The following is a 118,255-nucleotide window of genomic DNA, read 5'->3' on the forward strand; positions in this document are numbered from 1 at the left end:
TAAGCGCTTACTATGTGCAGAGCACTGTTCTAAGCGCTGGGGTAGACACAGGGGTATCAGGTTGTCCCACGTGGGGCTCACAGTCTTCATCCCCATTTTACAGATGAGGTCACTGAGGCACAGAGAAGTGAAGTGACTTGCCCACAGTCACACAGCTGACAAGTGGCAGAGCTGGGATTCAAACTCATGACCTCTGACTCCAAAGCCCGTGCTCTTTCCACTGAGCCGCGGTGAACATGTACGTACGTAAGTGCGAACACATACACTATAACATGGAAGTATTTCTTCTGAATTTTTATTAGTGATTTGGCAGGTGATTTATCCCTTTGTGAGCCAAAAAGATTGCTGTTTCATTTATATACCTTGCAAGCGTGATAGAGAACCTCTGTTCAGTTTCCACTGGGGATTACGCAAGAATGAATGAGCTTAAAGTCCAACAGTTTGGATTCTGGAGGAAACATTAGGGAGAATTTGCTGAGTCCAAAAGCCGGAAGGCACCGGAATGCCATTTCAGAGGGAGGTTGGGTCACCTCTTTCATTGGAGACTTTTCAGAGAGGGTTAAATAAGTTATTTCCTCAGGAGACAGGAACAACCGGTCTTGAGATCCTCTACATTCTCTGAATTGATGAGAGATATTTCTGAGCTCCTGTATTAATACGTGATGAACCTGGGCTCATCTCAACAGAAGACCATGGATGCCCTATCAATCAACCAATCATATTTAATTGAGCACTTATCATGTGAAGGGCACTGTAGAATATCACAAAGATAACTAATAATAATGTTGGTATTTGTTAAGCGCTTACTATGTGCAGAGCACTGTTCAAAGTGCTGGGGTAGATACAGGATCATCAGGTTGTCCCACGTGAGGCTCACAGTCTTCATCCCCATTTTACAGATGAGGTAACTGAGGCACAGAGAAGTTAAGTGACTTGCCCAAAGTCACACAGCTGCCAAGTGGCAGATCTGGGATTCAAACCCATGACCTCTGACTCCCAAGGCCGTGACTTGCCCAAAGTCACACAGCTGGCAAGCGGCAGAGCAGGGAGTAGAACCCATGACATGACCTCTGACTCCCAAGCCCGGGCTCTTTCCACTGAGCCACGCTGCTTCCGCGTGAACAAAGATAGTAGACATTCTTTGCCTTCAAAGAACTTACAGTCTGGAGGGCAAGACAGGAATTAAAATAAATTACAGTTGCTTACATAAGTGCTGTGGATCTGAGAGTGGGGTGAATAAAAGATACAAATCCAATTCAGATAGAAAACATATAAACATCACTCCCACACACTCCTCTGTGCCACAGCCAACTTCCTCTCTGCATCCTTGGAGATGCTGCTTCCATGAGGCTCCTCTCTTCAAAAACATTCTGCCTGATATTTTTCTTTATTCTTCTTTTGAGAAATCAATGTAAACAAAAAAGCATACCACAGTATCAAGAAAGTTATCCTGCAGTCTTCTATTTCATACATTCATAGTACAGATAAAGTGAGAAGATTCATTCATTCATTCAATAGTATTTATTGAGCGCTTACTATGTGCAGAGCACTGTACTAAGCACTTGGAATGTACAAATCGGTATAAGAAGGAAAGGTATGTGTTCCTATGGCCAAGTTCTGCAGCCAGGAATTCATGATCAGATGGGGTGTCAATCTACCAGGATAATAATAATAATAATGACAATAATAAAAATCATGATATTTGTCAGGCACTTGTTATGTGCCAAGTGAACCCTGGAGTAGACGCAAGCTAATCAGGTCCCTGCCCCACATGGGGCTCACTGTCTACTCTCAAGATTTCAGGTAGGAGCCCTCTTTCCAGTGAACACAAGAAAGTGCCTACAGAGAAACCGCGTGGCTTATTGGACAGAGCATCAGCCTGGAAGTCAGAAGGACCTGGGTTCTAAACCCAGCTCTACCACTTGACTGCTGTTTGACCTTAACTTCTCTGTGTCTCAATTACCACATCTGTAAAATGGGGATGAAAACCGTGAGGCCCATGTATGACATTTTTCTACAGAAACGTTCAGGATATGTCACCCCGCCCCTTAAAAAACTCCAGTGGGTGCCCATCCACCTACATATCAAACAAAAACTCCTCACCATCGACTTTAAAGCACTCCATCAACTTGCCCCCTCCTACCTCGTGGCTCAGTGGAAAGAGCACGGGCTTGGGAATCAGAGTTCATGGGTTCGTATCCCAGCTCTGCCACTTGTCGGCTGTGTGAACGTGGGCAAGTCACTTAACTTCTCTGGGCCTCAGTTACCTCATCTGGAAAATGGGGATTAAGACTGTGAACCTCACGTGGGACAACCTGATTAGCCTGTATCTACTCCAGTGCTTAGAACAGTGCTCTGCACATAGTAAGCGCTTAACAAATACCAACATTATTATTACCTCACCTCACTTCTCTCCTACAACCCAGCCCACACACTTTGTTCCTCTAGTGCTAACTTCTCACTTTGCCTCAATCTCACCTGTCTCGCCACTGACTCCTCAAGCACATCCTGCTTCTGGCCTGGAATGCCCTCCCTCCTCAAATCCAACAATTACTCTCTCTTCATTCAAAGCCTTATTGAAGGCCCATCTCCTCCAAGAGGTTTTCCCAGACTAAGCCCCACTTTTCCTCATCTCTCACTCCCTTCTGGGTCACCCTGACTTGCTCCCTTTGCTCCTCCTAGCAACACAGAACTGCACAGCACATATAATAATAATAATAATAATAATGTTGGTATTTGTTAAGCGCTTACTATGTGCAGAGCACTGTTCTAAGCGCTGGGGTAGACACAGGGGAATCAGGTTGTCCCACGTGGGGCTCACAGTCTTAATCCCCATTTTACAGATGAGGGAACTGAGGCACAGAGAAGTGAAGTGACTTGCCCACAGTCACACAGCTGACAAGTGGCAGAGCCGGGATTCGAACTCATGAGCCCTGACTCCAAAGCCCGTGCTCTTTCCACTGCGCCACGCTGCTTCCCTAAATATTTGTTAAGTGCTTACTATGTGCCGAGCACTGTTCTAAGCGCTGGGGTAGACATAGGGGAATCAGGTTGTCCCACGTGGGGCTCACAGTCTTAATCCCCATTTTACAGATGAGGGAACTGAGGCACAGAGAAGTGAAGTGACTTGCCCACAGTCACACAGCTGACAAGTGGCAGAGCCGGGATTCGAACTCATGAGCCCTGACTCCAAAGCCCGTGCTCTTTCCACTGCGCCACGCTGCTTCCCTAAATATTTGTTAAGTGCTTACTATGTGCCGAGCACTGTTCTAAGCGCTGGGGTAGACATAGGGGAATCAGGTTGTCCCACGTGGGGCTCACAATCTTAATCCCCATTTTACAGATGAGGGAACTGAGGCCCAGAGAAGTTAAGTGACTTGCCCACAGTCACACAGCCGACAAGTGGCAGAGCTGGGATTCGAACTCATGAGCCCTGACTCCAAAGCCCGTGCTCTTTCCACTGAGCCACGCTGCTTCTCGATCTGTAATTATATTTATTTGTATTGTTGTCTGTCTCCCTCCCCCCATCCTACTATAAGGTCACTGTGGGCAGGGAATGTCACTGTTTATTGATGTGTTGTACTTTCCCAAGCGCTTAGTACAGTGGTCTGTACCCAGTAAGCACTCAGTCGATATATTTGAATGAATGAATGACAAGGACTGTTTCCAATCTGATTAACTTTTATCGACCCCAGCACTTAGTACTTCACTTCGCTGTGCCTCAATTACCTCATCTGTAAAATGGGGATTAAGACTGTGAGCCCCATACCTGATCACCTTGTATCCCCCCAGCGCTTAGAACAGTGCTTCGCACATAGTAAGCGCTTAACAAATACCACCACCATTACAGTGTCTGGCAAATAGCGCTTAACTAATACCATTAAAAAAAAATGTTGACCACAAGCAAGACCAGCTTCAGACATTTGGCTAACCTAAAAAGGAAAAATTTTCTATCCCTTCCCATTCTGAATGACATCACACAAATATCAGTTGGGACTCTGAACCAAGAGTGTTTCTCTAGGGGGGATTTTGATCCCCTTCCCTTGTTTCGGGAGCCAATTGTGTCTCTTCTCGATTAGACTGTATGCCCATCAACGGGCAGGGATTGTCTCTATTTATTGCCAAATTGTACATTCCAAGGACTTCGTATAGTGGTCTGCATATAGTAAGCGCTCAATAAATACTATTGAATGAACTTCTAACATAAGTGTCACTGATGTTTGGGATGGGTACGTTCAAATTTTTAACTATAGTTGCTCCATGGCCATCCTGCAGCTGCTCCACAATCACCCCCCGACAGTGTGCGCTGAGGCAATTGCCCGCTTTCCTTCCCCTCTACCAGTCATGCCCGGAATTCAAGAAAATCCAGTATTTTACCATTAGGGAAGTAGTGTGGCCTAGTGGATAGAGCATGGGCCTGGGAGTCAGAAGGACCTGGATTCTAATCCCAGCTCTGCCACTTGTCTGCTGAGGAATCTTAGGCAAATCACTTAACTTCTCTGTGCCTCAGTTACCTCAGCTGTAAAATGGGGATTATAACAGTGTGAGCCCCATGAGGGACATGGACTGTGTTCAGCCTGCCTGGCTTGTATCTACCCCAGTGCTTAGTACAGTGCCTGGCACATAATAAGTACTTAATAAGTACCTCAAAAATACCATACAAATACTATAACAGAGGTAGACAGCTTACTCAGCCTATGGATTGAACCCAGTTGAGTAGGGAAAGTCGGCAATAACTGGGTATAGGAAAAATGTCCAAAGACTTCAAAACCACGACCAGCTGGATGTTCTAAAATGTTATCTTATATCTGACCAGACTCTGCCAAGAAAAGAATATGTTTTTGTGGTCAGGGAGAGCACAGCAATTGACATAACTCTCAGTTTTTCTGATCCCTTTTCTTGGTTATATTTTTTTATCCTTTCTCTTTGGCTAAAAGTTGTCTTTGGATGATGTACTCATTGAGGACAGAAACCACATTCTTTTACTTCTTTTATAACTCCCTGCAGCTCCGAAGGATCAAATAGAGTGCTCTGCTCAGTGTAGGGGGTTAGTAAACACTAACTTACTGACAGACTCTGCTAATCCACACGGCAGGACAAAGGAATATGCTGCTGAATTCGCCCAGACTCGGGCAGGGTTTAGGAAGATCTACTTATTTAAGGCTGATCTACTTATTTAAGGCCTGAACTACACATCCTGGAGAAGTTTTATAAAGGATTTTCTTGGGGCTAAGGGATAATAAACTGCTAACATTGCTGCATTGCAGTAAATGCCGTCCGTCAGAGCTTGAGCAGGATCTGAGTGTCAACATAGCCTCTGGGAAACTCTCAGAAATGCTAATGCTGTTGAGGGGATCTGGATGCCCGATTCATAATGTAGACGCAGAAGGGGGGAAAAAAGACTATTTGTTGCAGTTTGTTGCAATCTAATAGCAATTTCACTTTAACCTGAGAATTGTCCTTCTGCAGTGTAGAGTCACGGTACTTGCATGTTCATAATAGGGTATATTGAAATAAATTTGAGAGGAAACATCTTTGAGAGAAATCTTTGTACGGAGGGAGATGCGTGTAGTTAGAGTAATAATAGATGTGGTATTCGTTAAGCATTTCCGGTGTGCCAAACTTTATGCTATATACAGCGTGGCTTAGTGGAAAGAGCACAGGCTTAAGAGTCAGAGGTCGTGGGTTCTAATTCCAGCTCCGCCACTTGTCAGCTGTGTGACCTTGAGCAAGTCACTTAACTTCTCGGTGCCTTAGTTACCTCATCTGTAAAATGGGGATTAAGACTGTGAGCCCCACGTGGGACAACCTGATTACCCTGTATTTACCCCAGCACTTAGACCAGTGCTTAACACAAAGTAAGCTCTTAACAAATACCAAAAGTATTATTATTATTATTACTAGGTGCTACTGATAATCAGACTGGGCCTAGTCCCTGTTCTACATCAATCAATCAGTGGTACTTATTGGCCTCTTACTGGGTGTAGAGCACTGTACTAAGTGTTTGGGAGAGGACAGTACAACAGAGTTGGTAGACACATTCCCTGCCCACGAGGAGCTTACAGTTACATAAGGCTCACAGTCTAAGTTGGGAGGAAATACAGGTATTGAATCCCCACTTTACAGATGAGGAAATTAAAGCCCAGAGCAGTTAAGTGACTTGGCCAAGGTCAAACAGCAGGCAAGTGTCAGGGCTAGGATTAAAACCCAGGTCCCCTGACTCCCAGGCCCCTGTTGTTTCCACTAGGCCCTGATGCTTTTCCACCACAAGCATATCCTAGGTTACAGTTACCTCGCAAAATAACTATTCTGAGAGTTACGACTTGTCGCCTATGATGATTTACTCTATAAAGATACCTGACCCAACACCAGCTAGTGGTAAATAAATTCCTTTTCATCACCTTTCTACCGGGTTGAATCAGGCAAACAACAGTGAATAGATCTTGGGGGAAGCTCTGCCTATAGTTTGTATCAGATTTTCAAGATACTGAAAAGACTCCTGTGCAGATAACCAAAGAAACTGTTGAACTCAGGGTGTAATTTAATTTAGGAATGGATGATGGTGAGGTCAATGAGTTAATTTCATTTCATTTAAAGGTATCATCCTATGGCCTTATTAAACTTCAACAATCCAATGCATCACTGCAAGATGTCAAAACAGATGAAGAAGTGGTTTCTCTGCTATTAGCTAAAATCTTGAAATTTTAAAAAATCATGTATCTGGGAAGGAGATTAATTTATAAATACAATCGATGAAGAAAATCTTAATGGAGAATGGGGTTCAACCTTTCAGAGAGATGTTAAGGAAAATGGAGCCCGCTATTAGATGCATTAAGAAGAAAAGAAGGCTGTGGTTCATTCATTCATTGATTCATATTTATTGAGCTCTTACAGTGTGCAGAGCACTGTACTAAGCACTTGGAAAGTACAATTCGGCAACAAAGAGAGACAATCCCTGCCCACAACGGGCTCACAGTCTAGAAGGGGGGAGACGAACATCAAACAAGTAAATAGGCATCAATAGCATCAATATAAATAAATAGAATTATAGATATATACATATCAAAACAAGTAAACAGGCATTAATGTAAATAGAATTATAGATATGTACATATATACACAAGTGCTGTGGGGAGGAGAGGGAGAGTAGAGCAAAGGGAGCAAGTCGAGGTGATGGGAAGTGGAGGGGGAGCTGAGGAAAAGGGGGGCTTAATGTGGGAAGGCCTCCTGGAGGAAGTGAACCTTCAGTAGAGCTTTGAAGGGGGGAAGAGTGATTGGCATTTTTGAGGAGGGGGAGCATTCCAAGCCAGAGGTAGGACGTGAGCCAGGGGTCGATGGCGAGACAGGCGAGAATGAGGCACAGTGAGAAGGTTAGCACCAGAGGAGCAGAGTTGCGGGCCCGGATGAAGAAGGAGAGAAGGGAGGTGAGATGGGTGAGGGCAAGTTGATGGAGAGCTTTGAAGTCAATAGTGAGGAATTTTTGCTTGATGCAGAGTTTGATAGGCAACCACTGGGGATTTTTGAGGAGGGGGGTGACATTCCCAGGACATTTCTGTAGAAAGATAATCCAGGCAGCAGAGTGAAGTATAGACTGAGTGGGGAGAGACAGGAGGTAGGGAGACCAGAGAGGATGTTGATGTAGTAAAAAAGGACGATCAACCTAAATCAAACAAATTGGAAAACCACTAACATAATCATGCTTCTACCACTACAGAATTGTACCAAAACACACAACCGTACTACAACTTCTCATTTATTTAAAGTTATGATTTTATTTTTTGAGTTACTTTAGTAAAGTTTAAATAGTGAAATTCATCACCGCAGCATATAGTATGTAAAGGAATTTCATATTACCTCTCCAGGAGTTCTGGCACAGATCCTAATTTATAATCCCTACATCTGTGGGGAAGCAGCGTGGCTCAGTGGAAAGAACATGGGCTTGGGAGTCAGAGGTTATGGGTTCTAATCCCGGCTCTGCCACTTGTCAGCTGTGTGACCTTGGGCAAGTCACTTAACTTCTCTGTGCCTCAGTTACCTCATCTGTAAAATGGGGATGAAGACTGTGAGCCCTGTATGGGACAGGGACTCTGTCCAACCCGTTTGCTTGAATCTACCCCAGCACTTACTACCTGCCTGGCACATAGAAAGTGCTTAAGGAATGCAATAATATGTTATTATATAACATATAACATATTGTTTACTATAGTAAACAATAGTAAACAAATACAATAATAATAATGTTGGTAATTATTAAGTGCTTATTATGTGCAGAGCACTGTTCTAAGTGCTGGGGGAGATACAGGGGAATCAGGTTGTCCCACGTGGGGCTCACAGTCTTCATCCCCATTTTACAGATGAGGTAACTGAGGCCCAGAGAAGTGAAGTGACTTGCCCACAGTCACCCAGCTGACAAGTGGTAGAGCTGGGATTTGAACCCATGACCTCCGACTCCCAAACCCGGCCTCTTTCCACTGAGCCATGCTCCTTCTGTTATTATTCACAATAATAAATTCAACAGTAACATACCCCATGATAAAGCCATTTGGGGTTAAACTACATTTTCTAGGAACATTACCCAATTGTATTATGGGGTATGCCTGTAAATTTAAACCTCACAGAGCCAGTACTATGGAAAATGCTCTGGCGCATGAAATCTCTTCTGAATCTTGAGTTGTTGGGAAATAGAGTGATACATTTTAGTGGTCTCATATGTTCCTCAGTTAAAAAACGGGCAATTATTTAAAATGTTCATGGGGAAGAATAGGTTTTTGTTCTGTTTTGTTTTGCTGCCTGTCTCCCCCATTTAGACTGTGAGCGCATTGTTGGGCAGGGATTGTCTCTATCTGTTGCCAAATTGTACATTCCAAGTGCTTAGTACAGTGCTCTGCACACACTAAGCGCTCAATATATACGATTGAATGAATGAATGAATGAATGAATGAATGAATGAATGAACAGAGGTTGACAGCATATGTCTCCTGAACCCAACCTAGCTGTTTTTGCTGGCAGATGTGGCACTGGGGGAACAAGAATCCACCTGAGTTACAGATGGACCCAGCACCGCGGGGCACCATTTCCTTCTCCCTCTCAGTTGTTTCGGAAGGAAGTCGCAGGCCTTTGAGCCAAAATGGGGCCAAAGAGGAAGTTCTTTCATTCAATCACATTTACTGAGCACTTACAGTGTACAAAGCCCTGTACTATTAAGGGCTTGGGAGAGTACAATAGAGAAGCAGCCTAGCATAGTGAAAAGAGCACAGGCTTGAGAGTCAGAGGTTGTGGATTCTAATCCCAGCTCCGCCACTTGTCAGCTGTATAACTTTGGTTAAGTCACTTAACTTCTCTATGCCTCAGTTACCTCATCTGGAAAATGAGGATTAAGACTGTGAGCCCCACATGGGACAACTTGATTACCTTGTATCTACTCCAGGGTTTAGAACAGTGCTTGGCACATAGTAAGCGTTTAACAAATGCCATCATCATTATTATGATTGTCATTATTACAATACGACAACAAACAGATATATTCCCTGCACACAACGAGCTGACTGTTGTTATGGTGGCTCTCTCCTTGCCCCTCGGGCCAGGCACATTGTCTTGCAGCCCAGGCACCAATGGGTCAGTAAGTCGGTCAGTCAATCAATCGTATTTATTGAGTGCTTTCTAGAGCACTGTACTAAATTCTTGGGAGAATACGCTATAACAATGAAACAGATACATTCCCTGCCCACAACGAGCTTACATTCTAGAGGGGGAGACAGACATTAATATAAATAAATACAATTACAGATATGGACATAAGTGTTCTGGGGCTGGGAAGAGGGATGGATAAAGGGAGCAAGTCAAGGCAACACAGAAGGGAGGGGAAGAAGAGGAAAAGAGGACTTAATCAGGGAGATGGGGTTCCCATTGTCCTCATCGGATGGCAGGCTGGGCCAGAGCTGCTCTCCCCACTACCCAGCGCCTTGACTCTATTTATTGCCATCGTTCTTGTCTGTCTGTCTCCCCCGATTAGACTGTAAGGCCGTCAAACGGCAGGGACTGTCTCTATTGCCGACTTGTTCATTCCAAGCGCTTAGTACAGTGCTCTGCACATAGTAAGTGCTCAATAAATACTATTGAATGAATGAATGAATGAATGGAAGCAATAATGGTGCCACGGTAAACCAGCCAACTTATCTGGGCAGGGAAGGGATCTGCTCATCCTGCATGGGGGTGAGCACCACTTAATAATAATAATCATTTTTTTTAATGGTAATCATTAAGCACTTCCTATGTGCCAAGAACTGTTCTAAGCACAGTAGTCAATATAAGTTAATCAAGTTGGGCACAGTCCCTGTCCCACATTGGGCTCACACTCTTAATCCCCATTTTTCCCAGATGAGGTAACTGCAGCACAGAGAAGTTAAATGGCTTGCCCAAGGTCACACAGCAGACAAGTGGTGGAGCCGGGATTAGAACCCATGACCTTCTGACTCCCAGGCCTACACTCTATCCACTATAGCAGGCAATGAGAGCAGTGATCTGCATGTTGGGCAGGGAAGCGCTGGGGGAGGGGGCAAGAGCAGAACTCATGCTGGTTGCCAAATTCCCTTTGGGAGTTAGAGGAAAAGATCACCCTCCAAGCATGCCAGGTCCGGAATGGCAGTAGCACAGGATGAGGGAAGTGTCTGTCAGTCAGTCAGCTGTATTTATTGAGCACTTACTGTGTGCAGAGGACTGTACTAAGTGACTGGGAGAGTGCAACATAACAGTGCTGAGTGCTTTTCCAAATGAAAAGAAATATAATAAGTTTATTCTATCTTTCTCTCTCTCTCTTTCATTCTCTCATTCTTTCCTTCCCACAGCCCTCTTCTGTTTAAAGGGTATGATTGGCTATTTGCACACTAACTATTCAAACTTTTTAGAGCAAGGGGAGGGCCTGCAACTTTTTCAAGCAGAACATCTTGTTCTCTGCCTCGACTCTGTCTCCTATTTCTGCTTCTCTCCTCACATTATCCAGGCTCCAAGATTCTTTCCCTGATTTCCTTACTCCTGTCCTGTCTCTTGTCAACACCTCTTGGGGAAGCTGTTCTGGGATCATCTGAACGTGGTGTTATATGGAGAATCCTAGGAATAAAGACTCCAAACCCCCCTTTCCAGATTCCTGATGGGTAGCTCAAAGTCAGGAGTCAGCAGAACCCCAGGCTTAATAATAATAATTGTACTATTTGTTAAGGGTTTCCTATGTGTCAAGCCCTTTACTAAGCACTGGGGTAGATACAAGATCATCAGGTCCCACAAGAGGCTCACAGTCTACATAAGAGGGTGAATGGTGCGTTTTGAATACCCCATTTTGCAAATGAGGGAATGGAGGCACAGAGAAGTTGATTAACTTGCCCAAGGTCACATAGCAGACAAGTGGCAGAATTGGTATTAGAACCCAGGTCTTCTGACTCCCAGGCCTTCATTCTTTCTACAAGACCGGCTGCTTCTTTAAAGTCTTGGCCTTTAGCATTCCTCTTGACTGCAAATGTTCTTCCTCTCCTTTTTTTATTCAGTTTTGTTTTTTCCTTGAGGCTTTTTGGCCAGAATAAATTCAACTATTGAACACGAATGGGTTTCTTTTTCCCCTCTGTGCCTTATCTCCAAATTAACCTCCTGTGGCATGTCACTTAAGTTTGGTTTGACAAGTCACAACTAACTGAATTAAAAGCCTGAAAACAGTTGGTATGAAAAGTTCTTAGGCTGAGCCTTTTTCCTCACAAACATTAGAAGATACATACAGCGATCACTATTGTCCTTTCTCTTCCCTCTAAGGACCTGTGCAAGTACATTTTAGTAGACCTCCTTTATACAGTCTGGGTTATCAATCGATTATGTTTATTGAGTGATTATTGTGTGCAGAGCACTGTAGTAAGTGTGTGGGTGAGTAAAAAATAACAATATAACAGATACATTCCCTGCCCCACAGTGAGCTCACAGTCTAGAGGGGGAGACAGACATTAATAGAAAGAAATTGTTATATACAAAGGATATATAGTGCTGGGGGGCATAAGGGGATGAAAAAAGGAGCAGTCAGGGTGATGCAGAAAGGAGTGGAAGAAAAGGAAAAAAGGCCTTAAACAGGGAAGAACTCATGGAGGAAATGTGCCTTCAACAAGGCTTTGAAGGGGGAGAGATTAAATGTCTGTCAGATTTGAGGCGGGAGGGTGTTCCAGTCCAGAGGTAGCATGTGAGCAAGACGTCAGATGAAAAAGACAAGATCTAGGCACAGTGAGAAGGTTAACATTAGAGGAGTGAAGTTTATGGGCTGGGTCGTAGTAGGAGAGTAGTGAGGTGAGGTAGGACGGGGCAAAGGTGAATGACTTCTTTAAAGGCAATGGTAAGGAGTTTCTGTTTCATGTGGAGGTGTATGGGCCACCACTGAAGGTTCTTGAAGAGTGGGGAAACATGGATAGAATGTTTTTTGTAGAAAATGATTAGGGCAACAAAGTGAAGTATGGACTGGAGCGGGGAGAGACAGGAGGCAGGGAGGTCAGCAAGGAGGTTTATACAGTAATCAAGGCAGGATGGGATAAATGCTTGGATTAGTGCGTTAGCAATTTGGACAGAATAGACATCAAAAATGGATAGACATCAAAAGGTTCTAGGGTCAAACTTAAAACACAAATTTTTAAAGAAAATTTAAAAGCGTTGGCTTGGGGAATTTTTGCCTTCTGAAGTCAAATTCTATTCTATTTTACTGAGCCCAGTCTTTTAATCATAACATCATAGAATTTACAACCTGGTCCTCTGCTATCACTTCACTTGTTATCTGTTGGAGCCAAATGAAGAGGAAAGATGGATGAAGAGGCAAAACTTTGTCACCAACTTGAGTCGACTTGCTTTTTCTCGCAGTAATTGTTTCCTGATTTGTGAAATTGTTTGTTGGTTCTCTCCCACTGTTTCTTCCTTTCCTTGCCTTCCATTGCTCCCCTCCCTTCCTTTTGTTCACACTCTAATGCAGTTTTTCCTTTTTCTTGTTCGTCCTTACTCCCCCTCAATCTGTTGCTATTCTATTACACTGCATTCAATTTGCTGTGATTTAACTGTAATTTGTTTGACCTGAAATGATTTTCAGGAAATTCAGGATCTCATTAATTTCACAGAATCTCAATATATGTTATTGTGAATAGAGGGCTCATTTTAATGTCGTGATTAATTGGAAATTATTTTCTTTCTAATTCTAAAGCAATAAAGTCAGATGGAGCTTGGGGAGGTTACTGGCCTTCTGTTGCTCTGTTACTAAAACAAATTAGCTCTGTTGCCATGGAGACCAAGAAATCTGAAGAGCCGGAAAGGCCTAGGAGGAAGACAGCAAGTAGTCCTTGGAAGGGCAAAGATCAGAGAACTATTTCATTGCCAAAGCTGTTCTCTGAAAATGAGGAGACAGAGGGTTCGGAGCTTGCAACCCAAGAAAACAAGTCAGAAAGATGCTACATTCCCATCTGAAGGGATTCTATGTACTATCACACCATGAGACTTAGAAGACAAAATAAGAAATACAACCAAGTTTCAGGATAGTCCTAATAATAATGTTGACATTTGTTAAGCACTTACTATGTGCAGAGTACTGTTCTAAGCGTTGCGGTAGATACAGGGTAATCAGGTTGTCCCTCTTGAGGCTCACAGACTTAATCCCCATTTTACAGATGAGATAACTGAGGCACAGAGAAGTGACTTGCCCAGAGTCACACAGCTGACAAGTGGCAGAGCTGGGATTAGAACCCATGATCTCTGATTCCCAAGCTCGGGCTCTTTCCACTGAGCCACACTGCTTCTCTGCTTTTGCTAAAAGCAAGTTGTATAACCTCCTGCAGGAAAGAGTTTCTCTTCTTTCTCTGCACAGGATATCCAATAAAATAACCGCCCACACTGAAGAGGCCCTGAAATTTACCATCATCTTAGCTCCAGGTAGGAAAGGAGGGAGAGAGGAAGGGCAGAGTACTGAAATTTTTCAAACTATTCTCTCACGCAAAGAGAATTTCTCGAGTACAATTCACCCTGCAGCCTTTTACACAAGTCCCTGCTTCCTGGAATCTTATGTTGCCTGAGTTAAAAAAAAAAAAAGGCCCTAAGAACTGAACTCACTGGTTGAGGCTTAAAATCTTTCACAGCCGCTATTGATTTAGCAAAACAGCTTCCTAGGGCAGCTTGGCTTTGTCCTGTTTTCTCGATCTGATGTTTGGTAGTGGGTAAACAGGGATGCTGTGGGAAGGAAAGAAAATACCTTTTTTGAAAAGTCTGAGCATTCTAATTTCTCTCATGATGATAGAGGAAGCGGAATCCATTGAAGTGCTGGAATGATTTGGACCTGAGCTCAGCACAAAATATCTCTAAAATCCACACTTTTCTCCCTGTCCAAACTGCTACTACATTAACCCTAGGACTTATTCTATCCCGTCTGGATTACTGCATTAGCCTCCTTGCTGACCTCCCTGCCTCCTGTCACTCCCCACCTCAGTCCATACTCCACTCTACTGCCCGGGTCATCTTGCAGAACCATCTGGTTTGTTTCCCCACTTCTCAAGAACCTCTAGTGGTTGCCCATCCATCGCCACATCAAACAGAACCTCCCTAGCATAGGCTTTAAAGCACTCAGTCGCTCTGCCCCCTTCTACCTACACTCACTGATTTGCTTCTGTGACCCAGCCCACACCCTTTGCTCCTGTAATGCCAACCTACCCACTGTATCTCCATCTCGTCTAACTCCATGCCGACCCCTTGCCCAAAGTCCTACCTCTGGCCTGGAACTCTCTCCTACATCTTATGTGACAGATGATCATTCTCCCAACCTTCAAAGGCTTATTAAAATCACATCTCCTCCAAGAGACCTTCCCCAACTAAGCCCTCATTTTTATTAACGTCTGTCTCCCCGTCTTGGCTGTAAGCTCACTGTGGACAGGGCACATGTCCACCAATTCCGGTATTGTACTCTCCCAAGCGCTTAGTACAATGCTCTGAACACAGTAAGTACTCAGTAAATATGATTGATTGATTGATTGAAACAGTACTGAGTTTACATATATGTATGTATAATGATGACGGCATCTGTTAAGCACTTACTATGTGCCAAGCACTGTTCGAAGCGCTGGGGTAGATACAAGTTTATAAAGTTATCCCACGTGGGGCTCACAGTCTTAATCCCCATTTTCCAGATGAGGTAATTTAGGCACAGAGAAGAGAAGTGACTTGCCCAAAGTCACACAGATGACAAGTGGCAGAGCCGGGATTAGAACCCACAACCTCTGACTCCCAAGCCCGGGCTCTTTCCAACTAAGCCACGTGCTTGTGGAAAGAGCACGGGCTTTGGAGTCAGGGCTCATGAGTTCGAATCCCAGCTCTGCCACCTGTCAGCTGTGTGACTGTGGGCAAGTCACTTAACTTCTCTGTGCCTCAGTTCCCTCATCTGTAAAATGGGGATGAAGACTGTGAGCCCCACGTGGGACAACCTGCTTCCCCTGTGTCTACCCCAGCGCTTAGAACAGTGCTCGGCACATAGTAAGCGCTTAACAAATACCAACATTATTATTATTATTATTATTGTGTTCACGCATGTTGCTGTCCTTTGGGTTTGAAGATGATGCAAATGGTGGTGAAATTTTATCAGCATGTATAAATGTGGCTGACAAAACCCTTTCTTGTCCCACAATCCCACCCTCATCACTGGACATGCAAAGAATAGAGAAGCAGCATGGCCTAGTGGATAGACTCTGGGCCTGGGAGCCAGAAGATCATGGGTTCTAATTCCAGCTCTGCCACTTGTCTGCTGTGTGACCTTGGACAAGTCACTTCAGTCCTCTGTTCTACAGCTACAGTTAACAAGGTGAGATGATTGAAATTGTGATGATCCCCATGGGGGACAGGGACTGTGCCCAAGCCGAGTGGCTTGTATTCACCCCAGCGCTGAGCACAGTGCCTGGCATATAGTAAGCCGTTAACACATCCCACAGTGATCCCTTGATGCATAGTTGCACTTGCTACCCATGATGCCTAAGCCATTATTATTACTCTCCATATGTGTTAAGATCTTCTTGTAGTCACCCCGTGTGTAGCAAACAAAAAATAGATTGAAAGATTTGGGGATTTCATAGCCCACTGACTCTTATCATTAGATTATAGATGAATAGCTTACTGCATGGAAGGAGGCAACGGTAAACCACTTCGGTATTTTTACCAGGAAAACTCTCTGGATACACCACCGGAACGATTGCAGATGGAGAGCGGGGCGTTCTGGGAGAGGTGTGTCCGTGGTGTCACTAAGGGTCGGAAATGATTCAGCTGCAAAAGACAAGCTAGATTTGATGAGGTACAATCCTCTAATTCAGAAAAGCCTTCCTTTCCCTCTGTGGAGTTTACTCTCCCAAGTCGGGCCTCCCAAATTCTTTTGCCAGGCACATTTCTGTTCCAATTTTGGTTTAAGAGTGAAAAGGATCTTCTCTGCCTCAGGGAAGTAAGAAGGAAAGAGAAGTAAGAGAGCACATCCCTTCCTATCATTTGTATTCTGCCATTTATTTTAGAAAGAAGTTAAATCTAGCAAAGTTTTATCATCTACGGCAGTGAAAAGGGAGTTAATAAAGGCATGGATTGGGAAAAAGGGAAATCTGAACCTCAACTACAACATCTTTTTTCTCCTTGTGTGCCCGCATGGATGCATAAACAACCACACACATGTTTATTCATTTTCATTAAAGAATGTTGCTCCAAGTCCCTGAACAGGGGTGGGAGGGGATGGGGCACAAAAGCTTCTTTTATGAACGCTGGCTGTGGCCTAGATGTAGTTTTTTGCTCTCTTCTTGAAAAATAAGCAGTGGGGTTTTTTTTGTTTGTTCATTTTGTTGTTTTTATGATTTTTATAAGTGCTTACTATGTGCCAAGCACTGTGCTAATCACTGGGGTAGATACTAGCTAATCAAGTTGGACACTGTCCATGTCTCATATGGGGCTCATAGTCTTAACCCCTATTTCATAGATGAAGCAATTGAGGTACAGCAAAGTGAAGTGACTCGCCCAAAATCACACAGCAAAGTGGTGGAGCCAGGATTAGAACCCAGATTGGTTCTTAACTAAAAGTAAAGAATAATAATTGGGAAACCAAGCAAGTATTTTACCTCTGACCTTCTGCTTTTCTTTAATATCACAGATTCACCTGGAAAAGGGAATCCCACAAATGACCTTCTGAGCTTAGTGTTACCAGGAAATAGGAAGCCACCTCTCCCAACAACACTGGCTGCAGAAACTCCAGAAACCCAAAGTGTCCAGAGGTAAGTAGCAAGGAAAAATACCAGGTATGAGCAGTGTTCATTCATTCATTCATTCAATAGTACTTATTGAGCGCTTACTATGTGCAGAGCACTGTACTAAGCGCTTGGGATGAACAAGTCGGCAACAGATACAGTCCCTGCCGTTTGACGGGCTTACAGTCTCATCGGGGGAGACGGACAGACAAGAACAATGGCACTAAACAGCGTCAAGGGGAAGAACATCTCGTAAAAACCGATGGCAACTAAATAGAATCAAGGCGATGTACAATTCATTAACAAAATAAATAGGGTAACGAAAACATATACAGTTGAGCGGACGAGTACAGTGCTGTGGGGATGGGAAGGGAGAGGTGGAGGAGCAGAGGGAAAAGGGGAAAATGAGGCTTTAGCTGCGGAGAGGTAAAGGGGGGATGGCAGAGGGAGTAGAGGGGGAAGAGGAGCTCAGTCTGGGAAGGCCTCTTGGAGGAGGTGATTTTTAAGTAAGGTTTTGAAGAGGGAAAGAGAATCAGTTTGGCGGAGGTGAGGAGGGAGGGCGTTCCAGGACCGCGGGAGGACGTGACCCAGGGGTCGACGGCGGGATGGGCGAGACCGAGGGACGGCGAGGAGGTGGGCGGCAGAGGAGCGGAGCGTGCGGGGTGGGCGGTAGAAAGAGAGAAGGGAGGAGAGGTAGGAAGGGGCAAGGTGATGGAGAGCCTCGAAGCCTAGAGTGAGGAGTTTTTGTTTGGAGCGGAGGTCGATAGGCAACCACTGGAGTTGTTTAAGAAGGGGAGTGACATGCCCAGATCGTTTCTGCAGGAAGATGAGCCGGGCAGCGGAGTGAAGAATAGACCGGAGCGGGGCGAGAGAGGAGGAAGGGAGGTCAGAGAGAAGGCTGACACAGTAGTCTAGCCGGGATATAACGAGAGCCCGTAATAGTAAGGTAGCCGTTTGGGTGGAGAGGAAAGGGCGGATCTTGGCGATATTGTAGAGGTGAAACCGGCAGGTCTCGGTAACGGATAGGATGTGTGGGGTGAACGAGAGGGACGAGTCAAGGATGACACCGAGATTGCGGGCCTGCGGGACGGGAAGGATGGTCGTGCCATCCACGGTGATGGAGAAGTCTGGGAGCGGACCGGGCTTGGGAGGGAAGATGAGGAGCTCAGTCTTGCTCACGTTGAGTTTTAGGTGGCGGGCCGACATCCAGGTGGAGACGTCCCGGAGGCAGGAGGAGATGCGAGCCTGAAGGGAGGGGGAGAGGACAGGGGCGGAGATGTAGATCTGCGTGTCATCTGCGTAGAGATGGTAGTCAAAGCCGTGAGAGCGGATGAGTTCACCGAGGGAGTGAGTGTAAAAGCAGCATGGCCCAGTGGTCAGAGCGTGGACCTGGAAGTCAGAGGACCTGGATTCTAATCCCACCTCTGTTACTTGTCTGCTGTGTGACCCTGGGCAGGTCACTTAATTTCTCTGTGCCTCAGTTACCTCATCTGTAAACTGGTGATAAAATACCTGTTCTCCCACCCTTGTAGACTGTGAGCCCCATATGGCAGAGGGAGTGTTTCCAGTCTGCTTATACTGTATCAATCTCAGTGCTTAGTACAGTGGTTTGTACATATTAAAGTACTGTATAAATATTTTTAGTAATAGTAGTATTAAAAGGTGCAACAAATGAAGGGTAAAAAGTAGCCAGGAAGACTGGGATGATGTCCAAAGCAGTAGTGAGTCCAGTCCCCAAAATGTCATGTTTCCCCTCCTCTCATCTTGCAAATCACTGGCCCCTCAGATTAAGGGAAAGGGGAAGGGGATTCAGCAGGGAATGTCCCTTTTTGGGGAGCAAAATTTCTGGTGAAGGAACAGGATGGGAGAATTGATGAACTTGTAATAATAATGATGGTACTTATTAAGCTCTTACTTCGTGTTAAGCACTGTTCTAAGCATTGGGGTAGTTGCAACCTAATCAGGTTGGACAGAGTCCCTGACCCATATGGGGCTCACATTCTTAATCCCCATTTTACAGATGAGGTAAGTGAGGAACAGAGAAGTTAAGTGACCTCCCCAAGGTCACTCAGCAGACAAGTGGCAGAGCTGGGATTAGAAGCCAGGTCCTTCTGACTGAAGACACCGTTCCCTTCCTTTTTTCTAAACAGTAAAGTACCTTTCAAAGGATTTGATGTGGTGATTAACCGCAGACTCTAGGGATAGAACCAAATGCAACTCAGGTAAGTCAGCTACTGGTTTGAGCCTACCTGGATTCAGCTGGGATCCTTTAATGCCTCGGTGATACAGTCATTCATTCATATTGTCTTGATGAATTCAACCACCGAACCTGTGCAAGATTACAAAGCAGTCCTTCCCCAAGACTGTCTGTTGGCAAATCAAGCAATTTGGGGTTATTTATACTCAATAAACCCATATTTGAAGAAGAAAGTATAGGTCTGGGATTTTAGAACTGTTTTGGAATAACAGTACAAAACTAGCGAGCCCATGGGTCATAGGGCATCTTGAGGGAATGGATGAAATATCTTTCCATTGCTACAAAGGTTTGTCTTAAATAAGAAATGAGACAGTTCTTCCACAACAACCCAGGGATGACAGTGGGAAATAGTATCCCCGTTTTTACACACAAGTATATTTGTGGGTACATAAAGGAGACACTGCTGATGAAGTTCATCTCTCTATAAGGTAGGGCTATCACATCCCAATTGGACATGCTTTGAGTTATTTTTCCAAAGTTGGTGATGGATTGTGCTGCGTCTTCCAAATTCTCTTGCCCGGTCCCCCATAGCTTGTAAGGTGAGATGATTGATTGGGTTAAGGATGCATATAAAGGACTCAAATATAGAGAAATGATGGTAAACATTTGTAGCAGAGAGAAAGAACCAGGCATTTATCATGTCGATTCCAGTTTTCTTTAGATATCTAGAGTGATTCAGCATGGGTTTATTTACTGAATATCTGCAGGTAAATTGTCCAGATCATTCAGGCCAAAATATTAACTTAGTCTTTAAGGATCCAAATAGTGTCTATCCCTAGAGAGGAACAATAGGGAATGCTCTGTCCTGTTTAATTAGGCATTCATCTATTCGGGAGCAGGGGCACTTCCAGCTTTACAATAATATGATTCAGGTCCCAAATCACTTTTACCTGAAAATTCCATATCATTGTAGCAATCATATTTTTAGCCTGAATTTAGCTAATAGAGCTGGCAGAGTACATACGCCAGAACTCCTTATATTCCCACCCAAACTCTTCCATCTCCCACCTCCGTGACTTTCCCATCACTATAGACAGCACCACCACCCTCCCTATCTCACAAGCCCGTAACATTGACTTTAGTTTTCACTCATGTTTCTCATTCAAACCACAATCCTCCATTTCCTCCGTTACCACATTAATCCAAGCACTTACCCTATCCCACCTGGATTACTGCATCAGCCTCTTTGCTGACCTGCCTCCTGTCTCTCCCCACTCCAGTCCATACTTCACTCTGCTGCCTGGATCATTTTTCTACAATACTGTTCAGTCCATGTTTCCCCACCTCCTAAAGAACCTCCCGTAGTTGCCCAACCACCTCTGCATCAAACTTCTTACCATTGGCTTTAAAGCACTCAATCACCTTTTCCCCTTCCTACCTTACTTCCCTGATTTCCTGTTACAACCCAGCCCTCAGACTTCACTCCTCTAACTGCCAACTTTTTCACTGTAGTCCAATCTTGTCCATCTCACTGCCGACCCCTTGCCCTCATCCTACTTCTGACATGAAACTCCCTTCCTCTTCATACTCAACAGTTGATCACTCTCCCCACCTTCAAAGTTTTATTAAAACTACATCTCCTTCAAGAGGCCTTCCCCATCTAAGCCCTCATTTCCTCTTCTCCCACTCCCTTCTGTGTTGACTTTGTACTAGAATTTGCACCTTTATTCACCCCTCCCTCAGCCCCATTGCCCCTATATACATATCCATAATTTAATTTATTTATATTAATGTCTATTTCCCCCCTAGACTGTAAGCTAGTTCCCTCTGAGCAGAAAATATATCTGTCCACTGTTATACTCTCCCAAGCTCTTAGGACAGTGCTCTGTACACACTAAGCACTCAATAATTATGATTGAGTGGAGTAGAGTGGACCATCCCTCTTTAAGGGAAAACTTGCTTTGGTAAGAGGGGAGCAAACTGCTCTCAGGTGATGATGATTTGTAAGCCTATAAAGCCTTAAAGCCTGCAAAATAGAGGATAAGACCGGAGCTTGGGGGAAAAAGTAAGTTGTGTGTAATGTGTTCCCTGAAGGTTGGTGATTTGGGACTTTTTAGATGTCAGTCTTAGGGATTTTTGTAGTTATTGAGAGAGGGGCTCTTATGTGAATTATGTCCCTGTTGATCAAAGAATTATAATTCAGGCTTTGGTCTAGGTGGACCATTAGGTGCTAGGTGTGTTTTTCTACCCTGAATTTATGTGTTGAAGTCAGATTCTTGAGCTAGAGAGTAATAGGTGTGGGAAATGGAATGGAAGGAGGTTAATGCTAGTAGATGTTGGCAGGACTGATGGAAGTTTTGTAGATTCAAAATAAACTTGTGTGGACCTGAAAGCTATTTGAAAGGCTACAATATAAAGCAATGGGTCTCAACTACAGTCATGTCTCCTAATCACAGAATCGTTTGCTTTGAACAAGGAATTATAGTGGTGGTGAAGATAGATGTTGTGTATGATTACAGTTGGCATGCCTTAGACCTGTTATTGAGCATGATTTTAAGCTGAGATTGTTACTTCTCTTTCTAGCTTCACTTATTGCAAGGAAAATGTAAGAGGCTCTGTTACATAAGTAAAATGGAGTCCTTCAAAAACACTTGTACTTCATATTGGTTATTGTTTCTGACTAGATGCTTTGGGCTAAACTGAGCCTTAAATTTAGAGTCCTATATCACTTCTGAAGTGTTCATCTTCTGACTTGTTTCTTAGCTCTTCTGAGGTATAATCAATCCTTTCATCTCCTGACACTTCCAGTCAGGCAGCCATAAATTCTACTGGTGAAAGCCTTGGCTTAAAATCAAGAACAATGAAATGCTGTGTGGACCAGGTTGAATTAATATGCTGGGGTTCGCAAGTCTTCACAAGTTGAAAGTCACGTGTCTGATAACCAGGCTGAATAGATACTGTTCTGTCGTGTGAACAGCACTTGGGTTTAAGCAACAAAACTCAAGGTCTGTGAGAAGGAAGGAATGTAATAATCTTACATTCTAAGCTGAGTTCCTATTAATAGCTCACTTGCTCTACCATAGCAATCTGCCATGTCTTTAAATAGGACTACTGGCAAAAATACATTTTAAGAAATGTATGAATTTGTGGCTCAGCTGAAAGCAGCATGAGAGCTGATGTCCCTTCAGGCATTTTTGAAGAAAACTAATTTTATTTTTTTGTTTTGGATAACAGTGTGGCTTGTACTAAAGCATTATTTTCTCTTCTTTGGATAAGGGGTACTATAATACATCACTGAAAAATGTTAATATCTATAACTCTTTTAAAAAAAAAAAAAAAAACACTTAAGGACTTACTGTGTGTAAAGCACTTTTTTAAGTGCTCGGGTAGATACAAGTTAATTAAAGTGGACACAACCTCTGTCCTACATGATATTCACCATCTAAGTAGGGGGGAGAATTGACTTTTCCCTAACTTATGGAATAGCTATAGTCTCAGCTTTTCTGTTGATTCTCACAAGTAGGAAGAATGTAAACTTTACATGCTACATGCACAAATGAGTCAAATCTGGACTAATGTTGCTTTTAAACAAAATAATATGAAATCCCCACAATTCATTAATGATACGACTTGAAAACAGGCCAAGTTGGCAAGAATAGTTCCTCTTATGGACTTAAAATTAGTGTGAAGTAGCATTGTCTAAGGGCTTCATGGAACAGACATAACTTCTTGTAAACTCTAAAATTATCCTTAAAGCATTCATTTTCTCCAAATGTACAAACTTCTAATTTTTAAATATTATTCATTCAATCACAGTTACTGAGCACTTAGCAGGTGCAGAGTGCTGTACTAAACTTTTAGGAGACTATAATGTAACAATAAACAGACCCATCCCTGCCCACAACAAGCTTACCATCTGGGAGGAAGGAATATTACACAATTTAATAGGTAAAATTTCCCCTTTTGTATCTGGTCATAATGACTATGGTTTTTAAATTCCCAAAGCAACTTTAACTTCCTATATTATACAGCTGTTGAAGTGTCTTCTCCACTTCTAGTGTGGCTTTATACCAGATGGCTTGTCCCCTGTTCTGGTACTAGACACCTATGACAGATCATTTTATTTTTAAATAGAGAGCAACTGTATTGTGTCTGTGAATTCCCACATAGTATCTTTTTGTATGTATAGCCTTATGACACCCTTATTTAGTGTAAATTGCTTACATCTGTGCTTGTGCCATGATTAACAGTTGGCTTACCAATTTCATATGTTTTTGCTTTGAATGCTGTCAGTAATGGACAGAAATGAACACTAGATCTTATTTTTGGTATCTTAATAGTAATTATTATTTAATTGTAAAATATGGTGGCAGACAGGCTTGGCAAAGAAATGTCCCAAATTCTTGAGTGCCTTTTAGTGATCACTTTTAGCCTATCCCCCACCCTCTAGCAAAATCATATTCACCCATATGCCTACCAACACTGCAAAATCCAAATCCCTTAGTATACCAAATGCACATACTTTTCTGCTTTATAGGTAGGTTAATCCTTAAAGCAAAGCCGGATCCTCTATTCTTTTTCATATCTACTCTGAATGTGCCATCTGATTCTTTTTTATATTAGAATTCTAATCACCATGCATACATTCAAAATTGTCAAGTTTAAACAAGGGTAAAACTTAACTCTGAAAGAAGGAATGTTCCAGAAAAGCATGAAGTGCTGTAGGAGCAAGAAGCGGGAGAACAGAGGAAGACTGACACTAAATGTCATTTGTTAAGCACTTACTATATGCCAGACACTGTTCTAAGTGCTAGGATAGATGCAAGGTAATCAGGTTGTTCCACATGGGGCTCAGTCTTAATCCCCATTTTGCAGATGAGGTAACTGAGGCACAGAGCAGTTAAGCGGCTTGCCTAAGGTCACACAGCAGACAAGTGGAGGAGGCGGGATTAGAACCCACGTCCTCTGACTCCAAATCTGTGCTCTTTCCACTAAGCCACGCTGCTTCTCATGTGCTCATATGTTAAGCTGCATAAATGGTTTTGTGTTGGTATTTTAGTAAATATTCAGTGCCTGGATTGATTCTCAGTAAAGGCACAAAATGAGAAAGAAATGCACCAAGTTGCACAACAGGAGCAAGTAGCAGCAAGCTTTGGGGCAATGACTTGCCAAGTACCTCTTTGCAAGTCTAAAGAAGGACCAGTTCTACCAGTCTGGATCCCAGAGTTCACTTAGTGGGGGAGGGGAGTATCAAACTTTTCTCCTTTACCTAGGGAGACCAGGACTGGTCTAGTCCAACCTAAACCCAATGATTTTGGTCAGAGCCAAACTGGGCTTGTGGCTGGTTGAAAAGAAATGGGAAGCTTTTGCTGTTTCTAACCCCTTTTAGGAATTTTAATTTGCTTCTCACCAGAGCTAGTGGGTAAGGAACTACACTGCCACCCTGCACCCCAGATTCTGCATTGCCAGGGCTTAACATTCTTTCCCCTGAAAGAAAAATAAAATTTCTCCTCATTCATTTGAAGTACCTTGAATTGATTATTCTTTCCAACAGATGGCATGGAGGTTACTTGGTTTTCAGGCCTAAACTTCTTTTTGATAAATTGAAAAATTAAGGTCTTCTCCTGGAGGTAAGAGGAATGTCTTTTTCCCCAAACTTCAAGATTTGCCATGTTAGAATGGCAAGTAGGCCTCAGTGTTCAAAGATCTTCCTAATGGCCTCTGCTCCATCCTAATCCTCCTCCAGACCTCTCAGGTGACTTCAACACTGTACATCACACCCCCTTCTTCCTAAAACATTCTCTAACCTTGGCTTCACCAGAACTCTCCTCTCCTGGTTGTCCTCCTATATCTCTGGCTGTTCCTTCTCAATCTCTTTTTCCAGCTCCTCCTCCTCTGTCTCCAACCCTCTAACAGTAAAAGTCTGGCTCAGTGCTGGGTCCACTTCTCTTCTCCATTTATATACGCTCCCTCGGAGAACTCATCCACTGTCATGGCTTCAACTACCTACTCTGCAGATGGTTCCCAAATCTAGCTCTCTACCTCTCTGCAGTCTTGCACTTCCCCCTGCCTTCAGAACATCTCTACTTGGTTGTCCTGCCGATACCTCCAACTTTACATACCCCAAAATAGAATTCCTCATCTCCCCCGGCCCCATCTTCTTCCTGACTTTCCTATCACTGTAGACAGCACTGGCATCATCCCCATCTCACAAGCCCATAACCTTGACATTATCCCAGACTCATCTCATTTAATAAATCTGCCGCCAAATTCCATTGGTTCTACTGTCACAAAACTGCTAAAATTCACCCATTTCTCTCCCTCCAAACTGTTAGTATGCTGAATCAAGTACTTATCCTAGCTCACCTTTACCATTGCATCAGTCTCTTTGCTGACCTCCCTGTCTCCTGTCTCTCCCCTCTCTAGTCCATACTTCACACTGTTGCCCTGATCATTTTTCTAAAAAAAAAAAAAAAAAAAGTGGTCATCATCCCGATCTTTGTACTTCCCTTCCACCTCCTACCTTACTTCACTGACTTCCAAGCCAGCCCACATTTTTCCTCCTCTAATGTTAACTTACACATTGTACTTTATTCTTGTCTATCTCACCACCAACTCTTTGCCCATTGCCCCCCTCTCTAGCCTGGAACTCACTCCCCTTCCCATATGACAGACCCCTCCTCTCCCCATCTTCAAAGCCTTACCTGCACTTGGATCTGTACATTTTAAGCACTTAATATTTGCCCTACAGCACTTATGTACACATCTGTATTTACTGAAAGGCAAATGTTAAGTGCTTAAAGTGCATATCTGTAAGCATGGTATTTAAGTGCAATGTGTCAGACTCTGTACTAAGTCCTGGGGTAGATACAAACAAATCAGTTTGGGCACAGTCCCTGCCCCACATGGGCCTCACAGTATTAATCCCCATTTTACAGTTGAGGTAACTGAGGCACAGAGAAGTTAAGTGACTTGCTCAAGATCACACAGAGGGCAAGTGGTGGAACAGAACCAGGTCCTGACTCTTAGGCTCTTGCTCTATCTACTAAGCTGTGCTGCTTCCTTAATATGTTTCTCCACTTCTAGGCTGTAAGATCCTGGTGGACAGGGAAGGTGTTTACCAACTTAGTTATACTGTAGCCTCCTAAGCACTTAATGCAGTGCTCTGCGCACAGAAAACACTCAATAAATGCCTTTGATTGATTTATCCTAAAAGTCCAAACTCAAGTTTCAAAGCTCATCTAACAGCTATTCAGTGGTAAATTCCACTGTCTCACACCATGAGCCAGTTTCCTCTCTATTTCCATAAATATATGATAACATGAGAAGTTATTCAAGTGCCAAGAAAGCTCATTAAATCACCAATTTTAAAATAATAAACTCATTCAATTGTATTTACTGAGAGCTTACTGTATGCAGAGCACTGTACTAAGTGCTTGGGAGAGTACACCAATAGTCACATTCACTGCCCACAAAGAGCTTACAGTTTGGGAGTGGGAGGAGACAAAATTACAAATATGTACTTAAGTGCTGTGGAGGCAAGAGCAAAGGGAGCAAGTCAGGGTGATGCAGGAGAGAGTGGGAGATGAGGAAAAAGTGGAACTTAATCTGGGAAGGCCTCTTGGAGGAGATGTGCCTTCAATAAGGCTTTGAAGTGCGGGTGGGGAGTAATTGTCTATTGGATTTGAGGAGGGAGAGCGATCCAGGCCAGAGGTGGGCTGGGGTTGGCAATGGGACAGGTGAGAGTGAGGCACAGTGAGAATGTTAGCACTATAGGAGTAAACTGTGCAGGTTGGATTATAGAAGTAGAGAAGTGAGTTGAGATAGGAGGGGGCAAGGTGGTGGAGTGCTTTAAAGCCAATGGTGAGAAGGCTTTGTTTGATATGGAGTTGGAAGGGCAACCACTGGAGTTTTTTAAGGAGCAGGGTGACATGTCCTGAACACATTTTGCAGAAAAGTGATCCAGGCACGATAGTAAATTATGGACTGGAGTGGGGAGAGACAATTGGCTGGGAGGTCAGCAAGGGGGCTGGTGCATTAATCCAAGTGGGATAGGATGTGTGATTATTTTTTAATAATAATAATGTTGATATTAAGCACTTACTATGTGCCAAGCACTGTTCTAAGTGCTGGGATAGATACATGGTAATCAGGTTGTCCCACAGGGGGCTCACAGTCTTCATCCCCCTTTTACAGATGAGGTTACCGTGGCAGAGAAGTTGTGACTTGCCCAAGGTCACACAGCTGACACGTGGCGGAGCCAGGATTAGAACCCATGACCTCTGACTCCCAAGCCTGTGTTCTTTCCACTGAGCCACACTGCTTCCAGTTTGGATAGTGAGGAAAGGGTGGATTTTAGCAATTTTATGAAGGAGGGGACTGACAGGATTTAGTGATTGAATATGGGAGTTAAAGGAGAGAGGAGTTAATGCCAAGATTAAGGGCTTGTGAGACAGGTTGATAGGAAAGTCAAGGAGAGACAGGGTTTGGGTGGGAAGATAAGGAGCTCTGTTTTGGACATGTTAATTTTGAGGTGATGGGGGGACATCCAAGTTGATAAGTCTTGAAGGTAGGAGGAGATGTGAGACTGGAGAGAGATCAGTCACCACTGATGTAGTGTAGATGTAGATTTGGGTATCATCAGCATTGAGGTGGTAGTTGAAGCCATGGAAGCAAATGAGTTCTCCAAGGGGGTGAGTGAAAATGGAGAATAGAAGGGGACCCAGAACTGAACCTTGAGGAGCCCCCACAGTTGGGGGTGGGAGGCAGAGGGGGTGCCCAAGAAGGAGACTGAGAATGAACAGCCAGAGAGCTAAGGAGAACTAGGATAGGACAGCCAGTCATCCAAGATTGGATGACATTTTCAGGAAGGGGGTGGGTTGACAGTGTTGAAGGCAGCCGAGTGGTCGAAGAGGATTAGGATGGAGTAATTACAGGAGGCCATTGTAATTGGCAAGAAGGAGATCACTGGTGACCTTTGAGAGGGTGGTTTCTATGGAGTGAAGGGCATAGAAGCCAGACTGGAGGGGGGTCAAGGAGAGATGGAGGAGAGGAAGTTGAGACAGCGGTTGTAACAACTGGCTCAAGTAGTTCAGAGAGGAATGGTAGGAGGGAGATAAGAAGATAACTGGAGGGAGCTGCGGAGTTATGGAAGGGTGTTTTTAGAATAGGGGAAACATGGGCCTGTTGGAAAGTAGTGGGAAAGAAGCCATTAGAGAGTGAACTGTTGAAGATGGCTGTTAGGGAGGGGGCGGGTTTTGCCAAGGTGTGAGGGAATGTGGTCGGATGCACAGGTGGAGGGGATGGCTTTTGAGAGGAGGCAGGAGATCTCCATTAGAGATACTGCTGAGAAGGATGGGAGAGTTGAAGAGGAGGCCGGAATGGGAAGGGACAGAGGAGGGGCAGAGGTAATTTTAGGGAGCTCACACCTGAGTGTCACTTTTGTTAATAAAGTAGGTGACTAGGTTTTTAGGGGCAAGGGATGGGGGGTGGGGGGAGAAGAGGTCCTGAGGAGGGAGGTAAATGTCTGGAATGACTGGCGAGACTAATTGGGCATGGGTGTCAAGGTTGGAGAAATAATTTTACTGATTAGAGTTAAAGCATGCAAGGACAAACTTGAAGTGGACAAAGTCTACCTGATATTTAGATTTCTGCCAGCAGTGCTGTGTGGCTCAAGCACAAGAGGGAAGGAGGACTGTGCAGGGGACCCAGGCCTGTGGATTAGTGGTATGAGATCGAAGGGATGGGGAGGGAGTGAGCTGAGTTCAGTAGAGAGTGTGGTGTTGAGAATATCTATTTGGTTATCAAGGGAGGATAGTTTGGGCACAGAGGTTAAGTGGGGCGTGATGAGTTGAGAAAATTGAATGGAGTCCAGAGATCAGAGGTCTCTATGGGAAAATAGTACATATTTATGGGGAGGAGGTGTGTGGGAGAGACAGAAGGCTGGGAGGTCAGCAAGGTAGCTGGTGCAGTAATCCAAGCAGTATAGGATGAGTGATTATATTGATGTGGCAGCAATTTGAAGAACAAAGAGTGGACTTAGCAATGTTATAAAGGGGATATGTTCATTCATTCAATGGTATTTATTCAGTGCTTATTATGTGCAGAGCACTGGACTAAGTGCTTGGAATGTACAATTTGGCAACAGATAGAGACAACCCTGGGCTTACAGTCTAATCAGGGGAGACAGATGGACAAAAACAAGACAACATAATCATGATAAACAGAATCAAGGGGATGTACACCTCATTAACCAAATAAATAGGGTAATAAAAATATATACAAATGAGCACAGTGTGGAGGGGAGGGGAAGGGAAAGGGGGAGGAGCAGAGGGAAAGGGGGGAAATGGGGCTTAGCTGAGGGGAGGTGAAGAGGGAGCAGAGGGAAAAGGGGAAGCTCAGTGTGGGAAGGCCTCTTGGAGGAGGTGAGTTCTCAGTAGGGCTTTGAAGAAGGGAAGAGTTAGTTTGTCTCAATTGAACCAAAGAGCCAAGGAATACTTATGCATAGGGAAATGTGAACTCCTTGTTCATTCCCAATGTTCTAGCCATTTACTTAAATTTATAAATCATGGTTCTCTAGTCCTCTTCTGTCTATTGGTCATTCAATAAGAAGATCATTTCAAGGATCTTTTGATTTTTTTTATTTTTTTTAATTAGCCGAAATATTATTCTGAAGCCTGAACTACTATAGCCAAGACGATATAAATTTGCAAGCAAGCAGAGGGTGTAATTTTATTGCCACCTTAGCTCTCTGATTATCTTTGAAAGATTTGGGGTCTTTGGAATTATTAAATATAAATAATTTATAAAGTTAGATATTGATCACAAATATTCACTTTAAGTAAAATACCCCTTTAAGCAAATCCTAATTCTGCTTCAGCCTTGAAAATTGCCGCTATTGTAGATATAAACATCTGAATATGTATAAACATCTGAATATGTCAAAGTTAAGAATTCTACATTACAGAACAGAAAATGGAAGTATGCAGTTGAGAAAATGGAGGGTGACATTATATTTGGGCATCTGACACTTAAAATCCTACTTTTGGAAGCTAAAAGTAATGTTACTGAGGGTGAGATCATATCTGTGTTGCTGGGGAAAAAAAACCAATGCGAGACCAAAAACACATTCTGTACTGGATGCATTTGAAAAATAGTTCCTTTCCATGTTGAAGTTTTGACTTCTCACAGGGCCAGTCTTTTAAATCTGGCTCTTGGTATCATGGCATTCTGAAGACATTGCTCAAAAAGGAGCACACCCCCTATCGTGACTTCCATTATCCAGCTTGGTCTATCTTTCTGCTAATATATTTCCCACAGTGGCCTGCTATATTACACTGTTTGACATTTCACTGTCTCTAATTTGCCCTACCCTTTCTGCTTGTGTAGAAGCTGACTACCTTGATAATGAGAAATGTCTTTTTGTTATATACTTGTACTCTCCCAAGTACTTAGTACAGCACTCTGCACATGGTAAGTGCTCCATAAATATGATTGACTATTATCCTCACCTGTCATGTCCTGTCCATTGAAACAGTCTTGCAGAAGATACTGTTTCACTGCTAAAACCTTGACCCAGGTCCAGGGCCTCACTGCCTGATTGTAGACTTTCTTGGTTTGCTTTATTTTTGTATATGTTAAGCACTTACTATGTACCAGGCAGTGTTCTAAGCTCTGAGGTAAATATAAGCAAATCAGGTTGGACACAGTCCATGTCCCACTTCAGGCTCAGTCTTAATCCCCATTTTATGGTTGAAATCACTGAGACCCAGAGAAGTGAAGTGATTCACCCAAGGTCACATAGCAGATGAGTAGCGGAGCTGGAATTAGAATCCAAGTCCTTCTGAGTCCCAGGCTTGTGCTCTATCCATTAGGCCACACTGTTTTTCATGGTTCAACATATGCGATTACGCATGCAGATCACTTGGGCTTGAAGAGATGTAGTCACTTCCAGGTTCAAACTGAGGCCATTTTTTAATTGGAAGTAATGGGTTTATATCAAGAAATACCTTTATTTTGTCTTTCCATTTGATACTGAGATTACCATGCAGGTGATATTTGGAGAAACTCCTTGAAAAACTGGACTTTCTGTGCAAAGATGAAGATTTTTTACCTTCAAATGAAACTTCTGCCACACAATCACCCAAGTGGTATTTTGGCCTTATCTATTCTGAGCATCACTGAATAGAGCATTGCCTAAAGACAGTATTAAGTTCTGTATTGCTTAAGAGGATTTCTAACTGTATACACCTGGTACAGATTGGTACATAGCCTTGGTTTTCAGGTTTCTTGTCAGTTCACAGGACTGTGATGACTCTGCCTAGTGGTTTATACAAATCACCTACGTGTACTCTTGTTCTGTGCTTCCAGGGCACCATTTGCAAAGAGCTGAGCAATGAATGGTCTTTACAGGTTTCTGAAGCTGTTGGAAGAGATTTTTCCAGTGGATCCCTATAGACTATATATGTGTATTTCCTGATATAGACTTCATCCCTGACCGCAAAGAGCTCAATCAATTGTTATGTTGTACTTTCCCATGCACTTAGCACAGAGTACTGCACAGAGTAAGTACCATTGATCGGAAGTTAGTTCTAAGTCCTCAGGTACGGTAGCATAGATGGTTTTGAATATGACCGGTACTCTCATACGGCACTACATTACCCAGGGAAACTTCAACTCTGAGTTTGCCATGCCATGGTGGAGTAGCCAGCCTATGACCTTGTTAAAGACAAAAAACTTGTCTAATAGTGTCATTCCAGGCCTGTTGGTGTTACAAGTCATGAATTCAGTTTAGGGATTTCAGGTACTCCCTGCATTTCTCTTCTTGGATTTGCTGTGCTTCAGAGGTCATGTCTATGTTGAGTTGTTTTTAGTCTGAAGCCACATCTCAATTCAGAAAATGCGTGATAAAAAGATTCTTAAGTAGCATATGAGAAAGAACTCTGGTTAGGAACCTAAGGCCTTAGGAGGAAAGAGAGATGTCCTGGGAGTTTCCACAGTCAGCCATCTACTTTCTTCATGATTATCATAGCATCTTTTGGGACCTGCCAAAAGCAAGATTTTATTTTATATTTTTTTACTCCTTTATGAGTAGGAAGCTCATAAAGCAGTATCATACTGCTTTTTTCTTGTGTTTCTGGTTATTTTTTTTCCTCTGAATTAATTATTTCTTGGAAAAAGCACTCAACTGGGGGCTGTTAGGAGTTATTTACTTTTTTTTTCTTTAGAACAAATGCTAATTTTAATGGAAGTTGATAATTTTGGAAAGCTAGAGATACTTCCTCAAGGCTCAAACTGAAAACCATCTGCTGAGATGGAAAGAAAAGGTATAACTATTTTGGACTATCCTTTTTTAAAGTACCTGAGGCCAGAATGGGAGCATATTCTGTTTGAGGAGGCTTCTGGCAATTTAATTTGCTATCTCTTGATCAAAAGGACCTTTTGTGGCCCAGTGGAAGGAGCCCAGGCCTGGGAGTCAGAAGACCTGAGTTCTAATCCTAGCTGTGCTACTTGCCTGCTGTGGCTAGTTGCTTAACTTCTCTGTGCCTAGTTTCCTCTACTGTAAAATGGGAATTTAATCCCTGTTCTTCCTCTTACTTAAACTGTGATCCTCAAGAAGGTCACAGGCAGGGATTGTCTGGCATGATTATCTTGTGTCTACCCTAGTGCTTTGTACATTGTTTGGGACATAATGAGCACTTAAATATCATCACCATCATTCTTATTATTATACATGATCCCTGCCTACAATGAGCTTACAGTCTAGAGGAGGAGAGAGACATTAAAATAAACTATGGATTGGGGAAATAGGGTATAAGTTTATTTACATAAGAGCTGTGGGGCTGGGGAGAGCATTGAAGTGCTTAAGGGGTACACAGCTAAGTGAAGAAAGGTCAGATAGGTGATATGGTAGCCAGGAGAAGGGGGTGATCCACAGTTTCAAAGGCAGCAGAAAGGTCAAGGAGGATTATGATGGAGTAGAAGCCATTTGATTTTGCAAGAGGGAGGTCATTGTTGACCTTTTAAAAAGGAACAAAGGGAAAGAGATGAAATTTATAGGAGGGTTTTGAAGATGGGAAGAGTGGTGGACTGACAGATATGAAAGGGGAGAAAGTTCCAGGGCAGAGGAAAGACACAGGAAAGGGGTGGGTGGCAGGAGAGATGAGACCAAGGTACAGAAATTAGGTTGTAGTTAGAGTAGTGGAGTGTTTAGACTGAGTTGTACTAAGAGATCAACAAGGTTAAGGTAGGAGGAAAGGAGCTGATTGGATGCCTTAAAGCCAATGGTAAAGAGTTTCTGTTTGAAGGGGAGGAAGATGGGCAGCCATTGGGGGTTTCTGAATAGAAATATGTGGACTGATTGGTTTTTCAGAAAAATGGTCCAGGCAGAAGAGTGAAGTATGAACTGGAAAGGGGAGAGAAAGAAAGCAGGGAGGTCAACAAGAAGAATGATGCAATAAAGAGAGAAATAAATGCAAGGATCAGCACGGTAGCAATTTGAATGGAGAGGAAAGGGCAGATTTTAGAGAATCAATTCATAATAGATTGTGTAGGTTGAATGAGAGAAAAGAGTCCAGGATAATGCCAAGGTTCTTGTCTTGAGACAGGAAGGATGGTAATACTGTATATAGTGCTAGGAACGTCAAGGGGAAGCTGGGGTTTGGGTGGGAAGATGAGGAACTCTCTTGTTAGATATGTAAAGTTTGAGGTATTGGCAGTAGAGATGTTCTGAAGACAGAAGGAAACGCAAGACTACAGAGGAGAGACAGGACTGGAGATGTAGATACGGGAACAATCTCTGTAGAGGTGATAGGTGAAGTCATGTGAGCGAATGAGTTTTCCATGGGAGTGGGTGAGGATGGGGACCCAAAACTGAGCCTTGAGGCACCCCCATAGTTAAAAGGTAGATGGCTGACAAGGACCAGCCAGGAAAGGACAGTGTCATTAAAACTTTGCCAGGAAAAGGGGGTGATTCACAGTTTCAAAGGCAGCAGAAAGGTCAAGGAGGATTATGATGGAGTAGAAGCCATTTGATTTTGCAGGAGGGAGGTCACAGTTGACCTTTTAAAAAGGAACAAAGGGAACATAAGCCAGATTGCAGGTGGTCAAGGAGAGAAAGTAGAGGAAATGGGTGTAGAAACTCACTTAAGTATTGTGGAGAGGAATGGTTGCCGTCGGGTCAAGATAGGGTTATTTTTAGGACAGAAGACATGTTTGAAATCAGTGGGGAAGGAGCAATCTGCCCTGGAATTCTTAGAAATCAGGATATCTAAGAATATAAGTGGTAAAGTTGAACCATATAACTGAAAACTTAGTTTCAGGACCTAGTGGAAAGAGCAAAGAGCTGTAAGGAGATCTGAATTCTAAATCCAGCTCTGCCACTGGCCTACTGTATGACTTTGATCAATATGGTTTAGTGGATAGGGCACCGGCCTGGGATTCAGAAGTCATGGGTTCTAAATCCAGCTCTGCCACATGTCTGCTGCGTGACCTAGAGCAAGGCACTTAACTTCTCTAGGCCTCAGTTACCTCATCTGCAAAATGGGGATTAAGGCTGTGAGCCCCATGTGGTACCGGGACTACGTCCAACCTGATTCACTTGTATGTACCCCATTGGTTAGAACAGTGGTTAGCATTCATTCAATAGTATTTATTGAGCGCTTACTATGTGCAGAGCACTGTACTAAGCACTTGGAATGTACAAATCGGCAACAGATGAGACAGTCCCTGCCCTTTGACGGGCTTACAGTCTAACTGGGGGAGACAGACAAGAACAATAGCAATAAATAGCATGTAATAAATGCTTAAGTACCATAATTATTAACTATTATTATCAAGTCACTTTACCTCTCTGGGCCTCAATTTCATCATCTGTGAAATGGAGCTAAGCAGCTGGGCTCAGTGGAAAGAGCACAGGCTGGGGAGTCAGAGGTTATGGGTTCTAATCCCGGATCTGCCGCTTGTCAGCTGTGTGACTTTGGGCAAGTCACTTCACTTCTCTATGCCTCAGTTCCCTCAACTGTAACATGGGGATTAATACTGTGAGGCCCACGTGGGAAACCCAATCACCTTGTATCCTCCCCAGTACTTAGAACAGTGCTTTGCACATAGTAAGCACTTAACAAATGCCATCTTCATCATCATCATAAATTGTGAGTCTCATGTGGGATAGGGACTCTGTCCATAATCACACCTTTGTATTTACCCCTGAGTTTAACATATAGTAAGCCTGTAAATGATTATTAATAATAAAATAATTGCTCAAGTGATGAAATGAATTTTGCTGGACTTTTTTTTTTTTTTAAATGGGCAGTGTTAACACATTTAAAGCCAAATGATGGGCTCTTTAGTCACTATAGACTAAGGAAATCAGAAATAAGGCCATCTAGGAAGAGGAAGGAAAACCAGAATTCAGGGGGAGGGAAAAGGCTTAACTACTCTGCCAGTAGACAGAGCATGGCAGGAGATGCGCTCAATAAATATGAATGAATGAGAGCTACCGCTGGCATGACTCAGGAGGGGACAGTGACAAGCTCCCGGAGCACAGTTGTTGTGGCTCTCAGTGCCGTGATTCAGTGGCTAAATGAGAAACTAATGAAAAATAACTAATACCAGCTATGCTGGCTGTGGAGGAAGAAAAACTATATAGCTTCCTCCTCTGCTTTCTCACATGTTCCATTTGGCTATTATCCACTTTCGTTGTCAGGTCGCCTCCCACCATCCAGCCTAAATCAGTACACTCATGGGTCCTGCCTTTCTGACACTGGGAAGGAACCCCAGCATTTATGACTAACTCTCCTAAAGTGGGATGTCTGATCACATTACTGTAGAATGCTAAAAACTCTGTGCATAACTGATATGGTAGGGGCTTATAAGGAATTTTGCAAGCCTTTTTCTAAACCTTTAGAACATATTTAGAAAGTAACGCTTCATGATGGTAAGCTACTCTTCCAAGTCTGTTTTCATTATCAGGGAGACAATATTAGAATCTTATATAGACCTATTTTTTATGAGGTAATTTTTTTCCTAGCATCTTCACTGATGGGATTGGTTTTTTCATTTAAATTGAGGACCAGAAAATTAGTATGGTTCTGTATCTGATAAACTGTACCTGTTTAATGAGGGCTTAGACAACTGAAAAGGGAATCTTTAGAAGAAGCAGGATTACTTTTTATGTTTTTAGTTAACTGCACTGATTAGGGCAGTGCAAAAAAAAACTATTTAGTGTGATAACTAGTTCATGATGCTTGAGAAACTAAAGATAATTCTCTTTCTAAGCACTATTTTTCGTAGTGAATGTAAAATTCTTTTTTCTGAGAAATTGGGAGAATGGTGAATAGAAATCTCCACAAGAAGCAGTGTGGTCTAGAGCAAATATCATGGGCCTAAGGTCAGAGGACCTGAGCTAATCTCAGATCTACCAGTTGCCTGCTGTGTGACCTTGGACAAGTCACTTCTACTCTGTGCTTCAGTTTCATCATCTACAAAATGAGGATTCAATGCCTGTTCTGCTCCTACTTAGACTGTGAACCCCATATGGGACCTGAATATCCTCGTGCTTAGTAAAGGATAGTAAATGCTTATTAATAACAATAATTGTGGTATTCATTAATAATAATGTTGGTATTTGTTAAGCGCTTACTTTGTGCAAAGCACTGTTCTAAGCGCTGGGGAGATACAAAGTGATCAGGTTGTCCCTCATGGGGCTCACAGGCTTCATCCCCATTTTACAGATGAGGTAACTGAGGCCCAGAGAAGTGAAGTGACTTGCCCAAAGTCACACAGCTGACAAGTGGTGGAGGCGGTTTAGAACCCATGACTTCTGACTCCCAAGCCTGGGTTTTTTCCCCTGAGCCACGCTGCTTCTCTATAATAATAATGTTGGTATTTGTTAAGCGCTTACTATATGCACAGCACATTAACCACTTACTATGTGCCAGGCACTGTTCTAAGCACTGGGGTAGATGTGGGATAATCGGGTTGGACACAGTCCCTGTCACGAATAGGGCTCACAGTCCTAATCCACATTTTAGAGATGAGGTAACTGAGGCACAGAGAAGTTGTGACCTGCCCAAGATCACACAGCAGGCAAGTAGCAGAGCTGGGACATGGCTTAATGGGTAGAGCAAGGGCTTGGGAGTCAAAAGGCCCTGAGTTCTAATCCCAGCTCCAACACTTGTCTGCTGTGTGACTTTGGGCAAGTCCCAACTTCTCTGACCCCCCAGTTACCTCATCTGTAAAATGAGGATTAAGATTTGTGAGCCCCATTTGGGACAGGGACTGTGTCCTACCTGATTAGCTTGTATCTAAGCCAGCACTGAGAACAGTGCTTGAAACAGAGTAAGTGCTTAACAAATAGCATTATCATTATTCCCCAGGACCTTCTGACTCCCACGCCCATGCTCTAGAAGCAGCGTGGCTCAGTGGAAAGAGCACGGGCTTGGGAGTCAGAGGTTATGGGTTCGAATACCGGCTCCGCCACCCGTCAGCTGTATGACTATGGGCAAGTCACTTAACTTCTCTGTGCCTGTTACCTCATCTGTAAAATGGGGAGTAAGACTGTGAGCCTCACGAGGGACAACCTGATTACCCTTTATCTACCCCAGCGCTTAGAACAGTTCTCTGCAAAGAGTAAGTGCTTAAATACCAACATTATTATTCAATAGGCCATGCTGCTTCTCTAAAATAATAATTATAATTAATAACGTGCTTTTACAGTTTTCATTGCAGTTAACCTCTATTTTCTATGGCATCTACAGTGATGAATGGAACTCATGATCTGAATGGGAAGAATTGATGTGTTCCTAATTATATAATTCTGAGAAACTTTTAGTAGAGAATTTCAACTAATGTCAATGCATTTAGTCATTTGGAATTGCTGTCATGCTTCACTGGCGTCTTCAGCTTGAAGGTGTGCCTCTGGGATAGGGCACTGATTTTATTTTTTTTTTTTTACATTTCTGCGTGTGTGCATATATGTGTGTGTGTGTGTGTGTGTGTTGCAAGGTCTTTTATGGCAGAGGTGATTTATCCTTCAAAAATCATCCTTTGCCCTGGCTTGTCCCTTCTTCTAACTCCTATAAGTTTCTCTCCCTACTGCAACGTTCAAACTGCTTCCTTCCTAAACCAAAACATTCGCAGACCTTAAGATGCTTTCTTCCTCTTGGAATTTTTTTGTTACATCACATCTTCTTCTTTGTTTTGAAGCACTAGACAGTTCCATAAAAACTATTTTAAAATGGAGGTGGGGTGAGGAGGAATTCTAGATCATGATATTTTTGTCACTTTAAGCCAGTGAATATAGTTTCACTTTCCTACCAGTACAGAAAATTTTGAGACTAACTTTGTAGGCTTTTTTTTTCCTTTCCACTTGGAGGCAGGGGGCTAGGGAGTAGGTTCTGGCATTGCCCTATATCTTCTAAAACCATTTCAGCTGCCATCAGCACTCTCCTACATCAATTCCCAATGACCCTCCGCTTGATTTTTCTCCCAAGTCTTTCTATTCTCTTATTTCTTACTTTTAATACTCTTCCTTTACTCCTTTTTCCTTTTTTTCTGCTTTCTTGCAGCCTCTTCTATCCATTCCTTATCTTGTAAATTTCCCATTGTCCAACATCTTTTCTTTTTCAGATCTTCCCTTGATATCACCTGTCTTAACACTGACTTTGGGGGGGGAGGGGTTTCTCCTTTATTTTTCTTTTTACCCTTGACTATTTTTTTTTTCTTCCACTCTCTCCTTTCCCTTACCTCTTACCTCACTAGGAAAAACTCAATAGAAAAGTATTGAAACATATTTTCAATCAATCAGTGTAATTTACTGAGCACTTAATGTGTACAGAACATTCAGCACTTAGTAAAGTACACTACAATAATAACACTTGTGGTATTTGTTAAAGGTTTTCTATATACTAAGAGCTGGGGCAGATACAGGATAACTAGATTCCACAAGAGGCTAAATATGTGGAAGAACAGGCAATGAATTCCCATTATGCAGATGAGGGAAATGAGGCATTGAGTGCTTTGCACATAGTAAGCACTCAACAAATGCCATCATTATTATTATTATTATTAAGTAACTTGTCCATCGTCATACAACAGGTAAGTGATGGAGCTGGCTCTGACCCCTAGGCCCATGTTCTTTCTACTAGGCCATGCTGTTTCTCAATAAAGTTGGTAGACACAATCCCCTCCCACAAGTAGCTTAGGGTTTAAAAAAGAGAGACAAACATTGAAAAGAATTACAAATAGGGAAAATAATAGAGTATAAGGATATGTATATAAGTGCTGTGGTCTGGGCTGAGCATCAGAGTGCTTAAGGGTTACACAGTCAAGTGGATAAAGTGACACAGAGGGAAGGGAGGGTAGGGGAAATGAGGGTTTAGTCAGGGAAGACCTCTTGGGGTAGATAAAGGGCATGGGAGTTCTAGTCCCGAGGGAAGATGTGGGCAAAAGATTGACTGGAGGGATAGTCAAGATCAAGTAAAGAGACTATTTGGTGTTAGTGGAGTGTGCAGGTTGAGTTGTAGGTCAGTAAGGTAGAAGGAAGGGAGCTGATTGAGTCCCCTAAAAGTTATGGTAAAGAGTTTCTCTTTGTGGAGGTGAATAGGCAAGCACTGGAGAGTTGTGAGGATGGGGAGATGGAAAAATGACCTGGGCAGCAGAGTGAACCTAAGATTGTGGAGGGGAGAAACTGGAGGCTTATGGAGTAGTTGAAATCGATGTGGTGGGAGATCGGTAAATTAGGAGGAAGAGAGCTGATCGAGTGCCTTAAAACCTAGATAAGGAGTTTCTGTTTGATGTGGAGGTGGATAGAGGGCAGTTGGTGGTGACTTGATAAGTGTTCAAGGGGTTAAGGGGTTGTGCTGGGGGAAAAGCCCTGGATAGGTATATGTGGAATGTGTCCTATTATGCTGACTTAAAAATATAAGTTCCTAACAGTTAAGGGGCATGTTATTATCCTACTGTTTTCTTCTCTTGTGGCCTCATTTTGCTTCTCTGATTCAACCTTTTGCTTGCCCTCTCTCCCACTTGCAACAGGTAATTAATTAATGGTGGTATTTGTTAAGCGCTTACAGTGTGCAGAGCACTGTTCTAAGTGCTGAGGGAGATACAAGGTAAGCAGGTTGTCCCACGTGAGGCTCAGTCTTCATCCCCATTTTCCAGATGAGGTAACTGAGGCACAGAGAAGTTAAGTGACTTGCCCTCAGTCACACAGCTGACAAGTGGCAGAGTCGGGATAGCAGTGCATGGGCCCATAATATCTGCAGATAGCCTATCTCAGACAGGAATTTGCAAATAAGTGGACTATGTTATCAGTCTAATCCATAATTATTGGTTTGATCAGAATTCTCTAGGAGTATTGTTTGCAGTCTTGTCTGTGGTTTTTTGGTGTGTTTTTTGAGAACCTGCCCAACTTATTTCAGGCCTCTCTGCTTTCACCTGACTTCTTTTAAAAACTGTGGTATTTGTTCAACACTTACCATATACAAAGCACTGAAGGAGCCCCAAGTTAATCAAGTGTTGGGCACAGTCCCTGTCCAACATGAGGCTCATTTTACAGATGAGACAACTGAGGCACAGAGAAATTGAGTCACTTGCCAAAGGTCACACCGAAAACATATGGCAAAGCTGGGATTAGAACCCAGGTCCTCTGATTCCAAGGCCCAAGTTCTTTCCACTGGACCATGCTGCTTTTTAGGCCTCTTTTAAAGAGGAATTGTTTTAAAGTATTCTTAACTACTATCATTATTAGTGGGAGAAAGGAATACAAACCCAGGTGCACAATTGCCCAGAGTACTAAATGCAAGATTACTAACAGATCTCATAAACTAAACTCTAACTATTAAGGGCTAATTAGTACTTAGACCAAAATCCATGACTGACCCTTCCGGTGACTCAGACTCTGAGGGCAATCTTTCCACTGAATTTTCAGGGTGTGGTGCTTAGAATTGAAATGAAATGGAAAATTGGAATTTTAACTCTGTGGCTCATCTCTGAAAACTTTCCCAAAATTCACTCTGTGCAAGTTGTTAGGTTCATGTGTAAATCCCAATTTAGGTAACTAAATTCTATTTAAATCTCTCTTCTTCAAATTAAAAATTAATAATTGGATATTCAAACATTTACTATGTGCAAAGCACTGTACTAATAATAATTATTATGGTATTTATTAAGCACTTACTATGGGCCAAGCACTGTTCTAAGCACAGGTGCAGATACAGGGTAATCAGGTTGTCGCACTTGGGGCTCACACTTTTAATCCCCATTTTACAGATGAGCTAATTGAAGCACAGAGAAGTTAAGTGACTTGCCCAAGGTCACACAGCGGATAAACAGAGGAGTCAGGATTATTCATTCATTCATTCAATAGTATTTATTGAGCGCTTACTATGTGCAGAGCACTGTACTAAGCGCTTGGGATGAACAAGTCGGCAACAGATACAGTCCCTGCCATTTGACAGGCTTACGGTCTAATCGGGGGAGACGGACAGACGAGAACGATGGCAATAAGTAGAGTCAAGGGGAAGAACATCTCGTAAAAACAATGGCAACTAAATAGAATCGAGGCGATGTACAATTCATTAACAAAATAAATAGGGTAATGAAAATATATACAGTCGCGCGGACGAGTACAGTGCTGTGGGGATGGGAAGGGAGAGGTGGAGGAGCAGAGGGAAAAGGGGAAAAAGAGGGTTTAGCTGCGGAGAGGTAAAGGGGGGGTGGCAGAGGGAGTAGAGGGAGAAGAGGAGCTCAGTCTGGGAAGGCCTCTTGGAGGAGGTGAGTTTTAAGTAGGGTTTTGAAGAGGGAAAGAGAATCAGTTTGGCGGAGGTGAGGAGGGAGGGCGTTCCGGGACCGCGGGAGGACGTGGCCAGGGGGTCGACGGCGGGATAGGCGAGACCGAGGGACGGTGAGGAGGTGGGCGGCGGAGAAGCGGAGCGTGCGGGGTGGGCGGTAGAAAGAGAGAAGGGAGGAGAGGTAGGAAGGGGCAAGGTGATGGAGAGCCTCGAAGCCTAGAGTGAGGAGTTTTTGTTTGGAGCGGAGGTCGATAGGCAACCACTGGAGTTGTTTTAAGAAGGGGAGTGACATGCCCAGATCGTTTCTGCAGGAAGATGAGCCGGGCAGCGGAGTGAAGAATAGACCGGAGCGGGGCGAGAGAGGAGGAAGAGAGGTCAGAGAGAAGGCTGACACAGTAGTCTAGCCGGGATATAACGAGAGCCCGTAACAGTAAGGTAGCCGTTTGGGTGGAGAGGAAAGGGCGGATCTTGGCGATATTGTAGAGGGAGACCGGCAGGTCTCGGTAACAGATAGGATGTGTGGGGTGAACGAGAGAGACGAGTCAAGGATGACACCGAGATTGTGGGCCTGAGAGACGGGAAGGATTTCCTAAAGCCCTGGAGTTGATGCAGTACAATTATATAAATTTCAGCCTTGTCCCATATGGGACTCACAGGCTAACGGGGAGGGAGATCAGGAATTTAATCCCCATTTTGCAGATGACGACACTGAGGAAAAGTGAAGTCATTTGCCCAAGGTCACACAGCAGGCAAGTGGTGGAATTAGGATTAGAATCCTGGACTCCTCAGTCCCGATCTTGTGCTCTTTCCACTAAGTGGCTCTTCTGTTTCATTTCCTGTGCTAAACTATTATTTATTATGGCATGCCGATAAATATTCAACCCACAGTTAGTGAAGAATTTACTTCCGTGGGAATGTGAGTGTTCCTGATACAATCTAAAATCTTCCATCAACAGATTAAAAATGCAAGATATGCTATTATTTTACATTTTGCACTCTACTCTATCTCCCCCCCACACCAATCACCACAGTCAAATATAGGAAAATGTATAATCTGTTCTTTATTACTTGTATTATTTGTTTTTTATATTGAGAGTTTTAAATGCCTTTTCCCAAATCTACATCTCTAGCCCTGATTCCTCCTCCTCCTCCTCCTCCTCCTGCAGTTTTGCATTTTCGCCTGCTTTCCCTGCCTTCTCTATTTGGTTCTGCCGCCAACATTTCAAATTTATAATGTCAAAACACAACTCCTTATCTTCCCACCCAAACCCTTTTCCCATACTGCCTTTGCCATTACTGTAGACAGCACCACCATCCTCCCCGATTTACAAGCCCGTAACCTTGGCCAAAATCCAGCTTTTCCTCTCCATCCAACTTGCTACTATGCTGATCTAAGAATTTATCACATTTAGCCTTGACTACTGCATCCAGCCTGCTTGCTGACCTCCCTGCTTACTGTCTCTGCTCACTCCAGTCCACATTTCCCTCTGCTTGAATCATTTTTCTAAAAATCTGCTGTAAAGGTGACCTTTATTAAATTTTGAATCACCAGATCCAGCGTCACTCCAAAACTTAATACCAACATCTTGGTTTGAAGTGAGGTTCTATATTGGAGTGAGAAATATGACACTGGCAGAAGAGAAGCTAAAATTGACCAGTGGATCCAGTAACCCAAGCAAACTCTGGACTATTTACAGAATGGTGAGAGAGAAGATTACCTGCAGGGAAAAAACCCTTCACATTAAAAAAAATTATCAAAACTTTCCAATATCACAATCCAAAGTAAATGTCAATTTCATTGATGTATCATCATACAAAAATGTTATTTAACCTTAAAATGACCTAGTAGAATTACTATTTTCACTGCTTAAATGGATCAACAGAATTATTTGGGAGGGCATTGAAATCTCAACTGAACTAAAAATCCTACCTCTAGGAATTGACTTTTATGCACCATATAGCTAGGACTTTTAATCATCTCAAGGGTTTTTCTTATATCTAATACTTTGGGCTCTCCTCTCCGGGTCCCAACTGGAGAGTTTCCACTCTACCAGTCACAACTACAGGAGGGATAGTCAAGAAGAGGTCTACCCATTCCATTCCGAGTTTGGCCAGTGCCTAGCGAGTGGGAGGCAATCTGCTACAAGTCAAAACTCACCTGTGCTGGGCAGCAGCGGCATGGGAGAGAGTCAAGGGCAGAGACTCGTTTACCACGCAGAAGGAGGCAATGGTCAACCATTTCTGTATTTTTACCAAGAAAACTCTCTGGATATGCTACCAGAACAGTTGCAGATGGAAGTGGGGCATTCTGGAAGAGATGTCTCTGGTGTCGCTATGGGTCGGACATGACTTGACAGTATAAGACAAACAATAATTTGGGCCAGCACCATACTTAAGCCTGTCTCTTCCATGCCTGAGGTCCTGAGTTCTAATCCCAATTCCACCAATTACCTGCTTTGTGACCTTGGGCAAGTCACTTCTTTGTGCCTCAGTTTCTTCATCTGTAAAATGGTGATTAAATACCCATTCTCCCTTCTACTTAGATCGTGAGCCCCAACACTTAGAACAGTGCTTGAACATATTAAGGGCTTAACAAATACCATTATTTTTATTATGACTAAATTAGGAGAAGGGGGCAGGCTATGTTAAGGATGGCTAAAATGTCTTTAGTGCTTTTACAGTGAAAGATAATTGCCTACTCCACATAGAGGTGGGGAGGGAGGGTTACAAGGTCAGTCTATGGCTTCTTAAACCCTTTATGCTCACTGCACTCTGACCTCATCTGTCGCACCACTGACCCCTTTCCCACATCCTGTTTCTGGCCTGGAACTCCCTCCTCCTCCATAAATGCCAGATTACCACTCTTCCCACCTTCAAAGCCTTATTAAAAATCAGATCTCCTTCAAGAGGCCTGCCCTGATTTAAGCTCTCTTTTCCATATCTCCATCTCCCATCTGTGACCTTTGGGCCCTTGGTATTCACCCCTCAGAAGGACAAGCACTTACGTTCATATCCATAAATTATATATTATACATTTTTATATTACTCTCTGTTTCCCTGACTCTACACACTAAGCTTGTTGTGGGCAGAGAACATGTCTACCAAAAAGCAGTGTGGCTTAGTGGATGGAGCACAGGCCTGGAAGACAGAAGGACCTGGTTCTAATCCTGGCTCTACCACATGTCTGCTTTGTGACCTTGGTCAAGTCACTTAACTGGGCCTCAGTTATCTCATCTGTAAAATGGGAATTGAGACTGTGAGCCCCACATGGGACAGGGACGGCATCCAACCCAATTAATTTGTAACTACCACAGAGCTTAGAATAGTGCTTGGCACATAGTAAGCGCTTAACAAGTACCATAATTATTATGGTTATTATCATTACTCTGTTGTAGTGTACTCTCCCAAGTGCTTAGTACAGTGCTCTGGACACTGTAAGCACTCAATAAATACTGACTGAATGGGAGCTATTCAACATCCTGGGTGGTATTTAGGTGAGGCTATAATTGAAATAATGATGATTTTCCTATTCTGGCACTTAATCTCATAAATTCCCAGGAAGAGAGATGCATTTTTTTTCCCCTTCTTCCGGCATCCAAATAATTAGGCTGGTATCAGCCTCCTCCCTAGCTAGTGTTGGAAGAACAGCGTAGGTTGGCATGGCCCAACCTTCCTGAAAATAAAAGGATTAATCTGGCCCAGTTAAGTGATGGGTAATCATTACAGAGATTTAAAAACTCTTGTACTCCTGGCCACCAACTTTTCTAATAAGATCAAAACCATCGCACTTGATCTCCCTAAAGTCTCCTCTGCTCCTCCCCAGTTCTGTTCTCCTCCTGCCCCCTCTTCCACTCTCCCATCTTTCCCAGGAGTAACAGAGATCTCTTGCCTCTTCTCAAAATCTACTCCCTCCACCTGAACCTCTGTCCCCATCCCTTCCCACCTTATCAAAACCCTCACCTCCTTCCCTCCCTGACCACCATCTTCAACTGTTCACTCTCTGACTTCTTCCCCACTCTTTGAAACATGTTCATGTATTCCCTAACCTTAAAAACTCCTTTGACCAGACAGATCTTTTTTTTTGTCACCCTATCTCCTTCCTACCATTCCCTCCCACCAGGTGAGATGACTGCATCTACTTCTCCTCCAATTTTCTCCCTGACTCCCTTCAATCTGGCTTCCTCCCCTTTCACTCCACAGAAACAGCCATCTCTAATATAACCAGTGACCCCCTTCTAGTCAATGGCCTCTACTCCAAACCCAACCCTCCTCAACCTCTCAGCTGCCTCTGACACAGTGAACCACCCCCTTCTCTTTGAAACATTACCAATCTTGGTTTCAGACTTTGTCCTCTCCTGGCTTTCCTCCTATCTCTCTGGCCACTCCTTTAGAAACTTTCTCAGGCTCCTCATCTGCCTCACCCTTTAACTGTCCCTCCAGGCTCAGTTTGGAGTCTCTCTGTTCTCCATCTAACCTACTCCTTTAAAGAACTCACTCTACCATCTCCACACAGATAATTCCCAAATCCACCTCCTCTTGCCCTCTGTGCAGTCTGACATTTCTTCCTGCTTTGCAAACATCACTACTTGTGTATCTCACTGATACCTCAAACTTAAACTTGTCCAAAACAGAACTCCTCATCTTCCCCCGCAAATTCTCGCCTCCCCTTGTCTGTCCCATCTCTGTAAACAGCATCTATCTTCCCTGTCTCACAAGCTTATAACCTTGGTATTATCCTTGACTCATCTCTTTCAACCCAGATATTCCGCATTACCAAATTCTGTCAGTTCGACTTTCAGAGCGTTGCCAAAATTCACCCTTTCCTCTCTGCTGTGACCACTGCAACAGTCTCCTTGCTGACCTCCATGCCTGAGAAGGAGCATGGTGTAGTGGATAGAGCATGGGCCTGCAAGTCAGAAGGACAAGAGTTCTAATCCTGGCTCCACCACTTGTCTGCTGTGACTTTGAGCAGGTCATTTCACTTCTCTGTGTCTGTTACCTCATCTGTAAAATGGGGATTGAGACTGTGAGCCCCATGTGGGACAGGGACTATGTCCAACCTGATTTGCTTGAATCTACCCCAGTGCTTTAGTACAGTGCCCTGCGCATAGTAAGTGCTTAACAAATACATCATCATCATTATTATTATTATTTTTGTCTTTCCCAAATCCAGTCCATATCTCACTCTGCTGTCCCGATCATTTCTCTAAAAAACTATTCAATCCATATCTTCCCACTCAGTAAGCTCCTGTGGTTACCCATCCACCTCCACATCAAACAAACTCTTTACTACTGGCTTTAAACCACTCAATCAGCTCATCCCTTCTTACCTTACCTCCCTGATCTTCTACTAAAACACAATCCACACATTTGGTTCCTCTAACATCAACCTATACCTTGATCTCATCTATCGCACCATCACCCTCTTGCCCACATCCTCCCTATGGCTTGGAACTCCCCTGCCTGCCCGCCCACCTTCATATTTGACAGACTATGGCCCTCCCCACCTTCAAAGCCTAATTAAAATCACATCTCCTAGAGGATTTACCCGACTAAACCTTCATTTCTCCTCCTCCCTCTCCTTTCTGCATCACCTGGGCCCTTTGGATCTGTATCCTTAAAGTAGTTGAAATTCACCCCATGTTGAGCACATACATACAGATCGGTAATTCATTCAAATTCCTATCTCCCCCTCTAGGTTATAAGTGCCTTGTGGGTGAGGAATGAGTCTACAACTCTGTATTGTACTCTCCCAAGGAGTATAGGGCTCTGCTCCAGTAAGTGTTCAGTAAATACCATCGATAGATTGATTTGCTTGAGGAAATTTATTTTGCATATGTATTCTATTTTTTAAAATCTAATTTCACAAATATTTGCTTGTTCATTTGAAACCCGCAAATGAATTTATAAAAACTCTTGTTCACATGGAACTTTCTTTTTTCAAAAAGGGTCATTTTACTACATGCTATAAAAAGGTTCTCCCTATTGAACACACTTATTTTAGTGAAAACTCGCCTTTCTTGATGCACGCTTAGAAACAGTGGTTGTTTGACTTCTCTAAAGTCATGAAGTTCATAACTGTACCTTGGTCTCAACACCCCCACTTCTATTTTCTTGCTCTCACTGTGAGATTTAGCAAGGGAAGGAGTTTCAAGTTTGGAGAACTCCTATATTTAAAGTCCTCCTGAAATCTCATTAAAAAAAAAAAGGTATTTAAGTGCTTCTATGTGCCAGGCAGGTTGGACACAGTCCACGCCCAACATAGGGCTCACATCTTTACTCATTCAATTGTATTTACTGAGCACATACTGTGTGCAGAGCACTGTACTAAGTGCTTGGGAGAATACAATACAATAAACAGACACATTCCCTGCCCACAATGGGCTTATAGCTTTAACCGCCACTTTACAGATACCTGGGGCACAGAGAATTTAAGTGATTTGCCCAACTTCACAGAGCAGACAAGTGGCAGAGTTGGGATTCGAACCCAGGTCCAGCTGGGTCTCTCCACTAGCTCACACACCTTCTCCAATAAGCTTTTCTATATGAATTCCTAGCATCCCAAGCCATATAATCATCTCTAGCACTAGTCACTTGTACATTCAATTATTTGTTTTGGTTACTCTGTAGCTATTCTTACAAATGTCTCCCTTATTAGAGTGCAAAACCAGTTAGGTAGGGAAAATTTATCTTCTTTGTTTTGTTCTTACCAAAAGCTTAGTGCGGTACATTGCAGCTAGTAGGTGCAAAATAAAGGCACCTAATATTAATCAATGGTAATTATTGAGCACATACTACATGCAGAACACTGTACTTTAGTCCTTGGGGAAAGTAACAGTATAAGAGTTGGTTGACACGATCCCTGAAGATAAGGAGTTTGCAGTCTATGGGGGAGATGAGCATTAAAATAAATTACAGATAGAGAAAATAGTAGAGTACAAGGATAAGTATATAAGTACTGTCGGGGCTGGGGCGAGAAGGCAAGAAGAGGAAATGAGGGCTTCATCAGGGAAGGGAAGGGAAGACCTTTTAGAGGAGATGTGATTTTTTAGGAGGGATTTGAAGGTGGGGGGAGTTGTGGATTGTGAGATATGACGGGAGAGGGAGTTTCAAGCCAGAGGAAAGACTTGGGCTGGGGGGAGAGTGGCAACATAGATGATATTGAGGTAGAGAGTTGTTTGCTGTTAGATCAAAGGTAAAGGGGAGAGAATTTGATGGGAGGCATGAGATGTCTTGAAATACTGCTGGGAAGGTTGGGAAAATTGACAAGGGGAGCAAGGGACTGGAGAGAAGCAGGGAAAATTTTAGGGAGAACATGATTCTACTGTGCCTACTTGCTCCTCTTAGGCTTTTAGGCCTGGCTCTTCTTGAGTCTTTTTTCCACATTAATATAGTCCCTCTCTAATAGCAATAGTTATTTCACAAACTAAGGAATATTTACCAAGGTTGCGATCAGGATTGAGTTAAAAGGAAAGCTGAACAAATCCAAAGATGCCAAGGCAATGGGCAGAATTTCTTGGGAGCAAGGTTTCTGACGCTCCATTTGTTGGCATAATGAGTGGGATTAGTGGCAGATTAAAGATTCAAGTCTTCCCTCGTCCACATCAGAAACTGGCCAAGTGCCCTCTGGTAGGAAAAGTAAAGGAAAAAAATGTATTTTGATTTGGTTGTTTTTGTTTTGTGTATATATATATATATGTGTATATATATATATACATATACATAAACATAGAGAGAGAATGATTCTTAAAACAAAGATTTGATGTGTGCATAAACCTACTCAATAGATGTATATTAGAATTATAAACTGTACAGTACTATCAAATACCTCCCCTCAGAATCACACCCAGAAACTTTCCAGAACTCTACCAGCCTCCACTACAGTAGGGAAAATCAAGCAGGGGCCTACCCATTCCATTCCTAGCTTGGGCAGTGGCTAGCAAGTGGAAGGCAACCTGCTACAAGTCTAAACTCACCCATGCTGGGCAGCAGCGGCGTGGGAGAGAGTCGAGGGTGGAGACTCGAGTTTACTGCGTGGAAGGCGGCAATGGTAAACCACTTCCACATTTTTACCAAGAAAACTCTATGGATATACTACCAGAACGATTGCAGGTGGAGAACGGGGCGTTCTGGGAGAGATGTGTCGTGGTGTCGCTATGGGTCAAAAACAACTCGATGGCATTCATTCATTCAATCGTATTTATTGAGCACTTAATATGTGCAGAGCACTGTACTAAGCACTTGGAATGTACAATTTGGCAACAGAGAAAATCCCTGCCCAGTAACGGGCTCACAGTCAAAACGGCATAAGACAGGACTATCGGATATGTTGACATCCATGATCTACGGAAAAATTCATACTGGACTCATATGTAGAAATTCAGTTGACACCAGGTATTGTTCATTAATAATAATACTGTCAAGACCTTTGAACACTATCATGCTTTTTTATCATGTGCCCTTATTCAGTAAATAAATTATAGGATTAACACTTATTAGTGAAGAGAAAGTTTACTTTCCATTTATATAATGTCCTCTTCCATTTAGGAGGGAATACACCAGGTTCCCTCATACCTTCTTCTTTCTCCCTCGTTTTGAGGAGGTATAAGCCCAAGTTGGGATCAGCACTCATTTATGAGGCACTGGGAAAATGTCTGCCTTTTCCAACCATGCACAAGAAGTAAGTGTTCTGTTGACTGGTCTCAGTATGCTTCCAATTCTTAAAGCTAGGGTGGCCTGATGTCTGGCTTTATGCTGGACAGCCTGTCTTCCAGGTAGCCTGTCCCCTATCCAATACTGATTATGTACCAGATGTCTTTACATCCAGTACCTTGTGTTTTTGTTATTTGTTTGGGGTTGTTTTTTAAACACCCAGCTTCCCTCCACCCTCTTTCCTGCTAATGAGTTGAGTGGCTCAGAGGTGGTGGACCGTGGTTTGGAATACAGTGGCTCTAGGAAGAGGGGCTGGGGGCTCTTCTGTTAATTCACTCTAGGCTTTAGATATTTCTGATTTTTAAAATATATATTGTGATTCCTTATGTAGTTGCATACTATGTCAGGCCTGTTAATAATTGTGATAATAGTAAGAATACATATAGAGTTATATGTCAAGCACTGTACTGTACTCTGGGGTAGGTACAATAGAAACAGAATTGGTTGCAGTCCCTCTCCCCTATGGCATTCACAGTCTAATAAGAATTGAATCCCCATTTTACTGTTGAGGAAACTGAGGCATTAGAGAGATATAAAGTAACTTGCCTAAGGTCACACAGCAGGCAAATGGTGGATCCAGGATTCAAACAGTGACTCCCAGGCTTGTGCTCTTTCCGTAAGGCCATGCTGCTCTTAAGTAGGTAAATGCTGAGTGTGGGCTTCTGCCTTGCCTTTGCATATGAGAAATCCAGGTACCATACTCTGCTGCCAGGCTTTTTTTTTATAAAAACGTTCAGGACATGTTTCTCCGCTCCTCAAAAAACTCCAGGATTTGCCCATCCACCTCTGCATCAAACAAAAACTCCTCACCATTGGCTTCAAAGCACTCAATCACCTTGCTCCCTTCTACCTCACCTCACGACTCTACCTCAACCCTGCCCACAGACTTCACTCTTCTAATGCTAACTTTCTCACTGTACCTGGACCTCATCTACCTCTCTGCCGACCCCTTGTTCATGTCTTGCCTCTGGCCTGGAATGGCCTCCCTCCTCAGATCCTACAGACAATTATTCTCCCCAGACCTTAAAGCCTTACTGAAGGCACCTCTCCTCCAAGGGGCCTTCCCTGATTAAGCCCTCTTTCCTCTCGCTTCCTTCTGCGTCGCCCTGACGTGCTCCCTTTATTCACCTCCTACCCACAGCACTCATGTAAATATCTGTAATATATTTATTTATATTAATGTCTGTCTCCCCCTCTAGACTGTAAGCTCACAGTGGGCCAGGAATGTGTCTGCTTATGGTTCTTTTGTACACTCCTAAGCACTTAGCACAGTGCTCTGCATATAGTAAGTGCTCAGTAAATACTGAATGAGTGCATTAATGAATGGTTACTGCACAGTCAACAGCTTGATTAGTGGCCAGTCTGCCCTAAGGCATGGTAATGCGAGTCTGTACCACCCATCTCAGCAGGGGAGGTCTCATTTCTGTGGCCTTGGGATGGAGAGATGAGCATGGCGGTCCTACCCTCTCCTCATTTTCTCAATAGTAAAAACACTCTTCCATCAGGCACTAGCTATTGCACTAATGCTAAACTTAGTGAATGTAGCCAAATGCAGCCCAAGAGATCAACTAACCTTGCTATGAGCCTACACTTCCAATCCCATTTTGTTCATTTCAGATTGAATCCGATGTGCAGGAAGGGCTGCTCCCTCCCCAGGACCACTTGTTGGCAAATATGAATTTGTTTGGAGTGGTTAAATTATTTAAATATCTTATTTAGAGAAAAAGTGTAGGTGTGGAATTTCAGAACATTTAGGACGGTGTATGAATAGCAAGCCCAGAGAAACTGGCTAACGGGGGAGGCCAGCTCAGAAGGGAGAACTGAGGTGAAGATTTTCAAAATGGGTTTTGAAGGACAAGAAAAAAATATAGAAAATAAAATGAGGCACTATTACACATATTCTATCAGTGCTTTTTTAAGTTGTAGCGTGTGTGGCCGCCTGAATTTTAGTGCATCCATATAAAAATCAAATAGTCAATTACCTTCTCAAAGCTCTTTCTTCATACATTTTATTAAAGCATTATTTGCCTGGACCCTTCAATTTTAAACCATTAGTCTAATCTTAAAAGGAAGCAGCTCCTGCCAAATATTCTGAGAAACACATCTATCAGACAGTATAACTTTGCTTTGCTACTGTTCTATTGGGGGATGCTGATTAAAAAAACTGTTATGAAACAAAAGGAAATCAAGTTTGGATGGCTCCCTGAAAGGTAATTCTCTTTGTCTATAACATTTGAATTGAATTTGATTATATGTAACTAAATAGATATTAAAGATGATCATTTTTCTTAAGACATTTTCAAGTCATTGTTTCATTTTGTTAAGTTTTTCTTATTCTTTGGTGGCAGCTGAGATTTTAAAATAGCAACCTGTCCAATAGGAAACGAATATAAATAGGACTTTAACTCATTTAATGTTAGGTGCCTTTGGAAATTACTGTTGTTTTTTTCTAAAGGTGTGCTCTAAAATTAGAAATGTGTTCAGGCAGGGGATGGATTTCACCATGTGGGTTTCTACAAATATTTGAAATTTTATTTTGAACTTCCAGCAAAACTGATTGGTTCTGCATGCTTTGGAAGCTGAAAACTTTAAAGCTTCACCCTTCACGATCCTGCAATAAGAACGAAGGTCCTTTAATCCTGTTCCACCGTTTTTCTTAGCACTTCGGGGTTTGCTTTTTGGGTTGTGGTTCAGTACATATGAAAAATAGCTTACTTTGCTTGCAAGCTGTCGAACAAATGCTTTGTCCTTCAGAATAAAGACAAGTTATTCGATCCTTAATTTATTTACAGTGAAAGTGAATATACCTTTGAGCACTACTACTGTGAGTAACCTTCGAACACCATATTTCAGTTTTGCTGTTCTGGAAGAGGTGGTTTTGCCATCTTTGTCCTTTCTTGCATTTCATCATATTCTCTTCTCACTAAAACTGACCTTGAACAGGAAAAAAAAAATTCAAAAACTGGGATCAGATGAACGGATCTGTTTCAGAACGTAAGCTCCTGATGGACAGAAATCATCTCTAATCGGACCCAAAATGGACTGCCTTTCCCCATGTCCAATTTGATTTAATCGTATTAAGCTCTTACTGTGTGCAAAGCACTGTACAAAGCTCTTGGGAGAATACAATAATTATGGTATTTGTTAAGCCCTTACTATGTGCCAAACACCGTTCTTAGCGCTGACCACTGTTTTAAACACCGAAAAACAGCGACCTAGCAGCTTGAGTTGTGCTTCAGAACAACAGACACATTCCTGTGTCTGAGTTCTTGGATAAACCCTTAATTATTCATGAGTGGTCACTTTGTTTTATATGTCAATTCCCCAGATTGAGGGAAAAAATATATCACTAGAAGAGGGCAAAAGTGTAACTTTTTTTTTGGACCTATCAATCAGGGGGTGGGAATATGTTGAAAAAATCAGAATATCTGGAAAAAAAAAATCTCCCTTCTAGGATTTGATTTCTCACCAAAGCACCAAAGAGGGATAACCTTGCTGCCTCCCCTCGCTCCCCATTAGTGATGGAGCCCCCTCCTCGGACCCTTTCCTAGATGCTGAGGCGACCCCCCCCCCCATCCCCTCTAATCTCCTTCTGGCTGGTATTCTCCTCTGCCCCCCCAGTTTGGGGCAAGAAAGATGGGGGTTCATGATGGCAGGGAGGGAAAAGCCCAGTCTCCTTGAGAACCTAGTTTCTTCTCTTCCCTCCCTGCTTTCCACCCCGGGCGCAGTTCGGGGTCTGAGGAGAAATCTCCTCTTTTGGGGACCCCCCTCTCCCTTCTGCCCTTGGTGAAGGGAGACGACCTCCCTTTTCGCCCTCACCAGCCTACCAGCCTGTCCCTGAGGGAGAAGGCCCATTTGGGGCAGGGGGCATGGAGCCATTTCTCCTTCACGCCCCCCACCGTGGGAGGGGAGGCCGTTCTGAGGAGCTTCTCTCCCCCTTTTCTACTGTGAACCCGTTGGGCAGGGATCGTCTCTTCCAAGCGTTTAGTCCAGTGCTCTTCGCACTGTAAGCGCTCAATAAATAGAGAAGCAGTGTGGCTTAGTGAAAAGCGCCCGGGCTGGGTAGTCAGAGGTCGTGGGTTCTAACCCCGGCTCTGCCACTTGTCTGCTGTGTGACCTTGGGCAAGTCACTTAACTTCTCTGGGCCTCAGTTACCTCATCTGAGAAAATGGGGATTAAAAAATGAGCCCCACGTGGGACAATCTGATGACTCTGTATCTCCTCCAGTGCTTAGAAAAGTGCTCTGCACAGAGTAAGCGCTTAAATACCATAATTATTATTATTAATGTCCCCCACCATGGGAGGGGAGGCCATTCTGAGGAGATGCTCCCCTCAGCAAAAGTGACGGGATCCTGAAGAGAAATCTCCTTTTTTGGGGACCCCCGTCTGATGACCCTGTATCTTCCCCCCAGAGCTTAGAACAATGCTCTGCACAGAGTGAGTGCTTAACAAATACCATAATTATTATTATTAAAGGCCCATTTGGGGCGAGGTGCCATTTCCCCTTCACACCCACCCGCCATGGCAGGGGAGGCCATTCTGAGGAGCTTCTCTCCCCCTTCTAGCCCGTGAGCCCGTCGTTGGGCAGGGATGGTCTCTTCTAAGCGTTTAGTCCAGTGCTCTTTGCACTGCAAGCTTTCCATAACTCCGAGTGAATGAGGGCCGGAATGCCGGGCCGCTGAGGGAAGGGGGTCCTCGCCCCTTCCCCCTTAGCTGCCCATCTATACCCTGCGGGGCACAGTGGCAAGAGCCTGGGCTTGGGAGTCAGAGGTCATGGGTTCAAATCCCGCCTCTACCCCTTGTCAGCTGTGTGACTGTGGGCAAGTCACTTCACTTCTCTGGGCCTCAGTTCCCTCATCTGTATAATGGGGATGAAGACCGTGAGCCTCACGTGGGACAACCCGATGACCCTGTATCTCTCCCAGCGCTTAGAACAGTGCCCATAGTAAGCGCTTAAATACCATCATTATTATTACACTCTGCCCTGCGCTCCTTATAGTCCGCTCAACTGTATATACTTTCATTACCCTATTTATCTTGTTAATGAGATGTACATCCCCTTGATTCTATTTATTTGCTATTGTTTTAATGAGATGTTCATCCCCTTGCTTCTCCTAAGCCCGTCAAAGGGCAGGGACTGTATCTGTTACCGATTTGTCCATTCCAAGCGCTTAGTACAGTGCTCTGTATATAGTAAGCGCTCATTAAATGCTATTGAATGAATGAATGAACTTATTGCTATTGTTTTTGTCCATCTCCCCCGATTAGACTGTAAGTCCGTCAAAGGGCAGGGACTGTCCCTGTTACCGATTTGTCCATTCCAAGTGCTTAGACCAGTGCTCTGCACATAGTAGCGTGGCTCAGTGGAATGAGCCCGGGCTTGGGAGTCAGAGGTCATGGGTTTGACTCCCGGCTCTGCCACTTGTCAGCTGTGTGACTGTGGGCAAGCCACTTCACTTCTCTGTGCCTCAGTTCCCTCATCTGTAAAATGAGGATTAACTGTGAGCCCCATGTGAGGCAACCTGATGACCCCGTATCTCCCCCAGCGCTTAGAACAGTGCTCTGCACATAGGAAGTGCTTAACAAATACCAACATTATTATTATTATTATTATTATTATTATTATCTGTAAAATGGGGATGAAGACTGAGCCTCACGTGGGACAACCTGATGACCCCGTATCTCCCCCGGCGCTTAGCACAGTGCTCTGCACATAGTAAGAGCTTAACAAATACCAACATTATTATTATTATTCTGTGTGCCTCCGTTCCCTCCTCTGTAAAATAGTGATGAAGACTGAGCCTCACATGGGGCAACCTGATGACCCTGTATCTCCCCCAGCGCTTATAACAGTGCTCTGCACCTAGTGAGCGCTTAACAAATACCAACATTATTATCTGGAAAATGGGGAAGAAGACTGTGAGCCTCACGTGGGGCAACCTGATGACCCCGTATCTCCCCCGGCGCTTAGCACAGTGCTCTGCACATAGTAAGAGCTTAACAAATACCAACATTATTATTATTATTCTCTGTGCCTCCGTTCCCTCCTCTGTAAAATAGTGATGAAGACTGAGCCTCACATGGGGCAACCTGATGACCCTGTATCTCCCCCAGCGCTTAGAACAGTGCTCTGCACCTAGTGAGCGCTTAACAAATACCAACATTATTATCTGTAAAATGGGGAAGAAGACTGTGAGCCTCACGTGGGGCAACCTGATGACCCCGTATCTCCCCCGGCGCTTAGCACAGTGCTCTGCACATAGTAAGAGCTTAACAAATACCAACATTATTATTATTATTATTATTCTGTGTGCCTCCGTTCCCTCCTCTGTAAAATAGTGATGAAGACTGAGCCTCACATGGGGCAACCTGATGACCCTGTATCTCCCCCAGCGCTTAGAACAGTGCTCTGCACCTAGTGAGCGCTTAACAAATACCAACATTATTATCTGTAAAATGGGGAAGAAGACTGTGAACCTCACGCGGGGCAACCTGATGACCCCGTATCTCCCCCAGCGCTTAGAAGAGTGCTCTGCACATAGTAAGAGCTTAACAAATACCAACATTATTATTATTCTCTGTGCCTCAGTTCCCTCATCTGTAATAGAGGAATGAAGACTGGGAGCCTCCCGTGGGGCAACCTGATGACCCCGTATCTGCCCCAGCGCTTAGCACAGTGCTCTGCACGTAGGAAGAGCTTAACAAATACCAACATTATTATTATTATTCTCTGTGCCTCAGTCCCCTCCTCTGTAAAAGAGGGATGAAGACTGGGAGCCTCCCGTGGGGCAACCTGATGACCCCGTATCTCCCCCGGCGCTTAGCACAGTGCTCTGCACATAGTAAGAGCTTAACAAATACCAACATTATGATTATTCTCTGTGCCTCAGTTCCCTCATCTGTAATAGAGGAATGAAGACTGGGAGCCTCCCGTGGGGCAACCTGATGACCCCGTATCTCCCCCAGCGCTTAGCACAGTGCTCTGCACATAGGAAGAGCTTAACAAATACCAACATTATTATTATTATTCTCTGTGCCTCAGTCCCCTCCTCTGTAAAAGAGGGATGAAGACTGGGAGCCTCCCGTGGGGCAACCTGATGACCCCGTATCTGCCCCAGCGCTTAGCACAGTGCTCTGCACCTAGGAAGCGCTTCCCAAATACCAACATTACTATTCTTCTGAATCCTCTAAGCGCGGCCTCTAGACAGGACGGGCTCCTTAAAGGGGCCGGGCCTGGTCCTCTCCGCCCCGGTGGGGCGGCGGCGCGGGGGGAAGGGGGCTGGCCCGCCTTGTCGTCGTCGCCTCCCCCCCCCCCGCCATTCTCCCGTTGCCGTGGCAACGGGCGGGAGTCCTCCCGCACGGCCTGCGGGTTCTGCGAGCGGTTGCGGCCCCCGGCCCGCATGGAGCTGCTGGCCGCCGCCTTCAGCGCCGCCTGCGCCGTGGACCATGAGGCCTCCACCGACCCCGGCCACCTGCCCGGCAGCAGGTGAGGACCCCGGCCCTGACCTCTGACCTCTGACCCCTCCAGGGGGACCACCCCCTTTCATCCCCTCCTCCCCCCCCCCCGAGCTTCCCGCCTCCTCTTTCCACTCACTCATTCGTTCGGCGGTGTTGATGGAGCGCTTACTCGGTGCCAGGACTGGACTCAGCCCTTGGAAATGCCTTCCTGCAGGCGGATTTAGGGAGCGCTCACTCTGTGCACAGCACTGGGCTCAGCGCTTGGAATGCATTCATTCAGGGGTATTTCTGGAGCGCTTACTCTGTGCAGGGACTGGACTCAGCGCTTGGAAATGCATTCATTCAGGGGCATTTCTGGAGCGCTTACTCTGTGCAGGGACTGGACTCAGCGCTTGGAAATGCATTCATTCAGGGGTATTTCTGGAGCGCTTACTCTGTGCCAGGACTGGACTCAGCCCTTGGAAATGCCTTCCTGTAGGCGGATTTAGGGAGCGCTCACTCTGTGCAGAGCACTGGGCTCAGCGCTTGGAAATGCATTCATTCAGGGGTATTTCTGGAGCGCTTACTCTGTGCAAGGACTGGACTCAGCCCTTGGAAATGCCTTCCTGCAGGCGGATTTAGGGAGCGCTCACTCTGTGCACAGCACTGGGCTCAGCGCTTGGAATGCATTCATTCAGGGGTATTTCTGGAGCGCTTACTCTGTGCAGGGACTGGACTCAGCGCTTGGAAATGCATTCATTCAGGGGCATTTCTGGAGCGCTTACTCTGTGCCAGGACTGGACTCAGCCCTTGGAAATGCCTTCCTGTAGGCGGATTTAGGGAGCGCTCACTCTGTGCAGAGCACTGGGCTCAGCGCTTGGAAATGCATTCATTCAGGGGTATTTCTGGAGCGCTTACTCTGTGCAAGGACTGGACTCAGCCCTTGGAAATGCCTTCCTGCAGGCGGATTTAGGGAGCGCTCACTCTGTGCAGAGCACTGGGCTCAGCGCTTGGAATGCATTCATTCAGGGGTATTTCTGGAGCGCTTACCCTGTGCAGGGACTGGACTCAGCGCTTGGAATTCATTCATTAAGTGGAATTTATTGTGCGCTTACTCAGTGCAAGGACTGGACTCAGCCCTTGGACATGCATTCATTCAGGGGTATTTCTGGAGCGCTCACTCTGTGCAGAGCACTGGGCTCAGCCCTTGGAATTCATTCATTAGTATTTATGGAGCGCTTACTCTGTGCAGAGCACTGGACTCAGCGCCTGCAACAGACCATTCGGCAACAGAGAGACGATCCCTGCTCCTTTCATTCAATGGTATTTCTGGAGCGCGTACTCTGTGCAAGGACTGGACTCAGCCCTTGGAAATGCATTCATTCAGGGGTATTTCTGGAGCGCTCACTCTGTGCAGAGCACTGGGCTCAGCGCTGGGAATGCATTCGTTCGTTCAGTCGGATTTATGGAGCGCCTACTCTGTGCAGAGCACTGCACTCAGCGCTTGGATTGCATTCAGCGGTATTTCTGGAGCGCTTACTCTGTGCAGGGACTGGACTCAGCCCTTGGAATTCATTTATTCATTCAGCGCTATTTATGGAGGGCTTACTCTGTGCAAGGACTGGCCTCAGCCCTTGGAATTCATTCATTGTTATTTCTGGAGCGCTCACTCTGTGCAGAGCACTGGGCTCAGCGCTTGGAATTCATTCATTCAGTGATATTTTATGGAGGGCTTACTCTGTGCAAGGACTGGACTCAGCCCTTAGAATTCATTCATTCAGTGGTATTTCTGGAGCGCTCACTCTGTGCAGAGCACTGGGCTCAGCCCTTGGAGTTCATTCATTCAGTGGTATTTATGGAGCGCTTACTCTGTGCAGAGCACTGGACTCAGCCCTTGGAGTTCATTCAGTGGTATTTATGGAGCGCTTACTCTGTGCAGAGCACTGGGCTCCGCGCTTGAAATGCATTCATTAGTATTTATGGAGCACTTAACTCTGTGCAGGGACTGGACTCAGCGTTTGGAATTCATTAATTCAGTTGTATTTCTGGAGCGCTTACTCTGTGCAGAGCACTGGACTCAGCGCTTGGAATTCATTCATTCAATCGTGCTTATGGAGCACTTACTATGTGCAGAACACTGGACTCAACGCTTGGAATTCAGCAACAGATAGAGACAATCCCTGCCCAACACCGGGCTCACCCTTCCCATTCCCTATGTCCCCCCTAGCTCTCGAAGGTGACTTCCCAGCCCCGGGGGAGCGCCCTGATAATAATAATTAATGTTGGTATTTTTTAAGCGCTTACTAGGTGCCAAACACTGTGCTAAGCGCTGGGGGAGATACAGGGTAATCAGGTTGGCCCACGTAGGGCTCACAGTCTTCATCCCCATTTGACAGATGAGGTCACTGAGATCACAGAGAAGTGAAGTGACTTGCCCAAGGTCACACCGCTGACTAGCGATGGAGCTGGGATTAGAACCCATGACCTCTGACTCCCAAGCCCTGGCTCTTTCCACTAAGCCACGCTGCTTCTCTATTTCTCTATTTTCTCTTTTCTAATTATAATAATGTTGGTGTTTGTTAAGCGCTTACTATGTGCAGAGCACTGTTCTAAGCGCTGGGGTAGATACAGGGTAATCAGTTTGGCCCACATGAGGCTCACAGTCTTCATCCCCATTTTTACAGATGAGGTAACTGAGGCCCAGAGAAGTTAAGTGACTTGCCCACAGTCACACAGCAGAGCTGGGATTCGAACCCATGACCTCTGACTCCCAAGCCCGGGCTCTTTCCACTGAGCCACGCTGCTTCTCTAATTATGCTCTTTCTTAGCGGGCAGAGCACGGACTGGGAGTCAGGCTTTTGGGGTCTAATCCTGGCTCCGAGACTTGTCTGCTCGGTGACCTTGGGCAAGTCACTTCACTTCTCTGGACCTCAGTTCCCTCATCTGGGAAATGGGGATGGAGACTGAGCCCCACGTGGAACAGGGGCCATGTCCCACCCTGTTTGTATTCATTCAGTTGTATTTATTAATAATAATAATGGTATTTAAGTGCTTACTATGTGCCAAGCACTGTTCTAAGCACTAGGGGAAATGCAAGGTAATCAGGTTGTCCCACATGGGGTTCACTGTCTTAATCCCCATTTTACAGATGAGGGAACTGAGGCACAGAGAAGTAAAGTGGCTTGCCCAAAGGCACACAACTGACAAGTGGTGGAGCCGGGATTAGAACCCATGACCTCTGACTCCCAAGCTCATGATCTTTCCATTGAGCCACGAGCACTTACTATTGCAGAGCACTGTACTAAGTGCTTAGAATGTACAATTCTGCAACAGAAAGAGACGATCCCTGCCCAACAACGGGCTCACAGTCTAAACGACTAGTCTATCCACCCCAGTGCTTAGTACAGTGCCTGGCACATAGTGAACACAACAAACGCCACAATTATTATTACTCTTATGTGCCAGGCACTGTTCTAAGTGCTGGGAGAGATACAAGGTCATTGGATTCGACACAGTCCTTGTCCCACGTGGGGCTCCCAGTCTTCATCCCCATTTTACAGATGAGGGAACTGAGGCACAGAGAAGTGAAGTGACCCAGCAGACAAGTGGTGGAGCCAAAATTAGAGCCCATGACCTTCTGGCCCAGGCTGCGACCCCCGTGGGGAGCTGCTCCCTGGCGAGCGCGACCCCTTGTCATTCAGGAGGTTTGAGGAGTTGTCGGCCGGGGCTGGCCGACTGGTCCATGCTTCCTAGCTGCGTTCGGTTAATCCGTTAATCGCGTTTATTATTGAGTGCTTACTGTGTGCAGAGCACTATCCTCGGGTGCTGGGGAGAGTATGATATAACAGATTTGGTAGATATTAAGCAACAACCATCCTTTTCCCTCACACCTTTACTTGCCTTTCCCTCCCTCTCCATCTTCCCCTGCGTATTAATAGCTTCTTCAACTCCTTTGTCGCTCCTTTTTTCTTTTTTTAAGTGCTCAGATTCTTTCCCTTCTTGGCACTTTTTTGCCCTTCTTGCACTGCTCATTCTTCCCTATCCCGTTTTCCACGAGGGTAGAGCTACCTCAGGGGCAGTGGTGGGCCGGGACTCTCCCTCATTTGATTTTAGGAGCTGGACTCAACTCCGTGGTTGCCTCCCTGTGGCCCCATCCTAGCCGGGAGAATTGCAAGGAACTGCCACGTTTCCCGAAGAAGGTTGAGGGTTTGAACCGAATCCCTGTGGGAATGAATCACCGACAAGCTCTGGCACATAGCATTTGTAGGCAGCGACTCTGACAGAGTTTAGAGCCACTTGTCCGCGACCAATCACTTAAATTCCTATCCACTGGTGCTGGAGAATTTCCGACCTGAGTAAAGGAATGGTGCCTCTGCTTGAAAAAGGCAATTAATTTCTGTCTCTACCTCTCTCTTCAGCGAATCCTCTTCTACTGCAGGAACCGTGGCTACCCCAGAGGAGTGTCCTGCTCTTATGGATAGTCCAACCACCCTCACCGAGGCTCTGCAAATGATCCACCCTATTCCCGCTGACTCCTGGAAGAATCTCATTGAACAAATAGGTAAGAGCCCAGTTTAGCCTACATTGTAGAGGAGGCTGTGAAAAGTGAAGGGAATGGGCTGCTCTGTTACAGTCATTTTGAGTAAAATAAGTTCCCTGTTGTTTTTCTTGTTGGTGGCAGGCAGTGCTTTATATGTATTTTCAAAGAGGTGAAAATACTGAAAACAAATGAGTAAATGGTTTGATATATGTTCCATGACAAATTTAGTAGCAAATTGTCTTGTATAGGAACCTCAGGTACTTGAAGTATGATTTATCTCCAGTGCAATATCCTCATCTTGCTGCAGATCAGCTGAAAATCTACCCTACCTAGTGACTGTTGCTAAGCCTTAAAAAGATTTCCCTACCCAAGACAGATGAGGGTTGTTGCGGTGGGCTGTCCCAAAGATGTTGCTAAGGTTGGCTAAGCTATTAGGGAGTGTCTAAGACTGGGTATGAATAGGAGTCTTCAGTCAGCCAAAAGCAGTAATGAGAAAGGAACTTGGGAAGCAGGCTCCTGGAAAAGGGAAAACCTGACTCAGGAAGCAGGGCTGGGTTTAGGAGGGGGGTGGAAATTGGAGGGAGGGAAGAAAGAGTGGAAGAAGGAAGGAAGACTAGTCAGAGCCTATTGGAGAGTACGTTAAGGATGAGACAGAAACAGTGTGGCCTAGTGGAAAGAGCCAGGGCATGGGAGTCAGAGAACCTGGGTTCTAATCCCGGCTCCACCACTTACCTGCTGTGTGACCTTAGACAAATCACTTCACTTCTCTGGGCCTCAGTTCCCTCATCTGCAAAATGGAGATTCACTACCTGTTCTCTCTCCTACTTATACTGTGAGTCCCGAGTAGGGCCTAATTACCTTGTGCTTACCCCAGTGCTTAGTACAGTGTTTGATCCATAGTAAATGCTTGACAAATAGTATTGTTAATATGAATAATATTAGAAAACAGGTCCAAGTGAATGAGGAAGTGAGGAAAAACTACAATAAGAAAAGAAAGCCTTGAGGGATTTCTCAAGCTCTTGAAATGCGGTGTGTTGTCTCCGCCTTCTTACCCAGCAATGCCTGGCTGTGATGGTTACCGAATGATATGCCAATATCTTAATGAGCTAAAGTACAAAGGGCTGGCAGGAAATAAATTGCATGCTGTGGTATTCTTGGCACATAACTGCCACAGGTATGTCATTGCGAAGGAATAATGATCCGATTTAGAGCTAGCCCCTTAGATACAGATCTGGCAAACACAAATAGTTTTCATAGTTTTATGAGGTCAATTTCCTTTCAGATTGCTGCAGAAGTCACTTCAGAGTCAGTTAGGATACTAAGGCAATTCTCTTTACTCCTTGAAGTCAGGGATCGATCACGCATACTAACTCTAGTGTACTCTTTTTCAAGCACTTAAAACTGTGCTTTAAACACAATGGGCACTTAAAAATAGTTTTGTTTGAAACCAGGGTATACTCTGCATTTCTCTGCTTAATTTCATCTAATCTGTGCAAGAGGAACAGCAGCCGGAATAAGAATTTCATGAGGTTACAGATTCATAGGGAGAAGTACATTGAACTTTTATTTCCATTAACTTTCATTTAAATAGAACTCCAAGAACCTCAAATCATAAGTACAATTCTCCCTATTCAGAGCACTATTTTTTAATTTCATTAATTGAAGACCCAAGATGAGGTAAATTCAGTACAGATTCACAGAACAAGGAGGCTGTTTGTTCACTTATGAGGTATACGTGGTAGAAAAATCTATAAAATAGTCTCTTTATGCACAGTGGATATTTACGAAATTGCAGAAAATCAACCTAAAATTTATGGATCACGTAGAACTTTACCAGGATCTTGGGAGAGTACATTAGAGATAGATGACTGTAAATTCCTTGATCAGGGTTTGTGTCTAACATAGGAGATGTTACAGTCCTCTAGACCGTAAGCTTGTTGTGAGCAGGGAATGTGTCTGTTATATTGTGTTGAACTCTCCCAATTGTCTAATACATTATCCGACACACTAAATAGACTGAACACAAAAGGAATAAGAATATGTAAAATGATGGTTTCAAAAGGGCTATGGATGCCTGGGAGTGCATTAGTGCTGAGGAGAAAATGAATATATATGCTTCTTTCTGAATAAAAAAAATACCTGAAATGGAAAATAGTATATTTTTTCCAGTGTGGTAAAAACCCACCAACCATAGTACCTAGTTCTTAAGAGCTTGCAAATAGATTGTTCCCTGGAAGAGTTACATTCTTTACGTTTTCCCATGAGGTGTGGCTAGTCATGTTTAGGAAGAGGTGGAAATTCATTCTACTCAACTCCCCCTAGATACAATATACTACAAATGTCATAGGATTTCCCCTCTCAGAGTGTTCATTTTTTATTCTCCACTTATACAGTGAATGTATCTATGGCCCTGCATAGAAGCTAAATGGGAACTGTACACTGTTCTAAAGTAAATTTTCTATCTTCGTTTACCATTCATTTTAATCATTCCGTGGGGGGTTTTTTTGAGCTGTTATAATGTGCAGAGCACTACACTAAGCACTTGGTAAAATACAATAGAGTGGGTAGACACAATCTCTGTCCATAAGAAGGTTACAGTACAGGGACAGAATGAACAGAACAGAGTGTCAGCTTACAGAAGGTGATAAATATTTCCTCGTATATACAGTCCTTCTAATTATGAATGTTTTTCTAAGGATTTATACCCACAAAATTATATATGTTTGTGTGTGTATATGATGAAGGGTTTCGGGTATAGGCATTTTTTTGTACCAAGGCTAGCCATGTAAGATCTAACTACTGTCTTTAATATTTTAATTTTGCAACAAATTTTACCTTATATACGTTATCACCCACAGCTTAAATGCTTTTGCAAGGCTCACAAACCGCATTTTTGAAAACCTTAAAACCAAATGATTTCATGTAAATTAAATTCCTTCTAACATCACTGCACTGAATAATTGAATCTTAGGAGAATAGCTCATCATGTTTCTTTAAATATAGTAATGTGGATTTTATATTCTTGCTTGAACCAGATGATAGAATTAGACTGTTTTAGCTTCTGATAGATTTTTTTTGAGGTCCCCAGGCTCCTCTATATGTAGGACTTGTGACCTTGTCTAGAAAGGTAAGCTCTGAGAAATTATCTATGCAAGAATTTTGAAGCCATTACAAAACTTAACCTTTGGCTCTAGTGGAGGGCTCTGAATAAGAAGTCCAAATAGCTAGGGTTTTTGTGGAGGGTGGGAAAAGACATTGTCTCCCTCCCTGCTATCCCAGTATATTCCTCGGTATCTTCTTCTTGCAACTACTGACTCTAAAAAAAAATGATTTCGACTGTGAAAATACCTGATCTGATTCGCCCTGCAATTAGTGAAACTGATGCCAAATTCAAATTTTGACCCCATGAAAGTACAAACGTTGCATTCAGCTTGGCATAACATTTTTTGGGGGGTGAGGGGGATTCCCTCTTGATCTGTTTTAATAAGACTAAGGTCAGGTAACTTTAAATATCATGATCACAAATTATTATTGTCCAAATATAATCCTCATGTTTTTCAGTGAATGCAAGTTTTTGCCTAAGGATGCTTGGAATGTCACTTTTTCTAGCACCCGGCATAATTTAGTATTTACTAAGTGCCCATTGTGTGCCAGGAGTGCACTTTTATTGTGAAGCCAGACTCACCGCTTTGCAGTTGTCCATATTAATTGAAAAGAGACATTCTATTCTATTTCACTTAAGGAATTCATCCCTGGTCTCTCAAAGTCACTTTTTGTGTTGCAAATATAGTTCTTGTTAATGGTAGGACCTTGGTGCATTTGACTTCTTCTAGTAATACAGTTATCTTCATTTTGTCTCAAAAGTCTTTCCTACTTCTGACCAAGGAATTAAGAGAAGTAACGATGTCTGAGTAATATCAACTTAATTTACAGATGAACCCTTGCAGAACTGCTAGCTGGTACTGTCAGGACATTCAAGTCCAAGAAAGACTACCACAACCTCAATCTAAGACCTGGAAAATATGTAATCATTCAGTCGTATTTATTGAGGGCTTACTGTACGCAAAGCACTGCACTAAGCACTTGGGAGAGTACAATACAACAACAAACAGATGTTCCCTGCCCACAACAATTTATCTGAAGTATATTCATTTTCCTTTCCTCACTAACACTTTTTTTTTGGTCTGGGTTCCAGGGCTCTTGTACCAGGAATACCGAGATAAGTCTACACTCCAAGAGATTGAAACTAGGAGGTTACAGGATGCTGAAATACAAGCTGACTCTGAGTCCCCATCCAGTGAGGAGACACCAACTGAAGAGGAATCTAGAAATTCAAGAGAAAGCAAGCCTCTGCCTCAAATTTGCTTACTCAATAATGCCAACTCCAGGTTTAACCTATGGCAGGATCTTCCAGAGATCAGGAGCAGTGGTGTCCTTGAAATTCTTCAACCAGATGAGATCAAATTGCAAGAGGTAAAAGGGATTTGGTTGGGAAGGAGAGGTATGGAATGAATCAAGGGCATTTATTGAGTGCTTACTGAGTGCAGAACACTGTAATAAGTGCTTGGAAATGTATACTATAGTAGAATTTGGTAGACACGATCCCCGCCTACAAGGGTCATAAAGTCCATAGAGGAAGACAGACATGAAAATAAGTTACAGTTGGAAAAATAGCACAGTGGTAGGATATGTACATGGTGCCGAGGGTGGGTTGAATGAGATTATTTCTAATAGTGATTTAGATGGGAACCAGAAAAGTCCAAGTCATTTATGTGTGTTCTTGCTTCTGCATTATAATAAAAGATATTTTGACTAGCAATATATTATAGGCAATAATTCTATAGGTATAACAGGCCCCTTAACTTTTTTTTAATTTTTTTTTTATTTATGTAGCCACAATGTGCCACCCAGTGTAGCTTAGTGGAAAGAGCACAGGCTTGGGAGTTGGAGGTTATGGCTTCTAATTCCAGCTCTGCCATTAATCAGCTGTGTCATTTTGGGCAAGTCACTTAAGTTAATCAGCTGTGTCACTTTGGGCAAGTCACTTAACTTCTCTGTGCCTCAGTGATCTCATCTGTAAAATGGGGATTAAGACTATGAACCCCACGTGGGACAACCTGATTACCTTGTATTTACCCCAGCGCTTAGAACAGTGCTTTGCACGTAGTAAGCACTTAACAAATACCATCATTATTATTTCATTCAATCTTATTTATTAAGCAGTTAATGTGTGTAGAGCACTGTACTAAGCGCTTGGGAAAGTACAATATAACAAACAGTGACAATCCCTGCCCACAACGAGCTCACAGTCTAGACAGGGGAAGTCAGACATCAGTATAAACAAATAAAGTGATAAATATATACATAAGTGCTGTGGGACTGGTGGAGAGGAGGAAAAGCAAAGGGAGCAAGTCAGGGTGACTCAGAAGGGAGTGGGAGATGAAGAAAAGTGGGGCTTAGTCTGGGAAGGCCTCTTGGAGGAGATGTGCCTTCAATAAGGCTTTGAAGGGGGGAGAGAGTAATTGTCTGTTGGATTTGAGAGGGGAGGACGTTCCAGGCCAGAGGCAGGATGTGGGCCATGGGTTGGCGGCAAGATCGGGTCACAGTGAGAAGATTAGCACTAGAGGAGTGACGTATGTGGGCTGGGTTGTAAGAGGAAAGAAGCAAGGTAAGGTAGGAGGGTATAAGGTGATGGACTGCTTTAAAACCAATGTGAAGTTGAGTTTAAGAAGTGGGGGATATAAAATGGTAGAACAAGAAACTAAGAATAATTTCTGGATTTCTGTGCCTTCTTGCAAATTTTCTGTCTTTGGGAGAGATGAGTCCTCTTTGCTTGGTCTTTATCAGAAAAAGAATAATTTCTGGATTTCTATGCGTTCTTTCAACTTTCTGTCTTTAGGAGAGATTTTTTTCTTGGTCTTTATCAGACTCCCTCTTTCTTCTGCCCACTTTCCACCTTTTTCTCACCCTTACTTGGACCATTGGCTAGGAGAGGCATTATGTGGCTAATTGGAATTGGATAGGGCAAGGTGAAGGAATGAATGGAATTGGGAAGGGAATAAGGATGGAGAAGAAAATGGGGGAAAGATACGAAAGAAGCAAAAGAGGAAACGGGGGTTCCCTACAGGAATGAAATAGAATAAAAAAGGGAGAGATGGAAATGAAAATATCTAGAAAGGCCAGGGGAAAGGATATTTGGCCAAGTATTAATAATGAGGAAGGCAAAGAATCAGCAAGAAATTAGAGAAGAGAAATGTTTGTGAGAGGATGTGGACTACAAAATGGAGAATGAGATAAGCGGGAGAAAGGCAAAGGTAGGAAAGATAAGAGATGACAGATGGTCAGCAAAATAACTATATTTAACTAATTCACATGTAATTAAAACTGAACCAATACTCTGCCATTAGTGATAAGTGTCATGCTGGAGATGATGGATTTTATAGCTTTGCAGTCACTTCTTGAAATTATTCTTTAATCCTCTAATTTCTTTTTTCTTTTAACAGACAAATACAATATTAATCATCAAAGTATATCTGTATCTTGAGAGCATAGCTGTTTAGAAATATCTCCCTTTTTTTCCTACCATTCCAAATCATACTGTTCACCTTCGTGCTCTAGAAGTTGATTCCTTACATTTAAGTACTGGGTTGGGAGTTACTGTTCGGGGATTGCTGGTATTATAACGTGGTTGAAAATCTCTATAAATATCAGCTTTTGAATGTGGTCCATTGATTTATATTCAGTGTGCAGGTGAATTTATTGGTTAATCTTGTAGATTCTAGAATATACCAGTTCCTCAATCAATCTTATTGAATACTGCACTAAGAACTTGGGAGAGTACACGTAGATTGGTAGACATGTTCCTGGCTCACGACAACCTTACAGTCTAGTTTTTTTAAATGATTTAAATTTTCTAGATCTACTATAGGCTTTCTGAAGAACCATCCTACCAACCAAATCCTCCTTGGGAAATTCAATGGAGCAGAAGTTCAATTAGCCTTAGCAATGATCAGGGCCTGCTACGTTTTAGGAGGGACTATCCTATCCATGTGACCAACTCTACTAGAGAAGACCACGCTGCTAGAGAAGCAGCGTGGCTCAGTGGAAAGAGCCCGGGCTTGGGAGTCAGAGGTCATGGGTTCGAATCCTGGCTCTGCCACTTGTCAGCTGTGTAACTGTGGGCAAGTCACTTAACTTCTCTGTGCCTCAGTTCCCTCATCTGTAAAATGGGGATGAAGACTGTGAGCCTCACGTCGGGCAATCTGATTACCCTATATCTACCCCAACGCTTAGAACAGTGCTCTGCCCATAGTAAGCGCTTAACGAATACCAACATTATTATTCTTATTATTCCTCCTCCTCCTCATTAGTAGAAATATCCCACAGGCATAGAGAATCTCCCTCTCTAGACTGTAGACAATTGCCCCCTCCCTTCTTCCTTCCTTAACTGCCATCTTCGACTGTTTGCTCCCCAGTGGCTTCTTCCCCACTGCTTTCAAACACGCTCATATCTCCCGTGTACTTAAAAAAAACCCTCCCTTGACCCCACGGCTCCATCCGGTTATCGCCCCATCTGCCTCCTGCCCTCTCCATACTCCTCGAGTCTACACCTGCTGTGTCTAGTTCTCCTTTAATTATCTCCTTGACCCCCTCCAATCTGGCTTCCATCCCCTTCACTCCTAGAAACCACCCTCTCAAAGGTCACCAGTGTTCTCTTCCTTTCCAAATCCAATGACCTCTATTCCATCCTAATCCTCCTTGACTTCTCTGATGCCTTCAACACGGTCAACAACCTCCTTCTGGAAACATTTTTCAACCTCGGCTTCACTAACTCTCCCCTCTCCTGGCCCACCTCTTAGCTCTCTGGCCACTGGTTCTCTGTTTCTTTTGTGGGCTCCTCCTCTGCCTCCCACCCCCTAGCTGTGATTTCTCTCAAGTCTCAGTTCTGGTTCCCCTTCTATTTTCCATCTAAACCCACTCCCTTGGAGAAATCATTTGCTCCCATGGCTTCAACTACCACCTCAATGCAGATGATACCCAAGTCTAGCTCTTCAGCCCTGATCTCTCCCCCTCTCTGCAGTCTCAGATTTACTCCTGCCTTCAAGACATCTCTTCTTGAATGTCCTCCCATCACCTCAAACCTAACATGTCCAAAACACAACTTCTTATCTACCCACCCAAACCCTGTCCTCCCTCTGACTTTCCCATCACTGTAGAAGGCTCCACCGTCCTTCCTGCCCCACAAGCCCGTGACCTTGGCATTATCCCTGACTTCTCTCATTCAACCCACATATTCAATCCATCACAACTCCTGTCAGTTCCACCTTCACAGCATCCCTAAAATCCACCCCTTCCTCTCCATCCAAACTGCTACTACGTTAATTCAAGCATTTGTTGTACCCCACCTTGATTACTTTATCAGCCTCCTCGCTGACCTCCCTGCCTCCTGTCTTTCCCCACTCAAGTCCATACTTCACTCTGCTGCCTGTATCATTTTCCTACAGGAACATTCAGACCATCTTTCCCCACTCCTCAAGAAGCTCCAGTATTTGCCCATCCACCTATGCATCAAACAAAAATTCCTCACCACTGGCTTTAAAGCACTCAATCACCTTGCCCCCTCCTACCTCATCTCATTCCTCTCCTACTACAACCCAGCCTACACACTTCACTCCTCTAATGCTAACTTTGTTACTGTTCCTCGATCTCATCTATCACACAAGTGAACTCTCACCCACATCCTGCCTCTGGCCTTTCCTCCTCATATCTGACATATGATTTCTCTCCCCCTCTTTAAAGCCTTAATGAAAGCACATCTCCAAGAGGCCTTCCCTGACTAAGCCCTCCTTTCCTCTTCTCCCATTCCCTTCTGTGTTACCCTGTCTTGCTCCCTTTATTCATGCCCCTCTCCCAACCCCACAATACTTCTGTACATATCTGTAATTTTTTTTTGTAGTAATGTCTGTCTCTCCCTCTAGACTGTAAGGGACAGGGAATGTCTGTTATATTGCTGTATTGTACTCTCCCAAGCGCTTAGTACAGTGCTTTACACACACAGTAAGCACTCAATAAATATGATGAATGAATAAACTCGTTGTGGGCAGGGAATGTCAGCCCTATTCTGCTGCACTGTCCCAAGTGCCTAGAACGTTGCCCTGCACTCAATAAATGCAGTTGATTCATTGATTGAAATAAGGATTCCAGCAGCAACCCATTTCCATGCTACTTCCTTACCCAAGTTAAATGGAAAAAAGAGATAATAATAGAACCCAGAGGCTAGGGAAGGTAAACTCTAATGTTTGTTGAGCAGAGAAGTGAGAGGTGTGGAGATTTGAATTGAATGAGAGGAAGAGACCATACTGGATTAAAGAGTGAGAGAGTGTGTTCTGAAGTTGAGTGGGAATGTGAGAGATCTGAGAGTGTGTATTTAAAATAAGAGATAAAAATGAGGAAGAAAGGTTTGTTTGGGTTTTTTTAAACCTCCACACCTCACCCCATCTCACCACCCACCTACCTAGGCTTTCCTACATATGTAGTTTGGTTGCAACTTGTTCTTGAAACCCTTATATGTCCTCACCCTCACCCCACCTGCATTTTTTTTTCCAGAATTAATTGAAAAATGCACAAAAGCAGTAAGTTATTCATTCATTCATTCAATAGTATTTATTGAGCGCTTACTATGTGCAGAGCACTGTACTAAGCGCTTGGGATGAACAAGTCGGCAACAGATAGAGACAGTCCCTGCCGTTTGACGGGCTTACAGTCTAATCGGGGGAGACGGACAGACAAGAACAATGGCAATAAATAGAGTCAAGGGGAAGAACACTAATGAACAAAATTGAGCTGATTCAAACTCTGCCAAAATTTTATAAAAATGTTCACAATATTCATAATTCTGTGAAGCCTTGCCTTGTAGTGGTTTAAATTTGGGGGGGGGGAGTGTGAGGGGCAGCTGGGAGCACAGAGCTACAACTATGCAATTATTGGCCAAATTAGTGGGAGCATGTGGCTGAAACTCATAAAATAATTTGGCATCTCAGATTAGCATTAATGTTATGACCTCATTGGGTTAGTAATGAAAAGTCAGGGGACACCAATGCTCAATTTATAGAAGGTAAAGGACTTTTTGCAGTTTGGACTCTTGGAGACGAGTAGCTCAGTGTGAACAATATAACATGTTAAAATCATCTAGTAAGAAAAGTGACATCTTTGTGTGCTATATTCTAAATCATTGGCTTCTGTACCATATTTGTTCAGTGTGCTTGTCATAACAAGAAAAGTGATCCTTCCTCTACTATAAGCACAATCTGACCCAGCAACTTTCTTTCAGCTGTACTTTTAAAATAAAACAGCAGAAGATGATGATGATGGTATTTGTTAAGCGCTTACTATGTGCGAAGCAGTGTTCTAAGCGCTGGGGGGGATTCAAGGTGATCAGATTGTCCCACATTGGGCTCACAGTCTTAATTCCCATTTGGCAGATGAGGTAACTGAGGCACAGAGAAGTGAAGTGACTTGCCCAAGGTCACAAAGCTGACAAGCAGCGGAGTGGGATTAGAACCCATGACCTCTGACTCCCAAGCCTGGGCTCTTTCCACTTAGCCACTCAGCTTCACAATTTGTTGTTTATACTCCAATTTTTCCCCCCCAAATTAAGGACTTTCTGTTGACAAAATCTGAATTTGCTTTTGAAGCCAAGTACCTTAAATATGGCATTTCCAATTCATTTTTAATTTTTTTAAAAAAGAAGCTTAAAGGGTCTTAATCATTTTTTGCCCCATTTATTCCTTCTATTGATTTAGTTTTTTAAAAAAATTATCTTGAAAAATGAAATAGGATTTCTAAATAGTCTCTGATATGGTCAATTGATTTAAACAGTTTAAATGAAGATACCAGTTAGAATAGCTGTGGGCAGGGAATGTCCACCAACTCTGTTGTACGCTAAGAACAGTGCTCCATACACAGTAAGTGCTGAAATACCACTGATGTAGGATTTTCCTGTGAGTTGTAGAACAAAGGAGTTCCCTAAAGAGGATGATTTGGAAAAGGCCATGAAAGAACTCTCTAAAATTGGGACCAGCAACCCATGGCCAGTAACTGGCCAGGCTGGGGAAGAGATACTTAGCCTTGAGGTGGTGGGGATAGGGTGCGACTTTGAATTGGAAGCGGTCACTCTATGGTCTTGCACAACTGACTTGTAAGCCTGATTAAGGGGAGATCCCAGTGGGTCTCCAGAGTTGTGGCTACCTCAACTCAGCTTATCAAATATTCTTGGTTTCCTGTGTTCCTCCTTCTGTAAGGGGCCTGATTTGGATGTTTGAATGGGGCTACCTCAGAGGGGAAAACCAACCATATTGTTTCATACCCTGACTAGCTTAGATGGGCTAAACTGGATTCCTGAGTTCACCCCACTGAGCCACATACTGTTGCCCCACATCTGACCTGACCCCAGAGTGAAACACAGAATTTTTGTAAAGTTAAGAGCTTTCTCTAAAAGCCAGGGGAAGGTCTTTTCACTCTACTTTAAATTAATAGAGAATAACTCTATCCTGGAAGAAACCCAGATTCAATTCCCAGCCAGTGAGATTTCTACTGAACAGAGAAGGCCTCCACAGAAAAAATGAAAGAAAGGAATGACTGGGCCATTTCAAGGAATGGGAAATTCAAGAGGCAGAGGAGGGGTGAGCTGGACAAACTGGGAAGCCAGGCTGGATTCTGATCCAAATGAAGAAGGAAACACTTCAGTTAAAAATAAATAGTGATTAGGCTAGGAGTATTAGGAATGCTAGAATTGAAGTGCAAAATTCATGAGAAATATTTGCAATCAACAAGATGTGAGTGCAGCAGTTTTTTGGTTTTTTTCCTCCCTTTCTCATCCCTCCATTCAGTCTAGGCTGTGCAGCTATGTTGTCCGGCAGTATTAATAGGATAGAGTAATGATAGTGTCTATCGACCATCCCCTGAATCCAGTGCACTGAAATAAGCACAAAATAAAAGCGCATAAGAATGCAAAATGACAAATAGTAAAATATTCTAGCTGTAGTTTAAAATATAAGAACAATAAATGTGTGCTGTTGGCCACTAGATTAAGACTAAACAAATATGTTTCCTGTACAACTCTCAAAAATGGCTGTCACAAGATACTCTACTGATGGGTGATTTCTTAAAATTATCCGGACATCTGCTAAGCACCAAAAAGCTAAAAATGAATCATCAAAGATAGACTTTTAATGATTAATGATGCAAACAATAGAACAAACTAGGAAAGTGTTGGGCCCACACATAAGCAATATTAAGGGAGTGGAATGCTAAAGAATGGGGAATTCTTGGGCAAGACTAAACTTTACCTGAAATTGAAAAAATAACTGCAACCCCAAAAGTCTCAACTTCCTTTCTTTCCTTCTCTGTACCCACCCTTGTGTTCCCTTTCTTTCCATTCACTTTATTTTCTAACAATAATAATAATAGTTATGGTATTAAGTGTTTACTCTGTTCCAAGCACTGTTCTAAACACTGGGTAAATACGAGGTAATCTGGTTGTCCCATGTGGGGCTCCCAGTCTTAATCCCCATTTTACAGATGAGGTAACTGAGGCACAGAGAAGTTAAGTGGCTTGCCCAAGGTCACTCAGCAGACAAGTGGCGGAGCTGGGATTAGAACCCTGATCCTTCTGATTTTCAAGCCCGTGTTTTTTCCACTAAACCATTCTGCATCTCCAGTAGTTGTCAGCTTTCTCAGTTTTCCCTGTTCTCCCAGCCCGCTGCCAAAAATACTATCCTTTTAATAGTTGACTATTTGGCCTAGTTAAGAGCATGAGACTGCAAATCAGAAGACCCATGTTCAAATCTATTCAAATCCCAAACCTACGGTATGGGACATCGGTCAAATCACTGAACCTCTCTGGGTCTCAATTTCCTCATCTATAAAAGAGAGGTACTTTAATCACTGTTTCTTATCCAGCACTCACAGTCTATGTCCAGTCTCATAGTCTTGTATTTATTCCAGAATGTAGTGAGCACTTAAATGTCATTACTATATTAATAGTAGCATGGGGAATATCCTGAAGGATTATGACCTGGCAGTTCAAAAAAGACTCTGAAGAAAGCAAGGGAAGTTTCAAAAAAGCTAAGACCATGAGGCAACCTATCTTGATCCTTAATTTCTTTTATAAAATCTGTTTTTAGAAAAATAAAGCGATCACTTCGGTTAGTCTATTAAATTAGCAAACCGGTAAGCTCAATTGGCAAAATATTTAGTCTACCTTTATTGGATTTTTTTCTTTACTTCCGTGACTATAGGAAAGAGTAAAAACTGGAAATGGAAGAAAAGGAACCTCTTGCCATCTTTCATGAAAACAAGGGATGTGCTAGGTTTGGTTTCAAATCTGGAAATCTGAATTTAAGACCTAGGACCTTTTTTCTCTAGTTATGGCATTAAGCACCTAATATGTGCTTAAACAATGGAGTAGATACAAAATTATCAGATTGAACATATTCCCTGTCCCAGATGGGGATTATAATCTATTTTATCCCTTTTTAAAGTTGAGAAAACTGAGGTCCAGAGCATTACGGGACTTTCCGGATCACAAAGCAGGCCTACTATGCCACGCTGTCTCTAAACTAAAAAAGGTCCCTTTGGCAATATACCAGAATACAAATTGAGCTCCAGCTGGGCTGAGCTTAAGATCCTCCTATTGGAGAATGATAACACTTTTCAAGAACATGTTGTTTTCTCTTAAAAAGGAGCTCTGACTCTGGAAATCCCTGTAGGACTTCTCTGGCATATGTTCTCCAGGGAAATTAGGATATTTCAAGGAGAAAAGTCTAGACAGACCTCAGAAGGATTGAATTGCAATTATCCTAGAATGAATTACTATCTGAAAGCCAATATAGTTTTCTCCACCTTGGGATGGACTTCGTGGAAAGTTCTTACCCGTGGTTTCTTTGATCGAATTAAAATGATGGAAATGTAATGTTGCATTCATTATCATTATCTATGGTCATTTTTATCTATCCAAGTGGCCAGCGTGTCAGTGACAGAATGGCCAGTCTCGCCCTAGCACCTTGTTTGACTACAAACTGCCCTATTACCCTGTAAATACCTTGAGAGGGGAAATCTTGTCTATCAATTGTAGTCTCCCAAGTTTTTTAGTAGAGTGCTCTGCACAAGTTCCCAGTGTATACCACTGATAACACGTGCTTTCACCCTTTACCCAACTGCTGAGGAGGGAACTCTAACAGGGAATAATAATAATAATAGTATTTAAGCGTTTACTATGTGCCGAGCACTGTTCTAAGCGCTGGGGTAGATACAAGGTGATCAGGTTGTCCCACATGGGGCTCTGAGTCAACCCCCATTTTTCAGATGAGGTCACTGAGGCCCAGAGAAGTGAAGTGACTTGCCCAAAGTCACACAGCCAACAAGTGGCCAAACTGGGATTAGAACCCACGACCTCTGATTCCCAAGCCCCACCTCTTTCCACTAAGCTATGCTGCTTCTCTAATGCGAGGGTGCTTCTCCTCTGCTTCTGCTAATTACCTCATTTATGCAAATGGTACCTCTTCAGAATCCTCACCCTGAAACAAAGAAAGTGACAGAATTAATGCAGGGAAAGGGAAAAGAGCTTGTTTCTACTCCTGGTAATATAGTTTTGGGATGTAAATTTAAATCGGATAAGCTATCCTTAAGAGGCCCTTGGGGAAAAACGTGAGTCTCTTTCACCCAACCATTGGAAACGTGGTGACTTTAGAGAAAAGTAATAGTGGTCAGGAAAATAATTTTAAAAGGCTTTTTGCCTACTGATTGCTCTAGGTGTGGCCTTGCTTAATAATCCTTTCAGTCTGGAGGAGTGAATTGGGGTTTAGAGCTAGAGAAGGGAGATTTAAAGTGAGACAGTGTTCTAGTTAATACATTTTACTTCCACAGTTTACTTATGAAGCAGTACTGATTACTTCTGATGGGGAGAGGGGGAGGCAGTGATGGCCACAGTGATGAGAAGGCAGGCTTTTGTTAGGGGTTAAGTTCATTCATTCATTCAGTAGTATTTATTGAGCACTTACTATGTGCAGAGCACTGTACTAAGCGCTTGGAATGTACAAATCAGCAACCGATACAGTCCCTGCCCATTGACGGGCTTACAGTCTAATCGGGGGAGACAGACAACGGGATGTACATCTCATTAACAAAATTAATAGGGTAATAAAAAATATATACAATGGTCTTCCAGTCACTAAAGGAGAGGCGGGGCTATAGCCTAGGGCTTAGTGGGGCTGTGGCTGCTGGCTACTGGACAGCAGGGGTTAGGGATGGGATTATGTGGATGAGTCCTACCCCAGGATGGCACCACATGGTCAGGGTAACCCCATTCATTCATTCAGTAGTATTTATTGAGCGCTTACTATATGCAGAGCTCTGTACTATGCGCTTGGAGTGTACAGTTCGGCAACAGAGACAATCCCTGCCCATTGACGGGCCTACAGTCTAATCGAATCACGTTGGTATTTGTTAAGTGCTTACTATGTGCAGAGCACTGTTCTAAGCGCTGGGGCAGATACAGGGTAATCAGGTTGTCCCACGTGAGGCTCACAGTCTTCATCCCCATTTTACAGATGAGGTAACTGAGGCCCAGAGAAGGGAAGTGACTTGCCCACAGTCACACAGCTGACAAGTGGCAGAGTCAGGATTCGAACCCTGACCTCTGATTCCCAAGTCCAAGCTCTCCCTAGCTCCCACAGAACATCTGTTCTGTAACACTTTCTTTTAGAAAGCAGTGTGACCTCATGGATACAGCAGGGGCCTGGGAGTCAGAAGGACCTGGGTTCTAATCCCAGCTCCACCGCTTGTCTGTTGCATGACCTTGGGCAAGTCCACTTCTCCGTGCTTCAGTTTCCTCCTCTGTAAAATAGGGATTAAGATTGTGAGTCCCATTTGGGACAGAAACTGTGTCCAATCTGATGAGCTTGTATCTACCCCCGTGCTTAGTACAGTGCCTGGCACATAGTAAGTGCTTAACAAATACTATTATTCCAGAGTTAGATTCAGGCTTACACTCAGTGCTGCATTAGGTCCATTCACATATATCTAATACATTATAAGTCTGCCTGAGTTTTCCCTTGGGGCCTGCTTATATTTTCAGAGAAAGCCCCAAAGCCCCCTGATTCTCTTGCCAAGAATCTAGATCTGACAGCCCACAAAACCGAGTTAAAGTGAAATTTTATGAGAAGTAGAAAAATAAATGGAGAAAAAATAATATTGCAGAAATCAAATCTAGTAAGTAACAAAATTGCTAAGGGGTTGAGCTATAATTCATGAATAGAGAGCTAATTTGGGTCACTGCAAATGAATGTTTGGAGAATACAATTTCCATACTTTTAATAAGTAACTGGTAGTTAGGGGGGCTTGGAGAACAGCTTTTGGACATACTTGGAGACCAGCTCTAAGACTTGGAAATACCGTAGAAAATCAAGCGATGATCAATTAATGCTTGACAAAAATAGAACAAAGAAAACAAGAAATTTCATACATGGAGTTCTTGTTAATTTGCTGACCCCAGTCCATTTTGTGAGGGTTTTTTGTCTCATAGTAAAAACTGCCTGAAGATACAAGTGATTCAGAAAACTCAAGAAAAATGTCAATTTGAACAGTTTCTCAAGTGAGGGGAAATTTCATATCCACTCTCATAATTACCTCGGCTATATAACTGCCCCACCCTGGTTTTCTAAGGCAAACATAAGGTTATTTTTTGTACCACATAGTGGCCATGCCCTAGGGAAGGAGGTGGAACAGACCAGAGAAAACACAACAAAGCAGGTCAGACTTCTGTGGGCCAGAAGAGGAACAGAAGGGTGAGAACAAAGGAAAATACATCAAGGGTGTGGACAACTGATTCATTGAGTGTCTAGTATATGCAACACTTGAAAATGAAATAGAAATAAGACACAATCTCAAGGGTCCTCTTACCTTCCTCTTCCTTCTTCCTTCTCTTTAAAAAAAAAAATCATATCTATTGAGTGCACAGCATGAAGCAGCGTGGCTCAGTGGAAAGAGCATGGGCTTTGGAGTCAGAGGTCATGGGTTCGAATCCCAGCTCGGCCACTTGTCAGCTGTGTGACTGTGGGCAAGTCACTTAACTTCTCTGCGCCTCAGTTACCTCATCTGTAAAATGGGGATTAAGACTGTGAGCCCCATGTGGGACAACCTGATTCCCCTGTGTCTACCCCAGCGCTTAGAACAGTGCTCTGCACATAGCGCTTAACAAATACCAACATTTATTATTATTATTATGTACTAAATGCTTGGGAGAGTACTATTCAACAAAGTTAGTAGACACGTTCCTTGCTCCGAAGGAGTTTGCAGTCTAGCAAGAGAAACACGCTTTAAAATAAATTGTGGATATGTACATAAGTACAGTGGGGCTGAGGGTGGGGTGAATAAGAATTCAAATACAAGTGTAAGAGTGATGCAGAAGGGAGAAGGAGTAGGGTAAATGCAGACTTAGTTGGGGAACGTCTCATGAAGGTCTGACTTTATTAAGGCTTTGGAGGTGGTGTGAGCGGTGGTCTGTTGGATATGAAGTGAGAGGGAGTTCCAGGCCAGAGGCAGGATGTGAGCAAGGGGTCAGCAGCAAGATAGACAAGTTTGGCATTAGAGGAGTGAAGTATGTGGGCTGGGTTGCAGGAAATCAAAGATAGGAAGGGGCAAAGTGATAGAGTGCTTTGAAGCCAATGGTAAAAAGTTTGCGTTTGATGCAGAGGTCGATAGGCAATCACTGGAGGTTCTTGAGGAGTGGGGAGACATTAATGAGAAAAATGGTCCAAGCAGCAGAGTGAAATATGGACTGGAGTGAGGAGAGACAGGAGGTAGGGAAGTCAGCAAGGAAGCTGATGCAGTAGTCAAGGCGGGATGGGAGAAGTGTTTGGATTAACATGCTAGCAGTTTAGATGGAGAGGAAAGGGTGGATTTTAGCGATGTCGCTAAGGTTGTACCAACAGGATTCGATGACAGATTGGCATTATCTTCGACTCGTCTTTCTCATTCAACCCACATCTTCAAAGTTACCGGCTTCTGAGACAGAGGATTATAGTGTGATCTATAGTGCTGGGAAAGTCAGGGCTAGGACAGGTTTTGGCTGGAAAGACAGATTAAGAATTCTGCTTTGGACATGTTAAACGAGGTAAATCAGAGGTGTCATTGGGACATTCAAGTAGTGATGTACTGAAGTTAGGAGGAAATGCAGGACTTCAGAGAAAGAGAAAGAATAGGGCTGGAGATGTAGATATGGAAATCGTCCACATAGAGATGATAGTTGAAGCCATGGGAGTAAATGAGTTCTCCAAGGGCATGAGTGTAGTTGGAGAATAGAAACCCAGAACTGTGGGGGTCTCCCAAAATTAGTTGGGGTGGGAGGAGGAGGAACCTGCAAAAGAAACTGAGGCTGAGCGGCCAGAGTGATAGGAGGAGAACAAGGAGAGAACAAATGTCAGTGAAGCCAAGGTTGGATAATGGAAAATGTTTCCAGGAAAAGGAGATGGTCATCAATGTCAAAGGCAGAGGAGACATTGAGGAGGATTAGGATGGAGTTAAGGATGGTGGATATGGCAAGAAAGAGATCATTGGTGACCTTTGGTGTCAAAGGCAGCTTCTGTGGAGTGAAGAATGCAGAAGCCAGATTGGAAGGCATTGAGGAAAGAATTGGAGGAGAGGAAAAGAGGTAGTGGGTGTGGACAAATTGGTCAAGGGATTTGGAGAAGAATGATAGGTGAGAAATGGAGTGAGAACTGGAGGGAGCTGGGGGTCGAAGGAGGGGCGTTTTGGATAAAGGGAGACATGAACATGTTTAAAAGCAGTGGGGAAGAAGCCATTGAAAAGCAAAGAGTTAAAGTTGGTGGTCAGGGAGGGGGCCAGTGTTCTGATAAGGTACAAAGGGATGTGGGTGAAGGGGGTAGATTTTGAGAGGCGGTTGGAGATCTCTTGAGATACTGCTGGGCAAGGTGGGAGGGTTAAAGGAGGAGCAGGTGAAGGGAGGGAATGGAGAGGAGCAAGGGAGATTTTTATGATATTTAAGCATTTTGTGCCAAGCACTGTCCTAAGCCCTGGGGTAGATACAAGGTAATAAGGTTGGACACAGGCCTTGTTTCCCATCGGCTCATATGAATGGGATTCAATTTACTGATGAGGAGACTGAAGCTAAGTGACTTGTGCAACGTCACTCAACGGACGAGTGGTGGAGCTGGAATTAAAACCCAGGTCCTCTGACTCCCCGACCCATGCCCTTTCCACTAGGCCATGCTGCTCCTCATACCCGTATTGCAAGGCTTATTTCCGAATTACTAATAGCTCCATCCCTTCTTTCAATGTTACAAACATTATGCAAAAAAGTGGGACAATTTTATTCTAGTTGAAGTCTCAATTCTCAACACTGGGGCCAGTGTACTCATGAAATTCTTACATTTGGTCCTGATCAGACGTTCGTAAATTTGAGTATTTATTATCCAAACCTGTACAGATATGCTGCATAATGCAGAATAACCATGGCTTCTTTGAAATTTGGACTCTGATCTCTTTGCTCTGTGATGGAGCTGTTTCATAAAGCAAGACTAAGCCCCCATTTCCTCTTCTCCCACTCCCTCCTGCATCACCCTCACGCTTTGGATTTGGCTCCCTTTATTGACCGCTCCCTTATTCCCATAGCATTTAAGTACATATCTGTAACTTATTTATATTAATGTCTGTCTCCCCTTCTAGACTGTGAGCTCATTGAGGGCAATGTCCACCACCTCTGTTTTACTGTACTCTCCCAAGTGCTTAGTACAGTGCTCTGCATAAAGTAAGAGCTCAATAAATATGATTGATAAAGTTTGCTTCTAGTGTGATGGCTGCATAAATACAATTAAAGTTAGTTATGTAGAAGAAGAGGGTTTGAGGAAATGCTGACCACCTGTAAGCATACACTCCAAAAGGATGGGAATATATATATATTTTTTAAATAGTTACAAATTCTCAGTGATAGCCCAGGTAAATGGGGAGGGGAGTATGGTGATAACTGGCAATAAAACATTTCTAAAGTAAAAGTCAGGAACTAGACAAATCAGTGTGTTTATTAAAACTTGAGTACTTCTCAAAGAGAAGTGGAAAGGAAAAAAAAGTTTAAATGGGGTGGAAGGGCAGAGGAGAGAAACCAGCAAACATCTATATCCTATGATCAGCTAGTCATACCATCTGGCTAAGTCAGGATGGGATAAACTAAATGGCAGGCTGAAAATATCTCACAGAAACTGCCTTCATTTAAGTCCTGCTAGTCGTATTTGTCTCAGTAACCAGCTAAATACAGTGATAATTATTGCATTTAACTTTTTTTGGGGGTGGGGGGGGTAATAGCTTTTCTTTTTTTTTTTTTTGGTCAATTCAGCATAGGCTGAAGAATAATAATGTCACCTTGACTTTAGGGTCAGATTGAGTCCTTGAGCTTTATCTCCACTTCTGCTTACCCATATCAATCACTCATGTGTAGGCATTCTGGTAGGAATTTTGGAGCCAATCTAGCCCTGTCTGACCTAGGGGAATGTAGCAATGTCAGAGTCTCAGGGACATAACATTATTTTTCCTGCAACATTAATTAGGCTTTGGTGTTAGCTTTAGCCCCCTAAAATATGGACCCAATGTAAATTTATTTTTTCTATTGAAATTATTAAAAAATATAACCAAAAAACCTACTTCTTGCCCTATATAGACCTGGCCATAAGAGTCCTGAGCGCTATCAAGAGCATGCTGAAAGAGAAGTTAGTGAACAAAACAGAAAAGTTCTATTTGGCTTTGGGTGCAGGAGGAGGGAGATTGGACAGACAGATCTGTTTGGTGTTTTCATTATTTTTGCCCTCGTTTGGTACCAGAAGACTTTCCTAGTTTTACAGTCCTTTTAGAGATTCCAATTTGACTTAACAATACTCTGAAATGTATTTTAACATATTTAAATATAACAATAGGAAAATTATTGATATGTCCAAAACAGATCTTCTCCATCTTCCCACTCAAACCTTGTCCTCCCTGTGTCTTTTCAATCAGTGTAGACACTACATTGTCTCACAAGCCCATGATCTTGGCATTATCCTTATTTTTATTATCATTATCAAGGTGGGATAGGATAAGTGATTGTATTAACATGATAACAGTTTGGATGGAGAGGAAAGGGTGGATCTTAGCAATGTTGTGAAGGTCGAACTGACAGGACTTAATGATAGATTGACTATGTGGGTTGAAAGAGAGAGGGGAGTCAGAGATAGCGTCAAGGTTACAGGCTCGTGAAATAAAGGATGGTGGTGCCGTCTACAGGGATGGGAAAGTCAGGAGGAGGACAGGCTTTGGGTGGGAAGATAAGTCCTGTTTTAGACATGTTAAGTTGAAGGTGACAGGAGGATGGTTTTAAAGGCAAAAGGAAATACGAGACTGCAGAGAAGGAGATAGAGCACGGCTGGAGATGCAGATTTGGGTATCATTCATTAAATAGTATTTATTGAGCACTTACTATGTGCAGAGCACTGTAGTAAGCGCTTGGAATGTACAAATCGGCAACAGATAGAGACAGTCCCTGCCCTTTGATGGGCTTACAGTCTAATCGGGGGAGACAGGCAGACAAGAACAAGGGCAATAAATAGAGTCAAGGGGAAGAACATCTCATGAAAACAATGGCAAATAAATAGAATCAGGGTGATGTACATCTCATTAAACAAAATAAATAGGGTGATGAAGATATATATAATCGAGCGGACGAGTACAGTGCTGAGGGGATGGGACAGGAGGGGGAGGAGGAGAAGGAAAGGGGGGAGAAGAGCAGGTGAAGGGAGGGGAGATGAAGGGAGGGTAGAGGGAGGAGAGGGAAAAAAGGGGGGAGCTCAGTCTGGGAAGGCCTCTTGGAAGAGGTGAACTTTAAGTAGGGATTTGAAGAGGGGAAGAGAATTAGATTGTCGGAGGTGAGGAGGGAGGGCGTTCCGGGACCGCGGGAGGACGTGACCCAGGGGTTGACGGTGGGATAGGCAAGACCGAGGGACGGTGAGGAGGTGGGCGGCAGAGGAGCGGAGGTGGTAGTCAAAGTCATGTGAGTGAATGAGTTCTCCAAGAGAGCGAGTGCAGGTGAAAATTAGAAGGGAACCCAGAACTGAACCTTGAGGGATACCCACAGTCACGTATATTGTGGTGGTGGGGCGGGGTGGGAGATGGGGGAGTGGGCAGATAAAGGTGGCAGGGTACGCATAATCTAGGTAGCAAAGTGTAATGACACTTTGTAATAATAATGTTATTTGTTAAGCGCTTACTATGTGCAGAGCACTGTTCTAAGCGCTGGGGTAGTTAGGGGCTAATCAGCTTGTCTCTCGTGAGGCTCACAGTTAATCCCCATTTTACAGATGAGGTAACCGAGGCACAGAGAAGTTAAGTGACTTGCCCACAGTCACACAGCTGAAAAATGGCAGAGCCGGGAGTCGAACCCATGACCTCTGACTCCGAAGCCCAGGCTCTTTCCACTGAGCCATGACAAAGTGTGAACTTACTCTAGTGTATTAGAATAAACTGCAGTTATAAAAAATGAGCCCAGAGATGTTGATTTTTAAAATCTGAGTCTCAGTAATTATTCATCAAAGTGACTTTGATAATCCTTGTCTCAGTGATTAGAGGGTCATCTGACACCATGAATTTTATCACATGGTCTGTGTCAGTAGTGCCAAATGGGAGCTCTCTTTTTATTGCGAAGTCGTTCCTGATTCGATTCATGACTTACCAGTGAACATGCTACTCTCACAACAGAGGCTATGTAAATACTATTCACTGTCTGGATTTGCTCTAGGCAGATGCACATTTTTTTATGAACTTTTTTTTCCTTGGAAATATCCATTTTTGACCCAAATCTGCCCTCGTTGCCAAACAAATTTGCAAATGTGCTGCTGGGCAGATGGGGAAACTTATTTGGAAACAAACTACTAAGCCCATCCCAGAGCTTAACTCCAAGCACAATATTATTACTCCTGTCTTATTGGGAAACTATATCTTCTTGAAGCCAACTTTTTTTTGCCCTCCTTTTGTGCCCTGTTCTAAAGCTGCTAATTTGATTCTGGGGGAGGGAGTAACTTTTGATCTGTTTTTTCATTCTTTCCCTTCCCCTCTGGACTAGAAGCAGCATGGTGTAGTGATAGAGCATGGGCCTACGAGTTAAAAGGTCAGGGTTCTGATCTTCCTGCTTCCACCACTTATCTGCTGTGTGGCCTTGGGCAAGTCACTTAACTTCTCAGTGCCTCAGTTACCTCATCTGTAAAATGGGGAACGAGTCTGAACCCTACATGGGACAGGGACTGGGTCCAACCTGATTTGCTTGTATTCACCCCAGAGCTTAGTACAGTGTCTGGCATTTAAATACCATAATTATGATTATTATTAAGTTCCACATTTACCACAACTATTAGTATAAGCTCCTTGTGGGGATGGAACATGTCTACCAACTCTGCTATAATGTACTCTACCAAGCACTTAGTACAGTGTTCTGCACACAGTAAGGGTTCAATAAATACCATTGATCGGTTCCTTTCTCTGAGAGTCATTTTCTTGGTTTAGTATTTTGTCAAGTGGACAGAGCTAGGGAAGGCAGTGAGAAAGGAAAGAGATGGGATGAGAGGGAAATGAAATCAGAGGGCCAAAAAACTGTAAAGCCCCAAAGAGAAAAGACTTTGTAGGATCAATGAAGTTATCTAAATTCTTAGATAAAAGATTAGCTAACTTCTCTAGTTTAAATCCTACTCTAATCTGTGGTGCTTAACTAGTTGTGATCTTTGACTCCATAAAGAATTTAGAACATAGTACTTGCAAGATTGAAAAAAATAAATGTATCTGTGTGTTTTGCGACATTTCTTCCTTTAAAGAGGAAAGGGGAACTGGAAGAAGAATAAAGATCTAGCACTCCTGGGAGCAAGCGGAGAGCCAGCCAGTAGTCCATAGCCCAGGGCCAGAAAACAAGATCCCCAACTTCCATTCTGCACTGTCTCCCCAAATAGACTTTAGCCAAGCAAACCTGCTGTGGCAAACCTCTCTCTAGTTAAATTGAAAATAATTCTGCAAGTTTCCACCAGTAAACATCTGGAACAGGGATTATTTTCACCCACAAGTAGATGTATCCATCCACTACCCCTGAACAAGTCTGGTAACGAAGTTTTCACAGAATTCTTAAGCAGAAAAAAGTGATGATTTGGGAAGCTTAATTTGGTTTTCTTGCTCATTGTGGGCAGGGAATATGTCTACCAACTCAGTTGTACTGTTACTCTGCACTTAGTAATTGCTCAATAACTTCCATTGATTTTTTTTTTCTTTGTGCATGTATTCTCAGAAATTCAGGCAATGGATATATTTAAAGAAATTTTGAAAGATTTTTCAGGATGAGGTTTTTCTTATTACCAATATTGAGTGAGCATCTATTGTTTACAGAAAACTATGTATGGCACTTGGGAGCTCACAATAAAAGTAGAAGACACATTTCCTGCCCTTCAAGCTTTTTAAAAATTAAGTACTTCATATGTGTCAGGCACTTTACTAGTTGTGGGGTAGATATGAGCTAACCAGATTGGACACAAGCTGTGTCCCACATGGAGCTCCCAGTCTTAAACCCCACTTTACAGAGGAGGTAACTGAGGCACAAAGAAGTTTTAAGAGACTTGCCCAAGGTAACACACCAGAAAGTGGTGGAGTTGCTTAAGTTCTCTGTGCCTCAGTCTCCTCTTCTGTAAAATGGAGATTTTAAAGCTTACAGTGGAGGAAACACAGGCACAGGTTTATGTATACGATGGGAACTAGAAGAGAAATATAGGTATAACTGATAACAAAAGTAAGCAAAAATGAATAAGAAGAATAAACCAATATACATGTTTTAGGGTGGCAGGAGATGGGGATTAATCATGGGAATGCCTGCTCACATGGTACATCTGCACATTTTGGATTTTCCTTTTTTTTTTAAACTGTTTTTAGGCTATGTTTGAACTGGTCACTTCAGAAGCCTCTTACTACAAAAGCCTAAGCCTGCTTGTGTCTCACTTCATGGAAAATGAGCGACTGAAGAAGATTTTACACCCCTCTGAATCTCACATCCTCTTCTCTAATGTCCTGGATGTTATGGCAGTCAGCGAAAGGTATGTTTAAGCTGTTAAATTTCCGAAGAGGGGATTTTACAATTTCATAGTACCTTTTTAGAGAAGTCTAGAGCTGTTCTGACTTCATCCCTCACTTGACACCCATATTATTACCTAAATAAAGTTAGATAAACTGACTTTCAAAAGGCCAGTCCTCCTGACTATCACTCAGAAAAATAAAAGATCAAATGAGGATCAAATTAACAGAAGTGAGGGGAAGTGATCTCATCCCACACTCTGCCAGCATGGCTCAGTGGAAAGAGCACGGGCTTTGGAGTCAGGGCTCATGAGTTCGAATCCCAGCTCTGCCACTTGTCGGCTGTGTGACTGTGGGCAAGTCACTTAACTTCTCTGTGCCTCAGTTCCCTCATCTGTAAAATGGGGATTAACTGTGAGCCTCATGTGGGACAACCTGATTCCCCTGTGTCTACCCCAGCGCTTAGAACAGTGCTCGGCACATAGTAAGCGCTTAACAAATACCAACATTATTATTATTATTATTAAGATTCCCTGTTTCCAAATTCGTTCTTGTCATGTCCACAGAGCTTTTTGTTACTGACAAGCGAGCTACTCAATGTGGAAGAGCTACTTCCAAATTTTCCTCTTGTTTCATACCATTACAGTAGACATGTTGAAACATGCATTCAACTTTGGGTAATACTTTAGCAGACTTAAATTCTCAAATTTGTTTCATGGGCTATATGACGTGCTGCCATTGTCTTTCTCCATAGTACAGGTCTTCAAGGTGCTATTTTAACATAGTTTCAGGCTTTTTCTGTCAGGTTTATGACTACTAGCAGAAATAGCTACCCTTCATTTGTTCTGCTTTGCCCCACTCCCTTTTCTTTCCTGTCTGTCCGTAATACTTCCTCTGCCAAAATCCTTCTGTTCCCCCTAAGACCCTCAACTCTTTTGTTGGTTTGTGTGTCTTTTCCTGTGTGTTTACTTGCTCTTGGGCTGTGTCCCTCTCTTCCCTTCCCAATGTCTTCTCATTAGCTTGTCTCAACCATTCAGTGTTCCTTTTTCCTTGTCCCTCTATACCTTTTTGATACTCTCCTTTATGCTTCAGTTTTCTGCAAAGCCTTTTTTTCTGCCTTTTGCCCCTCATCTTGTCCCCCTCTCCCCCCCGCCGCTTTATGGTGTTGAGCACTTTTCTAGAAGAGAGTAGGGAGGACTTGCCATCTACTCTCTATGCTCCTCTGCACATGCCCATAAAGTGAGGATTCCCAATCCTCACTGGGAGTCAGGATTTCTGTTCATGTTCCTTTTCCTTAGTTCTTCTGCTCATCTGGGGAACAGGGCTTCTTCTCTCTGGTGGAAGGAAGGAAAGGGAAGATAAGATATTTTCTTCTCTCCCTCCTCTCCCGCTCAGACAAAATAAACCTGATAGTAAAGAAACTCATTGAGCTAACTCAACCATTGCTTCTGGGTTTTGTTTGTTTTTTTGGTTTGTTTGGTTTTTTGTTTTAAAAGAGAAAAAGGACCCATTTCACAACACCTTCTTCCCCAAAATAAAAGCTGTTCAACTGCCTGGGACTGCCTATGGGTTGCTTGCCCCTGGGGTGCTGAAAATGTCTTTTTGTTTTGTTTTAGATTGGTGGACACAGCAATGGCAATCTCGTAGCACAACTCATAGCAGGCAGGGCAACAGAAATCCCAGTGGCTATCTCTGACAGTCATACTATATATATGCACCTACACACATTATAAATATGTCTGACAAAGATTATGTATAAAGAGATATCCAAATGGATATCATTTTAATACGGAAACAAGATAGGTGATAATGTTTTCCTATTCCATGTTCAAGGCCGTGTGACAATATATATTAACACATCCTACTTTATACTGTGACTGCTTCTAATGATAATGGCAGAGAGTGAAAAGCAAATTATATTGGCTTTTTCAATAGTCTCTATTGATAACTATTCTTCTTTAATTTGCATTCTGGGTTGATCATGTAGATTCCTGTTGGAACTTGAGCACCGGATGGAAGAGAACATCGTGATCTCAGATGTGTGTGACATTGTCTACCAGCATGCAGCCAATCACTTCTCTGTCTACATAACCTATGTCTCTAACCAGACTTACCAGGAGCGAACATATAAACAACTTCTGTGAGTTCAGTGAATAAATTGGTTTAAAAAAAAAAAATCTGTAGGACCCCCGAAAAGTTGTAATGTTGAGCTCCACTTGAAGTGATTGAACTGGTCCTTAGTTTAAAAAAAAATAAGATTGGGGGCATTTCTTATTTTTCTGGGTGAAGGAAAGTCTATAAATATATCTTTCCTTTGTCTCTACATTCCAGTTCCCCATTATTACCATAGCAATAGAATTTCCTAGTTGTTATATCCAAGCATAATGCATTTAAAATAATTTAGAAGTTCCAGAGGGTTTAGAGCCTCTTGTATCTCAGAAAAGTAAGTATGACAATCTTGTTTTGATTCCAACAAGGAGCTTGTGTATTGATCTGCTGGGTACTATAACTGGATTATTCCTCAACAATGCAGAACCCCATGAGAGTCATTGAGTGGGTTTTAGGCCAGAGATTCTGCCTAGAAAATAGGAGGATTGGGTGAGGAAAGGAATATGGTTGATTGGAGCGGGGCGGGGGGACTAGAATAAATACCAATGATTAGGACAAAAAGTAAATGAAAATTTTGGATACCTTTCAGTCACATTCTAGAATTTACCATTAATCTCTTCCATTTCTCAGACATTATTCTGATAATTTGGTGTTTCAAGCACTAAGGTAAATGTTAGGCTACCTTACCTGTTCATCTGTATGGTTTCATACCTCTTAAATATCAAAAATATGTTCATATGCATTACAGGCATTTAAAAATCAAACTTCCTCAGTCAGCCCCGACTCAAGCACATCAATATTGCCTTAATTTCCAGACAGAGACCCTTCAAAAGCCAACTAAAGAAGCCTTTCAGGCATTTGAGCATCGTCTTGGAAGTCTTCGTCAAAGGCAGCCAAATGGGTGTTTTTCTATAATACTCTTGTGAAATTCAGATTAACTATGGTAATTCTGTTCATTCCAGCGGCCCACTCCACCCCTCTTTCCTTCCCTTTAGCTATGTCTTGCCAATGTCTAGTAGGTCTCTGTACTGCAGGGCCGTGCCTTTTAGGTTAGACTTTACCCTATTAGAAATAGCTTAGACTTAGTCATTTTCTCTATGACATTGCCCTGTTTCTGTGACTACATGGATTTTTACCAGGCTACAGTGATCCTCCTGTGTAAAGAGGTATAATTATGCTTCTGACTCATACTTGGACACACACCCACAGTCACAGCATATGTTGTTAAATCCATATGTGATTTGCTTGTGAATCCACTACACTGATTTAACTTGTGCATTATAAGTTTTTCTTGTTCCCTCCCCACAGAATTAGACCTAAATATAAACAGAAATGTATTCAGGAGTTTTCAGTGAGTGGAAGTTTGAGGCCTAGCCATATGCTCTCAATGGGGGTGGAAGTTACATGAAAGGAAGCATTTAACGTTCATATCTGTTACACGCCTGGCCTTCAATACAGAGAAACATGCTCTCCATCTGTCTTTATTTCCAGCCAGGAGAAGGCAGCTTTCCGGGAGGTGATCTCTCAGTTGGAACTGGATCCCAAATGTAAAGGCTTATCCTTCTCCTCCTTTCTGATTTTACCGTTTCAAAGGATCACCCGCCTAAAGTTACTGGTGCAGGTACTTCACTTCCCTTTCTTCTTTCCTCCCTCCCCACTTCCTCCACCCAAAATTCTGAGATTTGTTATTCTCAACTCTAATAAATTTAGGGATAAAGTAATTCCCCTTTTAGCCAACTCAAATTCTCACTATGAAAAGGCAGTTTGTTGAACTGGGGAAAGAAGTGGAAGTAGGATGAAATAGTCAAGGTTAGTAAGGAATTGATCTGGTGAGCAGTTACGAGGGTGTTGTGTGATTAGACACAATGGGAAATGGAATTTAAAAGAGGCAATACAGAAAATGTGGGTTAGAGGTTCTAGGAAGAGAAGTGTTAAAAAGCTTAAAAATTCATTGTTATTTAAGTGTTTTATCTCCCCCACTATATCCTAAGCACTCGGGGGCAGGATCGTGTCTACTAAATCTATCGTTTTCTTCCAAGTACTTAGTTTTTGAATGCCATTTACTTGCCCAATCAATATCGTTTGTTGAGGGTCTACTGTGTGCAGAGCACTAAGGAAATTCAATGGAAAATTTCACTACCATTAAGATTACTCCACAGAATACAGTGCTTGAACATTTCTGCACCAAACAAATTTTATACCTATCTCAGGAGAGACACTTATCATGCCTCACAATTCAGAACTATTTTTGTAAGCATCACCAGTTTGGTCATTTTAACTGCCTCTTTCTAGGGTTTTACACCCTCCACTGAGGCTTGAGATTCAGTTTTAACCAGGAAGAGCATTTTCTTCTCTCACTCCATCTTGGAGTGGAAAACTACTGAGGGTTTAATGGTGTGTTTGATGCCAATCCTTAACTGGAATTCAGTTAAACTCTTCTTATTTTCAGAATATCCTCAAAAAGGTGGAAGAAAGATCAGAGAGAGAATGCACCGCACTTGATGCTCACAAGGAATTAGAAACGGTAAGCTTGGTCATTTGCAAAGGGAATCACCCATGTCATCATTGGTTTAGGAAAGCTATTGCATTTCAAAGTCAAGATTTCACCAGTTGAACTTCAAAGCCTGAATATTGAAGAAATTAATCTGCCATTATTCATGCTAATTTACTGCAATGGCTGGAATATTTGAAACAGATAATTTTTGAAAACTGGTGAAATAAAATTTCTGCACTTAAACTGATTTCCACAGTTCGTCATTTCCATAAGCTCATAACATTCCAACCCTGGGCTCTGCAATTAGCACTAGATTCTATGAACTGCAAAAGCCCCAGTGGTTTTTATGTTGGGAGCGAGTGCCCCACAGTGGCCTAGAAAGTCGTGGGCTCTAATCCTGGCTCCGCCACTTGTCCGCTGTGTGACCTCGGGCTAGTCACTTCGCTTCTCTGGGCCTCAGTTACCTCATCTGTAAAATGAGGATTGAGACTGTGAGCCCCACGTGGGGCAGGGATAGTGTCCAATCTGATTTGTTTGTGTCCACCCCAGCGCTTAGTATGGTGCCTGGTGCAGGCAGTAAGCGCTTAACAAATACCCTAATTATTATTACTATTATATAGTGGTGTCTGGTGTTCAAGGGCTCGCAGACAGTTCATTCATTCAATAGTATTTATTGAGTGCTTACTATGTGCAGAACACTGTACTAAGCGCTTGTAATGTACAATATGGCAACAGATAGAGACAATTCCTGGCCAATTATGGATTCGCAGTTCTTTGACCACATACTGCAGCTCGTCACTTCACTCCACATGCCACTAGCCACAAGAGGACCAAGTAATAGAGCCTACATGTTTTTACTAGTATAAAAACAATAGGCCTGAGAGTCACTTCCCTACTATGTGACTTTAGGCAAGGCACTTAAGTTCTTGGTGCCTCGGTTTCTTCATCTGTAAAATGGGGATTAAATGTTTTTGGTTTTTTTCCTCTTTAGACTGTGAGCCCCAGAAGGGACAGGGATTGTGTCCAACCTGCTTAACTTGAATCCACCCAAGCACTTGGAACAGTGGTTAGCGCTGTTATCGCAGCCCCCCTCCTACATTTCCTCTCTGCTCTCCTGCTACAACCCAACCCTCACACTCTGCTCCTCTAATGCCAAGCTATTCACTGTACCTCGATCTAATTTATCTCCCCACCGCCTCTCACCCACATCCTGCCTCTGGCCTGGAATACCCTCCCTCTTCATATCTGACAAACAGTTACTCTCCACACCTTCAAAGCCTTATTGAAGGCCCATCTTCTCCAAGTGACCTTCCTTGACTAAGCCCTCATTCCGTTTTCTCCCACTCCCTTCTGCGTCACCCTTGTACTTGTACTTGGTCCCTTTTTTTCACCACCCCCTTGGCGCCGTAGCACTTATGTACATATCTGTTATGTATTAATTGACATTAATTCAGCTTCCCCCTCTAGACTGAAAGTTCACTGTGGGCAGGGAATGTGTCCACTAACTCTGTTATGTTCAATCAGTGGTATTTATCGAGAGCTTACTGTGTGCAGAGCACCGTACTAAGTGCTTCGAAGAGTACAATAGAACAGATAGCCACGTTCCCTGCTCTACTTTCCTACCATCTCTACGCAGATGACACGCAGATCTACATCTCCACCCCTGTCCTCTCCCCCTCCCTTCAGGCTCGCATCTCCTCCCGCCTCCGGGACGTCTCCACCTGGATGTCGGCCCGGCACCTAAAACTCAACGTGAGCGAGACTGAGCTCCTCATCTTCCCTCCCAAACCCAGTCCTCTCCCAGACTTCTCTATCACCGTGGATGGCACGACCGTCCTTCCCGTCTCTCGGCCCCGCGATCTCGGTGTCATCCTTGACTCGTCTCTCTCGTTCACCCCACACATCCTATCCGTTACCGAGACCTGCCGGTTTCACCCCTACAATATCGCCAAGATCCGCCCTTTCCTCTCCACCCAGACGGCTACCTTACTGCTACGGGCTCTTGTTATATCCCGGCTAGACTACTGTGTCAGCCTTCTCTCTGACCTCCCTTCCTCCTCTCTCGCCCTGCTCCAGTCTATTCTTCACTCCGCTGCCTGGCTCATCTTCCTGCAGAAACGATCTGGGCATGTCACTCCCCTTCTTAAACAACTCCAGTGGTTGCCTATCGACCTCCGCTCCAAACAAAAACTCCTCACTCTAGGCTTCGAGGCTCTCCATCACCTTGCCCCTTCCTACCTCTCCTACCTTCTCTCTTTCTACCACCCACCCCGCATGCTCCGCTCCTCCGCCGCCCACCTCCTCACCGTCCCTCGGTCTCGCCTATCCCGCCGTCGACCCCTGGGCCACGTCCTCCCGCGGTCCCGGAATGCCCTCCCTCCTCACCTCCGCCAAACTGATTCTCTTCCCCTCTTCAAAACCCTACTTAAAACTCACCTCCTCCAAAAGGCCTTCCCAGACTGAGCTCCTCTTCTCCCTCTACCCCCCCCCCCCTTCACCTCTCCCTAGCTAACCCCTCTTTTCCCCCTTTCCCTCTGCTCCTCCCCCTCTCCCTTCCCATCCCCTCAGCACTGTACTTGTCCGCTCAACTGTATATATTTCCCTTACCCTATTTATTTTGTTAATAAATTGTACATCGCCTTGATTCTATTTAGTTGCCATTGTTTTTACGAGATGTTCTTCTAATAATAATGTTGGTATTTGTTAAGCGCTTACTATGTGCAGAGCACTGTTCTAAGTGCTGGGGTAGACACAGGGGAATCAGGTTGTCCCATATGGGGCTCACAGTCTTAATCCCCATTTTACAGATGAGGGAACTGAGGCACAGAGAAGTTAAATGACTTGCCCACAGTCACATAGCTGACAAGTGGCAGAGCTGGGATTCGAACTCATGAGCCCTGACTCCAAAGCCCGTGCTCTTTCCATTGCGCCACGCTGCTTCTCCCTGCTTCTCCACGCTGTTCTTCCCCTCGACTCTATTGCCATTGTTCTTGTCTGTCCGTCTCCCCCGATTAGACTGTAAGCCCGTCAAACGGCAGGGACTGTCTCTATCTGTTGCCAACTTGTTCATTCCAAGCGCTTAGTACAGTGCTCTGCACATAGTAAGCGCTCAATAAATACTATTGAATGAATGAATGAACACAGAGTACAGTGATCTGCACAGAGTAAGTGCTCAAATGATTGCTTAAGTACCATAATTATTTTTGTTATTATTATTCTGCTCTGGGCCAGTACCAAATACCATTTGTTTCACTGGTCTCCGCCATAGTTGCATAGTCTGACTGTCTCACCCTTGATAGCATCATCTTTGAACCTGAAGACAACATACAAGAGTTTGTTTAATTATCTGCAACCAAAGGTCTGTGAGAAGGAAGAATTCATTTTCTGAGCAAAAATAACCATTTGGCTTAGTTCAACAGTTTCATAGAATGGAGCTTTTTATGAGTTAAGAATACTAAAGCTAGCATGGTGCTTCTGTCCCAGGAGACCTGATGGTATCTTTGAACAATGAAATTATGCAAGTGATTTTCACACAGATTGCCAGGGCAGAGTACAGATTTGGAGTACATTCCCAGGAGATTGAGGTAGATGCCTTTGATTTTGAGATTTTTCTTGGCAAACCCATGGTCCTACTGGCACTCCTTAAGGACAAGTAGGGATATTTTCTATTTGTAGAGATCTCATGTCCTAAGGGAGGAGGCTGAAGTTTAGCATACCATTTATGGATTTTGAAGTGGGGGGGAGGGGTTGTTTTTTGGCTAAATCTGTTTGGGTTTTAAGTTTCTTTGATGTTAAGAATCACACCTTCCTCCCAACCTCCCCCCCACCCACCTCTATCTTTGCCCCCTCAAACACAGCAAATTCTAAAATGGAAACAAATAGAATCAGGGCGATTTTCATCTCAACAGTTGTGCCTAACTACACCTAAACAGACGTTGCTAGGCTTTGATGCTGCAATGTAAGACTCACAAGAGAAAAAAAACTCCTATTTCTAGATCATAATCCAAGATAATACTGAGCTTCTCTCTTTATGGAAAGGAAAAACATTTTGAAAATAGCATGTCTTTAAAACGTTTTCAAGAATAGAACTGAAATATACATCTTTAATTCTTGATTCAGCAAATGTGTATCTTAATTGTTTATTCTTAATTTCTACATTTCAGCAGTATTAATTCAGTACCACCAATTAAGACATTTTCCCCTCAGTGGCTGAAGTGTACAAATGGTTCAGACAGGCCTGAAGAAAGGAATATTTGTGCCTGATGCTTTTAGGTCTGTGATTTTAGTTATTCAAAGGCATTTAACTCGGCCCAGTGATTTCTGAATAACAGCAGAAATGGGGTTTTGTATAAAGGCTATAAAGAGACTAGGGATGGGCTAAGGTCAGGAGTTGGGTTGGGGTGATGGAAGTAATAATAGCAAAATGGAAAAGATAATGGGAGGGTTGTCAGGTAAGAGCAGCACACTGGGAATGTAGAGGTGGAATTTATTTGCTTCTGAGAGGTTGGTTTGTTGCAGTTTGTAACTGTGGCCTCCCTAAGAGGCAATAATCGCTCGTGTTCTGATATGTGAAGGTAAGGTTCAGGGTGATGGGTGGCAGTGGTGTATTTGTTTGGATGTGTCAGAGGGAGCAGAGAGAGGGAGGAAGGTAATTTATAAAAGTTATATTTTGAATCCTAAAGAAAGTGAAATTCCAGCCCAGGAAATTCTTTGAGAAGGACAGCAGAGGGACAGACAGACAGGTGTTAGAATGATAGATCAGTTTAGTGTCACCTGGTGTGATTTTCCTTGGGTTGTCCCATTTCCATTTAAAGAAAAATAGAAACTGGGAGGAGGAGGCTGAGTTTTAGATACCAAGATGAGATTAGCTTCTTTTCTCCTTCCTCCTGCTGGTTAGGAATGCTCCAAAACGTGAGCAACATCAGCATATGATAGTTAAAATAGGTGAGTCAGTTGCTCCACTTCTGTTTCTACCTCCCACCTGCAAAACTTGACCTCTAACTCCTGGTTTCACTTGGTTCTCTTAATTCCACAGTTCCATCCTCCTTGATTCTCTTAAATAACATGATGCATTCTATCTTCACAACATCTCTAAAATCTACCCTTTCCCCTCCATCCAAACTTCTACCTTGCTGATCCAAGCATTTGTGCCATCCCACCTTGACTATTGCATCAGTCCTTTTTTTTAGTGGTATTTATGGCACTCCAAGTGCTGGAGTAGATACAAGCTAATCAGATTGAATACAGTCCATGTCCCCCTTAGGGTTTACAGTCTTAATCCCCACTTTACAGATGTTACTGAGGTATAGAGAAGTTAAATGGCTTGCCCAATGTCACACAGCAGACACGTGACAGAACCAGGCTTAGAACCCAGGTCCTATGACTCCCAGGCCCCTCCTCTTTCCACTCGGCCTGCTGCTTCTCTGTGTAGATAGACTTTTTCTATGCCTGGAACTTGAGTGTCTTTGGGATTCAATCTGAGTGTCTGCAACTTTCCACAAATCTGCATTTATCAGTTTGTATCGGTATATCAGGGTTTACATGGTACCATGTTGATGGTGTTTCCAGGGGACAGGGTGAATTTAACCTGTGATCAATTACTGTTTAAGAGGAGGAAATTGAGGTTTGGAAAGTACTTAGAAGTAGGGAAGGTGGGTCCAGAAATTGGCTTGAGTTTGGATTACCTCAAAATGAAGCTGGCTCTTGATTCTTTTGCAGGGTACCAGTTTCCTGTTCAAGAAGCTCAGGTCTGAACTGGGGAGAAAATCATACATGAAAGGAGGATAAGACAGAAGGAATACAATCCAAATATCAAAATGTCAAGGAGACCCATTTTTCATAGTTAATTTCATATTTATTCACATTTTCCAGAATCACAGTACAGAGTCGCTTTGGCTCTGTAGGTTATTGTGCTTCATTTGCCTACTAAGATTGAGACAAAGCAGGCTTACACATTTACCTAAGTTTCATGTTCTCATTAGTTTGTCATTGGTTCAATATCAAATCTATGCATAAAATGTGCTGCACCAGAAGGCATTTTATTTTGTGGGGGGTTTTCCCTTCCCTGTTCCTTGGATTTGTTTCCTTACCCATTTTGTCTCCATCAGCAAACCACATGTTGATCAAAAGCTGAACTGTTGACTTTTTTCTTTTAATTCGGGAAAGAAATTCAGCAGGCTGCAAAGACAAGAGAAGAGGATCTTTCAGTCCCCTTCCAGCTTTAGAATTCCAATATTTTTTTCAAATATTTCTTCTTTTTGGAATAGGACAGAAACATTTAGGTTGAAGCTATTTTGCTAATTTTTTTTCCCCATTGTGTCATTGATGACCTTGGAAAGAACCTTCTTAGGAGAGAAAAAGATGTAAAAAATTGTAGAAAATCAAGGAGGGAGCTGAAGGAGAGGAAGTAAAGTCAATGCATCTATATAAACCATTCAGTGAGTTAAGACAGAAATGGGAGGAGGAAAATGCAACAGAACTGGGTGGTTTGGTGGGAAGATAAGGGAGACTTGGACATGTTTGAAGGCAGCGGAGAAGGAGCCACCATAGTGCACAGTTGGAAGTGAAAGTTAGAAAGCGTGCAAGTATTTTCAGGTGAGAAGGAATGGAGTACAAGGAGCAGGTGGAGGGGTTGATTTTGAAAGCAGGTGGGGAGATCTCCTCTTGAGAGATGGCTGAGAAGGATGAAAGAGTGGGGATGGGAGGGAACTGAAGAGGTGATACTTGGGTGAGGGGAGACTTATACCTCACTGGAGATTTTGATTTTTGTCAGCAAAATATTTGGTAAGGATATCGGGATGAGATAGAGGATGGGGGACACTGGAAATATGAGTAAAAGGTTTGGAATCGTTGATGGGTGTAAATGAGCATGGGATTCTGTGAGGGAGAAGGAGTTGTGATGCTGAGTGGAAGAGAGGGTAGAGTTTTTTATAATAAAGGATGAATTTGAAGTGGCTGAAGTTGACCAGCTGCCTTGTTTCTTGCCAACAGCACACGCTCAGGAATGGGGAAAATGCACTGTGGAGGAATTAAACTAGAATTTTTGACTTTTTAAATCATAAGTAGACAGGATAAGAATGGTAATGATTTGATCTTTTTCTGCCTGAGCTATAATTGAACAGCTGATTTGGGAAGAGTCCCTAACTCTAGACTGTAAGCTTCTTGTGAGCAGGGAACATGTTTATCAACTCTGGTATATTAGACACTCCCAAGTGCTCAGTTCAGTGCTCTGCACACAGTAAGTGCTCAGTAAATACAAATGATCGATTTCCTATGTCTCAAGAGAAATTTTTGCTCTTGAACTCTTGAAGTGAGGGAGAAAGTTTTGTTGGAAAAGAGTTCTATTTTTCCCTTCTTCTCTACTTGCATTTTGGGGACTTGGATTTTCCTTTAAGTTTTAAAATGATGATGTTCCATACTCTCTAATGCTACCTTACCTTTTAGCCAGACTTCCACTGATGAGTTTGGGGGGATCTGACCCTTGAAACAATTTAATGGTTGAATGTCCTGAGTCAATTAGTCTACACTTACTGTATGCAGAGCACAGTACTCTGCACTTAGAAATGCCCACCTCTGCATCCAACCATTGGCTTTACTCAGTCACCTTGTCCCTTCCTACCTTACCTCTCTGTTTTCCTTCTACAACTCAGCCTGCACGCTTTGCTCCTCTATTGCCAACCTTTACTCACTGCACCTCAATCTCATCCATCTCACTGCCGACCTCTCACCCATGTCCTGCCTCTGACTTGTAATACTCTCCCTCTTCTTATCCAACAGATGACCACTCTCCCCACCTTCCAAGCTTTATTAAAAGCTCATCTCCTTCAAGAGGCCTTCCTCTGACTGAGCCCCTATTTCCTCTTCTCCCACTCTCTTCTGCATCACCCTTGCATTTAAATTTGCCCCCTTTATTCACCCCTCTCTTAGTCCTACAGCACTTATGTACATAGCTGTAACTTTTATTTATATTGGCCTACCCCTCTAGACCATGCACTCATTATGGGCAGGAAATGTGTCTACCCTCTCTGTTATGGTGTACTTTCCCAAGCACATAAAAAAGTGTTCTTCACACAGTGCTCAATAACTACGATAGCTTGGAAGAATACAATAGAGCTGATAGATACGTTCCCTGCCCACAGTGAGCTTACAGCCTACAGGGGGAGATGGACAGTAATATAAGTAATTTACGGATATATACCTAAGTTCTATGGGGCTGAGGGTGGGCCAGATACTGTGGAAGGAAACTTCAAGGACTTAGTGTTGTGCTTCAAAAGGGTATGTCAGAGAGGAGTTCTAGCACTAGTAGGAAGTGGTGGTTGATGAGCAGTTTCCTCTGTTATTCAAGGCCAGCTCAACTTTAAACAATGCAGGGTTTCTTTACAGTTGGTTCAGCATCCTAGCTTCACACGTGATCGAAGAGCACAGATTATTATATATACCTTAATACAAACAGCGGTAAATTCTACATCATGGGGTAATTATTAGGGCCTGCCTGGTTGTCTCCATTATAAGTATCTGGTAGGCAAACACTTGTGATAAGCAGGTTAGAAATCCTGATGCATGCGGTTTCTTCTGTCTCAAGAAACTTCCTGATAGATACCTAGATAGGACAGAACAAAGGACTCTAGTTATTCTCATTTGCTTAGACAAGGTAGGAGACAATCAAGCCTAGAAACAAAACAGCACTGAGGGAAAGGTTGAATGAGAAAGGGATAATGCAAGGCCTAGACCACTGTACTTCCACAATACCAAATGCCCAAAGTGCATAGCTGATGCAGAAGGGAGAGGGAGTCAGAGGATAGAGGGCTTAATCTGGGCAGGCCTCCTGAATCCAAACTACCCCCTCTTTCCCTTTAAAAGTTGCTTGGGAGCCATCCCTAGGTAAAGAAGTCTTCAGTTAGTGATACAAACTTAAAGGATTGGATCCAATTGCACCCTTAACCTAATCTAGATTTAACCTAGTGTCAGAGATTGTGGGATTTATTTCCAAAGTGACTACAATGTCAAAAGTAAAAACTTGGTTATCTGAGGGGGCATTTATTGGTTTGGTTTATTTTTCAGTAAATCTTATCAGTAGAGTAAGAATTAGAAATTCTCATCTTTTTAGTTTTTCTCACTGCATAATGGGCCTCTCCATTGTTTTTATGTCCGGAGGGCATCTGGAACCCTGCTGGTTGAGACTTTTATATATACATATATAGCACTTATTTTGCTCTCTCCCTGCTTTTATTTTTCCAGGTGGTGAAGGCATGCAACGAGGGTGTTAGGAAGATGAGTCGGACTGAACAGATGATTAGTATTCAGAAGAAAATGGAGTTTAAGATCAAGGTATCCATAAATTCTTACTGAGTCCCCGAATGAAATAGACATCTTAGTCCCATTAATCTCTAGGCAGAATCCGAATCTAAATTATCCCCAATAAAATGGCATTAAACATTCCCTTTTGTATTTTCTCAGAGAGCAGTTTATGCTTTGCTCTCACTTTTATTTCAGGATTTAGAAGACCCTTTCATATTAGTGTGTTCTTCATATTAATTGTTATCGCAAGCACTTCTTGAGCACCGAGTGAATGTCTCACTCTGTACCTGGTATTATTGATGTTCTAATGGCTCCTCCACTTACCTGCTGTGTGACCTTGGGCAAATAACCTAATTTCCCTGTGCCTCAATACCCTCATCTGCAAAGCAGGAATTCAGTACTTGTTCTCGTTCCTGCTTTGAATGTGAGCCCTATGTGGGAACCGATTATCTTGTATCTACCCCACATTTTATACAGTGCTTGACACATAGTAATAGCTTTAATATTATTGTTATTATTTTCAACTGTATTAGATTTACTGTCTCCTTTATTTTGGGCTTTGGTTCTTTGAGGACTCTATATCCTACCCTTCCTAGGTCAAAAAGCTGATTAGATAGCCTAGTCACATGTCCTTCGTTATCATTCTGATACTAATGTTGGTATTTGTTAAGTGCTTACTATGTGCCAAGCACTGTTTTAAGTGCTGGGGCAGACATGGGGTAACCACAGTGTCCCACATGAGGTTCACAGTCTTAATTCCTATTTTACATTTGAGGTAACTGAGGCAGGAAGAAGTTAAGCAACTTGCCCAAAGTCACCCAGCTGACAGGTGGTGGAGCCGGGATTAGAACCCATGACCCTTGACTCCTAAGCCCAGGCTCTTTACACTGAGCCACATTCCCTCATCTATACTATGATGCAGTAAAATAGAGAGAGAGGGGCAGTGTGTTTGCTGTTAGGTTTACTGGGGTGGTGTTACGGTACTTTAACTGATACAGTTCTAGGGTTCTATTTTAATAAGACCCGAAGCTATCCTTATGTTTGTTTTCATTATAGTAACCCCATCCCACTTTTCCATAATGACATAAATAGTCCTCCAAGTTCTGATCCCTCGGTGATTAATTGCCAGCTATCTGATGTTCCTTTGGGAGTCGCAATTATTCTGATTCCTGGATTTTTTTAATCTTCTTCCCCTCTCTCTTTCTCTCTCTCTTTCTCATACACACTCTCACACACACACACACACACACACAATCCCTCTCTCCTGCTCTCATGTAGTCTGTACCCATCATCTCTCACTCACGCTGGCTGCTAAAGCAGGGAGAACTGCAGCAGATGGCCGGCCCTAAGACATCACGTACCCTCCGCACGAAGAAACTCTTCAGAGAAATCTATTTGTTCTTGTTCAACGACCTTCTTGTAATCTGTAGGCAAATTCCCGGGTGAGTCCAAAATGTGAAAGGTATGGTTTTAACTTGCTTTTGTTTTTGTTTTAATTTAATCCTCATGTGGTCACATAAAATGATTCTCAACAGGATACTGCTAAAATTTCCCTGGTGTACCTAGAAAATTTCCAGCTTTTGGCTGTCTTTGGAACTTGCTTGTGCCCTTGGGAATCAAATAAAAATTGGAAACCTGTGGAAATAAGAACCTCACCACAACCAAGTAGACTGAATATCCACTGGCTTCCCAGTCCCATAGGATTTTTGAAGGAGTAGGGAACTGGGCCTCTCCCCTGGGCCACTATTTTTTATTTTATTTTATTTTATTTTAGGCCTCCAACCAAAACCATTGGGAAACATTGCTCTAGACAGTACCTTTTTTGAATGAGGGGAAAGCTATCTGCAAATGGATAGCAATACTCCAAAGTTACCCATAATGATAGCTTGATTATTGATAATTGATGTCAATAGTCAATTGATGTAATTAGTCAATATTGACTATTGATATTTAAATGTAAATTGATAATAAAGTTCTAAGGGTTGTCAGTAGTAATGAAAGTGCTAGGGGTTACTATGGATGCCTAATTGATGAAATGTTCTTACTCTTGTTTGTAAATTTTGTGTCTCTCTTCCACTAGCAGAGATCATGTTTGTCTACCTCTGTTTTATTTTCTCAAATGCTTACTGTAGTGTTCGGCATAGAGTAGGTGCTTAGCAAATACTATAGATTGCTTTCCACTTATTTGCCACTTTAGGAGGGCAGAGGATTCCTTTTAAGGACACAAAATCTCAAACAGGGTCTCCATCCCAGATGAAAACTGGTGTCAGTTGTCAAGGATAGACCAGCAGACTGTAATGCAGTCAAGAAAGGAGAGGCTGTTTTTAAGCAAAAAACTTTGTTAGGAACAAAAGACAGAGAAAGGGTGAAAATAGAACCTTGTAGGGCAAACATCAGTCATGACAGCAGAACGAGGAAGGGATAGGATGTCCTTCATTGGCCCGTACAGTCACACTCGCCCTCATAGATGAATTTCACCCTCAAAAATGTCTTCCTCAAATATGCAAAGAAGACAGCACTGTCAGTGCAATTCAGCTGTGAGGGCGTGATTTGAAAAAGCCAATCTGAATTCTTGTTGTTACCAGTAAGGTTAATATCAACAGTTTAGATCTTTGGGTTAAAGAATTTTGCTCTTTAATGTACTGAGTTCTCCTAAGTCCTTTGTAAGGCTCTCTGCACTAAAGAAGTGCTCAAATACCATTGACTGATTAAAACTTGAGTCACTCTTTGTATTGCTATAGAGTAATAATAATAATGATGGTATTGAAGTGCTTACTGTGTGCCAAACACTGTTCTAAGTGCTGGGGTAGATACAGGGTAATCAGGTTATCCCACGTGGGGCTCACACTTTTAATCCCCATTTTACAGATGAGGTAACTGAGGCACAGAGAAGTTAAGTGACTTGTCCAAGGTCACACAGCAGCCAGGTGGCAGTGGCGGGATTAGAACCTGCATCCTCTGACTCCCAAGCCCGCGCTCTTTCCACTAAGCCACGCTGCTTCTCAAACTCTCCCAAGCTCTTAGTATAGTGCTGAGCACAAACTAAGTGCTCAGTAAATACCACTGATTGATCAACATACTCTATTGATCTGAGTAAGAGTGGATGAGTGGTTCATGATGAGAAAGTTGCCCTGGCCAGGGTATGAATGTCTCTGGTTTCTAGGCACTTAACCTTGCCCAGTATTAGCTTATAAACATTTCATATACCTCGGTTTAGGAAGCAGTAGGAATGGTAACACTGATCTTTTCCAGCTGAAGATGTGAACACTGGGCTTTTAAGTGATCATTTATATTTGTGAAACCAGGAATGCTTATCTGCAAGGTTTTTAGTAGTAAAAATTCACAGTTTTGGCTGGTGGGGTTTTGGCTGTCGTGGGACTACTGTGCTGTGAAGATAGCCCACGGTTTGCCCTTTGATCTCTCCCATTTAGCGAATGTACCAGTTGTCTGCTTGCCATGACAAACACCACCTCCTCCCTCTCAAATGAGGGACATGATCCCAAAATAAGTAATGGCACTTCATTGATTAGGGCATATTTGAAAGGAGAACATGAAATACATATGGGTTACTGCAGGTGTGTGGGGAGAGGTAGGGAGATCCGTATCGACCATTTGCCTGATTAACTGGTGTACTGCCGGGACCAGTTTGGAATGTGTCCGAGTTATGGCCAGTTCACCGGAGAATGGAGATACCTGTAAAGTTCTGATCCTGCAGCAGTTCTAGTGGAGCAAGGAGCCTCAGGAACAGATGGGTGCTTCTCTAAGATTCTGTCTAAGAAGCATTCACCAAAACCATGGTTTTGGTGTGGTGATATGTTCAAGACAGATTGGACAATGATTCAGATTTTTTTTAATGGTATTTGTTAAGCGCTCACTATGTGCCAGGCACTATATTAAACACTGGGGCAGATGCAAGCCGATCAAGTTAGGCACAGTCTGCGTCCCATATGAGGCTCACAGTCTTAATCCCCATTTTACAGAAAAGGTAACTGAAGCCCAGAGAAGTGAAGTCATTTGCCCAAGGACACACACAGACAAATGGCAGAGCGGGGATTTGAAATGAAGTTCTGACTCCCAGGCCGGTGGGCTGTCCCGTAGGCCATGCTGTTTTTCAGTCTACTTGCAGCAGAATAAGAAACATAATACACTCAGTACTGCCTGAGTGTGTGTTTTTAGTATGTTTTGGAAAGAACACTGTTACAGAATTAGGGTCTGTTCTTCTGACAGTGTGAGCCTGTATATATATAGTATGGCAGTGAGAAAGAAATAGTTGCAAAAATGCAAGCAGCATTGGACACTGCATACTTCAACACAGATTTTCTTTAATATGGCATTTTGCAAGCTATTAATGGGGATATAAATCAAGGTAAGAAATTTGCATGAACAGTACTAAGATACCAAGAAATTCACAGCTGTACAAACCCCCACAGACCCAAGGACTCCTATATTCTATTTGCAAACCTTATCAAAGCATTACTGGACCTGAACTCTGCCAAAATAAGTTTCTAATCTTCCAGGAAACTTCCTTAAAATGGCTCCTGGATAATTTCCCCTAAGGCTTTCTATGATTGTTCCTCCAAGGTGCATATTCAGAAAGACATCTTACAGGTATGGATTACTTTGCAAAGCCAGCACAGTATTATGAACTAACAATAAACCCAAAGAAGGCAAGTTATATACCAGTCTGCGCTTGAGGAGCCAGAAATACAACGTAAGATTTTCATTGGTAATACAGAACTTAATTTGGCTTTGAGGTAAAACAGTCTTCTTGGATGATCCATGCATCATGGAGTACTAATTCATTCATTCATTCAATCCTAGAACAGAGCAATGTACTAAGCGCTTGGGAGAGTACAGTAAGACAATAAGCAGACACATTCCCTTCCCACATTGAGCTTCAAGGCCACCCTGTCATGTGGGAGACTATCAAACTATGGGTCTGCAGTCATAATACAATCTGATATTTTGTAGGGCCGTGAGACCTAGAACTATCACAGAAAGGGAATCCAGAGAAATTCCACCACTGTTACTAAGTAACCCTATCTAACATCAAATGGCAAGACAGGATCACCAACAGTGCATTCAGCTCAGCTCTTTGGGGCGGGAAATGTGAGAAGAAATGTAAAATCAACCTGCCCGGCTCCTGCCTCACAATGAACTCATGATTTAAGTAGGAGGGGATACGCAACAAGAATGTAATCCAATCAATAACAAAAACAAGGTCACTCAAAGTGATCATCAGAAAATGTGTAATTTTTTTTTTAAATGGGGGGAAGGGGCATGATTTTCCAGCAGCAAACTGCACCAGGTAAATAGTTCTTAAAGAGAAACTGCCACAATCTTCCCAATTTCCAAAGCTGGTGAAAGTGACTCCCACCCACCCTGTGGGGTAGGGGGTGGGAGGAGATTTTCTTGTCACTCTCTCTGGATGAGGGAGACCCTGGTGCTCAAACTGTCCTCTGGGAGCTCTAAAATCCTATAGACTTGGGAATCCAGGTGTTAGCAGGAGACCTAATTGGTCACTGAATCAAAATAGGGCTTAGATGAGCAGTGAGAGCAGAATGATTTAAATTATCAGTTGTTTTTACTGAGCTTTGTCAGTAAAAACACCTTACCTCCGGCCTGGAATGCCCTCCCTCCTCAAACCAATTACTCCCCATAACACCCTCCTTTTCAAAGCCTTACTGATGGCACATCTCCTCCAAGAGGCCTTCCCAGACTGAGCCCTAATTTTCCTCATCTCCCACTCCCTTCTGGGTCACCCTGACTTGCTCTCTTTGCTCTTCCGCCCACCCTCCGCCCCACAGCACTAATGGTATAAATCTATATTTACACACGCTAAGCAGTATTAATAAATACAGTTGAATGAATGAATAAATTTTACTCTGTGTTTACCTCTGTACTAAAAGCTTGACACAGTACAACAGAGTTGGTAGACACCTGTCCACAGTGAGCTCACAGTGTAGAGGGATTAAAGACAGAAATAATTTCAAACATTGTGGCAAATCAGAGGCCTACTGGAATAGGACAGTATACATTCAGCCTGGTTTTCGGCAATTAGGAGAAGGGCTGCTTTCCTTGATCAGAGGCTTCAGGAAAATGCCAAGAGGTAGATTTGAAACCCAACAGTCACAGTAGGTGACAAACTGATCAGCTCAGCTAACGACTACGGTTATGTGCACATCGTATAGAGAAAATTGTTAGTCCAATGTGGATTAACTCTTTCCATCCCCTCACCCTCAAATATAAGAGCTATATACACTGAGTGTTTCTTATTGATTTTTTTTCTATAGGAGCACAGTTCCATCACAGTCCCTTACCTATCTGGAAAACAGAAAGTTTTGCTTTCTCCTCCCTCTTTTTTTTTTCCATCCGATGGCCACCTTTAGCATAAAACTCTGGCCCGCCTACACTCAAACTCTTGTCAGAATTTGTCATTTTGCAAAGTTTTCTCCTTAAAAGCTGGAAGCAGCATCCTCTTGCCTCTGCTCAGGGAAGGAAGTTTTCTTACCCACCCTCCCCCTCAACCTAAAACAAGTAAGAGGAAGGGTTGTGGGAGGAAATCTTGGTGTACCAGAAAATGTGCTGTGATGGGCTGCAAGGGTCTGGAATGCAGCACTACTGTTTCTAGGAGTGCCTAAGTAAGTAACAGCTCAATAAATACGATTGAATGAACAAACTTTCATTTACTCAGTTTTTTACCACTCCAGTAAGCACTCAATAAATACAATTGTATGAACAAACTTTCGTTTACTTAGTTTTTTACCACTCCATTCTCTCCTGTTGCTTTTTCACTAGTTTGCTAGTGAGAAAATGACAACAACAATTAGTCCATCTCAAACTTCAAAGTAAATGTATCTCTGCTCTATTGGAATAGTGCATTACTCAGCCATCTCAGGACTATCTAAGCAAAGGATCACCATGAGCTGTGAGTGACAGGTCTTCTTTTGTTTCTTGTACTTAGCGACAGGTACCAGGTATTTGACTCAGCACCTCGTGGCCTCCTCAGAGTGGAGGAATTGGAGGATCAGGGACAGACTCTGGCTAATGTCTTCATCTTGAGACTCCTTGAAAATGCAGATGACCGGGAGGCCAGCTACATGCTGAAGGCTTCATCACAGTGAGTAGTGAATACTGTAATTCTGTTTCCACATCACAGATGTTTCTGCAATCCCCCCCACCGTCACTTCAACCCCACCACAGACTGAGACAATCAATCATATTTACTGAGCACTTATTGTGTTCAGAGCACACATTTGCACATGAGTAAACGCTTACACATTTGACCCAATTCTTCTCTGTGTCCTCATTATGAGAATTTATGCTTCAAATCTGAGGGGTTTTTTTGCCTTGAACGATCAGTTTCAGCAATCAGAAGTGGACATTTTACAATTTAATTTAATCTTCACTTCATTTTGCAAGTGAAAACTGCTCTCAAACTGTTGCTTTCCTGCTCCTGGACCCAACCAGTGTTTACCTCTCCCAAACTATCCCTTGACCTAGCCTAGCAAATGACAGTGTTATCAGAAATCGATAGTTCTGAGTCACTGATCTGATCTGAAATCTAGTTAGGATGGTGAGCTGTGGCTCTACAAAGTAGCTTCAAATCATGTGACTATTCTGGGACAACAATAGCAGCCAACCACTTCAGCTCTAAACTGTGGGATAAAGTGGCAACTGTTTGGTCACAATAATAATAGTGATAATAGGGGTATTTGTTAAGAACCTGTGCTAAGCACTGCACTAAACATTGGGTAGAGATAAGATGATCAGTCTCTGACCCATATGAGATTCATAGTTTTAGTAGGAGATAAAACAATTATTGAATCCCTGTTTTACAGATGAGGAAACTGAGGCCCAGGGAAGTTAAATAACTTGTCGAAGGTTACACAGTAAGTAGGTGGCAGAGCCAGGATTAGAACCCAGATCCTCAGATTTACAGTCCCCTTTCAGGCTAAATATTATATGATAAAGACAGAGCCACACAGTCAACTACCTAGATAAGGTATAAAAGAGGATTTTCATTCATTCAGTCAGTCGCATCTATTGAGAGCTTACTGTGTGCAGAGCACTGTACTATGCGCTTGGGAAGTACAATTCAGCAACAAATAGAGACAATCCCTGCCCACAACAGGCTCAAAGTCTAGTAGGGATGCAGTTGGCATCATCAGCCAACAGAATTCATTCATTCAATAGTATTTATTGAGTGCTTACTGTGTGCAGAGCCTTGTACTGAGCGCTTGGAAAATACAATTCAGCAATAAAGAGAGACGATCCCTGCCCACACTGTGTTTACAATCTAGAACGGGGGAGAATTAGTAGAAATAATAACTCCAGGAATTCTAGGAACTGCAACAGCTGCAGGCTTTCTAACTTGTCCCCTAGTTTTTCACTTGCTGTTAATGTTTTACCAACAGCACTCCAGAGTCGCATGTTTAGTTGCTGCATGTGCAGTCCTGTTGTTCTGGGTGTCCTCCGTGACCTTCTCCTCTTCATTCCCTCCCCTGCCTCCCCTAAACACAAAAGGCAGTCTTGTCCCTGTGTTATCCCTCACTCAGGGGAATCACGGGCTTGCCCTTTTTGGCAAACTTCATTTAACCGGTCGGTTATGGTTCTACGAAGGGATTTGTCGTAATAGGTTTCTTTGGGCAGAACTTGAATTGAGCACTGAAAGGGATTGCTCACAGATCCTTCTAACATTAACTTTCCAAAGATACAGTAGTGGACATTTTACAGGTTGCTAAAGAAACTAAGGAACTGTAACCTAAAGCGGGCGAAGTTGGCATGCCACATTTAAAAATACAAACGAAGTCTTTTGGGCGAGCTTTTTGATGTGTGTGTCTCGTACTGGATGTGATTATATGTTTATATGATTATATGATATGTTTCCTTTCTATTATAGGAGCGAGATGAAACGTTGGATGACCTCCTTGGCCCCAAACCGAAGAACCAAGTTTGTTTCTTTCACATCCAGATTACTTGGTAAGACAGCCAATCCAGGGAAAGTGGTGAGCAGCGGTAGATAGGCTCGGCCTGAGTTCAATAAATTTTGATATTTTTATATCATTTTTAACCTAGGGTCTCAGAAATCCTATGTGTGTGGCAAAAACCATGTGTATCATATTGGGGCCGTAGTGCCAAATAAGAGCTCCACTCCCAAATCATTAAGAACACTCTTATGCCAGTGGAAGAAGTCGTCTTCCTAACTTCTGAGCATTCACGAGCTGAAGTGTTCTCTTCTCAAAACTTGAACCATTAGGGTCTTTGCAGGGCAGTCCATAATGCTGAGCCTAAGTCTGAGAATCAAAAGGTTAAGTGCTACAACTCTGCTATCAGCTTTTGTCCATGGGCAAGGCACTTGAACTCTCTGAACCTTGGTCTCCTACTCTGGTAAATAGGCATGCCCTGACTTTCAGTGATAGTGAAAGGGAAAAATGACTACAGTGTGGAAAATGACTAGGTCTTAAGGTGACGAGGATGTCTGGAACACAAAATGAAAGAAAATAGAAGTAACTTCAAATGTGTCTCTGGAGTAGGAGTCTACAGTGCAGACTCAGACGCCACGTCCTTTGTCAACAGCTCTCTCGGGAGAGCCACTTGCCTGGAAAACCTATGGAACGCTCTAATGATCCTCCCTGGGGGACAGAACCACCTTTCCCGCTGAATTGAAATATTTTTATAGTTGCTACAGGAATTTGGTATTGCCGTTTTTCTAAATAGCGCTCGCCACCCCCTGAGGGGTTGGATATATTCATCAGTAAAGGTACCGGGAGGATTCACGGTTTGCATTACTTAGGAAGCATAGCTCTTTGTGATTTAATTTCTTTTCCCCCCCTTCCTCTCCCTGTCTCCCAATGCCAGACTGTCCTCAGGTGCAGTGTGTCCATCCATATGTGGCTCAACAACCTGATGAGCTCTCCCTGGATTTGGCAGACATTCTGAACATCCTAGACAAGACGGATGATGGTAAGAACCGTGGAACTGTAGGTCCTGGTCATATTGTCATAGAAAGATCACTTTTTGTACCATCTTCTTCAGAAGTTCAGTGAGTTATTTGACTGAAAGTGATACATGGGTCTGAGTGATGGGAAAATAGACTAGTTTCAATCAGTCTTGCAGTTAAATATTGACCTTTTCAGTCAGTCAATTTAGCCAGTGGTATTTATGGAGCACCTACTGTGCTAGGGTCTCCACTTGTGATCCCAGTTCAGTCTTACCCGGATTTGGGAGGAGAGCGGGAAGCCAGGTCCTGCTGGAAGGAATAGTCTATGTGGTATATAAATCCAGCATATGGAAGGAGAGAAAGGAGGGGCTCAAGGAAGGGAAGTGTTTGGGCAGTTCTGCCTCTCCCTATAGGTCTCAAATCACCTATAGTTCAGGGCTAGGATAAAGTGAGAAGACCTTTGGTGCCTGATTGTTGTATGCCGTTTTTGCCAGTCAATCAATCGACCGTATTTATTGAGCACTTGCTTACTACGTGCAGAGCACTGTACTAAGTGCTTGGAAAATCCAATGTAATACATTTATGTCTGTGGAGAAGCAGCATGGCCTAGTAGAGAGAGCATGGGCCTAGGAGTCAGGAGGAGCTGGGTTCTAATCTCAGCTCCACTACTTGTCTGCTTGTGTGACCTTGGGCAAGTCACTTCACTTATCTGTGCCTCAGTTACCTCATCTGTATATTGGGGAATTAAGATTGTGAGCCTCATGTGGGACAGGGACTGCGTCCAACCTGATTATCTTGTATCTATCCTGGCACTTTAAACAGTGCTTGGCACACAGTGCTTAACAAATACCAGTACTATCATTATTATCACAGAGCATCGTATGCTTCGTAGAATACAATATAAGAGAGTTGGTAGGCAAGCCACCAAGTCCCTAATTCAAGGCAACTAAAATTCAGTTATCTGTTTAAAGCTTCACGTAGTGTAGTCAGCCTGATTATTATGCAGTTGCAAGAGTGTTAGCGAAAAGTCCCTTTATCCCTTTCAGTGCTCCCAGCCCTTGAGACTGTAAACTCACTGTGGGCAGGGACCCTGTCTGCTAATTTTGTTGCACTGTACTCTCCCAAGTGCTTAGTACAGTACTTTGCACATTGTAAGCACTCAGTATTGATAGGGCCCCATCACCTGGGTGTATCTTCTCCTGAAGGATGGTAGCCTTGGGGGGAAAGGGCCACCTCCTGAGGCCACCCCTCACCCCTGAAAACCTAAGCAATCAGTTTTTAGAGCATTTGATAACAGTTGCTTTTATTTTAGATGATTTTCTGATTGGCTCCTTGTGCACATTGACTGTGAACACGTTGCCGTAGAATAGTATTTATTGTGGAAACATCAAGGTGAAGTCGATTGCTTCAAAATCGAGTTCTGAGGGCCAGGTCTTTGGAGGAGTAGGTTTGAAACTCGGTCCCCACCTTGTGGCTAGTCACTGAAACAAGGCACGCTTGCTCCAGAAAAGTTGATTTCCCAGTTTCTTTTATTCATCCCAGAAATGTGGGCCAAACTGAAATATCTATTTTCCACTTTGAATGAGTGTTCCCAAATTGAGGAAATGAATTACTGAATTATTTTGTTTACCAATTGCTCTTCAAGATCAATTTTAAACTCAGAAACAGTAAGGAAAAATAATCATTAGCTTTCCCTGTCCAAGAAGACTCCCCCCAGCTTCCTCATCTGATTCCATTGCTCTCCTGTTCTGCTTTCCAGAGAAGCAGCATGACTCAGTGGAAAGAGCCCGGGCTTGGGAGTCAGAGGTCATGGGTTTGAATCCTGACTCTGCCCCTTGTCAGCTGTGTGACTGTGGACAAGTCACTTCGCTTCTCTGGGCCTCAGTTCCCTCATCTGTAAAATGGGGATGAACACTGTGAGCCTCAAGTGGGACAACCTCATTCCCCTGTACCTACCCCAGTGCTTAGAACAGTGCCCTGCACGTAGTAAGCGCTTAACAAATACCAACATTATTATTTCCCTCTTCTCAGGCTGGATTTTTGGGGAGCGTCTTCATGACCAGGAACGAGGCTGGTTCCCCAGCTCCATGGGGGAGGAGATCATGAACCCCAAGATAAGGTCACAGAATCTCAAGGAGTGTTTCAGAGTTCACAAGATGGACGACAGCCAACGCAACCAAAACAAAGACCGAAAGAAGCTGGGCAGTAGGAACCGGCAATGACCTCTATCCGATCCTGAGCCGTGACCTATGACTTCTAGGGACGGACCGAGCGCGGAGACTAAGGGCTGGGATGAAGGAGGTGGAGGAGTTGGTACTAAATAGGACTGGTCTCTTGGCATGTTTCTTGCACCCACCCCTAACCAAAGGGAAACTGCTCTGCTTAATGTGTACAAAGGTCAACCCTTCCACTCTTCATGCAGTGCTGCTGATTCCCGGCTCTTTCCGTGGCAGATACGAGGAAAGCAACAAGCAGAGTATATTGGAGTGCTGCATCACTGCCCTCTCCCCAGCTCTGTCTTCAGTAAGTGTGAGAAACCTTTCGTTGCATGGGCATGAGGGTGCTCTGCTGCCCTGAATAATCTCCCTGAGAGATGAGAAAACAAGCCCCCTGGAGCAGGTGGAACACACCTGCTGCTGAGAGCGTGACACAGCTAGATGATCCCGAGGGATCATGTCATAATATTTTCTTCAGTAAATACGGAGGAATAGCAAAGTTGCACTAAATTGTCCTGGCTACCCTAGAAACTGTTCGAATGTTCCCTGCCCTCAAATTTGAGATCGCCGTTTCAAGTCCCCAGACTCAAATGATCATTTGGTGATGCAGGTTCTTAGTCACTGACTCAAAGAGGGTCCCTGCAATAGATCAGGATCCTGCCCCTCACCCATCCACCCTCTTTTTTCTCTCTTGGGATTTTCCTCTTCCCTTTCCCTCCCCTCTGAGCCCAAAGGGCACTTCAGAAGCCCCCCGTGCAACTCTGACAGTCCCAACCAGCCCGGGAGATCCTGACTCCCATTCTCAGTGCATGACGGGCTCCAGAGGGGGTCAAGGTACGGAGTCCACATCACCGAAGAGTCCTGAGTGCGAATTATCAGGGTAGCAGAAACCCCAATGATGTCTAAGACCTACTTCCAGACACACTGACCACTACCAAAGCTATTTAATCAAGGCATGCTTCGCAATGAATATTGTACACCTGGAGAGATGGCCATGGCTCTCCACTATTGCTCTTTCAGTTTTAAAGGGTAACTTCTCTAGTCCTTCTGTCATGCACTATCTTTTTCAGGCAAGGTTTAAAGCCCGACATCTTCCCTAATCTAGGCCCTGCCTTGATTCCTGCCCTAAAAGGGAGGTTACGAAGCATTAATACAGGCTCAAATGTGACGTTTACTCTCTACGCATAAATACCAGCCTAGATCTCCATGTTTATGTTCACAGATGTCCGGTGAACCTTCAGCATAGCATATACTGTGTTACCAGTGGGCACTGGAACAGTCCAGCTACAGTGTTGGTCGCTGCCCTTCCTTGCCATTGTGTATTTTTTTAAATCAGCTTGTTGGTTTCATAAAAGATATTGCACATGTGAGAATGATGGAAAACAAATTAAGACTGTCGTCGTGTTGGGGGAAATGTCCCATGAACCCAGAGAATCCATCATAAAACACGCAGTGACCGTATTTTAAATAGTTGTACTTAACCTATATTGTTATGCTTTATCTTTAGATAACATAAAACAGGCCCGTTTCAAGAATATATTTTCTAAGCCGAAACTCGAACTTACCAGCAATATATTTTTGGAAGCGCGGGGTGGAATGAACGTAGACCGAGACCAAGGAGGTAGGCCAGGAGGTAATGAGGTCTGTCACGCCCGGCCCTAGGAAGGAGGGAGGGATGGTGTACAGTCACTTGGGAGGCAGGAAGCGCTAATCGAAACCTGGGCTCTCAAAGCTCCTATCACCTCTCCCCTGCCTGAGCTTTCTCCATAAGCCAGCCGAGCAACTCTGTGCATGAACTGCATGCTTATTAATTATGTAGGAAAATGAGCAGGGACTCCAAAAAAGGCTAAGAATCACAGGCCTCACAATCCTTTAGCATTTCTCTGCATTTCATGCAAGAAGAGAGCAATCAAACTTCAGGGAATTTAAAAAAAAAAAAATGGTTGCTAGAGAACAATCTTTCACAAAAGCCTCTCACCACATGGATATTTGAGCTGCTATTTTTATAACTGTTATATAAGTTCTTCTCCCTCCCCCAAGCACTCAGTGTGTTCACTCTAAACAGGGTTGCCAAATTTGGGGATCTGTCCATGTGTGTGAGACACAAAATCAGGGAAGTATTAGCCAGCTTTCCGACATGACACTCTACAGCTGTGTCTTCCGGGCACTCTGAGCTAATGCCACTGCTGGCTGATCTTGGTTCCAAGCCTAGTCAACCCACGTTCGAACCCGTGCTCTGATTCCGTCATTGGCCAGCACTGGCTGAAGCTGAGGACTCAGGTAGACTCCCCAGCACTCATTTAGCGGCGGATCCCCGGGTTAAACACCCACCTGAACCAAAAACCCGAAGGCCAAAGGACACATGGTGTTTTGGGGGCCGAATCGAAGAGCTTGTTCAAAACAGTTGCTTATCTTTTGTTTTTTTTTCCAGATTCAACTGGCTCTGAGTAGTTAGCACTTAGAAATCTGAGATGTCACTTTGGGTACATTTTAGGCTTTGAGCTGCACTGCACAACCTTTTCAGTTATTTCTTTTGGACTGTCTTTTTTCTTTTGGTTAAACGCCTTTCCTCATCTAGGTGTTAACTGCTGCGGTGTGTTGGTTTCAGGTAGTCTGATGATGTGTTCACACAGATCTGTTGAATAGATGCCCTTCTAGACCTGTATTGGGCTGCCTGACTGATATGGGGGAAGAAAAAAAAAACCCACCCTCTTTTGTTGTTGTTGTTCCTGTGATGAAAATATAGCTGAATGAAACTGTTTCAAAAGGCTGGATAGAGATGTTGTTGTGATCTCCCTTTCTTTGCTTTCGCCAGTCCTCCCTCTCCTGCTGCAGCGTTCCAAGAATTAGAGCCAGTATCTCACCGTGCTTACCTTCTTCACTGACCCAGGGTGGTCAGTATAGAATAGAGCCTTTCTGTTTTCTAAGTTGTTACTCTCAGGTGCTCATCAACTTCTTTTGTTTTATGTGAGGGCAGTTGGGAACCACATCTACCTTCCTGGCCTCAGTAAAGAGGACCAAATTGCTTGGCCAAGCAGATCTCCTTTTCCTTCGCCTCCTTCCCATCCCCCTACCCAGAAAGGGGGGATGACAAAAGAGACAGGTTGCTGGTGTAGAGTGGTGCTGTCTCTTACCTTTAGGAGGGTGCTAGCGTAGCTGTGACTTGGTGTCCCGTCCCCCCCCCCCACGGTGCCCTTCATCTCTCCTGGGTGTAGAAGCGTGGCCACTTGCAATGACTGGAAATACAGAAAACTCCTAGAAATGATGGTTTCCAAATAAGGATGCAGATCCTGCAAAGGAAACTTACACTGCTCCTCCTCCTCCAGTCACAGTCCCAGTGAAGTCAGAAAGCCCCTTTCCCCCCAGGATATAATAATAACGTTGGTATTTGTTAAGCCCTTACTATGTGCAGAGCACTGTTCAAAGTGCTGGGGTAGATACAGGGTAATCAGGTTGTCCCACGTGAGGCTCACAGTTAATCCCCATTTTACAGATGAGGTAACTGAGACACAGAGAAGTTAAGTGACTTGCCCACAGTCACACAGCTGACAAGTGGCAGAGCTGGGAGTCGAATTCATGAATTCATGACCCTTTCCACTGAGCCACGCTCTTCCCCAAGGCTCTCATCTTACAGGAGAAGATACACCCAGGAGTGGGGACCTATCAATATTGAGTGCTTACTATGTGCAAAGTATTGTACTAAGCACTCAGTGGAAAGAGTCCGGGCTGGGGAGTCAGAGGTTATGGGTTTGAATCCCAGCTCTGCCATTTGTCAGCCGTGTGACTCTGGGCAAGTCACTTCACTTCTCTGGGCCTCACTTACCTCATCTGGAAAATGGGGATTAAGACTGTGAGCCCCATGTGGGACAACCTGATTACCCTGCATATACCCCAGCGCTTAGAACAGTGCTCGGCACATAGTAAGCGCTTAAATACCAGCATTATCATTGTTACAATGCAACAAAATTAGCAGATAGGGTCCCTGCCCCCAGTGAGCTTTCAGTCTCGAGGGGAGAAAGACATTAATATGAATAAGTAATTTATAGCAGATATGTGCGTAAGTATTTGTGGCCCTTGCTGTCAACCAAGCATGGACTATAACAGGACTGGATGGGACCCCTTCTCCAG

General features: G+C 43.4%; 1 protein-coding gene across 1 annotated transcript; it reads left to right on the forward strand.

The window, feature by feature from the left end:
- The first annotated feature begins 58,291 nt into the window (after positions 1–58,291).
- NGEF (neuronal guanine nucleotide exchange factor) lies at positions 58,292–116,905 on the forward strand. The gene is made up of 13 exons (XM_029064225.2): positions 58,292–58,443; positions 62,813–62,955; positions 67,130–67,407; positions 87,931–88,091; positions 90,056–90,208; positions 91,669–91,798; positions 92,627–92,701; positions 101,909–101,998; positions 103,247–103,410; positions 108,933–109,088; positions 110,871–110,950; positions 111,830–111,934; positions 113,943–116,905. Exons 1-13 carry the CDS (start codon positions 58,358–58,360, stop codon positions 114,131–114,133), a joined length of 1,812 nt encoding a protein of 603 aa, XP_028920058.1. The 5' UTR covers positions 58,292–58,357; the 3' UTR covers positions 114,134–116,905.
- Positions 116,906–118,255: the final 1,350 nt, after the last annotated feature.

Source organism: Ornithorhynchus anatinus, chromosome 1, assembly GCF_004115215.2.
Source record: "Ornithorhynchus anatinus isolate Pmale09 chromosome 1, mOrnAna1.pri.v4, whole genome shotgun sequence".
Classification (NCBI taxonomy): Eukaryota; Metazoa; Chordata; class Mammalia; order Monotremata; family Ornithorhynchidae; genus Ornithorhynchus; species Ornithorhynchus anatinus.

Bases quoted from the DNA above. Each gene is read 5' to 3' on its own strand.
- NGEF (XM_029064225.2), top strand. From the start codon at position 58,358: ATGGAGCTGCTGGCCGCCGCCTTCAGCGCCGCCTGCGCCGTGGACCAT. The intron at 101,999-103,246 runs GTATCCATAAAT...GCTCTCATGTAG, and splicing joins AAATGGAGTTTAAGATCAAG to TCTGTACCCATCATCTCTCA. The intron at 103,411-108,932 runs GTGAGTCCAAAA...TCTTGTACTTAG, and splicing joins ATCTGTAGGCAAATTCCCGG to CGACAGGTACCAGGTATTTG.